General features: G+C 43.0%; 3 protein-coding genes across 5 annotated transcripts in view; 2 read left to right on the top strand and 1 right to left on the bottom strand.

Moving 5' to 3' along the window:
* The window catches only part of LOC137379539 (ras-related protein Rap-1b), a 92,127-nt gene extending 82,692 nt beyond the window's left edge, over positions 1 to 9,435 (bottom strand). Inside the window, exon 1 of the mRNA XM_068050496.1 lies at positions 9,302 to 9,435. The gene's annotated coding sequence lies outside the window, so the exon portion shown is untranslated. The remainder of the gene's footprint in view (positions 1 to 9,301) is intronic.
* Positions 9,436 to 79,069: 69,634 nt separating this feature from the next.
* On the top strand, positions 79,070 to 104,765 carry mdm1 (Mdm1 nuclear protein). Of its 3 annotated transcripts, XM_068050492.1 has the most exons (15): positions 79,070 to 79,189; positions 81,453 to 81,567; positions 82,758 to 83,149; positions 88,704 to 88,838; positions 91,747 to 91,923; positions 92,570 to 92,685; positions 92,789 to 92,870; positions 93,228 to 93,266; positions 93,577 to 93,752; positions 94,188 to 94,478; positions 95,120 to 95,283; positions 96,086 to 96,219; positions 97,463 to 97,709; positions 98,757 to 98,825; positions 102,488 to 104,765. In XM_068050492.1, exons 1-15 carry the CDS (start codon positions 79,172 to 79,174, stop codon positions 102,601 to 102,603), a joined length of 2,271 nt encoding a protein of 756 aa, XP_067906593.1. In that variant the 5' UTR covers positions 79,070 to 79,171; the 3' UTR covers positions 102,604 to 104,765. The 3 variants fall into 3 exon arrangements, with proteins under 3 accessions (XP_067906593.1, XP_067906594.1, XP_067906595.1); XM_068050493.1 differs by lacking the exon at positions 93,228 to 93,266; XM_068050494.1 differs by lacking the exon at positions 98,757 to 98,825.
* A 9,593-nt stretch (positions 104,766 to 114,358) lies between these two features.
* LOC137379343 (uncharacterized) lies at positions 114,359 to 138,298 on the top strand. The gene is made up of 8 exons (XM_068050051.1): positions 114,359 to 114,538; positions 131,224 to 131,289; positions 131,813 to 131,957; positions 133,729 to 133,760; positions 136,945 to 137,010; positions 137,124 to 137,273; positions 137,507 to 137,569; positions 138,092 to 138,298. Exons 1-8 carry the CDS (start codon positions 114,359 to 114,361, stop codon positions 138,218 to 138,220), a joined length of 831 nt encoding a protein of 276 aa, XP_067906152.1. The 3' UTR covers positions 138,221 to 138,298.
* The last annotated feature ends 5,881 nt before the right edge of the window (positions 138,299 to 144,179 follow it).

Genomic DNA, 144,179 nt, shown 5'->3' with positions numbered 1-144,179 from the left:
GGAAAGGGGTCTGATGAGGCACCACTATGCTTAATTGTGCCTTTCATATTGTCATGGAATGAGGTGATGATACTTAGTAGCTTTGGTGGACATCCGATCTTTGCTAGTAGTCTGAAGAGACTAAGTCTGCTGACTAGGTCAAAGGCTTTGGCGAGATCTATAAAGGCAACGTAGAGGGACATCTGTTGTTTGCGGCATTTCTCCTGTAGCTGGCGAAGGGAGAACAGCACGTCAATGGTGGATCTCTGCTCGAAAGCCGCACTCTCCGCCCTCCCCCGAGTCTAAATCAAGGGAAACGATCACTGACCAACGCAAGTAAACGGACCACTGGATGGAGCACTACCTACACCTGCACTCTAGGGAAAATGATATCACTGATACCGTCCTCAATGCAGCCCAGTCTCTGCCAGTCATGGATGAGCAGGACGAACAGCAAACAAAATCGGAACTCAGTTATGCCGTTGATTCTCTAGCCAGTGGAAAAACCCCTGGAAAGGACAGCATTACCCCTGAAATAATGGAGTGCAAAGCCTGCTATACTCTCAGCACTCCATGAACTGCTTTGCCTGTGCTGGGATGAGGCAGCAGTACCACAGGATATGCGCAATGTCAATATCATCACCCTCTATCAGAACAAGGGTGACTGCAGTGGCTGCAACAACTACTGTGGGATCTCCCTGCTCAACAGAGTGGGGAAAGCCTTCGCTCGAGTCGTTTTAAACAGATTCCAGAAGCTGGCTGAGCGTGTCTACCCTGAGGCACAGTGTGGCTTTTGAGCAGAGAGATCCACCATTGACATTCCCATTTATTCAACATCTATGGCCTAAATCCGCTTTCAGAAATGAACTCCCTGGACAAAGTAAAAACTAAACTTAACCAATTTCCCTGTAAGGAAGATGTACTGAGAATGTTTTAGCCCCCTGCTTTCCCCGGTAGTCACACATGGTGCATGTCTTCTGGTACCCAAATGAATATGCTTTGAAGGTGCACTTTCTGTGAAAGAAGCCTAACTAGCAGCTCCGATTGGCTCTTTGGGATGAAAGTGGTTCTGTACCTTATGCTGGATCTCGATAATGCTACAACTGCTGAAATCCTGTTGCCTGTCTTCTGGTACAGTTTGAGTAACGTGATTCGGGGGTGGGGGGGGGGGGGGGGGCGTCAAATGCAACGTACTGAGAAACAGTTCTATCATCCATGCCGACTTCTGTTAAAACCCTTCTGCTCAGGATTCCTTCAGCAAACCCCAATTAAATTCCAGTATAATCAAAACAAGACTGATTCTGTACTTTAGAGTGTAAGAAAGGTGGGCTGCACTTCCCCACTGTAGCTACTGCACCTTATAGACCACTTTGTACACAAGTGAATGTATAAAACCATGCTCAGAAAGCAACATTTTTATAAGCCAGCCTTAAAATACGAATAGACTTGAGATGCTGGTTCTCCAGGTGGCAGTCTGTGTTTTACTGTTTGAAGATATTTCTTAACCCTGGCTACACTTTTCACCAACTCCATTCATCTTTGGCCACTTGATATACAAGTGAGTCAGCTAGCAAACTTCCCAGTGGTTTGATTTGAACAGTTGTTCACAAGTCTAGGATGCCAAAGACTATTGGGCTAAGTTTCTGATTGCTTGGCATCATTGCTTAAATCTTTTGTGCACGCCCTAATGGTCATTAAGTATGACCATACATTTTCCAACTGTTTGCTCAAAGCCTTCCAGAACAAATAGATGCTGTACTGGACTAACTGCAGTATTAATCCAAATTGAGCAAATGCAACCCAATATAGATTTTAATTTGGAAAGACTCCCAGTTTCTTTTTATTGCTCACTTGCTACTATTAGGGCAGTGCACTATAGGTGTTCACTCAATCACTAATCTGCACAAAACAGGACACTTACTGAAGTAACAGAACTTCCACTTCCGAAAGATCCTCCTATTGTGTAAACAGCTCACAAATTGCAATTTATTCTTTTTTTTGCCTTCTTCCCCTCTGACTAATTTATGTATCCTCTTCGTAGGAGTACACTGATAAAAAGACCACATCATAAAAGAGCATACCAACTTTCAGAGTACAGTGAAGGTAGCCTACTTAAGAGGCTAAAGCGATCCATTTACTTTTCTGACAACAGCAGAAGATTTGCTGCAAGGGTGGCTTTAAGTTTTGAGTGATTTTATTTCCAAAGAACTTTTCATTAAGAGATTAAACCCAGGTGAACTATCATTGTCTGCTCAAAATCAGGAAATGATCAGGAAATCATGTTGCAAAGTATCGAGCACTATATACTAATTCACTGAAATTATTGTAAAATTAGTACGTATAATGTACGGGAAAGGATACAGCATAAAATTGGTGAGAGTTGAGTACCAGCACAGATGTCATTAACTTTGTGCTTCAGATACTGGGTCAGAATTTACTGTCAAAATACCAGATAACACTGTTCACGATGTGCAAATTGCACAGTAACATCAGGAGGGCATACACGGGAAAATCCGAAATGTTGCTGTCTGAGATGCGCTGCTCCGCCATTTGCTTCGGGACTACGGTAACTCGCTGTCTGACTCACCGTTCAAGTACATTGAACGACGTGTACTTGCACAGCAGATTCAAACTAAACTTGCCACAGCAAGTTAAAGTTTATCCATTTCAGTCTAATAGCATGATAAGTCTTAATTAATGACAAACTCTCTCTCTGGCACTGAAAATTAACTGCTACATGCGTGGCGTCTCATTCATTCATCTTTTAGTTGCTGGAGACTCTCCTTTTTTAAAAAAAAAAGATAAATGTACTTTATTTCTTTGCTCCCACTTTCAAATCATTCTCGCTCTCAAACCCACCTTCTGTACCTGATTGGACACGGAATTCACTTACAGTTCCTGATTCAGAATCTGCACTTTATGTTTCACAATACTCCAATCTGATTGTCTCAGGAGACAGTGTTGCTTGCCCTATTCACACAGATCTCACTTGCCATTTAGATGGTGACATGCCACTTCAATCTTCTATCTACAGCAACTTCTAGTGCAGAGACTTGTGGAAATTAAATGGGCAACAGCAAGTCAAATAAATAGATGGCACTGTCCATTTGTCATAAATTCTGGTCCATTATGTGATTTCAATTCTGCACCCAAGATGATAAAGATGCTACATAAATGCAAGGCATAAGCACGATGTCGAAAAGTTAGGGGAAAAAATCACCTGCTCTCTGCTTGAACGATTATTCTCTACTGGAACTTCCATTTTTCACCAGCAAGAACATGGCTGTCCACATCAACATCAATCACTACAACTGGAAGCTGCACTGATACAAAATGATGCTCCAACCCACAGATCACAAGTCCATAACAGGTCATACTAGATGTTAAAGTTAATATTTAATAAGAGATGGCACTCAAAATTTGACACAAGTATAGGAAACAATTCACATTACTGCAATACCTTACACATCAAGAATGTCTCAGAGCATAACACAAAAAGGTACAGTGAATAGGAGAATAAAGGCAAAAGACAACACTTGGCAGCCAAAATCAAAGTGTTTTAAGGAAGGCTTTGCAAGTAAAATAGGGAAATGGTGAGGCAGACAGATTTTGGGAAGAAGTTTGAAAAAGACAGCCACTAGCAGTAGAGCATAAGATCAAGTAATCTGATAAAAGCCAAAAGTGGACACAGACATATACAGCTGAAAGTATCTCAGAAATAGGGTGGTGCCAGACCACAGGGGGTTTTGAACACAGGAATGTGCATGCTATCAAAACATTAGGCATGGGAAGCCAGTGGAGCTTAACATGGACAGAAGAGTCATGGTGATGGGAGGACAGGATTTTTGGTGGAGCGTTCCGGATAAATGGCAGGCCTGCAAGAAGCGCTTTGGAGAAATTTAGGCTTCAAACTATGAAGTCATAAGCTGGAATCTCAATGTCTTTGGGAGAACAGTAGGGGCAGGGGCAGGCAACATTTCATAAGGTGGAAGGAAGTTTTACTCTATTTGGTCAGGTAGCAGGACAAGAGTAATGCTGACCAGAATGCCAAAGCTTTGTACTTGCAGACTATGCTTAAAGAGGCAGCCAAGAAGACCGATGGGAGTCCAGAACCAGAAGAGGATGATTTTAATTATATCAACATTTAACCCAGAAGCTATGAATCTTCCAGGTTTCAACATTACACAGGAAGCTGGATGGGGTAATACAAGCAGTGGAATGGATAGTCAGCACGAAGCTAACTCCATGCACGTGTACGGAGCCCTACATTATCAAATATATTTCTAAAGGTTTCAACAGTAGAGTGCCAATTCACCAAAGCAACGCACTACAGAAACATTCTACTGCATTTAAACACACAACATATGAATCAAAGGCAGACTGATCAAGCCAAAACTGCTTGACCTGCGCCAAGATATCAGTGTAATCTGGGTGGCATTGAATGCAATAGCTTTCACGACTACAGAATTTTAAACACTGTGCCCATAACTACTTATGACTGAGCGTTCACGATCTTTTACCCTGGTTCAAAAGTCCATTCAGCTGAAGTAGTCCCCACTCACAAAACTGGCTATGCCATCAGGTCAACATGGAGAGTTTCTGCCAATTGCACTTGTTTGAGTTGTTTGGGGGTTGGAGAAAAGAGTAGTTTGGGGAGTTCATCACATTGCACCACATTCTCAGATGCGCACACACTTGTGGTCACATGAATCCAGCTTTATCATCTGTACCCGCACTGACTGGCAGTCAATTGAAGCCTGATCCTGTTGTGTTGCTCCTGCTGCTGCAATGACTTCAAATTTTGTTTAAAATTAGTCTGAATTCAGTCAATTATAGCAGAGCAGAACACACCTGTGTGGGTTTAATTGACTGCTGGTCACAGGTCTCATGTGCCAAGAGCAGATCAAAGCAGCTGACTGACACCAATTAAAAAGCAAGACCATTAAATCAGTCAGTTGATGATGGCTCATTTATTGGTAATCCCACCTTTCTGTGATGCTTGAACATGCCCTGTCCTGTCACAAATCAATTTTATCAATTGCACTGATTCAAGGAAGATTTTATGTTCAGGCTTATGCTAATGAGTTTGCCTGGAAACTTCGCTTTCGTAGAACTGAAATATCCAGCACATTCTACCAATTGCACCCCAGTGGCAACTAGGTGCCTGTAAGTACATAACAGAGATGAAAGCTGCATTGTGCTGTTGGGGACGAGGGTGGTGTGAAGAGAAAATGGGATTTTTCATACTATATGAAAGTTATGAGTTTCACTAATTGATCCTAGCACATTTAATGTCAATATATTCTATCTAAACATGTGGTGGTTTTGAATCACATCCTTAAATGCATGCAAATTTAAAGTGAACCAGTACCATGACTATTGGGAGGATTACTGTGAACAATTCCCAGAATTCCTAAAGGCGATGGGAACAAAATGGTTGATTACAAACCTCCCATCCCACAGCGTTATTATCGCCCCTCCTTTGCCCAATCCTTCATGGCAAAAGTAGTTGAAGCCCAGTTGGCAAATAAACTGCTGAGGGTGTTGCTGCTGCAATTAAGCGAGTAGCCAAGAGATGTGCAATATTCCTGATTGTCACCTTTAATTATCACATTTGTTGAGAGAACTGCAATGTATAACCATCATTAAGGTAGATAATAAGGCCTTAATAGAGATAATGCACAATGTACAAAATGAATAAAGGATTCTAGAATTTGGGCTCAAGCAATTCATTCATATTGTATACTAGTACGCAAATGAAACAAGGTCCACCCACGCCATAAATACAGTATATATGCTGTAACCTAATTTCATGGCTAAACCACTTTGGCTCAGCTAAAAACACAATGATATTCATGCTGTATGGAAGATACTACCACTTTTGGCATTCAGTTTTATCAAAGCACTGTTGGAACAGAAGCAAGGTAAACTTCATTAATATGCCAAACAATGTGCTTTTATTGAAACTTCAAAAAGCATATCCCACTACACAAAACACATCATTTTCTACACCAGCTGTTATTTTGGTTTCTCTCGCGAGGCTGAGTTAGACCTAAATTAGAGGCAGTTGTGTGCTCGGAGTTAATGACCCTTAGGAAATGAGCTAAAAGTGTTGATCTAATTTAGTTAAGCTAGGATCCTTCAAGCCAAAATGATTTCTATCCACTATATTAATTTGAGATGTATTAAAACCAAGGACCTAGAGATGAAATGGCACTGCTGTAGCCCACTGTAACACCATGGCCGTTTATATAGTCTAAAAGTGAACGCCTTAGTATTATAAGCAATACATTTAATGAATGTTCAGTCACCTTGTATAAACAGCCAGGGAGTTTTGAACAGAACCATAATCAAAAATTAAAATTACTCATTTGAAAATAGCTTAACTCCAACCTTGAATAATAGCCTTTAACAGGTTCCAAGGATTCATTACACATTTTCAGTATGTAAGCATTGCAGACAGTTGTGCTTAACTAACGACCTGAAGGCATGCGTCATGTACTGTTTCAAGTATGTTCACAGTGCCCTATATAAAATTATATATTCTAACACACAGTGAAGGAAATCCAGTTATAGTAGAGAGCATTTACAAAGGTCCCCTAGATGTATAATTTTACACTGATGGCAGATGGCATAAACATTACTCCAACTTATACACAATCAGTATATCATACTTCCAGAAAAAGCTGGTAAGTCAACTATAGTTGTACATGTTACTATTCAATCAGAACATTAATTCACTTTAATGCAAATACACCAATGCATTTGAAAGATTCACTAAATCGGATATCTGGAAGCCTTCCAGTAGTCTTTGGAAGTCTCAACCACTTCCTTTTTTTAAAAAAAAAGAAATCTTTAAAAATGTGTTTAAGTACAACTTGCTTTTTGTTGTCCCTTTTAACTATAATCTTAAAGTTATCTTTTAGGTGTCCAGTAATTAGGAACTAACTTTTATACTGTTGCAATACTTTTTAAAGTTTTTCCAGTCAGAATTTACAACAGTCCAACCCATCATAACCCATCCCCTGGACAAATTGCCAGATTGCTAATCTGTAAAAGGTAGACAATTCATGTCATGATGAATTTAGTTCAATGCATTTCCTCCAATTAAATACTGGGACAATTGTCAACTATCTGAGGTCGAATCAGACTGTTCACAATCTTGGTGTTACATTTGACAAATGTGTTTCCAACCACATCCCCCATCACCTAAGAGGGCCGATTTCTGCCCTGTATCAGCTCATCTGCTGCTGAAATCCTCACCTTTAGACTTGACTATTCCAATGCACTCCTGGCCGACCTCCCAGGTTTTATCCTCTGTAGACTTGAGATCATCCAAACCTCTACCCTGTCCTAACTGGCATGTCCTGTTTACCCATGCACTTTTTTTTTATATAAGAGATACAGCACTGAAACAGGCCCTTCGGCCCACCGAGTCTGTACCGACCATCAACCACCCATTTATACTAATCCTTATTATATTATATTAATCCCATTTCCCTCTCATATCCCCACCTTCTCTCAATTCCTCTACCACCTACCTATACTAGGGGCAATTTATAATGGCCAATTTACCTATCAACCTGCAAGTCTTTGGCTGTGGGAGGAAACCGGAGCACCCAGCGAAAACCCACGCGGTCAGAGGGAGAACTTGCAAACTCCACACAGGCAGTACCCAGAATCGAACACAGGTCGCTGGAGCTGTGAGGCTGTGGTGCTAACCACTGCGCCACTTACTGACCTTTATTGGCTCCCAGTTAAGCAATGTCTTGATTTTTAAAATTCGCATCCTTGTTTTCAAATACCTCCACAGCTTCACCCCTCCCTTTCTCTAATTTCCAACAGCCCTACAACCCTTAAGAGATATCTGTGTTCTTTCAATTCGGGCCTCCAGAATTCCTGATTTTAATGACTCCACCACTGGTAGACATGCCTTTGGCTGCCAACTCTGGGATTCACTCCTTATACTCAGTGCCAAATTTTGTTTGATAACACTTCTGTGAAGCGTCCTGGGACGCTTTATTTGTTAAGGCGCTACATAAATACAAGTTGTTGTGCTTCAGCTGAGTTTAACCTGTCCGGAGTACATAAAAAAATGTCAGTTTTAAACTACATCAAATCTTAAAGATCCCCTCTTGCTGTTACATTTCTCACACAGGAAGTATACAACACATGTCATGCCTTCATCACTTGAGTGACATATTTCATAAACTCAGTAGATTACCGAGATCACTTTCTGCCATTTTTGACACTTAACGAAATACGCAAGTTTGGCAAGACTTGTCCACGTTCCCCAATAGGACAAAAAAAAGTCTTAATTTTGCAATACTAGATTAATTCTGACAAAACCTACGGCCAGTCTTGCACTGTGTTTCACAAGCCTATCCACAATTCCGAAACATTTGTGTAGGCGTGCGAAACGACAACCCTTTGGCAACATTAAAGCAATCAGTTCACATACAAAAACACACGCACACTTGAAAGAGGCTTTCGGTAAAGGACTTCCCTTTTTGGGATAAATGCCATATTACGAGGCCAAACGATTTGAAAGCGATAGGGGAGTTAATAGTTTAGCATCCCAACTCGGATCCGGGTGAATGTGCATTTAAACAGTGTACAGGCTGCGAAGCAGCCGCATCCGCCCTGGCTGCTGGAGCCGCCTCGGGGGATACTTTACCACTAAGGTGGGGCTCCTGCCTCACATCAACTTGTCAACGGCAAGAACATAAATTACAGCCGAATATATGAAGCATCCGAGAAAAAAAAAGCAGAAAGGAAACAGCAACCTTAATTTAGAATAAAGAGAGACCCAGTTTTTTCCGCACTCCGGAGCGGCTGAGACATCTCAATGGATAGAAAAGTACAAGTTTCCATTTCCGCTGCTGAACTTCAAACCATCCGCGGTGTTGCCGCCGGGGCTCGGCCCAGAGAGAGCCGGTCCCAGTCACCCCTCTCCATCCTCCCCCACCCCGCCCCGGGAAACAGCAGAGGGAGAGGCGGACTGTCCGGCAGTAGTTGCGCCGCGACCGGGTGGGCCGCACTCGGTGAGCTTCAACCTCCGCCGCTTCACACACACACACACATACCGTTCCGCCATCTTCCAGCCGGCAACCGCCGCTTCTTCCGCAAACCCGCTCCCGGCCCACCGCTCTGCCTTCCCCGGCTCCCCACCCTCTGCTTCCCCTTCGCCAGCGCTCCTCCCCGGGCTCCCACTCCCCACTGCTCCCTCTCCAGGCCAAGCCCGGCCCGGCCCGGCCACTTGAAACCGGGATTTCCATCGATATTTCGGCTTCCTCTGGAGTTGGCGTGCAAACAAACTCACCGGTCGGAGGTAGGCGAAGCGATCCGAGCAGAAGACTCGGTGCAATGTTTGTGCGCGGGGCGGCCGCTGGAGTCGCTCTGAAGCCGCCTCCACTCCCGCTTCCGTCAGCACCGCCGGCGGCCGCACAGCCTGGCCTGACGTCAGGCGCAAGCGCGTTACGTCCTTCCCTCCAACTCTGTCTCCACATATTCTTCCCATCTGTTTATCTCTATTCTCGATACATAAAAACACTATTATATATTTATATATAGACAGCCGAAAGGAGTATAGAAGGAGGAGGGGTGAAATCAAACGGAAAGCCAAGAGAGAGCATGAAAGAATATTGGCAAGCAAAATCAAGGTGAACCCATAGATGTTTGATCAATACATTAAGAGTAAGAGGGTAACTAAGGAAAGAGTAGGGCCCATAAAAGACCAAAAAGGTAACCTATGTGTAGGGGCGGAAGATGTTGGTATTGTTCTTAATGAATACTTTGCGTCTGTCTTCACAAAAGAGGGGGGACGATGCACATATTGTAGTTAAGGAAGAGGGGTGTGAAGTATTGGATGTGATCAACATAGGAAGAGAAGACATATTAATGGGATCAGCATCCTTGAAAGTTGATAAATCACCAGGGCTGGATAAAATGCAGCCCAAGCAAGAGAGGAAATAGCGGAAGGTACGACCATCATTTTCCAGTTCTCACTGGATATACGTGTGGTGCTGGAGGACTGGGAACATTGTACCTCTGTTTAAAAAGGGAGGGAGGGATAGACTGAATCATTACAGGCCAATCAATCTAGCCTCAGTAATGGGCAAATTATTGGAATCAATTCTAAGAGACCAGATAAGCTGTCACTTAGAAAGGCACAGGTTAATCAAGGATAGTCAGCATGGATTTGTTGAGGAAGATCTTGTCTGACCAACTTGATCAAATTTTTTGAAGAAGTAACAAGGAAGATAGATGAGGGTAGTGCAGTTGATGTGGTCTACGTGGATTTTAGCAAGGCTTTTGACAAGGTCCCACATGGCAGACTGGTTAAAAAAATAAAATCCCGTGGGTTCCAGGGAAATGCAGCAAGGTGGATACAAAATTGGCTCAGTGTCAGGAAACAAAGAGTAATTGTTGACGGGTGTTTTTGCAACTTGCGGGCTGTTTCCAATGGCGTTCCACAGGGCTCAGTACTGGGTCCCCTGCTTTCTTGTGGTATATATTAACAATTTGGATGTAAATGTAGGGGGCATGATCAAGAAGTTTGCAGATGACACAAAGATTGGCCATGTGGTTGATAGCGAGGAGGATAGCTGTAGGCTGCAGGAAGATATTGATGGTCTGGTCAGATGGGCAGAAAAGTGGCAAATGGAATTCAACCGGGAGAAGTGTGAGGTGATGCATTTGGGGAGGTAAGACAAGGCAAAGGAATACACGATTAATGGGAAAATACTGAGAAGTGTAGAGGAAGTGAGGGACCTTGGAGTGAATGTCCACAATTCCTTGAAGGTAGCAGGACAGGTCGATAAAGTGGTTAAGAAGGCATATGGAATCCTTTCCTTTATTAGCTGAGGTATAGAATACAAGAGCAGGGAAGTTCTGCTGGAACTGTATAAATCATTGGTTAGGTCACAACTTGAGTACTGTGTGCAGTTCTGGTCACCTCATTACAAAAAGGATTGCACTAGAGAGAGTACAGCGGAGATTTACGAGGATATTGCTAGGACTGGAAAAATGCAGCTTAGAGGAAAGATTGGATAGGCTGGGGTTGTTTCCCTTGGAACAGAGAAGGCTGAGGGGAGATCTGACTGAATTGTACAAATTTTGAGGGCCTGGATAGAGTGGAGGTGAAGGACCTATTTATCTTAACAGAGAGGTCAGTGACTTGGGGTCACAGATTTAAAGTGACTGGTAGAAAGATTAGAGGGGAGATGAGGAAAAGTTTTTTTGACCCAGAGGCTGGTGGGGGTCTGAAACTCACTGCCTGAAAGGGTAGTTCTGGCAGAAACCCTCAACTCATTCAAAAGAAGTCTGGAAATGCACCTCAAGTGCCTTTATCTGCAGGGCTACGGACCAAATGCTGGAAGATGGGATTAGAATAGGTGGATCGTTTTTCGGCTGGCGCAGACCAGATGGGCCAAGTGGCCTCTTTCTGTGCTGTAAACTTTCTATGATTCTGTCTTTCAAAACCATCTCTCTTTCTATCTTCATATGTTCTCTCCATCTATCTTTCTATTATACGTATTTATCATTATTTATCTCTCTGTATATCTATTTCTATTTCTCTATATCCTTCTCTATCATTCTCTATTTCACTATCTCCATATTGTCACGCTGAATGTCACGCTCACGGAGGGAACAGTGATGAAACATGAAATGAACTGGAGGAATTATGAAATAAAAGTAAACTGTTGAAGTAAACTACAAGAGAATGGACACTTTGCTACTTGGCAACGTGGAGGGAGTGGTTAGGTAATTCCCTCTTGTCCTGCCAATCAACATATTTGTCTGTTAAAAGATGTTAGAGGGCTGCTACCCAACCCAAACCTGATGGGGCCCAACGACATGTGTCAGGTTTGGGTCAGGTCGGGTTGCACTTCCAGGTCCAGCATTTGGGTTCGGGTAGGTAAGTGGCTCCAATGTTAATTTAATTTTTGGACTAGAAAGGTGGTTTTGTTACAGTTATTTTAAGCTTGTGCAGATCAGCAACAAAGTGAAAACGGAAGGTATGTTAACTGATGGTTGGGTTGGGTCGGGTGCGGATAAAAATGGAAGGACTCTGCCCGGTTCGGGCTCGGGTCGGATGTGGTTCTGTCGGGCTCGGGTCGAGTTTTTATTTTTGCAGACCCAAGCAGGCCTTTAAAAGACGTGTTAGATCTCATTAGTTGCACAAAGAGAGACGAAGTCCGACTGTAGCTTTAAAAAACATTATTGCAGTACGTAATGGTTACATCATCAGCCAAGCAAACACACAAGGTGAACAGTGAACACAACAACACCTGCGTGCGAAATTATGCCTTTCTTATAGTCCTTCATACAAATCAGTGACACCCCCTTTCTGTTCCCAATTGGTCTACAAACTTCTGCAGTTTCTTGGTGTCGGAGCCCGATTGGTGTACTGTCTTGTCAATTTGTTTCACCTTCTTACTCCAGCAGTTTCTCATCCCCCTATCTCCTTGGACTGTTAGGCTGATTGTTCTACAATAGGCTACTATTAAGCAGTCTGCAGCTGTCCCGTTAGTTTCTGCTTGCTAGTTTGTTTCTGCTGATAAGCTGTCTCTGCAGCCCTGAAGTTAGTTTGTTAGTAGTCTATAATTAATTGATTAGCTCACTTTAAATGTCCCCATTGTTCTGTCCCCACAGACGGGACCATTATTAATGTCTGGAATTTTTTTGAGGAGGCACATTGATATGTAAAACAGCCCATTCCATGCTAACGACTACTATCATCAAAAATTGGGCTAGCAAAGACCTTTGCAGACAGACTGACGCCAAGGCCAAATTAATAGGGGTGAAATAACATCTATTTATGAAAATGGACCACATTTAGACACCATTATGTAACAATGGTCCCCACATCCTGGGACATTGAATGAACATCCCAGGGGAGAGCCTCTTGAGTCACCTGACTAAAACCAAAACCTGGTAAGTTTTTCCCTTAAAAGAAATAACTACTCTGGGAAAGGGGTAAAGCCATACCAGCCAGAGAAGCTGTGGGATCGATCCAGCTAAGCAATAAGCCCTGTCAGCAGCATCTCTAATCAACAGAGACAGAGACCACAAAGGTGACCTGAAAACCTCCCATCTGAGAATTGAGCCAGGAGTTCTACCACCAACTCTGAACTGAGTTTTAACTAAAGGAGTCCGCAACGCTTCATCAGTTCTAAGACAAGGAACACCAGGCCTGCAAAACCATTATAAAATTTCCTCCTGGAAAAACTCTGAAGGTTTTAAACAACAAACTCTTTTACAGCAATTGGACTCTAATTGCATGCAACCCTCCACTCTATCTTTTCTTGTGTGTAATTTGCGTGAGTGGGTGAGGTTGCGAACATATTCAGGTATTGTTTAAATAAATAGTTATCTTTCTTTTTAAACCTAATAGAAAACCTGTTGTTTGTCTGTTTATTTGCCCCTTTAACACACAGGGACTAAAACACTATCTGCGGTCAGTTGCGAGGTGAAAAGTGAAAGCCACCCATGCCATTTCCCACTTGACCATAACAATATGTCCTCTACATCCCTCTCTATAACTGATGTATATATTTCTCACCATGTCTCTCTCTCTCTGTTATATATATATATATATATATATCTGTATTTCACTACCTCCATATCTTCTCTCCAACTATCTCTCTGTTATAGATATATACATTTCTTACTATTTATGCCTCTCTCTCTCTCTCTCTCTGTATAAAGATATAAAATCTCTTTCTCTATTTCACTACCTCCATATCTTCTTTCCATCTATCTCTCTATTATAGATATAAATGTATATTTCTCATTATTTATTTATCTATATATATCTATCTCATATCCACCTCTGTATTTCATTATCTCCACATCTTCTCTCCATCTCTCTGTTACAGATATATATTTCTCACTATTTGTCTCCATTTCTCTGTTATAGATATATATTTCTTGCTATTTGTCTCCTGATATAGCCATCTATCTCTATCTCTCTGTATCTCTCTCTCTCTCTATCTATTTCTCTCTTTATCAGTCTCTGCCAAGTGTTTTCTCCCCAATCTTACTGCTTTGTCTTGAACCCTCCAGGAATTAAAGATTAATCTCCAGGACACTACTACCAGCAACTAGGAAGGAAAATCATTGGAACTTTGTTTTTCATTTTCTTTGTGCACTTTCATTTGTTAGTTTAAAAATGGTGTAGAAAGGAAACAAGATTGTCTTATAGTCAAGTTATGCAATTGGGTAAAGAAGAATTTGCTTTTCAATTGGCGTGATAAAACTGTGTGACCAGTGGTGGGAGCGTGGATGGGGTGGTGGTTGAAGATCATGTGATGAAATCTCCAGGAATACGTCCAACCAGAATTAGTAATCCTACGGCAAACAGGTCAAGGAAGCGAGGGATGAACAAGAGGGATTGTTCTGACTGCATGCCACTCTTCCAAGGCTTTGTTCACACTTAGGTGGCCTTGGAGCTGGTTTAGGCAGTGTCACTGGTTTGTTTGAAGCTTTCATGATATATCTTTCATTGGCAAAGAAAATCAAATTATGTTTTAACTCTACATACAAACTTTTAGTTTGGATGGGCCCATTTTATTTGTGTTACTCTCCTTGAAACAAGGGTCACTTGCTGCTATTTGTTGTGGTGACACTGGGGCAGCAAGTGGGGCGGCACAGTGGCGCAGTGGTTAGCACCACAGCCTCACAGCTCCAGCGACCCGGGTTCGATTCTGGGTACTGCCTGTGCGGAGTTTGCAAGTTCTCCCTGTGACCACGTGGGTTTTCGCCGGGTGCTCCGGTTTCCTCCCACAGCCAAAGACTTGCAGGTTAATAGGTAAATTGGCCATTGTAAATTGCCCCTAGTGTAGGTAGATCGTAGGAGAATAGTGGGGATGTGGTAGGGAATATGGGATTAATGAAGGATTAGTATAAAAAATGGGTGGTTGTTGGTCGGCACAGACTCGGTGGGCCGAAGGGCCTGTTTCAGTGCTGTATCTCTAAATAAAATAAGTGCGACTCTTATCAGCCCAGACAAGAGTTCCAAGTTGCTATGCTAAATTAAATTTCACAATACTTGCAAGAGAATTTTCAAGTATACTAAACTCCAACAATCAATACCAGTGGCTAGCATCAGCTGCAAACATTCTGATCATAAATGAACAGAGTGTAAATGCAACATGTGTGAAAGTGGAGTTAATATTTTTTTAAAGGAGACTATAACCCCATGTCCCCTCCAGGAGCTTATGATCTGTGTCTGGGTTACAGTTATAATGCTTAGTTAATGCTTGCTGCTGAGCTACTCCCTGTGGGAAACCGATCTATGCTTTTCTGTCAGTGGGATGGGGATTGTGCTCAGTGGGGTTGAAGGGCCTGCAATGCCAGCTCTTAGTCTGTGGGGCGGGGGGTTGGGGGGGGTGCTGGTTGCTGGTGGTGGAGGTGAATAAGGGGGATTTCTCATTCACTAACTGCTAAGGTCTCCTGCTTTGTTTACCATGATTTGAGAAGAAGTCCAGTCATTACTGCTCAGATTTGTATGGTATCAATCCTATGTTTTCAAAGATTTGTCATTTTAATTGGTGCTTTTGGACATTGCATTTTTGTCTCGGACTGTTGAGGGAGTGGGGCTTCCAAAGTCTTTGCTCTGTGCTTGGCAGGGAGAAATTGATCCAATCTATAGCTGATTGTGGGTTGGGAGGGCGGGTTGTCTGGGATCTAACTTCTGGGTGTAGTTCCTTCTTATGTTTACTCCGTGGCTGATGCCCCTTATTGGATATTCTGTCAGTAACTATCTTGATCACATCTTGAGACTGCTGCTACCTTTTGTTTTTATTTTCAAACTTGATTGTCAGTGGCAGACAGGGGTGAGGTGTTCACAGGAACAGGAGTAGGCTATTGAACAACATTTCCCCCCCCCCCCCGCCCCTCCCCCCAACCCCACAAATGCCTGGTCTGTCATTGTATTAGATCATGGCTCATTCATACCTCAACTCCATTTCCTCACCTTTTCTCATATCCCTTGGTTACCTAACAAAATCTATCAATCACAGTTTTGAAGATTTCAATTGACCTAGTCTTTTGGGGGAGACAGTTCCAAATTTATACTACCCTTTACATGAAAAAAATGCCTCCTGACTTCAATTCTAAGTCGCCTGGTTCTAATTTTAAGATTATGCTCCCTTGTTCTCGATTTTCCCCCACCAGAGGAAATAGTTTCTCTGTGCCTACCCTTTGAATCTCTTTAGAATCTTAAACATCTTAATTAGATTGTCCCTCAACTTTCAAAACTCGAGGGACCAGAAACTCAGTTTAGGCAACTTGCCCTCATAATTTAATTCTTTAAGTCCCAGTATCATAAGCCTTCTGCTTTGCTGGGAGAGTGGGATTTGGGAATCTCTGTTTGGTGCAGGTGCTTGGTCTTTATTTCTGATGAAAAGGAGCAGCAGTAGCATTCCAATCGGTGAGATGGGGCATTTTTCTAATGCTGATCTATCAGTACTGACTTTAGGGGATGATAGACACAGAAAGGAGTGAGGAAATCCGACACAGGTCACTCAGAAGCAGAGGTTTTCGTTGTCTTTGGTAGAAGTGGTGGTCTATCTTAGTCAGGCAAAGACTTTTCTATTTTTCTTCAGAGAACTTTTACCTAGTCAGCCTAAGAGGTACTCCTACCAGGAAAATGTACCTTGAAGGACAGACTATCAAAGGCTAAAACCTATTTTGTGGCTACACTCATCTGTTACAGGCAGAGTTATGAGCGTAACTTGATTGTAAATGTTTGTGAAAGATATTGTCACTTGTGTATAAAGTGGGTTCAGTTCATTGACTCAACACTGTAAAAGCTAATGCCTGCACACTGGGAAGAAGGAAATTGACACAACGCCACCACTTGTGAGGATTAGATCATATAACACTGAATATTGTTAATCACACACGAAGACTTGAGCTATTTGATAGAAGCTATTAACTTGTCGGCTATTGAAGGAACTACTCTCCATCAGACTCCAGTCATCGCTGTAATTAATGCTCAGCATACAGTAGCACTGATTTATAGCGATCTACTGAATTGTCTGTGTTACCTTTGCAACTCAATTTGTTAAGTAACTCTGTCCATTAATTATTTGCTACTCAACTGCTAAGTAACTCAGGATACATTTATGGATGTCTATTAAGTGTTTCTATACCCAATTTTAACTTTTAAGTTGTAGTTTGTAACCAATAAGTAGTGTTTAGTGTATGACTTGTAGTCTGGCTTCTTCCTTGATGATTTGGCAAGAAAGAATTATATAATTTACTCAGCAGCTTGAGGGTAACATAATCGAGGATTAGTAATTAAATTCATTTTAATTCACACTGGGTAGTGTAAAGATGGTATGCTGTCGAGTAAATTTCATCCCTAGATGTGTGCTGTGAGGTAAAACCCCACATATGTCCTTAGTGAGGAGTTGAAGGAGGGAATGAGGATTTGTTTGGTTCCTCAGCATGTATTTAACAGGATATTGAAATGCAGCTTTCTTACAATGTACAGGATTCCACTCATTATATACATAGTCAGTTTCCATTGTAAATGTTAACATTAGAGTGTTACAGGAAGTAAGGTCTGTGGGAATGAAGGGCAAACTATCTGTAGAATCCTTAATATATAGATATTGCCAGATCACTGATGATTTTTCTCAAGGTAACTAAGATAATATGCTCTTTTATAAGGACAATAGTGTTACTATGATGTAATTTACAGTGTATTATTCTGCTGCTGTGGTGAATCTGTATCTCTTTTTAAGGCCCAAAAGTCTAATTGTGGTTAACCAAAGGCAAAGAATGTCTAGAATGTATTTGGGACAGTTTTTTGAAACAACATGCTTTAGAACTGACAAGAGAACAGGCTGTACTGGATTTGGTGATGATTAATAAACCAGAATTAGTTAAGAATCTGGCAGTAAGGAAACTTCTTGCAAATAGTGACCATAATGTGGTTTCATTTAACTTTAGGTTTAAGAGAGAGAAGGGAGGCTCACAAACCAAGGTTTTAAATTTAAGGAGGGCAAACTTTGAAGGGATGAGAAATGAATTTACCAGAGTAAACTGAACTGTAATGTTAATGGATAAACCTACAGAAAAACAGTGGGAAGTATTCCATGAAGTCTTTGGTATGATACAAAACCATTGCACATCTCTAAAAGGAAATGACTTCACTCATGTAGTTAAGCAACCATGGTAAACAATAACTAAAAGAAAAGGCTCAACACAAATGGCAGAAAAATGAAAATCCAGCAGATTGGGAAAGCTATAATGAGCAACAAAGCAATTCAAAGGAAGTAATAAAAGGTGCAAAAAGGAATATAAAAAAACTTTCAAGGTTTATTCAAGCTAACAGCAAAAGGTTTTGTAAATATATTAGGTGAAAGAGAATGGTAAAGGGGAATGTAAGCCGATTAAAGACATGCAAGCAAGACTATTGGACAATTTGGCAGACTTCTTGAATGAGTATTATAGAATCTGTTTTCACAGTGGAGGAAGGAGGAGGACAAAATTCCAGACATATAAGGGAGACTAAAATAAATCTAGGGAAAGAACTTAGTGGACTTAATATAAGTAAAGAATGGTAATGGGAAAAATAATAGGACTTGAGAAAGACAAATCTCCAGAACTTTATAGTTAAAAAGTGATTATTAAGATTATTAAAAAGGTGAGGAAACTACAGATGCAAATTGTCAGAATTTTCCAAAGTTTTCTAGATTCAGGAATAGTATCTTAGGATTGGATAATTGCAAATGACACTCCATTATTTGAGAAGGGGGTGCAGAAGGGAGAAACCAGGTAATTACAGATCTGTCAGTTTAACTTCAGTTATGGGGAAGTTACAATCTGTCATCAAAGACAGAATGGCTATGCACTTGGACAAGCATGAATTGATCAAAGAAAGTGAGCATAGGTCTGTGACTAATAGATCGTTTAATCTAGTTCAATTTTTTGAAGAGGTCACTACCATAGTGGCTATGCGAGTGTCTATGGATGTTGTATATGTAGACTTCCACAAGGCATTTGATAAGAGTCTCCGGAAGACATTATTCACAGAAATGAAAGTGCACAAAATTGGAGTTAACCTTGTGTCGTAGGCTTGTGATTGGTTCGGAGGTAAGAGATGGAGTGTGACAAGTGGTGTCCCCTAGGAATTTGTACTGGGGCCTCAGCTTTTCATTGTATGTGTTAATGACTTGGATGAAGGAATAGAGATGTAAATCCAAGTTTGCAGAAGAATCCAAATTAGGAGGCACAATTAATTGTCTAAATAGGAGGAGAGAATTATAAAGGGACAAAGACAGACTGAGTATGTGGGCAAAACTATGGCAGATGGAGTTCAATGTAGGAAAGTGTCAGTTCATGTACTGTGGATCCAAGAAATAAAAATCAGAATATGTTCTTAATGGTGAGAGACTATGAGCCAAGGAAGAACAAAAGGATTTGGGTATTCATGTGCAAAGATGACTGAAAGCTAATGCACCAATACAAAAGGTAATCAAAAAAGTTTATCTCAAGAGAGTTGGAATTCCAAAGTAAGAAAGTGATGCTTCAGTTGTACAGACCCCTGTCTATAGTACTGTGTTCTGTTCTGGACTGTTCTGTTCTGTGTTCTGAACCTCAGGAAATATACATTGGCTTTGGAGGGGACACAACACAGATTCACTAGAATGATACCAGGCCTTTGAACAGTTAAATTACAAGGACAGATTGCACAAACTTGGCTTGCAGTTCCTTGAGTTTAGAAGGTGACTCAATCAAGGTGTTCCATATGATAAAGGAATTCGAAAGGGTGGATACAGAGAAACTATTTCCTGTGGTGGGAGTTTCCAAAACAAGGAGGCATAATCTTAAAACTAGAGAGGTAGAAAGTGGTTGTAGATAGATTTGGATCTGCTTGGAGACCAGCAGATCCATATCCCACAGGAATTAGTATTAAGACCTTAGTTATTTATAATTTTTGTTAATAATCTAGATATAAGTATCGAGGGAATGATCTGCAAGATTGCAAATGATACCAAGATATGTGCAAGAGTCAGGACTGTAGATGATTGTCAACAATACAAGCAGATGTAGGTGTGCTGGTGGATTGGGTTTGTATCTGAGAAATACTAACTTAAACACAGTTGACCACACTCACCTCCTCCAACACCTCTCCACTGTCATCCAGCTGGGTGACATTGCACTCACCTGATTCCATTCTTATCTATTTAATTGTAGCCAGAGTATCACTTGCAATGGCTTCTCTTCCTGCTCCCACACCATTATCTATATGCTGCCCCCCAACATCCAAAAACACAGCATTAGTTTTCATATATACACTGAGGACACCCAGCTGTACCTCACTACCACCTCTCTCAACTCCTCCACTGTTGCGAAATATCAGACTGCTTGTCCAACATCCAGTACTGGATGAGCAGAAATTTCTTCCAATGAAATATTAGGTAGACCGAGGCCGTTGTCTTCATGGCTTGGCCATGTGAGCCGCCTGGAAGATGGCAGGATCCCCAAAGACACATTGTACAGCGAGCTCGCCACTGGTATCAGACCCATCGGCCGTCCATGTCTCCGCTTTAAAGACGTCTGCAAACGCGACATGAAATCCTGTGACATTGATCACAAGTCGTGGGAGTCAGTTGCCAGCGTTCGCCAGAGCTGGCAGACAGCCATAAAGGCGGGGCTAAAGTGTGGCAAGTCGAAAAGACTTAGCAGTTGGCAGGAAAAAAGACAGCGGCGAAAGGGAAGAGCCAACTGTGTAACAGCCCCGACAATCAAATTTTTCTGCAGCACCTGTGGAAGAGCCTGTCACTCTAGAATTGGCCTTTATAGCCACTCCAGGCGCTGCTCCACACACCACTGACCACCTCCAGGCGCTTACTCATTGTCTCTCGAGATAAGGAGGCCAAAGAAGTGTCCAACATCCAGTACTGGATGAGTAGAAATTTCTTCCAATTAAATATTAGGTAGATCGAGGCCGTTGTCTTCAGTCTGTGCTACAAACTCTATTTCCTAGCTACTTGATTCATTCCCTGTCCCTGGCAACTGTCTGAGGCTGAACCAAACCATTCACAACTTCGGTGTTACATTTGATCCTGAAGTGAGTTTCTGACCACATATCCATGCATCACTAAGATTGCCTATTTCCACCTCCGTAACATTGCCTGACTCTGCCCCCGACTCAGCTCATCTGCTGCTGAAACCCTCATCCATGCCTTTGTTACCTCTAGACTTGACTATTCCAATGCAGTCCTGGCCGTCCTCCCACATTCTACCCTCTGTAAGCTTGAGGTCATCCAAAATCTGCTGCCCTTCTCCTTACTCGCTCCATGTCCCATTTATCCATCACCCCTGTGCTCGCTGATCTACAATGTCACCCGGTCAAGCAATGCCTTTATTTTAAAATTCTCATCCTCATTTACAAATCCCTTCATGGCCTCGCCCCTCCTTATCTCTGGAATTTCCTCCAGCCCTACAACCACCTGTTTCCTCTTTTAAGATGCTCCTTAAAACCAACTCTCGGACCAATCTTTGGCCATTTGCCCTAATGCTATGTGGCTCGGTGTCAAATCTTTGCTCTATAATGCTCCTGTGAAGTGCCTTGGGATGTTTTATTATGGTAAAGGCACTATATAAATACAAGTTGTTGTTGTATAGAAAAGTGCAGTTCTGATAAGCAAAAGAGTGTGACAGGAAGAGACAGAACGTGCAAACACAATAGTGCACCAGCAAATAGGGTCAGAGTCGGGAAAATGGTGAAAAGACAAAATTAAAGGCTCTTTATTGGAATGCATACTGCATTCATAACCAGATGTATTAATTGATGGCACAAATAAAAATAAATAGGTATGATCTGATAGCCATTACAAAGATGTGGTTGCAAGCTGACTAAGGCTGGGAACTGAATATTCAGGGGTGCTTGACATTTCGGATGGATAAGCAGAAAGGAAATGGAGGTGGGGTAGCTCTGTTAATAAAGATTGAGATCAGTACAATAGTGAGAAATGATCTTGGCTCGGGAAATCAAGATGTAGAATCAATTTGGGTGGAGATAATAGTAAGGGAAATAAGTCACTGGTGGGTGTAGTTTATAAGCTCCCTAACAATAACTACACTGCTGGACAGAATATAAATCAAAAAAATAATGGGGGCTTGTAAGTAAGGTACTGCAATAATTATGGATGATTTTAATCTTCTTAAAGATTGGACAAATCAAATTGGCAAAGATGGCCTTGTGGATGAGTTCATAGAGTGTATTTGGGACAGTTTCTTAGAACAATCTGCTGTACAAGGGAACAGGCTATTTTAGATTTGGTAATGTGTAAAGAGACTGGATTTATTAATGATCTCATAGTAAAGAATCCTCAAGGGAAGAGTGATCATAACACGATAGAATTACACATTCAGTTTGAGGGTGAGAAACTTCGGTCTGAAACTGCTATCTTAAACTTAAAGGCAATTACAAAGGTACAAAGACAGAGTTGGCTAAAGTGGACTGGGGAAATAGATTAAAATGTAAGATGATAGATATGCATGTGGCAGACATTTAAGGAGATATTTCATAATTCTCAAAATATATTCCATTGAAAAAGAAAGACTCTACAAGAAGGATGAACATTTGTGGCTAACTAAGGAAGTTAAGGGTGCTACCAAATTGAAAGGAAAGGTGTACTAATCTATGAAGATTAGTGGTAGGCCAGAGATTGGGAAAATTTTAGAAACCAGCAGAGGATGACTAAAATAAAATAAAGAGGGAGAAAATCGATTAATAGCAAGAAATATAAAAATGGACAGTAAGAGCTTCTATAAGTATATCAAAAGGAAAAGAGTAGCTAAAGTAAACCTTGGTCCCTTAGAGGATGATACTGGGGAATTAATAATGGGAAACAAGAAAATGACAGAGATTTTGAACAAATACTTTGTATCTGGCTTCATGGTAGAAGACAATAAAAGCATCCCAATAATAGTAGAAAATCAGCAGACAAAAGGGAGGAGGGAAGAACTTAAAACAATTATCACTGCAGAAAAAATTCTAGGCAAACTAATGGGACTAAAGGCTGACAAGGCCTCTGGACTTGATGGCCTGCATCCTAGAGTCCTAAAAGAAGTGGCTGCAGAGATAGTGGATGCATTTGTTGTAATCTGCCAAATTCCCTAGATTCTGGAAAGATCCCATCAGATTGGAAAACTGCAGATGTAACACCCCGATTCAAAAAAGGAGGGAGACAGAAAACAAGAAGCTATAGACCAGTCAGCCTAACATCTGTCATTGGGAAAATGCTAGAATCCATTACTATGGAAGTAGTAGCAGAACATTTAGAAAATCATAATACAATCAAATAGAGTCGACATGGTTTCATGAAAGGGAAATTGTGTTTAACAAATTTATTAGAGTTCTTTGAGGATGTAACAAGGGTGGATAAAGGGGAACCAGTAGATGTAGTGTATTTATAGTTCCAAAAGGCATTTGATAAGGTGCCACATAAAAGGTTACTGCATAAGATAAGAACTCATGGTGTTAGAGGTAATATATTAGCTTGGATAGTGGATTGCCTAACTAACAGAAAACAGAGATTTGGGCTAAATTGATCATTTTCAGGTTGGCAAACTGTAACTAGTGGGGTGCCACAGGGATCAGTGCAGGGACCTCAATGATTTACAATCTATATTCATGACTTAGACGAGTGTGTTGTATCCAAATTTGCTGATGATACCAAGATAGGTGTGAAAGCAAGTTGTGAGGAGGACACAAAGGGCTGAATTTTCACCACGGAGGTGAGAAACAGGAGCTGTGTTTGTTTTTTGTTCAGAACCCCCAGATTTCCATGGGGATGAGCCAAATTGATATGAAAATATGTTTCCTGTCTACTTAGAACTAATGGGGGGGCAGGAATGGAGGTGGGTAAGATGAAGTGTGCGACTCGTTGAAACACCCCATGTCAACCATCACTGAGGCTGCTGGTTGTCCTGAGGGAGAAATCTGCTGATAGTGGCAAAGCCTTCCCAGAGGGAAGTGAGATGTCACAGGGATGCCAAAGGCCTGGCATCCGGGGCAGGGCAGGCCCTCACTTCATCGATGCTGCCCTGGATCTAATGCTGGAGGCCGTAAGGGAGAGGAGGAAGGTCCTCTTCCTGGAGGGTGGCAGGAGAAGGCCACCAAATCATGCAGCAGGGGCAACTCTTTGTTCAGTGTCATCTCCCTCCGCCTCCAGTTCCTCCTCCTTGCTTACCTCCTGCTCCTCCCACGATGAGCTGTCTCTTTCCATGGCCTCACTGTCCTCAAGGTCCGCACCTCTTTAGAGTGCCATGTTATGGAGAGTGCAGCAGGCCACCCACAATGACCAAGACCCTTGCAGAAGTATATCGGAGGGTGCTACCCAACTGGTCCAGGCACCAAAATCGCACCTTCAGAAGCCCGATGGCCTGCTCAATGGTGGTCCTAGTGAGCAGGTGCCTTTGGTTGTATGCCTCTGTGCCTTCATCTGGGGCTCCCACAGAGGGATGAGTAGCCATCTCTTCAAGGGATTTCTCTTATCCCTAGAATCCATCCACGGATGTTGGGGGTTGAAATGAAGATCTCACACAGCCTGGACTGGCGGAGGATGAAGGAGTCTTGGCAGCTTCCCGGAAGTGAGCGCACACATGGAAGAAGCACTTGTTGTGGTCACAGACCAGTTGGACATTGGGGGAGTGGAAGCCCTTCCTGTTAATGGATCTCACTGTTCAGTCATTGGATGTCTCAACAGCCACATGGGCGCAGTCGATGATACCCTGCACCTGAGAGAATCTAGTGATGGAGGCAAAACCCAATGCCCTATGTCCCTGCGAGGCTGTTTCTGTCATTGAATGAATGTGTTGTCTAGCTCTGGCTAAGAGGGCATCAGTGACCAGTGAGATGCAATGGTGCACAGTCACTTTTGAGATGCCACTAAGGTTTGCAGCTGAACCTTGGAAGGAGCCAGAAGCAAAGAGGTTCAAGGCCAAAGTGACTTTGACAGCACTGGCAGAGCATGGCAATCAACGTTGCGAGGTGCGAGGTCTTCGGTGACAAGGGCACAGATGTCTGGAGAGTCACAATTTCCTGTGGCACTGGTTCTCAGTCATCTCCAGGTAGCTCCATCTTTGGTGGTCGATTCTGTGTTAAGGGCTCGGCCTTCATTGCTTTCCTGCCCTTCTTTCCTCTCTCATGCCCTCCTGATGCCCGAGGTTCTGCCCTTCCTGCGAAGGGTGTTGTCCTTCATCACCACTGGGCCCAAAATCTGGCAGTCATGCCCCATTGTGAGCTGGAGCCTTCCTTCTGGGTAGGTGGCCTCCCAGAGGTTGCCAGCTGCTTTCAAAGCCCAGATGCTGAATTCCCACTCTCCCTGGCACCTGTGCAGCACCAAGGGCATGCCCTTACCAAATTCTCAGCCTCCGTTTGACCCGCTAACCCTCTGATGGGGCTGGGGTGATGCCCTGCGGCAGCTATGACTGACTCCCCACTGTGTACCTGCCTCCCCTCAGCTGCTCAGAAACTGACAGCTTCTGAAACCCATGCACCCCTTTGAATGTTGCATTCTCTGCCTTCAACAAGCTCTAAACAAGTTTTTTTAACAAGGTAAATTGGCCTCGTTGAGGAGGACAGCGGGATTCCTGTCCTCCCCTTCCCCACCAGCACCCCCCCCCCCCCCCACCACCCCAAGATAAAACTCACTAGGTGAGGTGAGAGTGACTGCCCTTGACAGCAAGGCAGCATTTGACCGAGTATGGCATCAAGGAGCCCTAGCAAAACTGGAGGCAATGGGAATCGGGGGAAAACTCTCCGCTGGTTGGAGTCACACCTAGCACAAAAGAAGATGACTGTGGTTGTTGAAGGTCAATCATCTCAGCTCCAAGACATCACTGCAGGAATTCCTCGGTGTAGTATCCTAGGCCCAACCATCTTCAGCTGCTTCATCAATGACCTTCTTTCAATCATGAGGTCAGAAGTGGGGATGTTCGCTGATGATTGCACAATGTTCAGCACCATTCGCGACTCCTCAGATATTGAAGCAGTCCGTGTCGAAATGCAGCAAGACCTGGACAACATCCAGGCTTGGGCTGATAAGTGGCAAGTAACATTCACTCCACACAAGTGCCAGGAAATGACAATCTCTAACAAGAGAGAATCTAATCATCTCCCCTTGACATTCAATGGCATTACCATCACTGAATCCCCCACTGTCACATTCTGGGAGTTACCATTGACCAGAAACTGAACTGGAGTAGCCATATAAATACCATGGCTACAAGAGCAGGTCAGAGACTAGGAATCCTTCGGCAAGTAACTCACCTCCTGACTCCCCAAAGCCTGTCCCTCAACTACAAGGCACAAGTCAGGAGTGTGATGGAATACTCTCCGCTTGCCTGGATGGGTGCAGCTCCAACAACACTCAAGAAGCTCGACACCATCCAGAACAAAGCAGCATGCTTGATTGGCACCCCATCCACTAACATTAACTCCCTCCACCACCGACGTAGTGGCAGCAGTGTGTACCATCTACAAGATGCACTGCAGCAATGTACCAAGGTTCCTTAGATGCACCTTCCAAACCTGCAAACTCTACCACCTAGGAGGACAAGGGCAGCAAATGCATGGGAACACCAGCACCTGCAAGTTCCCCTCCAAGCACACACCATCCTGACTTGGAACTATATCACTGTTCCTTCACTGTCACTGGGTCAAAATCCTGGAACTCCCTTCCTAATAGCACTGTGGGTGTACCGACCCCACATGTACTGCAGCGGTTCAAGAAGGCAGCTCACCACCACCTTCTCAAGGGCAATTATGGATCAGCAATAAATGCTGGCCTAGCCAGCGATGCCCACATCTCGTGAATGAATAAACCCCCACCCCACAGCCCCCCCCCCCCAGTGGTTGTTGCCGACACTGGGATCTGGGCCTTGAAATTGACATGCTGCCCGGCGTCGCTATTTTTTGGGCCTCTTCCCCACCCCTGCCTCCGTACCTGCCTTCGGAGGTCCTCGACAATTCCGCCCAGAGTCTGCAAAGGGATATAGATAGATTAAGTGAATGGGCAAAAATTTGGCAGATGGTGTATCATGTGCGACAGTGTGAGGCTGTGCACTTTGGTAGGAAGAATAGAAAAGCACAATATTATTTAAATGGTAAGAGATACAGAATGCTGAGTTACAGAGGGAGCTGGGATCTGGGCGGCACAGTGGCGCAGTGGTTAGCACCGCAGCCTCACAGCTCCAGTGACCCAGGTTCAATTCTGGGTACTGCCTGTGTGGAGTTTGCAAGTTCTCCCTGTGTCTGCGAGGGTTTCCTCCGGGTGCTCCGGTTTCCTCCCACATGCCAAAGACTTGCAGGTTGATAGGTAAATTGGCCATTATAAATTGCCCCTAGGTGGTAGGGAAATATAGGGACAGATGGGGATGTGGTAGGAATATGGAATTAGTGTAGGATTAGTATAAATGGGTGGTTGATGGTCAGCACAGACTCGGTGGGCCAAAGGGCCTGTTTCAGTGTTGTATCTCGCAACTAAACTAAACTATCCTCGTAATGAAACACAAAAAGTTACCATGCAGGTACAGCAAGTAATTAGGAAGACAAATGGAATATTGGCCTTTATCGCAAGGGCTGGAGTATAAAAGTAGGGAAGTCTTGCTACAACTGTATAGGGTGCTGGTGAGACCACACCTCGGGCTGAATTTTTAAAGCCCGGCGGTGTGCTTCAAATACGGCGCGGCGCATGTGCGAGACGTGTGCCGCTGAGCCACAATATTTAGCGCGGCGGCTCATATGCATGGAGACGTCGGGGGATGGGTGCTCCAGCCCTGGCAATGGTGTCTGGCGCTATTTTTAAAGGACTTCAGGCCCTTCAGACTCATTAAAATTTTTACAGTTGCAGAATGTTGAAAAATGAAGTTAGACATTTATTCACATTTTCAATCCCCTCTCCCACACCCCCAATGACTAATCAATTCATTAATTGCCTTCCCCCCAAAAAAAAATTTTATTCCGATCCTGACCTCGCCCCACAAACTTTATTAACTTTAACCCTCAAACCCTTCCCACCATCCCTTCCACTTGGAAGAGTTTTCCCCCTCCCCCATCCCACCCTGAAAATTTCACTCCTCCCCCCTCCCCACCACTGTTCCACATCAGATCTCTGAAGGCACGGGAGTTCCGGCAACTTGCCGGAATATTGGAGCGGGACGGCTGTCAGTATAAGGTAAGTCATTATTCATTGATTACCATTTATTTTAATATTTAAATTAAGTCTCTGTTGCCATGTGGCATTGCGGGCGAGGGGGCTGGTGCCATGAAACCTTGCCGCCACCAGTAAAATGGAACGGGACCTTCCCGGCAACGAGGCCTGTGGCCGACCTCTTCGGGAGGTATTTTCCGGGGCCCCCCACCACAATTCCCGATGTCGGGAGGCTGGTAAATTCAAGCCCCTAGAGTACTGAGTACAGTTTTGGTCTCCCTATTTAAGGAGGGCTATACTTGCATTGGAGGCAGTTCAGAGAAAGATCACTGGGTTCAGTCCTGGGATGAAAGGGTTGTGTTATGAGGAAAGGTTGAGTAGGTTGGGCCTATACTCATTGCAGTTTAGAAAATGAGAGGTGATCTTATTGAAACATGTAAGATTCTGACAGGACATGACAGGGTAAATGCTGAGAGGATGTTTCCCCTCGTGGGGGAATCTAGAACTAGGGGACATCATTTCAGACTGAGGTGTCACCCATTTAAAACAGAGATTAGGAAGAATTTCTTCTCTCAGAGGATTGTAAATCTTTGGAATTCTCTTTCCCAGAGAGCTGGGGAGGCTGAGTCATTCAGTATATTCAAGGCTGAGATATTCAGATTTTTGAACAATAGGGGAGTCGAGGGTTATGGGGATCAGGCAGGAACGTGGAGTTGAGGCCAAGTTCAGATCAGCCATAATCTTATTGAGTAGCAAAACGGGCCTGAGGGGCCGTAAGGCCTAGTCCGGCTCCTACTTCCTGTGTTCTTAGGCTAAAAGCATGTGTACTGAGGGAAAGCATGTGTACGGAGGGAATGCTGAGAATATCTACACCCTTCAGGGAAAAGTACTAAAGCCAGTGGAAAAAGAAAGAAATCAGGGCGCTCTAGTGCGTAGATCTCTAAAGGTTCATGACCAATGCTGTGAAGCAATAGCTAGAGCAAATAGGGTGTTTGGTGTATTTATAGGACAGTTCACTATCAGACAAAGTACATGGTTTTGTCCTTGTACTAGACCTAGGTTAGGCCTCAGTTGGAATACTTTGTTCAGTTTTGGTCTCCTCGCATGATGGGTTATATTGAGGTTTTGAAAAGTGTTACGTCCAGGTGAGAAAGGTGTCTAGGGGTCCCTTTTAGCCTTCACCTGGTCTTATGTAACAGGATTTATGTTTTTAAACACAGTATGTTTTGAGCTCCCCCTTGGTGAATCATTGTTCACCGTTTTTCAATTATAAGGCAAAGAAATGAGCACAAACAGGCCTTAGGTTTAAAGAAGAAAAGTGAAATTTATTTAAACTTAAACCTTAATTCAGTTAACGTTTACGGATACACGCCGCACCCCACGCTAACATGCATATGCGATACACACATGCAAATAGAGACAGAAAAGAGCAGAAGAAAAAATAAAGTAGAGAGATTTAAGGCAATATCATAAGAGTTTCTTGTTACTGTGCTTCGAGCTCACTGTAGTCCTCTTGTAGGTAGTCTTGCCTTTCGTTGGGGCCCAGTATTCTTCTTAAACCTTGTTCACTGTAGGAGACTTTTCTGTCTTGGGGTTCACGTGGCTTCAATGGGTCTCAGTTCCATGAGAAAGAGGTGGGAGCAGACAGGAGAGAGATGTTCTCAGTCCAAGAGCAAAGAGCTTTCTGAGTTCAAATTCTCCTTGGCAAGTTCAAATTCAAAAAAACTAACAGCCAGTTAGTCATATGACTAAACTGGTCTGACCCCGTCTGTTTGTGTATTCGGCCAACCTAGCAGTTAACCTGGAATGCTAGCCTCCCCATCTTCAACGTCTGGTAATCAAAAGTCCACTGTGGATTAAATTGGAGCAGGGAGTGGCCCCCTTGTCCTCTCCAAGCACCGTCTGTTACTATGCAAATGTCTTTCCAGTCAGGAGCTTGGCAACCCCTTGTAATAGGCCTTCTGTTCTTCCCAGCAACAATTTTAAAATTTAATGTCCATGTGGTGAAATATCTGTGTGCCTCATTCTTGGCAGATGAGGGCCTGCGTGACAAAAGGCTGCAAAGGAGATCCACACCATTAATTAATAATTTAAAGCATCTTAGTTACCAAGATAGGCTGAAAGAGCTGGGATTCTATACTTTAGAGAAGCATAGACTTAGGGTTTATTTGATCAAGGTTTATTAGATGATGAAGAGAATAGATTGAGTCAACAGTTTAGTTCAGTTAAACAGGTTAGGGAACACCAGGGGTCACAATCACAATTTATGTAGCACCCGAACTATGTTCAGAGGTGGTTTCTCCCCCAGACAATAGTGGACCTCTGGAACAGGCTACTGACTCATGCAGTGAAGGTTCATTCATTGAATTTCTTCAACTGAGAGCTGGATTTGTTTCAGGCTAGTGTTACAGTACCATTAGGGACCGCTAACTTTTTAAAAAAGAGGAAGTCGAATTTTCAATTATTACTGAAAGAATTACACCAAAAGATTTCACATTTTAAACAAAAACTTTACTGTACAAGAGTTAAACAAAGGCAAGCACTACTAACATAACACTACAATTTGGAAACACATATTTTAAACCTAAAATGTTAGCAGAACATGAAGACGTAAAATTCAAACTCTAAATCTCAACAGAACACTCCTATTCGACTGTTACTTCCACCCCAATAATTTTCCCTATATGTTACAGGATCTTGGCAGTTTGTTCACATCTCCTGGGACGAATCCAAAGTGTACCACAGCTCTTAGGATTCACTTCAATTTCCTTAATTCCTTAGCTATCTTCTGAGGTATTAGATCTCCCAGATCTGGACTTCCCAGCTTGAGCACAGGCCTTGTGCAAAAGAGAAACACCCCTGGTTCTCGATGGCCTATTTGCTCGAGTCCAGTTACTTTCAAAGCCAACTGTTGTCTAAAAGCCAGCTGACTGACTGTCTCAGCAAGCACCCCAAAAAAACCTAACCCCAAAAGGCAGCTCCCTAGCAACATCTATCTCCATAGCACTGTGGTATACGTGGGATGTCCCAGATAGCAATTTAAACTAATTATTTCTAACTCCAAATCTTCTCTTTGATTCCTGATATGAACATGAATAATTGATATTGCTAACAATGACAGAGCAAACTCGTCTATACTTATTGGTTCCAACTGCCCAACTAAATGAGGCCACCTGTGGTTTTATGGCTTTCATCTCTCTAACTCTGTCTCTAAGCACTCGTGGAGAGATATTTGAACTTTAAATCTTCGGTAGTCTGCAACCTTTTGAAATTCTTACAACTATACATTTAATTTCCCAAGACTAAAAGTGACCTCTAAATTATTAATGCACACCATGAACTAGGTGGTCATAACAGTAGGTACTGTATAACATTCACCAGGGCTAGTGTGGTCTTCTGGACTTTTGAGCATTGAATTAGGACTGGAAGGAATTCACAAAATCACAGAATTCTATAGCACAGAAGGAGGCCATTTGGCTCATTGTGCCTGTGCCGGCTCTTTGAAAGATCTGTCCAATTTACTCTCACTCCCCAGTCTTTTCCCCATAATCCTGCAAATTAGTTCTCTTCAACTCCATGTTCAATTGTCTTTTAAAAGTTCCTATGAAATCTGATTCCACCAGCCTTTCAGGTAGTGCATTCCAGATCTTAACCTCTGTGTGAAGAAATTTCTCCTAATTTTCCCTCTAGTTCTTCTGCCAATTATTTTAAATCTGAGTCCTCTGATTACTGACTCACTTGCCAGAGGTAATAGTTTCCCCCTACTTGTTCTATTAAAATCCCTCATGATTTTGAACACCTTTACTAAATCTCCCCTTAACCTTCTCTGCTTTAAGGAGAACAATCCCAGATTCTCCAGTCTCTCCATGAAACCAAAGTCTCTCCATGAAACCAAAGTCTTCCATCCCTGGTACCATTCTAGTAACTATCCTCCGCAACCTCTCCTGAAGTGCGGTGCCCAGAATTGAAAACAACACTCCAGCGGAAGCCGAATCAGAGATTTGTAAAGGTTTAGCATGACTTCCTTGTTTCTGTATTCAATGCCTCTGTTTACAAAGCTAAATACCCCATGTGCTTTCTTAATGACCTTATCAGCTTGCCCGGCCACCTTCAAAGAATTTTCCAGATTTAATTCCCCCTAATGGGCCTGGGTATTTATCTGATATTTCACCTCTCACAGGAGGTTATATGTCGTTTGGGGGTAGGGCAAGGCATTGCAGTTGTGTGGGATAGGCTGGATGGGCCAGTGAGTCTTTTCCAGTCTATCATTGGTTGTACATTCACAGAAATTGGTCATTTAGGAAGCACTTCAAGGAGTCAAACCACATTTGATTATTGACTTGGGAGGTAACTAAACACAATACATCTGTTTATGCATATTTGATTCCATTCAGTTCTATATTTTGCCACATTAATTAAGAAAGCTAATCAAGAATTCATATCACAGACCAACTGTAATATATTTGCAGAAGGTTGGCTTGAAGAAAGTTTGAATGTGCTGTGGGGGTTGACAATTTTTTGCACACAACATGCAGTTAAGAGAAGACCTACCATTAATCGAACCTTTTTTTAATTGTTGTTGGGATGTAAGCAGCGCTGGCAAAGCCAGCATTTATTGCCCATCCCTAATTGCGCTTGAGAAGGTGGTGATGATCTGCCTTCTTGAACTGTGCAGTGTGTGTAGTGTAGGTACACCAACAGTGCTGTGTGTGAACCTAGAAAAGAAAGAAACTGTGGGTGATGTTCTGAAAAGCAACATGCATACATTGTGGAATACTGCCTGTGGTGAGATTCTAGGAAGAGGACTTCCTTGAAGAGAATTTCATATACAATTATGTCAGGAAATCCAGTTAAAGTCACTGGACCAGACTGTAATACACATTAATTTTGAGTCAGACTTCAGAGACCAGGAAGATATTTGTGCGGATTTTGCTGTCTATGGTGAAGGTACGGCGCTTGCCATTCACTATGCTGACAGCTGCCCACAGACTTCAAGCAGGCCTTTGAGCAGCAACTTGCTGTCAATTAAGCCTCTGATTGAGCATGGTGCTCTCTAAAGGGAATCTGTGACATGTATGAGCAGGGCAAACAACAGTGTGGCTCTTCAACCAATCAGATTGCAGAATCTTCACTGAGACTGTTATAGCACAGCCATGATCATTGTTAGTCTCACCATTATTCTCAATGCAAAATCTGGGCCGTTAAGATTATCTGGAAATCTCACTATGATTCAAATTTCATAGCAAGGATTTAGGAATTATGAGAGAGTCTATAACTTTACAAAGCTGCATGAATAGTAAAATAAAAACTAGCTCTATGTAAGAAAACATACGGGCTAGATTATACTGCTTTTATGAAGCTCTTGTCTGTCCTCTAATTACTTCAGAATAGAACATGTCAAATCCATTACAAAAACATTCTTAAATTGCAGTTGCATGCATACTTATAACTACTGTTTGTGACAGGTTGATAATTATATAACAAGTTTATAATAGTCAAGTTTGCATAGTAAGTCACCTATTTTTATAATCCACATAACACTATATTGACAGCTGGTCCCATTGTGCTTGACATGTTTTATACACATTTGAGTCCACATATTATTATAGCGGTGTAATATTATAATTTGTCTAACATTGTATGAATTTACAGTCCTGATCTAATAATAAGTAATAGCAAAATACTGCAGATGCTGGAAATCTGAAATAAAACCAAAAAGTGCTCGAAATACTTAGCAGGTCTGGTAGCATCTGTGGAGAGAGAAGCAAAGTTTGCTTCTCTTTCCAAAGATGCTGCCAGACCTGCTGAGTATTTCCAGCACTTTTTGGTTTTATTTCTAATAATCTTAAAGCCGCATTTCAAACAACAGCTCATATTGTGGAGATTAGAAGTGACATGTTCTGGTCCCGTCCTGGACCATACTTTGTCAACTGAATTGGGGACACACAGGGTGGGAACACAGCAAAGTAACCAGCACGGAAAATATGGATTGCTCAGCACAGCGAGGCAAGAACTTTTACCAGCCTATATTTTAACAGTTGGACACATACATGCAAAAAACGTGAATGTGACATCATACTATTGAAGCGCATTCAGGCACCATTTATAAATAATACAATAACACTTTTCAGTTTTTTTGTGCCCACTGTCTATGGAAAATCCTTTTGAAGCTGGTTGATAAAGCAGCAATTACACTTTTTTGATAACACCTTTTTCAGTTTCTACTGAACCTCTGATCTTACGTGTGTTCTATGTCATGCGCCATCCAGCCAGCTTCGTAGGTATGGCAAGTGTACCATCTATGTTATAGCTATTAGCAATAAAAACAGTTATAGAAACATTCTGTACATTGCTGTTTAATGCATTTATTAAGACACTTAGGAGACACCTTTTATTGAAGGCAATTTACACTACATACTCTGCACTGCACCTCACATATGCATTAGATGTATTCCAACATGAGAAATTAAAAGGTAGGGTTTTTGATGAAAGGTCGTTCACCTGAAATGTTGGCTGGAAAATTTACCCCCCACGAGAGCAGACTGGAGGCATGGGGAGGCATAAAATCGAGTAGGAGGTGAGGTGTACCATTCCCGCATCCTACTCACCCCCATTGCCATTTTAAGAGCAGCGGGGGAGGTTGAAAATAGCCTGCCAACCTGCCCGCCCCAGGAAAACAGAGACGTATGATCACTAGACTAGAACTAAGGCAAACAGTTTAAGAACAAGAGGTCTCCCTTTTAAGATGGAGAGGACGAGAAGATTTTTTCTCTGAGGGTCGTTAGTCTGTGGAATTCTCTTCCCCAGAAAACAGTGGATTGGCCCGCACGTAACGTCTTCAAGATCCTTTGGGAAAAGGAGACGGTGGATCCTGTCGGATGGGTCCCGGAGCAGACTGTCAAAGTCATTGGCAGAATGCCTCATTGCCAGAACTCTCAACAAGCACCAAGACATAGATTGGCTGGTGATGAGAAGGGGCCTCCTTGTCAGATCCTCATGCACACCCGAAGTCTCAGTGCCACCGTAAGCAGCCCTCGAGGGGGCTGCGGTGAGGAAGAGACATCGCCCACTTCCTTCTGGAATGTGCCTTTGCAAAGCAGGTCTGGAAACAGATGCAGTGGTTTTTGTCCAGGTTCATCCAGAGTAGCTCTATTCTGATGAAGGGTCACTGACCTGAAACGTTAACTCTGCTTCTCTCTCCACAGATGCTGCCAGACCTGCTGAGTATTTCCAGCATTTCTTGTTTTTATTCCGTAATTCAGGTCTCTGTGCTCTTCTGGCTGTTTCCAGGGACATACACCGAGCTATACATCAGCTGCTACTGAAGGATCATCAACTTGGTGAAAGATGCACTTTGGTCTCTCTGAAAACTGTTGGTCTTCCAGTGCAAACAGCTGATCAAAACCAAGTATTGCAGACTGCCACATTCCCAGGTTCAGGACTACGTGCTGAAGGATGCATCGGAGTTTGGGGCAGCCGCTGCAAAGGCTCAATGGGGAAAGGCCACAGTCTAACGCTCTCCTGCCATAGTACACCAAAGAGCTGGAACCTGTGTAAAATTCCTTGGGCTGTATGTTTGACATGAAATGTACATTGTGCATATAACCTGTAATTGTAAGGGTAGTGAGGCACCTCAGAGTGCCCATTCTGTATTGAAAGAAACTGATCTTTATTGCAATTTATATAATGTCATATTTGAACTGTTACATGATGTACTTTTGCAAATTTTATGAATAAAGTGTATTTCTAAAAAAAAACAATAAAATGTCACAAAATAGCTCATTACCTGTCAGGCCACAGGTGCAGAACTTCACTGAATCAACAACCTCACTAAATATTAAAGCACTCCACAAAGCAAGGCCCACAAGCTCAACAGAAGCTGTGCTTTTTTTAAATGATTTTCCCTCTGCCGTTCAGTGGGCAAAGGCATTAATTCTTGGTCTGTTCCGATTCCCTGAATGTTTAAAGCTTAACTTTGATTCAGTGTACAGCTGATTGTAGCTATGGTGTGTAGCTTTATCTATGAGTGTGTAGCTCTCTTTCTTTTTGCTGTGGGGGTGTAGCTTTCTCTCTCTGTCTCCCACTCTGTTCGTATGTATCTTTTTCTCTCTCCCTTACTGTAGGGGTATGGCTTTCTCTTCTATCTCTCTCTGTCGGTGTGTAGCTTTCTCTCTTTCATTGTGTAACTTTCTCTCCTACTGTCAATGTGTTGCTTTCTCTCTCTCTGTCGGTGTTTAGCTTTCTCTCCCTCTCTCTCAGTGTGTGGTTCTCTCTTTTTCTGTCCGTCAGTTTGCAGCTCTCTCTCTCTATCTGTGGACGGGTAGCTTTCCCCCTTAGTTGGTGTGTAGCTCCCTCTCTGTTAGTGTATAACCTCCAAAGTTTTTGTTGCATGTACAAATATTATTGACCACAAATTGATGTGACCGGAGGGTGGAGCTTCCTGTGAGGGGTGGTTATTTTTGAATTGTACAGTATTTTAACACCCATAGCAGCATTTATTTTTGAGAAAATGGAAATAAATTAAACAAGAAAACACACAGATCCAAATTTGAGATAGCTGTATGAAATTATTACTGCTCTCGACAAAAGGACATAAGGGGTCATTTTAATCAAACCCACCAGTCAAGGAATGGATGGGTTCAGGTTGAAGATCCATTTTACATCCCCCTCTTTTTACATTCCAACCACTTCCACAGAGAAAAAAGTTGGATCATCTGTAAAACAAATGACTGACCCAAACCCGCCCAGCGGGTTAGCAAAGGAAATATAGTGTCGCTCAGGCGGCCATCAGAAAACTCTACAGAGATCAACATGTCTTGAAAAGGGTCAGACGCACAGCTTTCAGAAGAGAAATGAAACAGTTGCATGATTATAAACTCGATGATGTTGAAGTAGTACATCTTGAAAGCAGCATATGATAAAAATCTCTCCCAAATTTCAGAACAGACTTTATTGGAAAAAACTATAAAAAACGCAGAAGAAATAGGGTTTAGCGATCTTTCTAAAGTCAACCTCAAATGGATCAAGAAATGGAAAACTGTTCATGATTTAACTCATAAGAAAATAGCAGGAGAAGCCAGTGATGAGCCCTGGAATGACGAACAAATGGCTTTCATCAAATCTTCCTGTATTATTTCAAAAGTGCTGGCCTTGCGTTTTCAATTTCAATGTTACAGGGTTTTCTAGAAACTTCTTCTGGGGGCTCATACATTTTGTGCCAAGAAGCATAATGGTGGAAAATAGAGCAAGAATCATGTGACTTGTTCTCTAGGCATGAATAAGGACACTTCTGAGAAATTGCTTCTTCTGTTTATTGATAAAAGTCAGGAGCCAAGATGTTTCAAAAATATTTGACACTTCCCTGGAGGCATCATTTACCATTTCAAACAGCAATCTTGGATGATCTTTACAATTTTTGAGGAGTACATGTGAACTCTGGATAGAAAATTTCAAGCACTTCTTCTTTGGCCTCCTTGTCTTAAGAGACAATGGGTAAGCACCTGGAGCTGGTCAGTGGTTTGTGAAGCAACGCCTGGAGTGGCTATAAAGGCCAATTCTAGAGAGACATACTCTTCCACAGGCGCTGCAGATAAAATTGGTTGTCAGGGCTGTTACACAGTTGGCTCTCCCCTTGCGCTTCTGTCTTTTCTCCTGCCAACTGCAAAGTCTCTTCGACTCGCCACTCTTTAGCCCCGCCTTTATGGCTGTCTGCCAGCTCTGCCGATCACTGGCAACGGACTCCCAAGACTTATGGTCAATGTCACAGGACTTCATGTCATGTTTGCAGACGTCTTTGAAGCGGAGACATGGACTGATACCAGTGACGAGCTCGCTGTACAATGTGTCCTTGGGGATCCTGCCATCTTCCATGCGGCTCACATGGCCAAGCCATCTCAAGTACCGCTGGCTCAGTAAGGTGTATATGCTGGGGATGTTGGCCGCCTCGACGACTTCTGTGTTGGAGATACAGTCCTGCCACCTGATGCCAAGGATTCTCCGGAGGCAGCGAAGATGGAATGAATTGAGACGTCACTCTTGGCTGACATACGTTGTCCAGGCCTTGCTGCCATAGAGCAAGGTACTGAGGACACAGGCTTGATACACTCAAGATTTCATGTTCCGTGTCAGTGCGCCATTTTCCCACACTCACTTGGCCAGTCTGGACATAGCAGCAGACGCCTTTCCCATGCGCTTGTTGATTTCTGCATCGAGAGACAGGTTACTGGTGATAGTTGAGCCTAGGTAGGTGAACTCTTGAACAACATCCAGAGCGTGATCACTGATATTGATGGATGGAGCATTTCTGACATCCTGTTCCATGATGTTCATTTTCTTGAGGCTGATGGTTAGGCCAAATTCGTTGCAGGCAGCTGCAATCCTGTCGATGAGTCTCTGCAGACACTCTTCAGTGTGGGATATTAATGCAGCATCGTCAGCAAAGAGGAGTTCCCTGTTGAGGACCTTCCATACTTTGGTCTTCGCTCTAAGATGGGCAAGGTTGAACAACCTGCCATCTGATCTTGTGTGGAGGAAAATTCCTTCTTCTGAAGACTTGAACGATTGTGAGAGCAGCAAGAAGAAGAAGATCCCAAACAGTGTAGGTGCGAGAACACAGCCCTGTTTCACGCCACTCAGGATAGCAAAGGGGTCTGATGAGGCACCGCTATGTTGAATTGTGCCTTTCATATTGTCATGGAATGAGGTGATGATACTTAGGAGCTTTTGTGGACATCCGATCTTTGCAAGTAGTCTGAAAGGACCACGTCTGCTGGCGAGGTCAAAGGTGAGATCTATGAAAGCAAAGTAGAGGGGCATCTGTTGTTCGTGGCATTTCTCCTGTAGCTGGCGAAGGGAGAACAGCATGTCAATGGTGGATCTCTCTGCTCGAAAGCCACACTGTGCCTCAGGGTAGACATGCTCAGCCAGCTTCTGGAGTCTGTTTAAAATGACTTGAGCAAAGACTTTCCCCACTATGCTGAGCAGGGAGATTCCATAGTAGTTGTTGCAGTCACCGCGGTCACCCTTGTTCTTACAGAGGGCGATGATATTGGCTTTGCGCATGTCCTGTGGTACTGCTCCCTCATCCCAGCACAGGCAAAGCAGTTCATGGAGTGCTGAGAGTATAGCAGACTTGGCACTCTTGATTATTTCAGGGGTAATGTCGTCCTTCCAAGGGGCCTTTCCACTAGCTAGAGAATCAATGGCATCACTGAGTTCCGATTTTGTTGGCTGTTGGTCCAGCTCATCCATGACTGGCAGAGACTGGGCTGCATTGAGGGCGGGCTCAGTGACAACATTTTCCCTAGAGTACAGTTCTAGGTAGTGCTCAACCTTGCGGTCCATTTGCTTGCGTTGTTCATTGATCGTGTCCCCTGATTTAGATTTGAGGGGGGCGATATTCTTGATGGTTGGCCCAAAAGCTCTGTTAATGCCATCATACATTCCTCTGATGTTTCCGGTGTCGGAGGCCAGCTGAATACGACTGCATAGGTGTTGCCAGTAGTCATTTGCACAGCGCCTGGCTGTTCTTTGCGCAGCACTTCTGGCTACTTTAAATGCCACGGATGTTAACTCATTGGGGGCTTTCTTGTAATTCAACAGTGCAAGGTGCTTAATGGCTATGACAGGTTCCAGCTCTTCAAAGTGAGATTGAAACAAGTCTGCATTCTGCTTCACACGTTTGCCATAGGTGGTCATAGCTGAGTCATAGATGGCGTCTCTGACGTGGGCCCACTTGGTCTCTGCATCCCCTGTGGGAGTGTTTTGAAGGGCTTTTTCAAGTGAATTTAGAAACATATGTAACAGCTGTGGATAAGAAATTCTGTCAGTGTTGATGTGCGGGCGGCCCTTCTGCTTGGAATGATATAGCTTCTTTGGTTTGAGTCTAACTTTGCTGCACACCAGGGAGTGGTCAGTGTCGCAGTCCGCACTGTGGAAGCTGCATGTGATTTGGACACTGTTTATAGAGGCTTGCCTTGTGACGATGAGGTCCAGCTGATGCCAATGACGTGATCTTGGGCGCCTCCATGAAACCTGGTGCCAGGGTTTAGTATGAAAGAACGAGTTGGTGATGCAGAGGTTGTGATAAGTACACAACTCCAGTAGTCTCTGTCCATTCACATTCATCCTTCCAATGCCATAGCGCCCAAGGCAGGAGGGCCATGAGTCATGGTCGGCCCCAACCCTGGCGTTAAAATCCCCCAGCAGAAAGAAATGTTCGATATTGGGAATGCTACTAGATATTATGGAGTTCCTCGTAGAACTGCTCTTTAACTTCAGGTGGGGAGCAGAGTGTTTAGATTAGATTAGATTAGAGATACAGCACTGAAACAGGCCCTTCGGCCCACCGAGTCTGTGCCGAACATCAACCACCCATTTATACTAATCCTACACTAATCCCATATCCCTACCACATCCCCACCTGTCCCTATATTTCCCTACCACCTACCTATACTAGTGACAATTTATAATGGCCAATTTACCTATCAACCTGCAAGTCTTTTGGCTTGTGGGAGGAAACCGGAGCACCCGGAGAAAACCCACGCAGACACAGGGAGAACTTGCAAACTCCACACAGGCAGTACCCGGAATCGAACCCGGGTCGCTGGAGCTGTGAGGCTGCGGTGCTAACCACTGCGCCACTGTGCCGCCCTTTGGAGCATAGATGCTGAGTAGGTGTATTGGACCAGAGGCGGTGAGTAGTCGGATGGACAGTATGCGTTCTGAGCCATTTGAAGGTGGCTCTATCATGCTGAGCAAAGTGTTTCTGATGGCGAAGCCAACTCCATGCTGTCTTGGTTCTTCAGGATCCCTACCCTGCCAGTAGAACGTGTAGTCTTGCTCTCTTCAAGATCTGCTCACAGGGAGGCGTGTCTCCTTAGGGCGGCACAGTGGCGCAGTGGTTAGCACCGCAGCCTCACAGCTCCAGGGACCCGGGTTCGATTCTGGGTACTGCCTGTGTGGAGTTTGCAAGTTCACCCTGTGTCTGCGTGGGTTTTCTCCGGGTGCTCCGGTTTCCTCCCACAAGCCAAAAGACTTGCAGGTTGGTAGGTAAATTGGCCATTATAAATTGTCACTAGTATAGGTAGGTGGTAGGGAAATATAGGGACAGGTGGGGATGTTTGGTGGGAATATGGGATTAGTGTAGGATTAGTATAAATGGGTGGTTGATGGTCGGCACAGACTCGGTGGGCCGAAGGGCCTGTTTCAGTGCTGTATCTCTAATCTAATCTAATCTAATCTCCTGAAGTGCTGCAAAATTTCAAGCACAGGTTAAATATCGTGAATAATTGCCCTGCGCATCATGAAACTTCTAGGCTAACAAATATGGAAGTTGTCCATCTTCCACTTCTAAGCCTCAGCTGATGGATGCCGGAGATCTTCAAGGATTATGATTGGAAGTTTCTGGCTCGAACTTGTGAAGCCAAGACTGAATTCTCCATAAGAAGTAGGAGTATGAGTTGACATTACAGCTCCTCAAGCCTTCTCTTGCATTCAATAAGATCATGATTGATCATTTACTTTAACCCCCCCCCTTTTCTGCCCTATCCCCATATCCCTTGATTCCCTTAGTGCCCCAAAGTCTATCAATCTTAGTCTTGAATATATTCTATGACTGAGCATCCACAGCTTCCTGGGGTAGAGAATTCCAAGGAGTCACAACCCTTTGAGCGAAGACATTTCTCCTCATCCCAGTCCTAAATGGCTGTCCCCTTATTCTGAGACTATGACTTATCTTTCCAGACCCTGTAGCCAGAGGAAAACAGCCTCTCAGCACCTACCCTGCCAAGCTCTCTAAGAATTTTAAACATTTCAACAAGATCACCTCTCATTCTTCTAAACTCCAAAGAATATAGGCCCATTTAATTCAATCTGTTCTCATAGGACAACACTCTGACCCAGGAATCAATCTGGTGAACCTTCATTGCGCTCTCTCTAAGGCAAGTATATCCTTCCTAGGTAAGGAGACCATAACTATACACAGTACTCCTGGTGTGGTCTCACCATACCCTATGCAATTGCAGCAAGACTTCCTTACTTTTATACTCCAACCACCTTGCTGAATGCAAAGAATTTTGTTCATATAAGCATTGCCAATTGCTTTTGCCATGCAGTTATGGTTGGTAAACAAGAGGAGAACTTGGAGAAATTTGAAGAAATTGAAGTTGACTCTGAGCTGCAGTGCGTTTATGAGCGACTTCAGTAAGTAGGACTGATCCCTGATGTTCCTCAGTCTGACTGAATTGCTGTTAATGGCTCTGAGCACCTGAACATCCATTGGAGCTTTCATCCCAACCAAGCCGGAAATAATGAAATTTGTGAGGTTAAGGAGAATTTTGAAGATGACAACTTTTCTCCTGATCATCTGAACCTAGAAGCCTGTCTCAAGATGCTCTGTGATTATACACTTAAATTTGACTAGACTGGCAAAAATTCTAAGGGAAAAGAGTTCAAAATAACATCTTATTAAAAGAAACCTGATTACTGAGAATTTTTGGTAAAATGTTGGATTTTTGTATGTTTTGCTTTTCTTCATTAAATTATTAAATCTGCAAGTGTTTATAAGGAAAGGTCCCCCATTGTTATAGTATGTGTAATGTTATAATTTGTCAGGTCTGACAGAATATAACACTAGATAGACTTGACAAATTTACTTTTTAGATACTGTAAACTATATGGTACATTTGAATAATTTTATATATGCCTGGAATTAAGAATGTATGTATATTTTTACATCTTTTAACTTATTAGACCAATTGCAAAAATCAAAAAAATTTATAAGAATAACAATGTAAAAACAAAAATATAATCATGATATGTTGATTTGTGGGAAAAAAAAACATGGAAACTATAAATGCAGATACACTGTCATTATGCAAAATTAAGCAGTCAACCTGTTGAGAAAAGCTTCAGTATACTAAAAATATAAGAAAACGGCAGAACAAAAGGATAAATTCTTTTCCAGCTATTATTTCACCATATCACACACAGGTTTCAAATTAAACCTTGTATTGCCTACCGTTTAATGCTGTGTTCTCCATAGGCCAGTTCTGTTTGTAGTCACAGTGATTAATCTGATTAGAATATTAGCCTAGTTACAGCAGAATGAGGTAGCTATTAGTTTCCATGCAGAAGAAAGGATGAAAGCAACCTCATTTAAAATTCCATCACTTCGTTAAATCATGAAAACAGCACTGTTGAGATACCTTTTGAAGCACTCTTTGTATAAGGTGCATTTTCATTTTGTGCAAACCAAGCACAAATGTTGCCATTACGGAACATCGTACAGTAGCATCTGAATTATTTTAGTTTTGATATATATTTCTCTCCTTACTGAATATTTCAATGATGTTTCTTTAGTATCAATATTAAACACTGGGATATAGCGTGATGAGGCGAGGGGTGGTGGATGAGGGGGATGTTGATAGTTGAGTAATGTACAATGCATGAGAATGGCTTCCTGGAGCTTCCTTTATTGCCTTGGGGATTTGGGGAGGAATTTCACCAGCAGAGGTATGCTAAACCTACACATCATTGATTAAGCCGTAATTTGAATATTTTATCCTGTTTTGCGTACCTTGCTTTAGAAAGCATGCCTCATCCATGGAGGGCAGGCAGATAAACCTTACTAGAATGATTCCGGGGTGAAAGGATTTTGTTACGAGGAGAAGCTTGATAGAAGTGTTCAAAATTATGATAGGTTTTGAATGAGGTAAATAAGAAACAAAACATTTCTACTAATCAATTTGAGCATAAATTTCAGATCATTACTGAAAAATCTAAGGGAGAGGTTAGGAGAAATTTCTTATGCAGAGGTCTGTTAGGAGATGGAATATCCTACGGTAAACTGTATTAGAGGTCAAGTCAATATTAGTTTTTAAATGGGAAGTGGATAAATATTTGGGGAAAAAGATATGGTAGAGGGTGGGTCAGTTGAACTAACTGGAGAGCTCTTGCAGGAAGCTGACGCAGGCACAAATGGCTGTACGGTCTTCTTTAATGAAACAAAAACAATGGGCTGAATTTTCCCGGTCCCACAGAGATGGGCTTGGAGGCGGGACCAGGAGGAAAATTAGAGAATCTTGCATGGGCTGACTTCCTGGTGCAATCCGGACTCTGAGCAATCTTACCAGAGGCGGTGTCTGATTGGTACTGGTTACCCATCTGGCAGTGGCGTGTTGCTAATTATTCTCAATGAAGTGCCCACTTGGAGTGAAATTGGTGATTGTCACCAGGATCTTCCTGATGGCGAACAGGTCTTGTGCTAAGGCCGAAATCTGGTCGTTGCCTAGAGGTGGCCCCCCAGTGGCAGGCCGGGGAGGTGAGGCCAGTAAGGCCTCCTTTAAATTACACCCCCCACCATGCACCTCCCCTTGACATTAAATGGCATTACCATCTCTGAATCCCCCACTATCAACATCCTGGGGATGACCATTGACCAGAAACTTAGGTGGACCAGCTATATAAATCCTGTGATTACAAGAGCAGGTCAGAGGCTGGGAATTCTGCGGCGAATAACTCACCTCCTGTCTCCCCAAATCCTATCCACTATCTACTAGGCACAAGTCAGGAGTGTGATGGAATACTCTCCTCTTGCCTGGACGAGCGCACCTCCAATAAGACTCAAGAAGCTCGACACCATTCAGGACAAAGCAGCCCACTTGATCAGCACCCCATCCACCAGCTGAAACATTCACTCCCTCCACCATTGATGCACAGTGGCAGCAGTGTGTACCATATACAAAATGCACTGCAACAACTCACCAAGGCTCTGTCGACAGCACCTTCCAAACCCGCAATCTCTACCACCTAGAAAGACAAGGGCATCAGACACATGGGAACACCACCAAGTTCCCCTCCAAGCCACACACCATCCTGATTTGGAACTATATCGCCGTTCCTTCACTGTCGCTGGGTAAAAAACCTGGAACTCCCTTCCTAACAGCACTGTTGTGTACCTACAGTGGTTCAAGAAGGCAGCTCACCACCACCTTCTCAAAGGCAATTGGGATGGGTACCAAATGTTGGACTTGTCAGCGGTTCCCACATCCCGAGAACAAATATAAAAATAAAATTTGGGTGGTCGGAGGCAAGGTGAGCCCACATGTGTCTGACATCAGCATCATGAAGCCCAGGTGATTTAACTCTCAGGCCTCATTTGGGTGTCAGTTGCCCTTTGAAATGTGCCGAATGCACCAGCTGGTCGGTAGTTGGGAGCAGAAGTTTGAGTGGCAGAAAGCTGGCACCAAAAGCAAGGAGATATGTCATGGGGAGGTGTTTTGGGAGGAACTTGTAGGAGAGAAGGGAGTTGCCCATGTCAGGGTAGACCATAAATTTGAAGATATGTTGTTATGAGAAGATATGATGTAATGATTTGGACATATACTTGGCTTCAGCCAGGACAGTGTTGGGAGTTAAACATTCATACCTACAAATTATTTGGAAGATATAAATAAACCAAAAGAGGGAGGAGAGATTGAATTATTAACAAAGGACATCATTAGGAAAGGAAGAAAATTATCCATGGTTATGCTCAGACCAAGACCTTGAAATTCTGAGTCCTGTGATTGATCACTGGTGGACGGAGGGAGGGGGCATTCATTTTGAGGATGCATCTGCAGCAGGTAAAGCCGAACCAGCAGGCAGCGTTTAAGATATGGCTTCCACTCATAAAAAGAGAGCAGCAAACTTCTCGGGAAGCGATATGAATATTCCTCTTACTGAAATTAGGTGCAAGGGGATGATGCATTGGTTGGAATGGGTAGCAAAAGACCTGACAAGCGTTATGGCAGCCATTAATGTATATTTTATAGACATATACCGAGAGGAATTCTGTTGCAAAATGGGCAGCACAACTGGACTCATGGCCAAAGACGACCTGAGGTCTGATTGAAATTGGGCGTCGAGCCTCATTACCATTAAACAGGCATGCTGTGGATGCAAGCGGATGTCCTGATGCAGCTAATCCGTCAGGGCCTCACCAATTCCACCAGAATTTACAGGTGACTGTATGCTGAGGAGTACAAATGCAGATTTAATGAAGTTTCAGTATATGTAGTATAATGTAATGCAAACGCGACATGAAATCGTGTGACATTGATCACAAGTCGTGGGAGTCAGTTGCCAGCATTCGCCAGAGCTGGCGGGCAGCCATAAAGACAGGGCTAAATTGTGGCGAGTCGAAGAGACTTAGTAGTTGGCAGGAAAAAAGACAGAGGCGCAAGGGGAGAGCCAACTGTGCAACAGCCCCAACAAACAAATTTCTCTGCAGCACCTGTGGAAGAGCCTGTCACTCCAGAATTGGCCTTTATAGCCACTCCAGGCGCTGCTTCACAAACCACTGACCACCTCCAGGCGCGTATCCATTGTCTCTCGAGATAAGGAGGCCCAAAAGAAAAGTGTAAGTAAATTAATGTAGATACTGACAAGGTATCGCAACAATTATAATGCTTTAAGGGAATTTTCACAAGTGCTAACCACTGCAACCATAAGTGCCACAGCCGGGAGGGATACACAACTGAATTTCTCATCACTTTTCACTAGGATAAGTCAGCATTTCCTTAGCTAGTGAAAGCATCATTGACATCTTAAAAAAAAAGTGGTGTAACATTATCTGCTAACCTCAGGGTAAAAAATTCTTTGGCTGCTTATAAGACTGTTGGTTTTAGATCTTTAGCACCCGACAGACATGTATGTCTAAATGACCATCTGATGTATCTCTGTGTTCTAAGAATAATATCTTCTGTGTAAAGTATCAGGCAGCCTTTTAAACTTTTGTTGGCATTTACTGTAACATACTTACATTATGTTTTTGTTTCAAAATTGAGACTTCCCATTTTAAGAAAAGAACTGACATTCATATAGGCCACTTTACATCCTCAAGACATTCCAAAGCACTTTACAGCCAAGGAATTTTTTTTAAAGTTAGGTAGGTAATCAGTATATTTTCATTTGCCAGAGCCTTGTTTACTGCAATGAAATGCTACTAAATAGAAAAGTAGTTTGTTGTCTTCCTCCTGTGCTAATGACAGACTTGTATTGGAAGTTGAAAATTAAATGTATTTTCAAATATTATTAGTACTGATTCTTCAACTATATTTTAAATATTTCCTAAAATTCAGTACAATCACATCCCTCATTAATGCAGTGCATTTAAAAAGTAAAATTTGTCAATGTGCTTTGTAGGTGGTGATTGGATCCAAACCAAGGTAGGGAGAGAAATTAGGGAGATGGCTGAATCAGTAAGATTTATGGAGGCTTCACAGAGATGAATAATTCATTGAATGAGTATGTGTGAAAAAGGAGCCACTGGATTAAGTACCACAGGAACATACCATGAGTGGGTGTTTTTTTTCCTATTCTTTCATGGGATGTGGGCATCACTGGCAAGGCCAGCATTTATTGCCATCCTTATTGCCCTTGACAACTGAATGGCTTGCTAGGCCATTTCAGAGGACAGTTAAGAGTCAACCACATTGCTGTGAGTCTGGAGTCACATGTACACCAGCCTAGTGTTAGAACCAGGTGAGAAAGAGGTCTAGGGTTCCCTTTCAGCCTTCACCTGGTCTTACTGTAACAGGGTTTAATTTTTAAACACCCAGTGTTTTCAGCTCCCCTTGATGAATTGTTCACTGCTTTCCAATTATAAGGCAAAGAAACTAGCACAAACAGGCTTTTTTAGGTTTAAAGAAGAAAAGTTGAAATTTATTAAGCTTAAACTCTAATTCGGTTGACGCCTACGGATAGACGACGCTCCCACGCTAGCATGCATACGCGATACACACATGCAAATAGAGACAGAAAAGAAAGAAGAAGGATAAAGTGGAAAGGTTTGAGGCAATATCTGAAGAGTTTTTGTTACGGTTCTTCGAGCTTACTGTAGAGTCCTTGATTGTAGGTAGACCTTGCTTTTCGTTGGGGCCCAATATTCTTCTTAAACCTTGCTGTAGGAGACTTTTCTCTCTTGGGGTTCATGTGTCTTGAGTGGATTCAGAGTCCTGTGAGAAAAGAGATGGGAGCAGACAGGAGAGAGATCTTCTCAGTCCAGCAGCAGACAGCTTTCTTCCCAAACTGTTTGTACAAATTTAAAAAAACTCAGGTTGCCCAGCAGGTTAGTCATGTGACTAGCTGGTTTGACCATGTCTGTTTCTGTATTCGGCCATCTTAGCAGTCAACTTGGAATGCGAGCTCCCCCACCTTCAACATCTGGTGATCAAAAGTCCATTTTGGGTTGAGTGTGTCCCAGCTACCGTGTCCCCAGGGCAATAGCCTGGGCTTCTAGACTACTAGTTCAGTGACATTACCATTACATTACCACCTCCTTGGGTGGCAGGGAGCATGTGTCTCTCTCATGGAACAAAGTCCTGATACTGCATCTTCGGATTCCTACTGCAATGCACAAAAACAGTAGTGGCATTCTGAAACCCCTTGTAAATGTTGGACCCCAGAAAATAGATGTCTGAGGTCAGGGCTTCCGTGATAGCAGCGTAAATGAACATTGACATTTCGGTACATAGCAACCGATTGAGGGAAAAATGTTAAGATTTGAGCTAGATGTTTTGGTCTTTGACTATGAATGGACAGAAACAATCTAGCACATCTCTTAATTAAAAATAATTACTTTTTAACCATTATATATTTTTGTTTATTGTCGCATCTCTAGGTTTATTTTGCATTTCAAACTAACACTATTTTAACTATAAATGCTTATTACTATGCAGGATGACTTAACCTCAGTTTTTTCAGAGATAGATGTGCTGGTGAGCCTATTAAGTCAGTCATCACAAAAATGGGGTCAGGTTGCAGCTGGGCATCAGTTTGCAGCTGCAGAGTCCTCAGCAAGCCTACATTAAAGCCAACAGTCCTGGAGGAGTGCCACGTGAGTTCCTAATATTATTCATTTTTAATTGAAGCTACTTTTAAAATATATATATGCTCACGGACAGAATTGCAGTATTAACCACTGCACTGTAACTGCTAATACTAAAAATTCCACAATTAGAAACTCATGATCATTACAAACCAACTAGATTCAATGACACTGCAACAGGATGAGGTTCAGCTAAGTAAAAATGTAATTAGAGAAGTGGAGCACTATTAATATTGAGTGCCTTGTCTTTCAATCCAGCTTTTAATCATTGCTTGCCCACAGTAATTAGAATTACAAATACAGCAAATCTATTTTGGACTCCATATCTAGTGCACTTCTGGAAAAGAGGTTCACTAATATCTAGGTGTCTATGAATGTGCATTATGAGCAGCCACCTGAATAAAACATCCCATTATAATTAAAGATCTTAAAACTAGTTTTGAAGTAATTTCAATATCAGTATATTTTCAATGATTCTGGACAGTGTTCATAAAAAGCAAGAATTCTTAGGAACAGGAAAAGACCATTAGGTCAAACCACCCTATCACCTGTCTGGCAGCTTGGCCTATTAATGTTGCCATAGAAACAAAGTTAGAGTGCAGATGAGACCAGCTACTATAAATTAATCTGGATTCAATTACTATGATCCTATGAAATGACAGGGAAACATTTCAATAATAGTCAATGAGAGGTAAACTCTTCACATGGGTGTATATTTAGAGATTTGTGAATGGAATATACACTCTTTTCGTTTATGAAACATGTGAGACAATTTATGTAATCCTATTCAAAGGTAATTTCATTCTGTAATTTTTTAAAAAGTTGTAATACTCAAAACTAAATGAAAATAAAGATTATTATTGAGTAAAAAAATATACTAAACTACTAAAAGTTTAAATTGTTGTAAGTTCAAAGCAAATAAATATGTTGCTGAGTGCAAAAACTGTTATTGCTGATATCAGGATTGCCACCAGAGGCAGAAGATAATGCACTGCACAAACAGCAGTTGCATTTAGTACATGTTAGCATTTGATGTGCTTTCCTGAAAAATGTGTCAATTGAACAAATTTCTCTACAAATATCAAGAGGCTCATAATAATACAACACTGTATTGCAAATTACTGAATAACTTAGCATTTAATGGTATATAAAACTAGCATCACAAGAAAGAACAGAAAAAAACTCTTACAAAATATTTACAGTACAAAACAAGCTATTTGGCCCAAGAGATCCATGCATGTTTATGTTCCATCCAAGTCTCCTCCTATCAATATAATCCTCTATTCTTTTCTGCCTCATGTGCTTATCTAGCTTCCCCTTAATGCATCTATGCTATTCACATCAACTACTCCATGTGGTAGCAAGTTCCATATTCTAACCACTCTCTGGATAAAGAAGTGTATCCTGAATTCCCTTTTGGATTTTGGATTTATTAGTCACTACTGTTAAGACTGAGGCAGGAGTAATGCACTGGCAATTCAGTCCCACTACTCCACAGGTCAAAACATATTATTAAAGTTTTCCCACCTACTGGAAATTAGTCAAATTAAACTCTTTATTATCCGCCCCCCCAGAATAAAACAGACTAAACCAGTTATCTTTAAACAACAACAAATTAGCTATTTATTATTAAACTAAATCTTAAACACTATTGAGATAAACCTATGTCTTTGTAACTTCTTATTTATCCTAACTCTAATGCACACACACATATACATTCAAAAACCAACAGTTAACCAGTTTTAAAAATGATGTTTCTTAGGAATAAATAAGTAGCTGGGTTGCAAGTCCTGGTGATTTACATTCCCGGTTTGTGAGGTGTCCCAGAGTAGAATAATCAGATGCCACTTGAAGTTTCCAGGCGAATTCGACAAACAGTCTTTAGGATAGGCACTCACAGAACTTTCGTTGCAGCAGGCGTTAACAGTTCTTTCAACTAGGAGTATAGTAACATGTCTATTTGGATATTAAAATTGGTAGTCTTTCAGCAGAAACTTTACTATGAATTCCAAAAAACACAAACAGACAACAGAGAGTCACTTCTGAGGCAAAGACCTTTTAGAGTTTGGACGTAACAAAGGAATTTGTTACCTCCAACAATACAAAGGTTCTTTTCCCGGGGGTTTCCCTCTTTAGACAATAATACAGCCTGTAGACCTGTAGGGGAGGTGGTGGCATAGTGGTATTGTCACTGGACTAGTAACCCAGGGACCCAGGATATTGCTCTGGGGACATGGGTTCGATTCCCACCAAGCAGAAGGTGGAATTTGAATTCCAAAATTTTTTTTAAAAAAGCTAGTCTAATGATGGCCATGAAACCACTGTCGATTGTTGTAAAAACCCATCTGGTTCACTAATGTCCTTTAGGGAAGGAAATCTGCTGTCCTTACCTAGTCTGGCCTACATGTAACTCCAGACCCACAGCAATGTGGTTGACTCTTACATGCCCTCTGAAATGGCCTAGCAAGCCACTCATCTAACCGCTAAGATGTCAATAAAAAGGAATTAAACCGGACAGACCACCCAGCATTGACCTAGGCACTGGAAACGACAACAGCAAACCCAGCCCTGCCGACCCTGCAAAGTCCTCCTTACTAACATCTGGTGACTTGTGCTAAAGTTGGGAGAGCTGTCCCACAGACAAGTCAAGCAACAGCCTGACATAATCATACTCACCTGACAGACAATGTCCCAGATACTGTCATCACTATCCCTGGGTATGTCCTGTTCCACTGGCAGGACAGAGTGGTATACAGTCGGGAGGGCGTTGCCCTGGGAGTCCTCAGCATCGACTCCAGACCCCTTGAAGTCTCATGGCATCAGGTCAAACATGGGCAAGGAAGCCTCCTGCTGATTACCACCTACCGCCCTCCCTCAGCTGATGAGTCAGTACTCCTCCATGTTGAACACCACTTGGAGGAAGCACTGAGGGTGGCAAGGGCACAGGATGTACTCTGGGTGGGGACAATGTCCATCACCAAGAGTGGCTCGGTAGCACCACTGCTGGCCGACTCCCAAAGGATATAGCTGCTAGACTGGGTCTGCAGCAGGTCGTGAGGGAAAAACACGCTTGACCACGTCCTCACCAATCTGCCTTCCGCAGATGCATCTGTCCATGACGGTATTCGTAGGAGTGACCACCACACAGTCCTTGTGGAGACAAAGTCCCGCCTTCACATTGAAGATACCGTCCATCGTGTTGTGTGGCACTATCACCGTGCTAAATGGGATAGATTTCAAACAGACCTAGCAATGCAAAACTGGGCATCCATGAGGCGCTGTGGGCCATCAGCAGTAGCAGAATTGTACGCAACCACAATCTGTGACCTCGTGGCTCAGCATGTCCCCCACTCTATCATTATGATCAAGCCAGGAGACCAAAGCTGGTTCAATGAAGAGTGCAGGAGAGCATGCCAGGAGCAGCACCAGGCATACCTCAAAATGAGGTGTCAACCTGGTGAAGCTACAACAGAGGACAACTTGCGTGCCAAACTGCATAAGCAGCATGCAATTGACAGAGGTAACTGATCCCATAATCAACAGATAAGATCTAAGTCCTGCCACATCTAGCCGTGAATGGTGGTGGACAATTAAACAACTAACTGGAGGAAGTGCCTCCACAAATATCCCCATCCTCAATGATGGGGGAGCCCTGCATATCAGTGCGAAAGATAAGGCAGAAGAATTTGCAACAATCTTCAGCCAGAAGTGCTGTGTTGATGATCCATCTTGGCCTCCTCCTGAAGTCCCCAGCATTACAGATGCCAGACTTCAGCCAATTTGATTCACTCTGCATGTTATCAAGAAACGACTGAAGGCACCGGATAATGCAAAAGCTATGGGCCCTGACAATATTCCAGCAATTGTACTGAACACCTGTGCTCCAGAACTTGCCGCACCCCCAGCCAAGCTGTTCCAGTGCAGCTTCAACACTGGCATCTACCCTGCAATATGGAAAACTGCCCAGGTATGTCCTGAACACAAAAAACACGACAAGTCCAACCTGGCCAATTGACGCCCCATCAGTCTACTCTCAATCATCAGTAAAGTGATGGAAGGTGTCATCAACAGTGCCATCGAGCAGCACTTGCTTAGCAATAACCTGCTCAGTGACGCACAGTTTGGGTTCTGCCAGGCCCACTCAGCTCCTGACCTCATTACAGCCTTGGTTCAAACATGGACAAAAGAGCTGAACTCAAGAGCTTAGGTGAGAGTGACTGCCCTTGACATCAAGGCAGCATTTGATTGAGTATGGCATCAAGGAGCCCCAGCAAAATTGGAGTCAATAGGACTCTGGGGGAAAACTCTCCGCTGGTTGGAGTCATACCTAACTGAAAGTAAGATGGTTGTGGTTGTTGGAGGTCAATAATCTCAGTCCCAGGACATTATTGCAGGAATTCCTCAGGGTAGTGTCGTAGGCCCAACCATCTTCAGCTGCTTCATCAATGACCTTCCTTCAATCATAAGGTCAGAAGTGGAGATGTTCACTGATGATTGCACAATGTTCAGCACCATTTGTGACTCCTCAGATACTGAAGCAGTCCGTGTAGAAATGCAGCAAGACCTGGACAATATCCAGGCTTGGGCTGATAAGTGGCAAGCAACATTCGTGCCACACAAGTGCCAGGCAATGACCATCTCCAACAAGAGAGAATCTAACCATCTCCCCTTGACATTCAATGGCATTACCATCGCTGAATCACCCACTATCAACATCCTTAGGGGCTACCATTGGCCAGAAACTGAACTGGAGTAGCCATAGAAATACCATGGCTACAAGATCAGGTCAGAGTCTAGGAATTCTGCGGCGAGTAACTCACCTCCTGACTCCCCAAAGTCTGTCCACAAGTCAGGAGTGTGATGGAATACTCTCCACTTGCCTGGATGGGTGCAGCTCCAACAACACTCAAGAAGCTCGATACCATCCAGGACAAAGCAGCCCGATTGATTGGCACCCCATCCACAAACATTCACTCCCTCCACCACCGACGCACTGTGGCAGCAGTGTGTACCATCCACAAGATGCACTGAAGCAATGCACCAAGGCTCCTTAGACAGCACCTTCCAAACCTACGACCTCTACCACCTCGAAGGACAAGGGCAGCAAATGCATGGTAACACCACCATCTGTAAGTTTCCCTCCAAGTCATACACCATCCTGACTTGGAGCTATATCACTGTTCCTTCACTGTCGCTGGGTCAAAATCCTGAAACTCCCTTCCGAACAGCACTGTGGGTGTACCTTTTTTAAAATTCATTCATGGGATGTGGGCGTCGCTGGCCAGGCCAGCATTTATTGCCCATCCCTAATTGCCTTTGAGAAGGTGGTGGTGAGCTGCCTTCTTGAACCGCTGTAGTCCATGTGAGGTAGGTACACCCACAGTGCTGTTAGGAAGTGAGTTCCAGGATTTTGACCCAGCGACAGTGAAGGAACGGCAATGTAGTTTCATGTCAAGATGGTGTGTGACTTGCAGGGGAACTTGCAGATGGTGGTGTTCCCATGCATTTGCTGCCCTTGTCCTTCTATTTGGTAGAGGTCGCGGGTTTGGAAGGTGCTGTCTAAGGAGCCTTGGTGCATTGCTGCAGTGCATCTTGTAGATGTTACACACTGCTGCCAAAGTGCCGCTTGGTGGCACTGTTGATGACACCTTCCATCACTTTACTGATGATTGAGAGTAGGTTGATGGGGCGGTAATTGGCCGGGTTGGACTTGTCCTGCTTTTTGTGTTCAGGACATACCTGGGCAATTTTCCACATTGCAGGCTAGATGCCAGTGTTGTAGTTGTACTGGAACAGCTTGGCACCTACCTCACAAGGACTGCAGCGGTTCAAGAAGGCAGCTCACCACCACCTTCTCAAGGGCAATTAGGGATGGTCAATAAATGCTGGCCTAGCCAGTGACGCCCACATCCCATGAATGAATAAAAAAAAAGATTTTCTTCTAAGAGAGAGAGAGAGAGATCCTGAGTATTTCCAGCACTTTCTTTTTATAAATTTCAGAGAACCTTCCTTCAGTGAGCACGCATTGCTGGAATCCAGATCAGACCTGTTTTAGCCAGTCTTTTTACACAATCAAAAGTTACAATGCACCATGTGACCTCCTCTCTCTTCTGCTGTTGCCTAGGAAACAGGTGCAGCTTCTGGCACCTTGTGCCCCTTACTTTATAAACGTACACTGTTTTTAAACACAGGAGAAAAAAACAGTTCCATGACACCTCTGCCCTTGGTGAAATGAAACACCATTCTTACAATGCATTTCATTACAGTGCAAAACAGAAGCAAAAAAACAAACTCTAAACATATTTTCACATTCATGCCCCCATTCACACTGCTGACAATTAACAGAACTTTTTTTTGTACCATCGCCATTCATGTAACTTAACATGGTTAAATTCATGACAAAGCATTGGCGATAACATTGTTTTTCCCTGAAATATGTCTTATCTTCAAATTATAAGCCTATAATAATAACCTCCATCTAAATATTCTAGCATTTCAGTTTTTAAATTTTTCTACAAACATTAATGGGTTATAGTCAGTGTATATTAGTGTTTCATTATAGTCCTGGCACGCATACACTTCAAAATGTTTGAGAGCCAGCAAAAGTCCGAATGTTTCTTTTTCCACAGTGGAATACTTTTTTTGTTGGCAATTTGGTTTTCTTGAAAAGTACCCTACTGGTTTTTCTATGCCTGATTCGTCATCCTGCAATTGGACTGCGCTAACCCCCAGGTCGCGAGCATCAATTGCTATTTTGAAGGGTTTAGCAAAAGTTCGAGCAGCCAAAACTGATTCATTAATTAAGACTGCCTTTAGCTTTTCAAAAGCTGCCTGGCACTCATCTGACTATACTACTTTGGTTTTCTTCATTTGTAGCAAATCGGTTAATGGAGCAGCTACAGCACAAAAATTCTGTACAAACATCCTGCAAAAATTGCACATCCCTAAAAACCTCATTATTTCTTGTTTAGATTTCGGGATAAGGAACTCCACTAAGGCTTGTACTTTTGCCACTTTTGGCAATACTTGACCTTGCCCCACTATGTGTCTGAGGTAAGTTACTCTTGCTTTTCCAAATTCGTTTTTTGCCAGATTTACTACTAAGTCCACTGCTTGCAACTTTTTAAACAGAATTCTTAGCCGGTTTAAATGTTCCTGCCAAGTGTTACTGTATATTAGTACATCATCCAGATACATTACACAGTTGGGAATGCTAGCTACCAACTGATTTATTAATCTTTGAAAAGTGCCTGGGGCATTTTTTAGACTGATTGACATCATACGGCACTGAAAAAGACTGTCTGGTGTTATAAAAGCTGGTATCTCTTTGGCTCGAGGAGTCAAAGAAACTTGCCAGTATCCCTTTAACAATTCGATCTTAGTAAGAAACCTAGCACTGCCCACTCTGTCAATACAGTCTTCTAAATGAGGAATTGGGTAGGAATCTGCCTTATTTACTGCATTGACGTTTCTGCAGTCTATGCAAATTCGGGTTGACCCATCAGGTTTAGGCACAAAGACTATTGGTGAACTCCAGCTGCTTTGACTAGGTTTGATTAAGTTGTTTTCCAGCATGTATTGGATTTCTGCTTTTACTTGGGTCTGTTTGTCCGGACTTATGCGGTAAGGATATTGTTTTAAAGGAACAGATTCCCCTATATCCACATCATGTGTGGCTAAGGTTGTACATCCTGGCTTATCTCTACAGATTCTTTTAAATGTTGTGAAAAGTCTGGTTATGTCTTGAAGTTGTTTTGCATCTAATTTTCCTAGCCATTCTGTATTTGCTAACCAGATAGTTGGAGGTTCAATCTGAGAATTGCCTAGGTCTCCTTCTGCCTCATCCTCACTATCCTTTTCCTTCTCAACAGTCCCCATTATCTGACATAGCTGTACTGGCTTATCCTACACGCTGCGATAATATTGCTTTAACATATTGATGTGACACAACCGTTTCTTCTTCTGGCGATCAGAGGTGTCAATCAAGTAATCTACCTTAACCATTCTTTTGATCACTTTATATGGGCCACTGAACTGTGCTTTTAATGGTTCCCCCTGTAACAGTAACAACACCAATATTTCATCCCCTGCTTGAAAATTGCGGGTCTTTGCATTCTTGTCTGCCCATTTTTTTCATATTGGCTTGGGATACTTTAAGGTGCTCCTGAGCCACACCGCAAGCTTTCGTGAGCCTTTCCCGGATCACAGATACATAGTCTAGTATCGAAGAATCATTCCTTTGTTCTAAGAATTTGTCTTTGATGAGTTTTAGAGGACCTTTTACTTCATGTCCATAAACCAATTCAAAAGGTCTAAAACCTGTAGACTCATTTGGTGAATCTCTGGTGAATCTCAAAATCTCCCCTTGATATTCGATGGCATTACCATCGCTGAATCCTTCTCAGATATATGAGGGTGACAGACAAAAGGTTTTGGCTTATTCACAAGCTCGAAATCATCAGCAATTTCCACTGCTTGCCTAGCTTTCAAAACTTTCAGGTTATCTACATGAGTTCTCACTACTGAAGGAATGGAATTTTTAAACTCTTCCAAGAGAATCAATTCTCGAAGGTTCTCATATGTGGTTTCCATCTTTAATGCCCGTATCCAATGGTCAAAATTAATTCACTTCACCCTCTCAAGTTCTACATACGTCTGTCCAGCCAATCTCTGTAAGTTCCGAAACTTCTGACGGCAAGCTTCAGGGACTAACTCATATGCAGACAGGATAGCCTTTTTTGCCATCTCATAATCTGCAGAAGCCTGTTCGGGAAACATGGCATAAACTTCATGAGCTCTGCCTATCAACCTGCTTTGCATAAGCAGTGTCCAGCTTTCCTTTGGCCATTTCATTTGTTTGGCTATTTTTTCAAAAGATATGAAAAATGCCTCTATATCCCTTTCCTCAAACTTAGGAAGAGCTTTTATGAATTTAAATAGCTTTTCGCTGGGTTTGAGCTGAATTCAGATACTACCTGACCAAAATTTTCCCTGGAGTCAAGACCACCCCTTTGTCTGAGTTCCATCCCTTTTAAATTCCCTCTGTTCTCTTTCACTTTCTCTCTGATGTGCTCTCTCTTTCTCCCTTTCCTCTTTTTCTAATTCAAGTTTTCTTAATTCTTTTTCAGCCTCAAGTTTTTTCATTTCTAACTGAATCCTAGCCAATACCACTGCATCACTCTCAGACTTACTATCTTCTTGTTCCCTGTCTTCTTCTTCGTCTTCTTCTTCTTCCAATTTTAAATGTTGGACAATTACATCAAATATCTTTGCTTTTTAGCACCTGATTTCAACTCTAACCCCAATTTTGCTGCTAGATCTTTCAGTTTATTCTTAGTTAAAGTTGTCAAGTCACTGAGGGACACATTCTCCTTTCCAAGAAAAATTGTTGCAATGATGGTACAGCCTTTACCCTATTATACAAGAAACCCTGTTCTTTTTCTTTCAAATTATTACTCCCCTTATAATTCATGTAATTGGTGTAGGATTTGGATTGGCTCCCGGACAATTTGAGTACCCAATTAATAGGATTCCAGACATGACAGCAATTGATATGATCCCAGACACAAGTCCCCAGTTATCATGTTATGACCGAGGCAGAAGTAATGCACTGTCAATTCAGTCCCACTACTCCATAGGTCAGAGCATATTATTAAAGTTTTCCCACCTACCGGAAATTAGCCAAATTAAACACTTTATTACACCCCCAGAATAAAACAGACGAAACCAGGTATCTTTAAACAACAAATTAACTATTTATTAATAAACTAACTCTTAAACACTATTGAGATAAACCTATGTCGAAAAGATTTTATAACTTCTTATTTATCCTAACTCTAATGCACATACACATACATTGAAAAACCAATGGTTAACTGGTTTTAAAAATGATGTTTCTTAGGAATAAATAAGTAGCTGTGTTATAAATCCTGGTGATTTACGTTCCCGTTTGGTGAGGTATCCCAGAGTAGAATAATCAGATGCCACTCAAAGTCTCCAGGGGAATTTGACGAACAGTCTTTAGGATAGGCATTCAAAGCACCTCGGTTGCAGCAGGCATCACACAGTTCTTTCAACAAGGAGTATAGCAACAGTCTATTTGGATTTTAAAATTGGTAGTCTTTCGGTAGAAACTTTACTGCAAATTCCAGCAAACACAAACAGACAACAAAGATTCACTTCTGAGGCAAAGAACTCTGAGAGTTTGGAAGTAACAAAGGAATTTGCGACCTCCAACAATACAAATGTACTTTTCTGGGGCTTTTCCCTCTTTAGGCAATAGCACAGCCTGTAGGAGTGTAGATTTTCTTCTAAGAGCAAGAGATCCTGGGTATTTCCAGCACTTTCTTTTTTTATTTCAGAGAACCTTCCTTCAGTGAGCATGCTTCGCTGGATTCCAGATCAGATCGGTTATAGCCAGTCTTTTTACACAGTCAAAAATTACAATACACCATGTGACCTCCTCTCTCTCCTTCTCTTGCCTGGGAAACAGGTGCAGCTGCTGGCACACTGTGCCCTTAGTTTTTAAAGTCACACTGTTTTTAAACAGAGGAGAAAAAAAACAGTCTCATGACACTGCATTATATTTATGGCTCCGAATCTGGTCTCGCCCAGAAGTGGAAATACTGGGCTGAATTTTGTTACCTTGTCGGAGGTGGGTTTGGTGGCATGGTGGCGGGGGGGGGGGGGGAATCTACATGGAGCCATCCACCACGAAATCCGGTGCTGTACCGCAGTGTGTTGATTCTGTCGGAAGCAGGGAAGTACCGTGGTGGTACTGATGCCCCGACGCGACGGCATCATAATTTAAATGTTTGAAATACTGCTTTAAATAAATTTGAATTAATTCACTATGGTCCAACAAAGGTTCCTCAATCTTGTGCTTGACATGCGGCACTCACATGCCTTCAGTTTCGAGACTTTGAAAAACTGGTGCCACCAAGGCAAGAGTCCTTGGTGCCGCAAAAGGGAAGGTAACCTGACAATAGCAGCATAAGGGAAGTGGGGTTTTCAGCGGCCAATGCCGCAATGCTGAGTGTCCAAGGGGGCTTGTGTGTGAATGGGGGAAACTCTACAAGGGGCTTGTGTGTGAATGGGGGAAACTCTGCAAGGGGCTTGTGTGTGAATGGGGGAAACTCTGCAAGGGGCTTGTGTGTGAATGGGGGAATCTCTACAAGGGGTTTGTGTGTGAAAGGGTGGAACTCTGCAAGGGGCTTGTGTGTGAATGGGGGAAACTCTACAAGGGGCTTGTGTGTAAATGGGGGAAACTCTGCAAGGGGTTTGTGTGTGAAAGGGTGGAACTCTGCAAGGGGCTTGTGTGTGAAAGGGTGAAACTCTGCAAGGGGCTTGTGTGTGAATGGAGGAACTCTGCAAGGGGCTTGTATGTGAATGGGAGAACTCTGCAAGGGGCTTGTGTGTGAATGGGGGAAACTCTACAAGGGGTTTGTGTGTGAATGGGGGAAACTCTACAAGGGGGTTGTGTGTGAATGGAGGAACTCTGCAAGGGGCTTGTGTGTGAACAGGGGAACTCTGCAAGGGGCTTGTGTGTGAATGGGAGAACTCTGCAAGGGGTTTGTGTGTGAATGGAGGAACTCTGCAAGGGGCTTGTGTGTGAACAGGGGAACTCTGCAAGGGGCTTGTGTGTGAATGGAGGAACTCTGCAAGGGGCTTGTGTGTGAATGGAGGAACTCTGCAAGGGGCTTGTGTGTGAACAGGGGAAACTTTGCAAGGGACTTGTGTGTGAATGGGAGGAACTCTGCAAGGGGTTTGTGTATGAACAGGGGTTCTCTGCAAGGGGCTTGTGTGTGAATGGGGAGACCATCAAGTGACGCCGTGAACGTCGTCTCTATTGTCGCCCCAACACAAGACTGGGGGGGGGGGCGCGGAATGGCTGCCACCATTATGCAAAATGGCTGCCTGATGTGTAATTGCAGTGGCATGGCCGCTCACGTCACAAGCAGGACTGCCACCTTTTTGCGCCCCCACTGCTGGGTGTGGCAGCGTGATCATAAAATTCAGCCCATATTCTCTATGTCGACCCTATCAAAGGCCTTCATAATCTTAAAGACTTCTATCAGGTCACCCCTCAGTCATCTCCTTTCCAGAGAAAATAGCCCCATGTATTGTATATATTCCCAATGTTTAATATTCTTTTTCTTTTCTTTTGGGCCTCCTTATCTCGAGAGACAATGGATACGTGCCTGGAGGTGGTCAGTGGTTTGTGAAGCAGCGCCTGGAGTGGCTATAAAGGCCAATTCTGGAGTGACAGGCTCTTCCACAGGTGCTGCAGAGAAATTTGTTTGTCGGGGCTGTTGCACAGTTGGCTCTCCCCTTGCGCCTCTGTCTGTTTTCCTGCCAACTACTAAGTCTCTTCGACTCGCCACAATTTAGCCCTGTCTTTATGGCTGCCCGCCAGCTCTGGCGAATGCTGGCAACTGACTCCAACGACTTGTGGTCAATGTCACAGGACATCATGTCGCGTTTGCAGACGTCTTTACAGCGGAGACATGGATGGCCGGTGGGTCTGATACCAGTGACGAGCTCACTGTACAATGCGTCCTTGGGGATCCTGCCATCTTCCATGCGGCTCACATGGCCAAGCCATCTCAAGCGCATCTGACTCAGTCGTGTGTATAAGCTGGGGGTGTTGGCCGCTTCAAGGACTTCTGTGTTGGAGATATAGTCCTGCCACTTGATGCCAAGTATTCTCCGAAGGCAGCGAAGATGGAATGAATTGAGACGTCGCTCTTGGCTGGCATACGTTGTCCAGGCCTCGCTGCCGTAGAGCAAGGTACTGAGGACACAGGCCTGATACACTCGGACTTTTGTGTTCCGTGTCAGTGCGCCATTTTCCCACACTCTCTTGGCCAGTCTGGACATAGCAGTGGAAGCCTGACCCATGCGCTTGTTGATTTCTGCATCTAGAGACAGGTTACTAGTGATAGTTGAGCCTAGGTAGGTGAACTCTTGAACCACTTCCAGAGCATGGTCGCCAATATTGATGGATGGAGCATTTCTGACATCCTGCCCCATGATGTTCATTTTCTTGAGGCTGATGGTTAGGCCAAATTCATTGCAGGCAGCCGCAAACCTGTCGATGAGACTCTGCAGGCACTCTTCAGTGTGAGATGTTAAAGCAGCATCGTCAGCAAAGAGGAGTTCTCTGATGAGGACTTTCCGTACTTTGGACTTCGCTCTTAGACGGGCAAGGTTGAACAACCTGCCCCCTGATCTTGTGTGGAGGAAAATTCCTTCTTCAGAGGATTTGAACGCATGTGAAAGCAGCAGGGAGAAGAAAATCCCAAAAAGTGTGGGTGCGAGAACACAGCCCTGTTTCACACCACTCAGGATAGGAAAGGGCTCTGATGAGGAGCCACCATGTTGAATTGTGCCTTTCATATTGTCATGGAATGAGGTGATGATACTTAGTCGCTTTGGTGGACATCCGATCTTTTCTAGTAGTATGAAGAGACCACGTCTGCTGACGAGGTCAAAGGCTTTGGTGAGATCAATGAAAGCAATGTAGAGGGGCATCTGTTGTTCACGGCATTTCTCCTGTATCTGACGAAGGGAGAACAGCATGTCAATGGTCGATCTCTCTGCACGAAAGCCACACTGTGCCTCAGGGTAGACGCGCTCGGCCAGCTTCTGGAGCCTGTTCAGAGCGACTCGAGCAAAGACTTTCCCCACTATGCTGAGCAGGGAGATTCCACGGTAGTTGTTGCAGTCACCGCGGTCACCTTTGTTTTTATCGAGGGTGATGATGTTGGCATCGCGCATGTCCTGGGGCACTGCTCCCTCGTCCCAGCACAGGCATAGCAGTTCATGTAGTGCTGAGAGTATAGCAGGCTTGGCACTCTTGATTATTTCAGGGGTAATGCTGTCCTTCCCAGGGGCTTTTCCGCTGGCTAGGGAATCAATGGCATCACTGAGTTCCGATTTGGTTGGCTGTATGTCCAGCTCATCCATGACTGGTAGAGGCTGGGCTGCATTGAGGGCAGTCTCAGTGACAGCATTCTCCCTGGAGTACAGTTCTAGGTAGTGCTCAACCCAGCGGTCCATCTGTTTGCGTTGGTCAGTGATTATGTCCCCCGATTTAGATTTGAGGGGGGCGATCTTCTTGATGGTTGGCCCAAGAGCTCTCTTCATGCCATCATACATTCCTCTGATGTTTCCGGTGTCTGAGGCCAGCTGAATATGACTGCATAGGTGTTGCCAGTAGTCGTTTGCGCAACGCCTAGCTGTTCTTTGTGTAGTACTTCTGGCTGCTTTAAGTGCTGCGGATGTTAAATCGCTGGGGGCTTTCTTGTAGTTCAACAGTGCAATGCGCTTAGCGGCTATGACAGGTTCCAGCTCTTCATTATGAGATTGAAACCAGTCTGCATTTCTCTTCGCACTTTTGCCGTAGGTGGTCAAAGCTGACTCATAGATGGCGTCTCTGATGTGGGCCCACTTGGTCTCAGCATCCCCTGTGGGAGTGTTTTGAAGGGCTGTTACAAGTGAATTTAGAAATTTTTGTAACAGCTGTGGGTGAGAAATTCTGCTCGTGTTGATGCGCGGGTGGCCCTTCTGCTTGGAATGATGCAACTTCTTTGGTCTGAGTCTAACCTTGCTGCACACCAGGGAGTGGTCGGTGTCGCAGTCCGCACTGTGGAAGCTGCGTGTGATTTGAACACTGTTTAAGGCGGCTCGCCTTGTGACAATGAGGTCTAGCTGGTGCCAACGACGTGATCTTGGGTGCCTCCATGAAACCTGGTGACAGGGTTTAGTGTGAAAGAACGAGTTGGTGATGCAGAGGTTATGATAGGTACACAACTCAAGCAGTCTCTGCCCGTTCTCATTCATCCTTCCAACACCATAGCGCCCAAGGCAGGAGGGCCATGAGTCATATATATATATTTGAATACAGTCACACCCTTCATGATAGCCTAACTTTAATGCTAAATTGAGTTCAAACTTAAATATTGAATTATTCTAATAAAAACAGCTGACTTTAGACTTAGCATTTTAACCTGAGTATTAGTCTACCTCTGGTTCTATGATTGGCCAAGCAGTATCTAATCTTATAGCTGGGTTTCTAGGAATTTTTGAAGGTTATTTTGAGGAAAGGATGAAAATAGGTGCTAAATGGGTGCCCTGTTACAAAGACACATCATTTTGAAGGTCTGATTTTATTTTGAAATTTTGGTCCTAATTGTTGATTTCCATAATTTGAACTTGTCTGAATATGCTAAAACAAAGACGCCTGCTGATTTAGTACTGAAGCGTGATTAGTCGCAATTTTTCATTGAGTAGTGTATGTGAGCTCCACCCATCCACTTCCACTGAAGGTGTTCCACCAAGTTATTTTTCAGCCACAACTGGAGTCTTGAACCAAGAGGAGGAGAGCACAACCTGCAGCTGTCAAAGGTAACAGGGCCCTTAGTGTTTATGCCACAGGGTCAGTTCAGGTTACAACAGGTGAAATCAGCAACGTCTCCCAGTTTGCTGTGCAACGCTGTATCAGAGAAGTCATGGAGGACCTCTATGCCAGAAAGACAGAGTGTAGCAGGATGAGAGACTACTGGACTTCACACGCAAGCACATCACCATATGTGCATCTTTCTGAAGGAATAAAATTCCACTCCCTTAATGTCCAGCTTCTTTGCAACCACAGGCAGCATATCATATAGGTCTGTGGCTAGTGTCCTGGCAGCATCCATCTTGTTCCAGTCCTGTGTGCTAAAGGCCTGCTCAGGTCAGGGGGAAAAAACCCAACCCGAACCCAACAGAACTACATCGGACCCGAGCCCGACCCGGCCCGAGTCCCTCCATTTTTTCCCGCGCCCGACCCAACCTGAGCCCAACCCTGACCCGACCCGACCTGAACACTGGAATGTTCCCCCTGCCTACCTTGCGACTCCGAATCTGCAGGAAACTGCAGCATGATCATGATGACGTCATAGAGACGCTCACTCGCTCACTGCGCAAACTCAGAGTTTCCCGTCTCGATGTCCCAGACTCCCAGCTCAGGTAGGTTTTTTACTTTTAACACTTACCAGCAGAGCAAAATGCAATTCTTACTTTGTATGTCCGACCCGGACCTGGCCCGACCCTTACTTTGTGTGTTCTAAAGAAGGACCCGGAAGAGCATCCTGACCCGACCCGAACCCAACACGTCGTCGGGTCCCGTTGGGTTCGGGTCAGGTAGCAGGCATTTACTGTGTGTGACATTTATTCCGACCAAACGGTGAGGTCTTAGGCTAGCTCCTGGGTGATCAGGACTATCACCTTCAGACATGGCTCATAACTCCTGGCAGGAACCCTGGTACAGCCACAGAGCTGGTGTGCAATGGCAGCCATGCTACCACCAGAAACGTCATTGAGCAGACCACCTGCATGCTCAAGCATTGCTACTGCTGCCTGACAGAGCTAACTGTATTTCTAGGTTTGTGTTGTGTGCTGCATGGTACATAACTTGGCAATAATGAGGGACCAGTCCATAAACAACAGCAAGAAGTTCAGGAAGAGAGGAGGAATATCAGCAGCAGAAATAAGAGGAAGAGCTTCCAATGGAAGCTGCCATGATAGCTGCCACTGTCATGTTCATGCAGCTGACCACTTGCTTCATATTGAATAGAATGGTCTTCACCCTTTGCACATCATAGTCACATCATAATACCATCATTTGTACCATAATTTAAATGTTGTAATACTTTCTTCAAATAATGGTGGAAGGAAAATAATATATTTCTACGGTTATGAACGCTCACAACTCAATAACAAAACACTATCATTAAACAGCTTTAAACTATTTTCTGGTGCTACAAGACTCTTTCTTTCCCAACAAAGCTGTCTTGCCCTGAAAGATTGTGGGAAAAAAATTATCCTCTCAAAGTCAGTAGAATACAAAGGTCTCATTTTACATAGCCACGCTTCAAAGGCTAAAGGTGTCAGTATGGTCCTATTGAATAGTTTATATATGCAATGTTTATATCCACAGGTGAGTGTAACAAATTATTCAAACAAGTTGAAAAATTTTGCATTGCAATAGAGTTGGGGCTGAATTTAATGTGCCGTCGAAGGTGGGTATGGTGACATGGGGGGGGGGGCGGGGGCGTGGTGGTGGATGGAGAATCGAATCACAGCCATCCACCTGGAATTCTGGCATCATGACGTCGGTTCTGGATTTTGTTAGTGGCAGAAAAGCACCATGGCGGCATTTTTGCTCCAGTGCGATGGGAAGCTATTTTAAATTGCTGAAATGCTTATTTAAATGCATTTAAATGTGAATTAATTCTGGTTTAATGATTGGTCCTCCATTTTGTGAACAGCAGGCGGCACTCATGTGCCTTTGGGTTCTCAACCATTAAAACTGGGCGGCACCTGTTGTGGGACCACCTTAAGAGGCTGGAAGTGAAGGTCACCGGAGGAAGTGATGTCACATCACACATGACCAAAGAGTTGTGGATGTAGCCCGCCAGAGTGGGATGTGTGTTCATGTGGCTCCTGTAGTAGCTGTGTATATATGTCCTAGTTTAGTTATAATAAAAACCCACATATTCTTTGGATATTTCTTATAGCCCTTTGAGTCTTACAGTAGTTCACATACCAAAGGAACAAGTAATATTACATGGTGGCAACGTTTGGGATATATTTTTCTGAAGAGCACCAAATATTACATCATGGCAACATTTGATTTTTTTTCTGAAGAACACACCTAGAGTCAACAAAGAACAGCCGATTGCCTACCTGGAGTAGTCGTAGATTCAGGAGGAGAGCAGTTGACATGTGACCTCACAACAGTGCCGTGAGCTAGGACTGCAGACAGGACCCAGGAGGTGTTGAAACTCTATGAATACAGTAGGCAATTTGTCAGGAGATCAGAGTTTTCAACTAATCTGGCAGTGGGTCGAAAAATTTGAAAAGAAATAGCTGCACTATTACTTCATTAGTTTTCCCTTTTTTTGCTTCATGGGTGAGGCCTAAGCCGAAAATAGCAGGAAGAGTTCAACAGTGCCACAGGAGGTCTAGCACAAAAAGGCTGGTTGTGGTAGCTGCCAGTACTGCAAGCTGCAGATCTTTGCAAAAAACTATCAATTTAAAAAAAAACATAAATCAGCTTGTATAGGCAAAGAAACTGCCTTAAAAAATGAACAAGCTGTGTAAACAAATAAAACAGTTGTTGTCTCACTCCAAAGGGGCTGGCTTGCAAAAATCAACCTGTCTATAAAAGAAAACAGAAAGCTGTACCTGTGAGACAGAAAACCTGCAAAGCAGAGAGCATGTAAAAGACTTGTGCTTGTGAAAAAGAGAACCTGTGGGAAATGTCCTTTATTTATAAAAAAAAAAGCAGGGTCATCCAGAAAACGGCTTTCAGCTATCCAGCTATGGATTGGAAGGCAGGTAAGAACTATCCTGCTCAGTCATCATCTCCCTAGGTTTTCCACAGTAAAGTATATACTTCTTTCTAAATAAGAGAAGATAAAGACACCGTATGACAGGCAAACAGGACTAGAATTAGCTTGACTGCGAGTAGGACAGAAGGTCAGAGTCCTCAATCATGCGTCAAGGACTTGATAGCTTGCAGAGGTTGCTAGGATATACAACCAGCCCAGCTGGTGCGAGGTCCAGACACCCAATGGTGAAATTCGCCGATGGAACCGAAGTCAACTCAGACAGCTGTGCAACAACACCACATGTGACAAACCTAAGACATCACAGACACGTTCAAAGACAAATTCTGAAGATAAACGTACAGAGCCTATGAGCACAGAGGAAGAAAATGTTAACCAGAGTTCTGTGTCACCAGAATCTCAGAGGAGTCATCAAGACAAGCTCTGCGCTCAGGGAAGATGTTTACGATAACTAGATCGGGACGAATAAGCAAACATCTTCTACATTTTAGAGGTGTTAAACTTGCTTACTCATAATTAATGTTTTGTTTTAATCATGTACAGTTAGTCCGAACCACAATATTTTTGTATATTGTATATATGTTTTTAATCTTTGGAAAAAGGGGGATGTTGTGGGGCCACCTTAAGAGAGGACCACCTTAACAGGCTGTAAGTGAAGGTCACCAGAGGAAGTGATGTCACATCACACATGACCAGGGAGTTGTGAGTGTAGCTTGACAGAGTGAGACGTGTGTTGGTGTGGCTCCTGTAGTAACTGTGTATATATGTTCCAGTTAAGTTACAATAAAAACGCACATATTCTTTGTATATTACTTGTAGTCATGAGTCTTAACATAGTTCACATACCAAAGGAACAAGTAATATTACAGCACCAAGGTGAGAGGCCAAATTGCTGCGATGGGGAAGCAGTCTTGAGAATTGCTGTAGAGGGAAGTGGGGAGTTCAGAGGCCATTGTTGGACTGTGTTGCTGTGGGCTCTGCAAGTTGGTCTGGGGTATCGGGGGCTCTGCAAGGGGGTCTGGGGTCTCAACGGCTCTGCAAGGGGGTCCTGGGTCATGAGGGCTCTGCACGGGGGTCCTGGGTCAAACGGCTCGGCAAGGGGGTCCAGGGTCTCAGGGGCTCTGCAAGGGGGGTTCAGTGTGGGTTTGGTGAGTGCAGTATAGGGTTGACAAACTGCTGTGTGATGTGTTTGGTCGCTCACACTGCTGGAACAGAGCCCTGATGTCCATGCATACAGTATCAAATAAAGGCTCACCTTAATGCATGAACTCTGTTGCCTCCTTTCCATTTGTTATTCCTGTCTTGCGACCAGCTGCAATGCGTGCTAGCGCCCGTGAGAGACCATGTGCTAACGAGGGCTTTCATCACATTGGCATGTTAATAAGGGCTGTGGTCACATTGGCTTGGTAAGGAGAGTGGGGTAGGGGGAAATCAGCAGCTCACAATTAATGTATAATGGTACATGGCTTTCAGGCAATGATGGCTAATAAGTTGGAGAAAAGAATTTTTAATTAATTACGACAGAATATATTAGAAACACCTGTGAGACCCAAAGTGTGGCTAGGTGGTCTTCTTAATATGTTTGCGAGTGCTTCTACATGGTGTGATCCTCTTTCAACACTGGGGCCAGTTCCAGTGGGTGACCCCACAGTTACTGACCTCCTCTGTGATCTCCACCCAGGCTTGCTTGGTCAGGCGGGAGGACCTCTTCTTGCCATCCCTGGGGAAGAGGGCCTCCTGCCTTTCCCTTGCAGCCTGGAGGAGAATCTGCAGGGAGGCATCACTGAACTATGAGGGGCCACCCGGTGTGTCTGGCCTTGGGCATTCTTTGCTGTCCTCCTTGGTATGGGGAGGTGGTGAGGGGCTGGGGTTTCCATAAATGAGCTTAGCAATGTTTTCAGGAGTACACTGATAGCTGTCAGTGACTCTAAGGCAGGAGTGAATGCAGGGCTGGCAAGCCTTTAAATATGGCGCCAACACTGCTCCAGAGTCATCTGACGCCGTATTAACCGTGTGGTTGGGCAGGGGCATCGCCTCCAGAATGTAAAACAGTCACCAGCCATGTGATTGCGGTGGGCCGCCTATCCATGTCGCATTCAGGAACAGCACCCATTTCTGGGTGGCGATGGACTCACAAAATTCAGCCTGTGATGAGCAAACTTGCCAGGTAGCCAGTATTGAGAATTTTGATTATAGGTTTTGTTTTTGGCTATTCAGGAACTATGCATTGGATTTAGCGGAGGTGACAGGGATTCCACTTTGACACTGCGTCGGTGAGTGACAGGACCCGCGGCCGCATTTTGCCAGCAGCAGCCAATTAATTGACTGCCGCAGGGGCTGCTGTCCCCATTAAGGATGGTGGCCGGCCCAATCAGAGAGCTGGAAGCTCAGCAGCGCCACTGCTAGCAGTGGCCACTACTGGTGCTGCACCTGGTGGATGATGGCGCGTTGATGGACATGTGCTCTCAAAGTCCAGTAAGTTGGGTCTGGGGGTACCAGTCCAGTCAGGCAGGCCCTGGCGAGGGGGGGGGGGAGGATGGTAGCTGAGGACAGGTGGCATCGGACAGGTGGCATCGTTGCCACAGGGGCAGCCATTGCCATCGGTAGCCCTTCTATGGGTCAAAGGGTGCCCAAAAAGAACCCCCCCCTCCCCTCGAATGTCCACTGGGAGACCACCAGGGTTTACCTGGCAGTGCCTTCATTCAGCTGCAGACCCTTCCAGCCACGTAAAATGCCAGTGGAGGTGGCAATACGCCCTTAATTGGCCACTTAACTGCCTCAATTGGGCTCTGGGCTGGGAGGGCATCTGCCAGCTTTCCCACTGCTGGCAAAATAGCATGGTGGCAGGAAGACATTGCGCATGCCACCTAATGCCTGCTCATGCCATTTTGCTAGCCCTCCCGCCTCCCAGCCCATCCCCAGATCGCTGGTAAAATTCAATCCTGTATTTGTATGAGAATTGCCTAAGGTAGGGACACGTAGCCTTTCAGGAGTAAACCAAATTAAATTAAGAACTAGAATTAGTTTTATGGCTTGTCTTCCAAAAAAAATCGTTACCTTATTGACAATCTCAAATACTTATTACAGAAGAACCCACAACACAGCCTTCGTACCAAATGTGATCCATTTTAATTTATGGCCCTTTGCATGCCTCTTGTTTTGTGTATCAGTGTGTTATCATTCACAGCATGTCAGTATATAGGACTCTGACTGGATACATGCAAATTTTATAATTTAGCACTCCTGCTGTAGAGCTTTGTGTGATGAAAAAATGTCAAGAGATAGGTACCTATGATGAAAAGTAACTCTACTTTCATATTAAATCAATGGTTTGTAATAGAGTTGCCTTTGCTGTTTACATAAATCAAGAATATACTTTTTATGTTGTAAATAGACTTTGATCATTAATTAGGAACAAGCTCATAATCGAATTCTGGAAAAGAGCATTTAATTCAGTTAATTTGTAAGCACACAGGGCGGCACAGTGGCGCAGTGGTTAGCACCGCAGCCTCACAGCTCCAGGGACCCGGGTTCGATTCCGGGTACTGCCTGTGTGGAGTTTGCAAGTTCTCCCTGTGTCTGCGTGGGTTTTCTCTGGGTGCTCCGGTTTCCTCCCACAAGCCAAAAGACTTGCAGGTTGATAGGTAAATTGGCCATTATAAATTGTCACTCGTATAGGTCGGTGGTAGGGAAATATAGGGACAGGTGGGGATGTTTGGTAGGAATATGGGATTAGTGTAGGATTAGTATAAATGGGTGGTTGATGTTCAGCACAGACTCGGTGGGCCGAAGGGCCTGTTTCAGTGCTGTATCTCTAATCTAATCACACTGAGCAGCTTTACATTCATTTCCAAGGGTTGGCAATGGTGAACAGAAAATTTAGTTCTGCTACTGACACAGACTTATGACAGTAACCAAAGGCAACAGAAAAAGGAGATGGTCATAATATAAAACATGAATAGTTAAATTCTAATTAAAAAGATACATACATCAAATACCACCCATTAACCATCAATTTCATAACTCTATTACGTATTTAGCATGTGACATATCAACATATTGACATGTCTTACTAATTACCTGGGCTGAGGAGGTGGGACTGGAGGCAGGCGTGCTGGCAATTTTGCACTACCAGCCGGTATGTCGCCATGTTCCAGCCTCTAGCGTATTTTCATGGAGGCTGCTTTGGGTGGTGGGGGTGACGGCTATCCATCTGCCGGAGGCAGGTAGCAAATTAGGCCAATTAAAGTGCTATTGACGGCACTCTTCAGACACTGTCTGGAATTTTCCAGGCAGTAGGTGGGCCTCCTGCTGATGCTGAAGCCCGGACAATGGAAGGAGGTGGCCTCCGGGTGGCAGACCAAGGGTCCAGCGATGTCTCATTTAATTTTGCTCCCCATCACCCTGAAGACACGATTGCCAGAAGATCACAGCTGCGGTCGCAGACCATCCTGTGGAGGGGTTTCCCCTCTACAGTGACAGCCTGGCAGCTGTGGCCACTTTTTATTTTTAAACTTTTATAATTCTTCAAAGGATGCTTCCATCTAGAGACGTCCTCTTGTTCTCCTACCTTCACCGGTAGCGCCCAACTCTCCTGATGTGGCTACTGGTCGCACAGAGCCTCAAATTGCTCTCATTGGCTCTCCCGGTTGTGGAACCCGCCCACTGTTGTTACTTGGACAGGGCTCCTGGTGGTAGCTTCTTAATTGGTCACCTCCTCCAAAATCTCCTTCAGGGTCCTGCTGCTGGCATTTCTGGATTGGGACCCAGGAACAAAAATCCAGCCCATAGTGTTTACAGCTTTTAGGTTCATTGTGATCCATAACTATAAATGTTCGTGATGATTGGGTTGGAATGGGGGAATTGGATGGTGGAATGTAGGGGTCCCGATCCGGTGGGGAGGATTGGATTGTGGTCCAGGAGGCCTGGTTGAAACCTGGGCCAGCAGGCCAGTCATGTGACTAGCTCTTTTTTTAGGGACAACCTGTCCGGTGAGTTTTGTAGATTCTTTCATTCTTAATAGACTCCTCAGTAGGGGGGCTGGAATGCTGACCTTCACACCCTCAATGTTTTTTGATCAAAATCCATTTGGTTAATTGAATCAGGGAGCAGTTCCATTGACTTCTCCAGGCAACTGTCTCTTAGATTGCAGGTGCAGCCATGTTTTTAGTCCAGTAAGCATTTACAATGCATGTTCCATATGACGAAATTAATATGTCTCATTCTTGGCAGGTGTGGTTTTCCTCACATGGTGTACAGCCTCATTATAATATTTAAACGATCAACCTGCTTTGAAATGGCTTGCTCACCTGCCCTTTTTCACCCTCCACTAAAATCAGAAGTGGAGGGGTTTGAGGCATGTTCAGATCCCATTCCAGATATTTTACATTTTAACTTCTGACATCACCCCAAACATCAGCCTAATATGTGAAGGAACCAACTATGGAACAGGATTTTTTTTAGATCTAGTATTGTGCAATGAGACAGGGTTAATTAGTAATCTTATAGTAGAGAAGGGGAAGAGTGATCATATTAAGTTTAGGAGTGATGTGATTAAGGCTGAAACTGGGATCTTAGAGTTAAACAAGTCAATTACAAGGTTATGAGGGCCAAGTTGGCTGAGGCAGATTGGAAAAAGACTAAAAGATATGATGTTAGATAAGCAATGACAAACATTTAAATAAATAATTCATAATTCTCCATAAATATACATTTCCTTAGGAATAAAAACTCCATTTGAAAAGTGCTACAGCCCTTGGCTGACTAGGGAAATTAAGGATAGTATTACATTAAAAGAACTTTACCACGTTGTAAGCCTGAGGTTTGGGAGGGTTTTAAAAATTGCCAAAGGACAACCAAGAAATTGACAAGAATGGGGAAAAGGAATATTAGAGTAAACTAGCAAGAAACATACAACAGAATGTGAAAGCTTTTATAAGTATGTAAAAAGATATTATCAAAAGTAAATGTGGGTTCCTTAAAGGCACAAACAGGAGAAATTATAATGGGGAACAAGGAAATGAGAGAGACATGAAACAAATATTTTTTGTCTGTCTTCACAAAGAAATACTGAAAATTATGGGGAACCAAGTGTCGAATAAGACTGACGAACTTAAAGTAATTAATATTAGTAAAGCAAAAGTACTGTAAAATTTAATGGGATTAAAAGGTGATAAATCCCCTGGACCTGATGGGCCACGGAGCCTCGCCGCCACTGGGAAGATCGGGCTCAACACTGCTGCCATCGGGCTCCGTGGCGGGCTGCTGCCGGAACGATCTTCCGGCCCCCCCCCCACCCCCCCCCGTCACGGAGCCCGACGTCAGGAGCTCAGTAAAATCCCCGCCATTGTTATACAAATTAAGGGTGCCTGGAATTGGCGGTAATAGCATGGATTGAGGATTGGTTAATGGACAGAAAATAAAGAGTAGGATTAAATTGGTAATTTCTGGATGGCAGGGTGTAACTAGTGTCAAGGATCCATGCTTGAGTCTCAGCTATTTAAAATCTATATCATTGACTTAGATGAGGGGGCCGAGTGTAATAGATCCAAGTTTACTGATGATACATAGCTAGGTGAGCAAGTAAGCTGTGAGCAAAGAGGTTGCAAAGGGATATAGATCAGTTACATGATGGGGTAAGAAGGTGGCAGATGAAGTATAAAGTTGGGAAGTGTGAAATTATCACTTTTGTAGGAAGAGCAAGGAAATCAGGACCTCTGCTGCGCAATAACAGCCAAAAGACTCACCATCCAAACACATTGAACAGTGTGAAATTGCTGCACTTACCTCATTGATACAAATTAAACTCGCCAGAAAAAGTTAGAGTTGTCCATTCCAGCTTAATTATTCTTTCAATGGTGTTATCTTCTTCTTCTTCTTTGGCCTCCTTGTCTCGAGAGACAATGGGTAAGCGCCTAGAGGTGGTCAGTGGTTTGTGAAGCAGTGCCTGGAGTGGCTAGAAAGGCCAATTCTAGAGTGACAGACTCTTCCACAGGCGCTGCAGATAAAATTGGTTGTCGGGGCTGTTACACAGTTGGCTCTCTCCTTGCGCTTCTGTCTTTTTTCCTGCCAACTGCTAAGTCTCTTTGACTCGCCACTCTTGAGCCCCGCCTTTATGGCTGCCCGCCAGGTCTGGCTATCACTGGCAACTGACTCCCACGACTTGTGGTCAATGTCACAGGACATCATGTCGCGTTTGCAGACGTCTTTACAGCGGAGACATGGATGGCCGGTGGGTCTGATACCAGTGACGAGCTCACTGTACAATGCGTCCTTGGGGATCCTGCCAGCTTCCATGCGGCTCACATGGCCAAGCCATCTCAAGCGCCGTTGGCTCAGGAGATGCTGGGGATGTTGGCCTCCTCGAGGACTTCTGCGTTGGAGATACGGTCCTGCCACCTGATGCCAAGCATTCTCCGGAGGCAGCGAAGATGGAATGAGTTGAGATGTCGCTCTTGGCTGACATATGTTGTCCAGGCCTCGCTGCTGTAGAGCAAGGTACTGAGGACACAGCTTGATACACTCGGACTTTTGTGTTCCGTGTCAGTGCGCCATTTTCCCACACCCTCTTAGCCAGTCTGGACATAGCAGTGGACGCCTTTACCATGCGCTTGTTGATTTCTGCATCGAGAGACAGGTTACTGGTGATAGTTGAGCCTAGGTAGGTGAACTCTTGAACCACTTCTAGAGCGTGGTCGCTGATATTGATGGATGGAGCATTTCTGACGTCCTGTCCCATGATGTTCATTTTCTTGAGGCTGATGGTTAGGCCAAATTCGTTGCAGGCAGCCGCAATCCTATTGATGAGTCTCTGCAAAGACTCTTCTGTGTGGGATGTTGATGCAGCATTGTCAGCAAAGAAGAATTCTCTGATGAGGACCTTCTGTACTTTGGTCTTCGCTCTAAGACGGGCAAGGTTGAACAACCTGCCACCTGATCTTGTGTGGAGGAAAATTCCTTCTTCTGAAGACCTGAACGCATGTGAGAGCAGCAGGGAGAAGATGATCCAAACAGTGTAGGTATGAGAACACAGCCCCGTTTCACGCAACTCAGGATAGGAAAGGGGTCTGATGAGGCTCCGCTATGTTGAATTGTGCCTTTCATATTATCATGGAATGAGGTGATGATACTTAGTAGCTTTGGTGGACATCCAATCTTTGCTAGTAGTCTGAAGAGACCACGTCTGCTGACGAGGTCAAAGGCTTTGGTGAGATCAATGAAAGCAACGTAGAGGGGCATCTGTTGTTCGCGGCATTTCCCCTGTAGCTGACGAAGGGAGAACAGCATGTCAATGGTGGATCTCTCTGCTCGAAAGCCATACTGTGCCTCAGGGTATGCCTCAGGGTAGACAAGCACAGCCAGCTTCTGGAGCCTGTTTAAAACGACTCGAACAAAGCCTTTCTCCACTATGCTGAGCAGAGAGATTCCACGGTAGTTGTTGCAGTCACCACGGTTACCCTTGTTCTTATACAGGGTGATGATATTGGCATCGCGCATGTCCTGTGGTACTGCTCCGTCATCCCAGCACAGGCAAAGCAGTTCATGGAGTGCTGTGAGTATAGCAGGCTTTGCACTCTATTATTTCAGGGGTAATGCTGTCCTTTCCAAGGGTTTTTCCACTGGCTAGAGAATCAATGGCATCACTGAGTTCCGATTTTGTTGGCTGCTCATCCAGCTCATCCACGACTGGCGGAGACTGGGCTGCATTGAGGAGTGACAACATTTTCCCTGGAGTACAGTTCTCGGTAGTGCTCCACCCAGCGGTCCATTTGCCTGCGTTGGTCAGTGATCGTGTTCCCTGATTTAGACTTGAGGGGGGCGAGCTTCTTGATGGTTGGCCCAAAAGCTCTCTCAATGCCAATATACATTCCTCTGATGTTTCCGGTGTCGGAGGCCAGCTGAATATGACTGCATTGGTGTTGCCAGTAGTCATTTGCACAACGCCTGGCTGTTCTTTGTGCAGAGTTTCTGTCTACTTTAAGTGCTACAGATGTTAACTCGCTGGAGGCTTTCTTGTAGTTCAACAGTGCAGTGAGCTTAGCGGCTATGACAGGTTCCAGCTCTTCAAAGTGAGATTGAAACCAGTCTGCATTCTGCTTCTCACGTTTGCCAAAGGTGGTCATTGCTGAGTCATAGATGGCGTCTCTGATGTGGGCCCACTTGATCTCTGCATCTCCTGCATGATTGTTTTGAAGGGCTTTTTCAAGTGAATTTAGAAACTTATGTGACAGCTGTGGATAAGAAATTCTGTTAGTGTTGATGAGCAGGCAGCCCTTCTGCTTGGAGTGATGTAGCTTCTTTGGTTTGAGTCTAACCTTGCTGCACACCAGGGAGTGGTCGGTGTCGCAGTCCGCACTGTGGAAGCTACGTGTGATTTGGACACTGTTTATCGAGGCTCGCCTTGTGACGATGAGGTCCAGCTGGTGCCAACGACGTGATCTTGGGTGCCTCCATGAAACTTGGTGCCAGGGTTTAGTATGAGAGAATGAGTTGGTGATGCAGAGGTTGTGATAGGTACACAACTCCAGCAGTCTCTGTCCATTCTCATTCATCCTTCCAATGCCATAGCGCCCAAGGCAGGAGGGCCATGAGTCATGGCCGGCCCCAACCCTGGCGTTAAAGTCCCCCAGCAGGAACAAATGTTTGGTATTGGGAATGCTACAAATAATATTATGGAGTTCCTCGTAGAACTGGTCTTTAACTTCAGGTGAGGAGCAGAGTGTTGGAGCATAGATGCTGAGTAGGTGTACTGGACCAGAGGTGGTGAGCAGTCGGATGGACAGTATGCGGTCCGAGCCATTTGAAGGTGGCTCTATCATGCTGAGCAAAGAGTTTCTGATGGCGAAGCCCACTCCATGCTGTCTTGGTTCTTCAGGATCCCTACCCTGCCAGTAGAACGTGTATTTTTGTTCTCTTACAGATCTGCTCGCAGGAAGGCGTGTCTCCTGACGTGCTGCAATGTTCACATTGAGTCTACTGAGCTCGTTGTTAATGATGGCAGTCTTCCAAGAGCCGTTGATTTGTGTAAGGTCTTCCGAAAGGCCAGGACACATAGTTCTCACGTTCCAGCTTTCAAAACGAAAGGCTGGTAGCTTCTTTCCTATTTCTGACATGCTATTTGGTGTGGTGTTACAGTCCACTTGTCGGGCAATGACCCTGAGCTCCAAGCACCCATTGAAGCAGGTGGACTGTGGCGGGACAGAACCTTACTGACCGGGGGCTGCCCGGTTTGAGGTGGGCGGTGGCTGTCCAGTGAGATGCGATGGCCTCTCCCACTGACAAAGGCAACCCGTGGCGCCCAATCTCTACGCCAATTGAGCTGGTAACTGCCGCCTTCCGTGTTGTTTTGGTCGCTGTGAGGCGACTATGGAGTGACCTCTCCATAGCGCATGCCTGGGCGGATGTATGGAGGTTGTGAGTTGCCCAAGCGTCATAACCCGCTCTCGGCCTTCCTAGTGGGGTCCAAAGGAGTGCAGAGCACGACGCTTGGCACCGGTATGGCTGCAGGAACTGCCGGAAACATGCCAAAGGTGACACATGACCAACTTAGGGGTTCCGCTCCGGATTTTCTGTTTGGGTTTACTTCCTTAGCCTTGGTCTCTCCCGAGACGCCCACAAGGCAGTGAGGTTGTTACCTCCTATCCTTGAGCAGTGGCTCTAACAAGTAAACTGTATGATTTCTTGGAAGGAGAGGGAAGGCGGGAGGGGGTGCAAGGGGGAGAGGGAAGCAGGTGCAAGTGGGGAACGGGGTGCGATGGAAGCTGGAAAGGTGGGGGGGGAGGGGGTGCAGGGGGGAAAGGGGTGCGACGGGGGAAGGTGGTGCGAGGCGGGGGAGGCTTCCGGCGGGGATCGCGACCCTGGCGAGCGGGCCAGCCCACAGCCTCCTCGATGTCAGCGTCCTCCAGGCTAATGCTGCGCTCCATCCGGTTCACGGTGGAGCTTCTTTCCTGGCTCCCAGCTGTGACGGCGGAAGGGCGACCGAGGCCGGATTGAGGCCCTGAGCCTCGACGACGGTCTTAATTATTGCTAAACAACATCGCTGGCACTGAAAAATTACTTTTGCAAGTGTGAAGACTCATTGCTTTAGATTATAATTATTGTTGGAGATAAATAAGAACATGTAACTTTTATTTTGTCTCTTTCACTCAATCCAATTGTTCATTTCTTATTTATTATTCTCTCTGTACATGATTAGACATTGAATTCAAATATTCTAACTTGATACATTCTTGATACGACTCTGCCACTCATTCGTGATTCTTCAGTCGGTTTGGTTAAGGAGATACACAGTTACTTTTCAGGTCGGTGGCCTGTCAACGTTAACTCTGATTCTGTCGCCAGACCTGCCGAGAATCTCAGTTTTTCGCTCAGATTTCTAGGATCTGCAGCACTTTATGCTTGTGCACAGCTTCTTGCCCTGTATTGGATCCTGCACATTTTGGTTCTCTAATTTACAGTCAATTCCAGTGCAAACGCCCGCCCGCCAGCCAAAAAAACTTCACAAAGTTTGTGCCACTTACAATTGTAAGGTTTGCTGCTGAGAGCGAAACCCAGCCACACAGTGCCTTGTGGAGGCGGCGGTCCCTTTAAGAACGAGGAGCCGGTCGTTGATTGGTTGGAAGTCAGCCCCGCGCTCCCAGTGCGCCTGCGCGTGTCGAGGGACGCTGCATTCGCCAAGGAAACGGCGAGAGAAACAGAGGCAGAGAGTAATTCAGACAGGGCAGGATCGATCAGCGGGGAACATGCTCTTGCAGTTCAAGGTGAGATCGCTGCTCTTTGGTTTTAATAACTCGACCTGACTGATTAGTGGAGGCTGGTCCCGCGGTTGTAACGACCACCAGGCCCCGCTCTGCCTTATCTGCCCCCCTCCCCGAGTCTCCAGGCCCCGTCCTGACTGCGGCTTCCTCCCTTCCCCTCCCCTAATACCCCCCAGTTTCCCCCCCCCCCCCCCCCCTCCCTGTCTCCAGGTCCCGCTCTGCTTGCGGCTTCCCTCCCTCCCAGTAGCCCCCAGGCCCCACTCTGCCGACAGCTTCCTCCCCCCTTTCTCCAACACTTGTGCAAAAAAGCATCAAATGAGGAACGTTGCTTGGCCATTTGCATTAATACAGCAACTCCAGTAGAGGTTTGCAGCCCCAGTCTTGATTATTTAAGCAGGGGATCAAAACCTCCTGTTATTGTGGAAGGGATTAGAGACATCGGCTAATAGCCGCAAAAAAAATGAAAATCCAGTTCGAATTCGCTTTTATTTTAATGGGAGCCACTTCCTAGAATCTGGCGACAACCTGCCTCTGCAGATGAGTGTGATTATAGTTGTCCAGGATTATGTAAGAAAGTCCAGCAAGGATTCAAAGCTAAACACATTATTGCTGCAACACAATACCTATGTATACACGCACAAGCGCCATCTGGTTGTACTTGCAGTCTGATGACAGTTGTAAATTAATAGTGTGGACTTGATTTTTTAAAGGCGATTGTTAGAACAGATTACACCCGAATATTTCACCAGAAATTATAGTTTAAGTTTCTATTGCACCGTATGAAGTAGTTGAGACAGTTATACTGGACAGAATGTAAAGAAAGCATCAGATTTAAATAATATTTGTTATTGACACCTTTGAAAACAAATATCTCAATAAACGTCATGTTCCATTCCTAAACTAAGACCAGGATTATGAATGGATCAGGATATATTTGCACTACAGATTAAAATGGAAATTGTCATTTAAAAACCAAATTCGTCAGCACGATTTACAGTTTGGCTTGGTGGTAAACTAAGCACTGTAGCTGCTTGAGACAGAAGGTTGTGGGTTTAAGCCTGACTCCAGGATTTAAACAAATAATCTGATACTCCTGTGCAGTACTGAAAAATGCTGCATTGTCTGAGGTGCTCTTGTTTGCATTAGGTGTTAAGCTACGGCCCCATATGCCTACTCTGATGATTGTAAGAGATTCCCCAGCACAATTCAAAGAACAAGGGAGTTCTTCCTAGGGTTGCCAAACCTCCCGGATTATCTGGAAGTCTTCCAGAATGGAGAATTGATCTCTGCTACAAACCAGCTAGGAGAAACTAGCGAAAATAGGGTTGATGAACAGCACTAGTGCACCAGTGAGAAAAGATGGGACTTTGCCAGACAGGCGCAGTGGGCAGTCCTTGGCAGCACTGATTTTGTACACGTGTGGGCTAGTGAGCTGCAAGAATGTGGCAGTTATTAAGCAAAACTGGAATTTAACATAACCAAGCGGCCTGTCTTTCACTGCCTGGGTTCAGAAAGTGTATCTCTCGATGGTGGGGGAGACCAGAGAGCGCATCCCTAGGGGTGATGGGGAGACAGCAGAGTGTATTTCTCAGGGTATCAGAATGCACCTCTTGCAGGTGGTAGGGAACTATACATGGTGCCCTCAAAACATTTCCTGGTTTTTGCTAATCCCAATACACTCCAGCCAGTGAGTAAAAACAGTCTTCATAGGCTCACTGGGAGTAAAGGTACTCAACTACAGGGGACGCAAATTCTATAAAGGAAATGCAATAATATTTGAAAACTGTGGCAAGTGTCATGTGATCATCCCTTCAGGAATACAAACAGAGTTGGCAATCATAGTTATTCTGTGTCTGGACCAACATGTTCGTGTATATGTATGTTAATGCCACCAAAAAGAATCTAACTGATCCTTCATCTTATTGCTGTTTGTGGGACAATGTAAATTGGCTGTGACATTAGCCTTCATTACTCTTCAAAAGTCATTCTTTGGGTGTGATGTGTTTTGAGACACCCTGAGAATAAAAGGTGCTAAATTAATTCTTGCTTACATCTTTTATAAATATTGACAATCATTATTCAAGAAGACTTACCCCTTTCTAATCTGTTTTTAGATTGTAATAAGTGTTGGCCAGTTTTGGTTCTTTACATAAGCAACTTCACGTGAGAAAAAGATCTTTGTTTATCCAGTAATTGAAACTGAATTCCGACTTTAGTTGAATTTTGAAGTTTCTACTAAATTATATTTTGTCTACTTACTTCTTAGGGTTTAAGTGAATACAGACGAAATTTCAAATGGAATGACTCCAAGAGATCACGCTCTTGTAGTCCCTTTTCTAAGCAAAAAGTACCATGGGCAGGTCTGCCTTCAGAGCAGCTGGGTAAGCCTTTAATACACAAGCGATGTTTTCCAATAGCCATTTTAATCTGTAGCTGCTGCTTTTGTATTAGCAATCGAAAAAAGTTCAAAATTGTCCTTCCCAGGACATAATGTAGTAAAACAGATAATGCTGGACGTACTTAGGTCAGGCAACATCTGTGGAGAGAGAAACAGAGTTACCAGGTGGATGACCTTTCATCAGGAAGGTATAATGTAGTAATTCAGTGTAATTTCTTCTCTTTACCCATCTGTTTAAAACATTTTTATCAATAAATTTGACACTGGCATGAGAAGAATGAAATTGAAGTTTGCTAATACCAAATAAAATGGGGTATAGCAAATTGAGAGAGCGTGCAGGAGGACACAGGTTGCCAGAGTGGACAGATGCACAGCAGATGTAGATTATTGCAGAGAAATGTGAACTCATACATTTTGAGGGAAAAGAGCAGTGAAAGGAAGTATAAACTGTAAGATTCCCGCTGTATTGGAGAAATAGAGAGATCAAGGGGTGAATTGCATGATCTTTAGAGGTTGGAGTGCAGATAGAAAGGCCAAATGGGATTCCTGGTTATAGATAGGGGTGTTCAATACAACAGCAAAGAAGTGATGGTGAATTTGTAGAGTGGTTAGATAGGCCAAATTGGAATATTACATGCAATTATAGGCATCCAACTATGGGTAAAGGGTGCAGTAAAGATTCATCAGAATAAAAGGTTAGTTATGAAAAAAGGCTTGAAAAACTGTCTCCTCCCCTCAACACCCTCCAACCACACGCACACTGGAACAAGAAGGCTACGGTGGATCTAGTAGAAGTTTTAAGACATATGAAAAGTTCTGAAAAGCTAAATAATGAAACAATAAAAACTTATTTCAATCATATAGTATTTTTAATAGAGATTAATGTCCCGAGACAATTCACAGATGTGTAATCAAAAATAAATGGACACTGAACAGGGGTGAACAAAAGCTTATGAGAGATGCAGCTGGATTGGTGGAGGTGGTGGTGGGGCGGGGCGGGGAGGGGGGGTTAGGGTGGGGTTGGTAGTGTAAAGCTTTAAAAGCAATTTTTGTCACAAATGAGTTTTGGAACATGCAATGCTTTAATACTAATAGCTATTGAGGCAAAATCAGTAGCATGATTTAAATTGGTTTCTATAAGAAGGATTTTAAATATCTCTTTTTGTATTTCAGGGAATACAAGGGAACCAAATTTTATCTCAAAGAAACGTGTGCCATATTACAGACCTCAAGTTTCACAATCTTTTCACTGGGACTGGAGCAGTGATTATGCTGGCAAATCCCATGAACCAGTACCCAAAGTACGTGAACTAGTGAAATCACAGACTTCTGTTTTCAATGAAAAAGTGACAGAGAAGGCTCAAGAGACCCAGGAAGAATCTAAAACTCCGAATGCTCCTCGAAAACCTAAAGTTGCAAGATCACGGTCTGCGGACTGCCGTTTGCACTCCGTGTTAGAACCATCAGTAGCCAAAGACAAGCAATTGGCTACAGATGCTCAGAAAGAAAAGGAAGACAACACATCTTCTAGAAAAGAGGGTGTAGATAAAGCAGTTGGCAATGGCGTAAGTAGGAATGATGATTATTAAAGTGATACCACTGGATTTTGGTCCTCTTCCGTAGACTAAATTTAATAACTGCCAAAATGAAACTTTTACATTTGCAATCATATTCTGGTCCTCCTGAAAATTTCAAGAGCAATTTTCAAATATTTTGAATTAATTTTTACATTTATTTACATCAGAATTACTACTATAATACTTTGATGGAGCTTGGTTTCATTTACCAGCTTAATAAAAAGTCAAAATCTTTTAAAGCAACTGTACATCTTTGTAAAAGGTGGTTAGTCGTTGTTAATGTTATGATCCTTCCAGCAGTTAGTTGATCAGGATAGCCATTTTTCATGTAGCCAGGTTGAGCAACCTGGCTTTATGCACCTGCCCAAAGTTAACCAGACACTATTTCTCCGGCAGACACCTATTCCTGAGTTCAAACATTTGCTTGTCAAAAGGGAGGCAGGATGGCTAGATCATGCTTTAAGTTTCTAAGAAATGGACAGCTGCAGAACACTATAGTTTTTGGGATGCCTGAAGACAATGATGCAAACTGACCAACAGAAAGTTAGTCTTGCCCACAGTGGTTAGTGATTGGTTGATACCCATGAGCTGAGAATGATATTTTAAAGGTACACTGCTTCAATAAAGAATATTTGGTTAACTTTTATAACACACACAATGTGATATAAATTGTTTTGAAATGCATCATCATATCACTAGTAAACAATACAAAGCAAACGAAATGCAAACTTCTTCTCTAGCACCCACCCTCCCTCCAAAATGAATTGTTAGGGTGATGATGGGAGGGGTTTGCAAAGTATTTTTTACAGTTGCAGAGCAATGAAACTGGTTGATAAACTGCACCATATATATTTTCAAATTGACACCTTGTGTGCAGTTACGAGCACCTCATGAATGATCTTAGTCATATTAATTGTTGATAGTTATGGTTATTTTATATTTTTATTATGGGATTAATTTAATGAGTCTTTAGGAACTTCTGGACCTACTTATATACATTTCAATGTAAAAACAAAATAATATCCCTTAATTTGTTTCTGCTCTAATAACAGTCAGTGATAAATGTACTGGGGAATTAGAGAATTAGTGGCATTATCTCAGAGACAGAGATTACTCATTTTCTAGTTTTTGTCTATTTCTTTCCCATTCTTCATAACTCACCTCTTATTTTAATGAATCTTTACTGTATCATTTCCATAGCTCTAATATCCTTCCTGTAGTAGAATCCCTGTGGAAGCAGCTTCCACAGTGTGGACTGTGACACCGACCCCTCCCTGGTGTGCAGCAAGGTTAGACTCAAACCAAAGAAGCTGCATCACTACAAGCAGAAGGGCTGCCCGCACATCAACACTAGCAGAATTTCTTATCCACAGCTGTTACATAAGTTTCTAAATTCACTTGAAAAAGCCCTTCAAAACACTCCTACAGGGGATGCAGAGACCAAGTGGGCCCACGTCAGAGACGCCATCTATGACTCAGCTATGACCACCTATGGCAAACGTGTGAAGCAGAATGCAGACTTGTTTCAATCTCACTTTGAAGAGCTGGAACCTGTCATAGCCGCTAAGTGCATTGCACTGTTGAACTACAAGAAAGCCCCCAGCGAGTTAACATCCATAGCACTTCAAGCAGCCAGAAGTGCTGCACAAAGAATAGCCAGGCGCTGCGCAAATGACTACTGGCAACACCTATGCAGTCATATTCAGCTGGCCTCCGACACCGGAAACATCAAAGGAATGTATGATGGCATTACGAGAGCTTTTGGGCCAACCATCAAGAAGATCGCCCCCCTCAAATCTAAATCAGGGGACACAATCACTGACCAACGCAAGCAAATGGACCGCTGGGTGGAGCACTACCTCGAACTGTACTCCAGGGAAAATGTTGTCACTGAGACCGCCCTCAATGCAGCCCAGTCTCTGCCAGTCATGGATGAGCTGGACGCACAGCCAACAAAATCAGAACTCAGTGATGCCATTGATTCTCTAGCCAGCGGAAAAGCCCCTGGGAAGGACGGCATTACCCCTGAAATAATCAAGAGTGCCAAGCCTGCTATACTTTCAGCACTCAACGAACTGCGTTGCCTGTGCTGGGACGAGGGAGCAGTACCACAGGACATGCGCGATGCCAATATCATCACCCTCTACAAGAACAAGGGTGACCGCGGTGACTGCAGCAACTACCGTGGAATCTCCCTGCTCAGCATAATGGGGAAAATCTTCGCTCGAGTCGCTTTAAACAGGCTCCGGAAGCTGGCTGAGCGTGTCTACCCTGAGGCACAGTGTGGCTTTCGAGCAGAGAGATCCACCATTGACATGTTGTTCTCCCTTCACCAGCTACAGGAGTAATGCCACGAACAGCAGATGCCCCTCTACGTTGATTTCGTTGATCTCACCAAAGCCTTTGACCTCATCAGCAGACGTGGTCTCTTCAGACTACTAGAAAAGATCGGACGTCCACCAAAGCTACTAAGTATCATCACCTCATTGCATGACAATATGAAAGGCACAATTCAGCATAGCGGCACCTCATCAGACCCCTTTCCGATCCTGAGTGGCGTGAAACAGGGCTGTGTTCTCGCACCTACACTGTTTGGGATCTTCTTCTCCGTGCTGCTCTCACAAGTCTTCAGAAGAAGGAATTTTCCTCCACACAAGATCAGGTGGCAGGTTGTTCAACCTTGCCCGTCTAAGAGCGAAGACCAAAGTACGGAAAGTCCTCATCCGGGAGCTCCTCTTTGCTGACGATGCTGCATTAACATCGACTCATCGTCAGGATTGCGGCTGCCTGCAACGAATTTGGCCTAACCACCAGCCTCAAGAAAATGAACATCATGGGACAGGACGTCAGAAATGCTCCATCCATCAATATCGGCGACCACGCTCTGGAAGTGGTTCAAGAGTTCACCTACCTAGGCTCAACTATCACTAGTAACCTGTCTCTCGATGCAGAAATCAACAAGTGCATGGGAAAGGCGTCCACTGCTATGTCCAGACTGGCCAAGAGAGTGTGGAAAATGGCGCACTGACACGGAACACAAAAGTCCGAGTGTATCAAGCCTGTGTCCTCAGTACCTTGCTCCACGGCAGCGAGGCCTGGACAATGTATGTCAGCCAACAGCGACGTCTCAGTTCATTCCATCTTCGCAGCCTCCGGAGAATCTTGGCATCAGGTGGCAGAAGTCCTCGAGGCGGCCAACATCCCCAGCATATACACCCTACTGAGCTAGCGGCGTTTGAGATCGCTTGGCCATGTGAGCCGCATGGAAGATGGCAGGATCCCCAAGGTCACATTGTACAGCAAGCTCGTCACTGGTATCAGACCCACCGGCCGTCCATGTCTCCGCTTCAAAGACATCTGCAAACGTGACATGAAGTCCCGTGTAATTGATCACAAGTCGTGGGAGTCAGTTGCCCGTGATCGCCAGAGCTGGCGGGCAGCCATAAAGGCGGGGCTAAAGTGTGGAGAGTCGAAGAGACTTTGCAGTTGGCAGGAGAAAAGACAGAAGCGCAAGGGGAGAGCCAACTGTGTAACAGCCCCGACAACCAATTTTATCTGCAGCACCTGTGGAAGAGCCTGTCACTCCAGAATTGGCCTTTATAGCCACTCCAGGCGCTGCTTCACAAACCACTGACCACCTCCAGGTGCTTACCCATTGTCTCTTGAGACAAGGAGGCCAAAGAAGAAGAGTAGAATCCCTATAATTGCATGCAATGTTCCAATTTTGCCTAATCAATCTCTGAAAATTCACCATCACTCTTTGCTGTTTCATTGAATACCCCTTTCCATTTTCCTCTCTTTAGCATTTTGGTATTCTTTGGCTGTATTCTTTACTTTTTCTCATCTCTTTCTCTCACTACAATTTTCCACTGCCAACTAGCTCCCACAAAAGTGCACGTGATGAGCGTCCCAGTTTCATTTGGCCATCTTGGCTTCTTATCCCAATTATTGCAGAATTCCCTTAGCGTAGCTTGGGGGCGCGCAACCAGCATTGTAGCCCATGTGTTGACAACACTCATTTGCTAAATATGCTACTTTAGCTTGTCTTCTATTTAACTGAAAATCATGGATCATTCATTTCTTGGTGACTGTTGCTATCATCAGCACTGTCGTTTTTAGCTTGCTGTTAAAAGTCACCAAATGTAGGAACTCTTCAGTTGCGGTACACTGAGAACTCCCAGGTCATAGTGCTATTTTCCCCATTGGCAGCTTTTGGGTAGAGAGGCACTTTCCAATTCTAGGGAAGGGAATTCCTCACCCAGACCATACATCGGTGGCAAGCCCTCTATCTCCTGGCATAGCAGATGGGATACGAGGGTGGTGGAAGTGGAGACGATGAATGATTTCAAAAGGAATTTGGATGGGCACTTGAGGGAAATAAACTTACAGCGCTGTGGGGATAGAGCTGGGGGATGGGACAGATTGGATTGCTCTGTAGAGAGCCAGTATGAACTCGATGGGCTGGTAGCCTCCTTCTGTGCCATTAAGACTCTTTGATGAAGTTATACAGAAATATACTGAAGTAATTTAAATTTTTACATAGGAAAAAAGAGCAATGTTAATGTTTGTGATGAGAAGGACAAGAGGAAAATTTAATTCCATTATAATACAACCTGAGGAAGCAATGAGTCAGAGTTATACAGCACAGAAACAGGCCCTTTGGCCCATCGTGTCTGTGCCAGCCATCAAGCACCTAACTATTCTCATCCCATTTTCCAGCATTTGGCCCGTAGCCTTGTATACTATGGCATTTCAAGTGTGCATCTAAATACTTCTTAAATGTTGTGAGGGTTCCTGCCTCTACCACCCCTTCAGGCAGTGTGTTCCAGATTCCAACCACCCTCTGAGTGAAATTTTTTTTCCTTAAATCCCCTCTAAACCTGCTGCCCCTTACCTTAAATCTATGCCCCCTGGTAATTGACCCCTCTGCTAAGGGAAAAAGTTCCTTCCTATCTACCCAACCTATGCCCCTCATAATTTTGTATACCTCAATCAGGTCCCCCCTCAGCCTTCTCTGCTCTAAGGAAAACAACCCCAGCCTTTTCAGTCTCTCTTCATAGCTGAAATGCTCCAGCCCAGGCAACATCCTGGTGAATCTGCTCTGCACCCTCTCCAGTGCAATCCCATCCTTCCTATAGTGTGGTGCCCAGAACTGTACACAGTACTCCAGCTGTGGCCTATCTAGCGTTTTATACAACTCCATCGTAACCTCCCTGCTCATATTCTATGCCTCAGCTAATAGAGGCAAGTATTCCATATGCCTTTCTAACCACCTTATCTACCTGTGCTGCTGCCTTCAGTGATCTAAGGACAAGTACACCAAGGTCCCTCTGACCCTCTGTACTTCCTAGGGTCCTACCATCCATTGTATATTCCCTTGCCTTGTTAGTCCTCACAAAATGCATCACTAATGACTTTTAATTTACTTTCCTTGGTTCCCTGTGATTTGGTTTCCCCATTTTTATAAATTGTTTCATATGGGATGTTTTGAAAAGAGAAAAATCTCTGTTAACATTAAAGATGGTCTGCTTGTAATTGATAGGTTAGCTATGCACTTCAGAAAAAGGCAGGGCTGAAGACTGTACCACGAAAGAGTTTAGTGAGAAACTCTGAGTACCAGAGACAATTCGCTTGGAAAAGTCAGTTGGATAATTCTCCATTACTGGCTGCAGAACAGGTATTATTCATCTTGTTTTGTGTTTCATAGAGCAGTCTTGTTAGTAAATGCCAAGGTAAGATAGTAATAACAATGTATAGAAACCACCAAAAGAATAATAATATAACCTGTTCTAAGAATATCACATTCAACAATTGTACTACAAAAAGTGTATGTTTTATAATTTTTAGGTACATTAAGTTTACTTTACACTTTTTAAGAAAAAAAGAATGGAATGTCCAATTCAGCTGACCACGAAATTAGGTCAACTGAAGCACCAGCTGCAATGATGAGCTTATCTCTATAAGCGTACAAAATGCAATCTGTGAAATGGGGGCCAGTTGGAGACGTGTGCCAATGTGCTGCTTCAGTCTGACCATTCCTGTAACATACAATATATTTGTCAGATTTTTGATAGAACTGCAATATTTGTGTGAAATTAAGTTGCAATAACCACTTGCATTTATATACCACTTTTAACATAGGAGGACATCCCAAGGTGCTTCTCAGGAGTGTAATTAGATAAAAATTGACACTGAGCCAAAGAGCAAGCTTCAGGAGGGGTGAAAAATGCTTGGTCAAAGAGTTTGGTTTAAAGGAGGGGTCTAAAGTTAAAAGGCAAAAAGGCTTAGGGAGTGAATTTCAGAGCTTAATGTCTAGATGACTGAAGCTGTGACCATTAATGGTGGGGCAGAGGAACTGGAAGATGTGCAAGAGATCAGAGTTGGAAGAACAAATGGTTCTTGCAGGGCTGTAGGGCTGGAGGTTGTCACAAAGATAGGGAGGGGAGAGGCCATGGAGGGATTTGAACACAAGGATAAGAATTTTAAATTTAAGGCGTTGGTGGACTGGGAGCCAACGTAGGTCAGCGAGTACAGGGGTGATTGGTGATCAGGTCATGGTGTGGATTAGGACATGGGAGCAGAGTTTTGGATGAACTGAAATTTCTGGAGGATGTAAGATGGGAGGCTGGCCATTTGCAAATTGGAATAGTCGAATTGGGAGGTAACAAAACCATGGATGAGGGTTTCAGCAGCAGATGGGCTGAGGCAGGGTGGAGATGGGCCATTACAGAGGTGGAAGTAGGTTGTCTTTGTGGTGGAGAAGGTATGAGGTCGAAGCTCAGTTCGGGGTCACATGGGTTGCACAAGTTGTGAATAGTGTGATTCAGCCCATTCAAAATGGAATTGGTGGCGAGGATGTGGCAGGGCCTGAAGACAATGGCTTCAATATTCTCAATATTTAATTGGAGGAAATTGCGACAGTCCCACTCAGCTGAACGAGAGGGACATTGGAGGAGGATGGTGTGATGACCATGTCAAAGGCTGTAGAGGTCAAGAAGGATGAGTAGGGATAGTTTAATTACACTCACAGAGGATGTCATTTGTGACTTTGATCAATGGTATTTCAGTGCTGTGGCTGGTATGGAAACTTAATCGGAAATGTTCAAGCATGGATTTACAGGAAAGATGAGCATGGATTTGGAAGGTGCAACATCTGCAAGGATTTTGGAGAGGAAAGGAAGGTTGGAGAAGGGGTGGTAGTTTGCAAGGAGGGAGGGATTAGGGGTAGCATTTTTGAGGGGGTAAAGATGGCAGATTTGCAAATGAGGGTCTCAGTACCTCAGGAGAGGGAATCATTTACAATATTTGCTAGCATGGGGGTCAGTAAGGGAAGCTGAGTGGTCATCAATTTATTAGGAATTTGATTGAGAGAGCAGGGCAGTGGGTCATGTGGACAAGATAAGCTTGGAAAGGACATGAGAGGAGATAGAGAATCTAGAGAAAGATGCAGGTTCATTGCTAGTTTAGGGTGAAACTTTGGGGGAAATAGGTTTGGTGGACAAGGGGAAGGAAGGGATATGACAGAGGCAGCTGAATTTTAGTGATGAAGGAGCTGCGCACTTGTTGGACGTGAGGGTGGAGGATAGCAGGGGAATGTGATTAAGGAGACAGTTGGCAGTGGAGGAAAAGCCTTTGCATTTCAGGTTGCTCAAGGAGAAGTGAGCAGTTTTGACTGAGGAGAGCAGAGCCTGACAATGCTTGAGGTGATCCAGCCAGATCTTATGATGAATGGCTAAACCAGTTGCGCACCACATATATTCAACCCTGTGTCTCTTGTATTTAAGGGAGTGAAGATGGGGGCTGCTGAGAGGGATTAACTAGTGTGGGAAATAATAGGGGTTTTACTGAGGACAAGGGTGTCAAAGGTGGAGGTGAGCAAATGACTGAGCAGATCTAAAACCATAGGTATCACGGTGAACAGGAGGCCAAAGGCTATTCAGTTAAGCGGTTGAAAGTGCAGTTGTAACTGACTTGGGGGAGGGTTTCTTTCAGGGACTGATAGAGAAGAAAGTGGCATTGCAAGGAGGAAGAGGGATGGAGTGGTGAGGGATACAAGGAAGTGATCAGAGATTGTCTGAATCTCAGACTAAGCTATGCGAATAGAAAGGTAAGGCAAGATGGAAAGGTCAAGCAGCTGGCCATGAATATGGGAAGGAGAATTTAAGTAGCAGAAGTTTAGGGAGGACGGTGAAATCAGAGGAGTGGGGCAAGGTGAGTTGAGGTAGAGATTGACATCACTGAGAATGCAGAATCTTTAAAGGTGATGATGGGGGAAAGTTTAGAAAGCATCTTGGTTCAAAGTTTACAAATATTTAAATCCTAATTCAAGTAACTATTATCTGAATGAACAGCATGATGACATTGAATACACTAACTGCTCTACGTCAGCTATTCAAGTTAGGCCAAGCAAAACCAATACTTTTGATGTTTTCTGTCTCAACAATGTTTAAGCTAACTGGATCTGTGCCTTGCTCCAAAAATTTTAAACTTTAACAAGTAAGGGTTGTGGCTTGTAGTAGAAAATTTATTTGAGTGCTGTATTCTTTATTATTCATAGCATTAAGAAATATTATCCCTGTTTCCAGATTATTCACGCCAGAAATAAGGATGTTTCTCCATTTAAATTGGGTAAGGTATTCAGTGAAACAGAATATTCAAGTCAGTTTAAAGGTATGCAACCACCTAAAGGACCACGCTTCCGGAAAGACTTTGAAGGAAAAGAAGCTTTAGCATTTGATCAGGAGAACCTTGACCCGTTAAAGGTAATTGCATATTGCCTGCTCATTTTGTCTGTTTACAGTCAAGAAAAAGAAGTATTTATTTGTGAACCTGCTGAATATGTCTCTTCCTCTTTATGGTTTTGTCAACCTTCCTCAGCTGGAATGGTTGACAGGGGGATGTGTTCTCATGTCTCTGCAGTTGGCTGTTAGATGTTTAGTTTCTTGCAAATATCATTCCTTGCAGGGAAATGTTCTTTCTTGACAACATAATAGATCAAGAACTCATATTATCCCGAGGGATTGCACTCCCTGGTACAGCATGTTGTTCACCAGTGCACTGTACTGCCTAGAAAAAACATGTGTCACCAGTATGATCTAATTCTTGTGTATCTAATCTCAAAAAGACACTCAGAAATATATCAAACATAGTTGAACTCTATTTTAAATATTATTTCTTTCTACGGTTGTTCTTTACTCTTGAGCCCAAAATCCTGTTTTCAGCAGTTTCTCATTTTTGCTCAAAAATATTTTGTATGATGATGAAAAACAGTATCATAATTAAAGGAACATAACTTTTTTTTTAAAGAAGAGAAGTTGTGAAAAATCAGCAATGAATCCTTTGTTGCCTGCCTCTGGCTTTGAGTTTTCATTTATTCAGAGTAATAATCTGAATCCTGTCCATCCTAAGTCAACAGGGTCAGCATCAAAAGACCAGCGACAGGCAGAGGAACAACTGTGTCAAGACAAACAGCTTCGAAACCAACAGAATCCACAGAAACCCATTTTCTCTCGCAAAGGTCTCAGGTAAGCAACTTTACATTTAAAGGGCACAATATTACTATAAAGTATGATTTATCACATTCACATATGTATACATTTATAGTTCATATCATTGTGTCTTTTCCAGAAACATTAAGTCTGAATACAAGACCAGCTTTCGGCCTCCTGGTCAGTATGACTACAGAAGCAGAGCATGCCAACCTGAAGGGGTAGGCAAATAATGGAACATAGAAACAAGCATTGACATTAATACTAATACTAATACTAATGTGTGAAATTCATTGGAACCTTTAATAAGGTCAATTAATTTACAAATAGTCTAACCTTAGAATCGAATACCTCATTGATGAGTATTAATATAAATGAAATTATCTACTTTTGTACTGGATGTATTTTTAAAACTGGTCTTTGAAGGGCACTCTAGGTGGTGCTATTGCACTGTCGTACAATTCCTCAGTCAATGCACACTGAATTCTTGTTGCTTCACTACTTTCAATTTTGAATGTACGTTCTATTGGATTTTCAAAAGCAAACCATTTTAAAGTTATCTCTACTTTTTTTTGTAGGGTACTGAAAGTAACCTAAATTCTTATTGGTATACTGAGGTTAGTTTTTAGATTGTATTTTTAATGTGTGTTCTTGTTTTGATTGATACGTATTTAGCAAGAAAACTTTTTAAGAAAGTGGTTATAATTAGCAACTACTTTTCTATGTTAGTGTTGCACTTCAGTTTTGCCTGCATTTTCTGTGGATAGAGGGGCAGCAACTGTTTTCTGTACTTAGTGAAAACAACTTGCTTTTATGTAAGTAGATTTTAAAAGTACACCGTATTGAACATAACAGGAGCTGAACAATTTTAAAGATAGAATAAGTGATGAAAGCTACTTTAGTTTTTTTTCTGCTCTGATGTCACAGGTGAAAGAACTTAGAGAGAAAGCTGAAGCATATAAGAGGAGAGCACTGGGCACTCACTTCTCTCGGGATCACCTCATCCAAATTTTGTCTGAACAAAATAGGTTCTGGGAGATGTCCTCAACATCTGATACTGAAGAATCAGTCAGTGATAGTGTTAAAGCTCTGGACCTTGCAAGGTATAGATTAATGATGAGCAATCCTGCAATTATTAAAAGTAATATTATGTAAATGTAAACCAATAGATGAACATATTTTTCAGTTTGATTTTAATGTTTGGTGTCACGGCATAAAGTAGTCAAAACTTTTGGTCACGGTGAATTTTTTTTGCCTTCATCAAACGTGGATTAATTTTCATCCATCATTATAAGAGCCTCGCAATGCTTTTTTGTGCAACACCACAAGAGTCTGGCTGCCTAATTTTGAAAATCTTTCAAAAAAATTAATGTTAATGCTTTTGCTATAAATACATCAAGAAATTGTGAATTTGTTGAATCAAACACATGCCATGAATGACATGCAAATGTTGCTACAATAAAATGACACAAATCTTCATAATATTGCTAGCATATAGAGAATATTCCCTGGGTAGTGAAATATGCTTATATTTTTAGAGCAAGAGAAACGCAGAATATTTGCAGCACAGAGAGACAAAAGATGCAATCTGACTCTGTAGCAGAAAGTACTGCATCACCACCCAAGGCCACAGCAAAATGCAACGATACAGGAGAGAATGGTATGCCAGATGTTCCTACCCTTCCAGTCAGCAGGAAATTGGCATGGAATGATGAGGAAGAGAAGGCATGTGGAGCAGAACTACCAGAAGGGGACCAAACACAAAATTATGAAACTGAGAAGGAGGTGGAAATTGAGAGCAATGCAGAAGTGGCAACAGTTGTTGAAAGGTAGACATTGATTGATGAAAATATGTATTAGATGGGGGGAGGGGGTAGTTGGGAAAAATATTAAAATGAGGCCTAAACCTTGGAATAAATTTGGCTAAAATATCATCCTTTTATATAGTCAAACCTCAATTTGACTCCTTTCAAATGTCTTGAAAAAGGTCCTTAAACTTCCATGCTAGTGGTCTTTGTCTTTATTTCCTTATTTTAGACCTATTTATATGTATTATGGTAATTATTGAGTTGCAATTGTACTGCTAGACAAAAATGTGGAATTGTAGCTTCAGATATTTTCTGCGTGTACTTGGTTGAGGAGCTAATGCAAAGCTATCTGTGGGACTTTGACTGAAGATCTCAAAGTTAGAATGGCCCCCATTAAAGTATTTTAGCTTTACAAAAATTAAACATAGCTGGCACATGTATATGAGCAGTGTTTTTAATCAATTGTACAGTCAATATAACTTTGGCATTCTAAATGTAAAAATTAAGGGGTTTTTTTCCTCCTTGGCTGTTACTTGCTCCATTGGGGAAGCTCATGTTTGAAACTTTTTATTTTCTTCTTGTACAAGTTCCTTTTTTATCAATCATAACCAATTGTTCTAAGAACTGGATAAAGTACAATATTAACTTAATTAAATTTCTAGAGAGCCAGCCCCTGTAAGCATACAAGATGTGCCAACAGTAAGGTCAGAATCAAATGAACAATCCGAGCTTGGTTCTGATGCAGGTGGGCGACTGCCTACCCCAAAGCTGAAGACAATTGGTGGAGCCCAAAGAACTCATCATGATCTGACCACACCAGCTGTTGGTATGACCATTTCTTAATTTAGTATAAATAATATTTGTCTTGTTTATAATAACTGGAGATATTCAATTTTTGTTACACATTTATGCGTTTAGATGTGATTTCAAAAGTTGTGGAAACTTTCTATATGTAATAAAAGCTTTGGACCAATACTCTTTCTACTAAATTTAAAAGGTAATTTTGTGTGCTATTTTGGATCATCTCATTCTAAAATTTTCTCTAGCTTGTCCTACAGCTGTTATGTTTCTGTTGCCTACCCCAGCTTGTTCCTCTCCTTGCTCACTCTGGCTGCACCTTGCTCCATGTTTCAACTTCTTGCTTTCCAGGTCAGTGTTATGTTATGGGAAGTAAGCATATCCATACTGGGTTAGCATTGGCTAACCACTGCTCAGTTACATGAATAAATTTCATTTTTATTAGTGGAACTTTGAATCCCCAATCACCTAGAGAATCAGCAGAAATGAAAACAAAATGTAAGAAGTGGTCAGAATAAGCAGAAATGTGGGCAAGAACAAGAGAAGTGAAGAAAGCTTGGAGAACTTCAGAAAACAGCAAAATTGCATTGGGATTGGAAATTCTAAAGAAAGGCAAGGTCTTCTAAAAGTAAGATGGATCTTCCCTGGACTTCTGAATGGGTATAAAATGTTTTGTGTGTTGCCATTTGTGAAATTGTAAATATTGTAGTAAATGCTAAGTGGGGGATAGGGGTGGTTACATAAAGAGCCTAAAATCTCGTCTACAAGCCCCAACAGACTAAGCATCTGATAATTACTACATCTTAATTTTAATAACTTTTCTCCACCAGGGGGTGCTGTCTTAGTTTCTCCTTGTAAAGTCAGATCACCATCACCCCATCGTAGAAGGACCCAGACTCCATTGGGAAAACAATATGCGCCCTATAAATATTTATCAGAATCACCAAGCAAAATACTAACAAAGGTACAGAACTTTCCTATGAGGGATATCTTGGCTCCCATTAGATTAAGAAGGTCATCTTTAACCCACTCAGCTGGTTAAGACAGTGAAAAGCTGAATTATACAGTTCAGATGGTCTGAGGTTCAGTCCCATCTATGATCAATTCAGCTGATCACAGATAGTGTACCAGTAGAGGAGCTTGAATTGAATTCAGTGCTCCTGAATTAGGGAAGGGCAAGCTGCTCATGACTCCTGTTAGTAGTCTGCATGTGTGGACAGTGGGGAGGGCAGATTTGGCAGACTGTGATTCTTCTGTGTTCAAATAACCTGCTGAAACTCCGGGTCTAAACTCGCATATGACAAGGTATTCGAGGGCCTCTGGTGCCCCAGGAATTGTTTTTAAAAAGTAGTGCTACACACTGTGGGGAATGTCTTCCATAAAAAACCATGCTTTAAGAACTAGCTTTAGACCTGCATTTCATATTTACTGTAGTGCAAACTATTCAGCTGTGATTTTCACATGGTTATTTTAATTTTTAAACTGAACTTTTTTAAAATGTCCACTTTGATGTAATTGTGTAATTTCAAGCTTTTAATTTGAAACCTCATAAAAGAGCATGAAAGTTGGGTTAATAGTAGAATGGGTCCCTTTTTAATACTGTTTGAAATATGACAAGTATAAAATAGTTTTAATTAAAAAGTGAACAGATTCCTACCTAGAATTAAATATGGTTTAAGAAATAAACTAAAATACAAGCATCTTTGAATGCAAAGGATAGCAAATTTTAAAGCTGCTTGTTTTTTGCTGGTTAACCAAAGTAACTATTCTTCTTGCATATAAATATCACGAGTGTCTACAAGCTATTTGACTGCAGATTACACCATAACGCTCAGTTTTTTTTACACTCATGCGCTTTTCAGCAAGAATTATAGAGCCATAGAGTCAATATGGCACAGAAGGAGGCCATTTGGCCCATCAAGTCCATGCTAGCTTTCTCTAGCAAGCTTGTAACGTTATTAGATTACAATCAGAAGTCATGCCCCAACTGCTGCCCAGGCTGAAGACAAATAACTTTGCGCAGACCTGGAGTCAAACCTGGGACCTTCTGTCCTATGTGCCTCAACATAACACCATTTACCCACTAAGTCACTGAAGGAAGCTAATATATCAGATAATTCTGTAATCTTTGTTGTTACAGCAAAATCTTTATACAATATATGATTTGTATAGTACACAAAAAAAAATGGTCTTTCTGTTCGACGCAGACTGAATCCCGACGACAGTCCCCAGCAGCTGGTGTTAAGACTTGTGATCCCATTCCTTTGAGGGAAGAATACGCACCTGGAAATTTCAGTAGCCCATCTTGTGTAAAGACAGGACCATCTATTCTAGCATCAATGAAGTCTTATCCTGCTTTTGATCAGAAATCAGCTTCAGTCAATGTTTCACCATCTTGGAGCTGCCCGCATCGGATACAAGGAACCCTTAGACATCCGGAGTTCCAGCACAATGGTAACTAGTTAAACTATCACTATTCAGGAGGACGTAGACAGACTGGTGAAATGGGCAGGATGTTTCCCCTTGTGGGAGAATCTAGAACTAGGGGTCTGTTTAAAAATAAGGGGTCACCCATTTAAGACAGAGATGAGCAGACATTTTTTCTCTCAGAGGGTCCTGAGTCTTTGGAATTCTCTTCCTCAAAAGGCGGTGGAAGCAGAGTCTTTGAATATTTTAAGGCAGAGGTGGATAGATTCTTGATAAGCAAGGGGGTGAAAGGTTATCAGGGGTAGGTGGAAATGTGGAGTAATCAGTTCAGGCATGAACTTATTGAAGGGCCGAGTGGCCTACTCCTGCTCCTAATTTATATGTTCATATGCAGTCATATGGCAGATTAAATTTAACACAGAATGAAGAGAGGCAATATAAACAAAATGGTACAATTTTAAAAGATATGCAGGAACAGAGGCCTGGGAGTATATGCACAGAAGTCTTTGAAGGTGCAGGATAAGTTAATTAGACTGTTTAAAAAATCTGTGGCTTTATAAATAGAGACAGGGGTACAAATGTAAGGAAAAAGTAAATCATTGGTCTTGTCCTTCAGTCAGACTGGAATTCTCTCCAATCATTCTGACCTCTTGAATGTGAAATTGTTGATACAGTGCTTGGTTCGGAATTCTCTCCAATCATTCTGACCTCTTTAACGTGAAATTGTTGATACAGTGCTTGGTTCTTTTGTGACACAAAATTCGGTTTTTTTCTAAACTTTGGTAGTGAATGTGATCTGTTGGTTGCTCCTGCTGGGTGTGGTAATGTCCACCCTATGAACTGAGCAAAGTTTCCGTGTATGCTCTTCTGTCTGAATATAGTCATTAGGCATTGTAATGTTTCTAGCATTAAGAAAAAACTTGCAAGAAAGTGTATATTTTTCCTCCCAAAAAATCCAGTATTGCTGGAGTACTAAGAAGTTTTAACAATCTGGGCAGAACTATATTTGTTATTTTTAAACCCCGGATGTGTAATGGGAATCGATAGTAACTTATTTTTTAACTCCACTTGAAGGCAATACTGGAGGATTAAGGACCAGTCTGCTGAGGATACAGTCAACAGACCCAGCTGCTGCTGCTGATGGTATTTACATGGTTTCAACTTAAAACAAAATAAATTGCTTGCTGTAAACTAGTACCATGTCAGAACCATCTTATAGAATTTGTTAGTTATGATTTAAAAAGAACAGCTGTAAGATCACTTCAGCTATGATTCTGATAGAAGTTATGCCGTTGTCTAATAGAGCTTATAGAACTTTGCATCTTAAGTGGTATTTGTGACTATTAACCATATTCAGATAGCCTGAGGAGGAAGGGGAGGAAATGATTAATTACAGAAGTCAAGCTACAGGAAAGAGGAAACATTAAAGATGAGTTTATTTGATAAAAAGCAGATCAGAAAACATAGAATTAGAAGTTTTGGCAAAGAACAAACAAAAACTGGAATAAGCTTACATGTTGGATGATTGAGTAATGAAGCATTTTTGTTAATGTATCAAGATATTGTTTTTTCTTTCTGTTACAGTACATTAGGGGTTTTAAAAACCCCTCACAGAAAGGTGAAATTTATTTTGATTCATAACCAAGCATTATCGTCTCAGCCTGGTGTCTGAGGAGGGCCTACCCATTCAATTCAAATACAAGCAGCTTACTGGGTTAATTTGCACAATATTGATAGGCAGCTCTTTTGGTATTGAGCATAGACATATTTAAATTATTCTAACCATTTTTGATGCGTATTTCTCAGCAGGTCTTATAAAATGGAATAGTATGTCTGAAGCCATCAGTAAGGAATAGATAGGCCAGAGAGAGTGGTTACCACCACAGCCTCACAGCTCCAGCAACCCGGGTTCAGTTCTGGGTACTGCCTGTGTGGAGTTTGCAAGTTCTCCCTGTAACCACGTGAGTTTCTGCCGGGTGCTCCAGTTTCCTCCCACAGCCAAAGATTTGCAGGTTGATAGGTAAATTGGCCATTGTAAAATTGCTCCTAGTGTAGGTAGGTGGTAGGAGAATGGTGGGGATGTGGTAGGGAATATGGGATTAATGTAGGATTAGTATAAATGGGTGTTTGTTGGTCGGCACAGACTCGGTGGGCTGAAGGGCCTGTTTCAGTGCTGTATCAATAAATAAAGTAAAAAATAAATAGAGAGATTCCATGGACTGTCAGCAACAAATACCATGCAAAGAATAAAACTGAAGAAATGGTTAGTTTTAAAATTGCAGCTTAGTGTAGCCAACACAACTGTTTTGTGTCTTAAAAGGAGTGAAAGTAAAGTATTTATCAAATGTTAAACTTAGTGTGTTATTTCATTTGTTCACTTAGTCATTTATTGTTTAATAAATCTTTGTTCGGCAGTTTTTAAACCTAAGCCACAATCCAGTGAAGTGTTTATTCTACTGCCTTCCAATAATACACCAGTAAGCCAAAATACAGTGAAGAAGTTCTCTGTTTGCCATTAAGCTATCTACAGGTTATTTAGATATCAGAAAGGTAGCAGTACATTCACAGTCATAGAGAGCAAAAAGCTGTCCTATGAGTGTGATCTAGATATTTTTCTAAGCTTCAGCACCTCAGAATAAAAACCCAAAACGTCCAAGTTTGTTAATCACATTTTAGCCTCAGCTTTCTTTCACATTTTTGGTATTAGCTTTTATTCGGATTATTTTCAGTTAGTCCAGTGGAGTGGCACAGGAATAACCCAGTATCGCCAGAACAAAACCTTGATGACAAGTGCTCCCTTCATGAGGAAGGTACCACTAATGCACCACAAATATAAAAAGCTCACCCAAACTAAAGTGTACAAAGTTAAAAGTACATCTAAAACATTATCCAATTTCTTTAACTAATGTTATTTAAAGTCCTACAGTGTCCACGGGTTACAGAATGCCTCACTTAGAACCAAAAATTTCTCCCATTTCTATGTGGTAAATACAAGGCCTTGCATAACATCCTTTTCTATTGCCTTATTTCTTAAATCCAGTAAATGTGTGATGATTAATGACTTTTAAGTATTTACTGTTTCCTTGACACATTTGGCTTCCAGTCTATTGAAAGCTATAATAATATTGCAACTATCATTTTTTTCAGCAAACTACTTGTTTCATGATTATTTACTCCTTTTGTATTACATTGCTAAGGTTTTGTCCAATGAGCAGCTAAGGTGAATATTCAAGTCCACACATTTTTCCAGTCATCCTCTCAGCCATTCTGAAGTCATTAATAGTTATGGTAATACCTATGGTACTATGATGAGGAAAATATATAAGTGCAGGAGGAGTGGAAGTATCTACCATATTTTAATATACTTGTAGTAAGTTTTAAAGACATTGGATTCTTTAATGACTAATTGTTTCACAGAGGTTTCCAATGCACGGAGATGATAAACAGTAGGATGTTGGAGGCTACATAGAATACACAGCACAGAAACAGGTCATTTGGCCCAACTGGTCTACACTGGTGTTCATACTCCACATGAGCCTCTTCCCTCCCTTCTTTATCTAACTCTATCAGCCTTTCCTATTCCGATTGATTCTGTCCTGATTCTAATTCATGTTTACATAATGTAAATTAGTGTAACCTAGTAACACTGAGAAACAGCACTTTATTCATTCATGGGATGTGGGCGTCACTGGCCAGGCCAGCAATTATTGCCCATCCCTAATTGCCCTTGAGAAGGTGGTGGTGAGCTGCCTTCTTGAACCGCTGCAGTCCATGTGGGGTAGGTATACCCACAGTGCTGTTAGGAAGGGAGTTCCAGGATTTTGACCCAGCGACAGTGAAGGAACGGCGATATAGTTCCAAGTCAGGATGGTGTGTGACTTGGAGGGGAATTTGCAGGTGGTGGTGTTCCCATATATTTGCTGCCCTTTCCTTCTAGTTGGTAGAGGTCGGGAGCTTGGAAGGTGCTGTCTAAGGAGCCTTGGTGCATTGCTGCAGTGCATCTTGTAGTTGGTATACACTGCTGCCACTGTGCATCGGTGGTGGAGGGAGTGAATGTTTGTAGATGAGGTGCTGCTTTGTCCTGGATGGTGTCGAGCTTCTTGAGTGTTGTTGGAGCTGCACCCATTCAGGCAAGTGGAGAGTATTCCATCACACTCCTGACTTGTGCCTTGTAGATGGTGGACAGGCTTTGGGGAGTCAGGAGGTGAGTTACTCGCATCAGGATTCCTAGCCTCTGACCTGCTCTTGTAGCCACTGTATTTATGTGGCTACTCCAGTTCATGTTATTTGCCACTAATTAGCCCAAGCCTGGATATTGTCCAGGTCTTGCTGCATTTCTACGCGGACTGCTTCAGTATCTGAGGAGTGGCGAATGGTGCTGAACATTGTGCAATCATCAGTGAACATCCCCACTTCTGACCTTATGATTGAAGGAAGGTCATTGATGAAGCAGCTGAAGATGTTTGGGCCTAGGACACTACCCTGAGAAACTCCTGCAGTGATGTCCTGGAGCTCAGATGATTGACCTCCAACAACCACAACCATCTTCCTTTGCACTAGGTATGACTCCAGCCAGCGGAGGGTTATCCCCCTGATTCCCATTGACCTCAGTTTTGCTAGGGCTCCTTGATGCCATACTCTGTCAAATGCTGCCTTGATGTCAAGGGCAGTCACTCTCACCTCACCATTTAGAATCGGGGTTCTGCCATTTTGTCCAAAGTTATGTCCTATATGAATTTGTAATAGTAAAACTATACTAAATAGAACTAAAATGTGATTTAACTGTGTCTTTTTCTCTCTCTCAGAGGATGATCGAATGTCACAGATATCTGCACAGTCAGCAGCATCTAGCTCATTGGCATCTCAAGTTCTTGAGCGTGCTCAGAAAAGGAGAGATAATTTCTGGGGCAAGAACCCATGAACTAAACTTTCAAATAGTGTTTGTTACCTCGAAGGACATGTAGGATTTGCTAAGGATGTGACTTTTTTAAACCTGAAATATGTTTCCACTTCAACTTCAAATATGAATGTTTTGTGTGTAAGTGTTCTACTTCTCCGTTCTACTTGTTATTTAAAAATTTTGATTTATATTGACCCATGTGTGTTCTATGATCTGAGATCTATGCTTCAAGCTTTGGTTGCTAATATTTTCCTGTAAAATACATTGGTATATAGAATTTAAGCTAATTACTACTCAATGAGAAAGCATTAAGTATTACCATCTGTAAAAATTGAGTGCATGTACAGTAATTTTAATGAAGTATTTTTAAAAAACTTTTTACAATTTATTCATGGGATGTGGGTGTTGCTGGCAAGGCCAGCATTTATTGGTCATCTCTAATTGCTCTTGAGAAAATGATGGTAAGACACCTTCTTGAACTGCTGTAACCTGTGTGGTGAAGGTACCCCCACAGTGGTAAGGGTGTTCCAGGATTTTGACCCAGTGATGATGAAGGAATGATGACATATGTCCAAGTTAGGTTGGTGTGTGATTTGGAGGGGAACTTGGAGGAGGTGGTGTTCCTATGCACCTGCTGCCCTTGACCTTCTAGTTGGTAGAGGTCATCAGTTTGGGAGGAGCTGTTGAAGATGTTTCGATAAGTTGCTGCAGTGCACTTGTAGCCTGGTGCACCGGTGGTGGAATCGGTGAATGTTTAAGATGGCGGAGAATGGGATGCCAATCAAAAGGGTTGCTTATTCCTGGATGGTGTTGAACTACTTGAGTGTTGTCAGAACTGCACTCATTCAGGCAAGTTGAGAGTATTCCATCCCACTCCTGACATGTGCCTTGTAGATAGCGGAAAGGCTTTAGTTAGTCAGGAGATGAATCACTCACCACAGAATACCCAGCCTCAGACATGCTCTTGTAGCCACGGCATTGATGTGGCTGGTCCAGTTTTAGGCCAATGGTGACTTCCCAGAATGTTGATGGTTGGGCATTCGATGATGGTATTAACATTGAATGTCAAAGGGAGATGGTTACTCTCTTCTTAGAGATAGTCATTGCCTGGCACTTGCGTGGCAGAAATGTAACTTACCAATTATCATCCCAAACCAAAATGTTATCTAGGTCTTGCTGCACACGGCCAAGGATTGCTTTATTATCTGGGAAACTGCGAATGGAACTGAACACTGTGTAATCATTAGCGAAAATCCCCACTTCTGACTTTATGATGGAGGGAAGGTTATTAATGTTGTAGCTGAAGGTGGTTGGGCCTAGGACACTTCCCTGAGGGACTCCTGCAGCGATGTCCTGGGGATAAGAAAATTGGCTTCTAACAGCCATACCGTCTTCCCTTGTGCTACATATGACTCCAGCCAGTGGAATGTTTTCCCTGATACCCATTGACTTCACTTTCACTCGGGCTCCTTGATGCTACAATCTGTCAAATGCTGTCTATACGTCGAGGGCAGTCAATCTCGCGTCACCTGAAACAGCTACGAAGAGTCTAGATTTAGGTAAGTGTCATGCTGGGCCCCCACCTGCCAAGAATGAGGCACATCAACTTTGTCATGAACATGGATTTTTAAATGTTGTTGGAGCGAGGAAATGACTAGTTAAACTGATCAGCTGTGGCTGGAAAAAAAACATTTACATACTAACAGACATCAAAGGTGAGGAAGCGCATTCCAGGGCCTGTTAAGGAGGATACAATCCACAAGGGCCAGGATTGGTTAGTCCAGCTGGTCACATGTCAAAGTGGCTGTTCCAGGGTTTTCTTTTGAACTGGTCACAGAGAGTTTGAACTCAAACACTGTTTGCTCCTAGATGGAGAAGATCTCTCCTGTCTGCTCCCATCTCTTTCTCACAAGCCTCTGAATCCACTAAAGACACATGAACCCCAAGAGAGAAAAGTCTCCTACAGCAAACAAGGTTTAAGAAGAATACTGGGTCTCAAGGAAAAGCAAGATCTACCGACAATCAAGGACTCTAAAGTGAGCTTGAAGAACTGTAACAAAAACTCTTCAAATATTGCCGCAGATGTTTCCACTTTATTTTTCTTCTCTTTTCTGTCTGTATTCGCATATGTGTATCGCGTATGCATGCTAGCGTGGATGCGTCGTGTATCCATAGGTGTCAACCGAATTACAGTTTAAGTTCAATAAATTTCAACTTTTCTTTTTTAAACCTAAGAAAACCTGTTTCTGCTTGTTTCTTTGCCTTATACTTGGCAAGCAGTGAACAAGGATTCACCAAGGGGGAACTAAAAACACGGTGTGTTTAAAATTAAACCCTGTTACGGTAAGACCAGTTGAAGGCTGAAAGGGAACCCTAGACCTCCCTCATGGGGTCGTAATAAAAATTTGGGTTCTAGCATCTGAAATTAACTCACAGACAAACTAGAAATTGGAAATGGGAAGCCAAATTGTTCCCATCAGAAAACAGCAAGATTCCAATACAGGTTTTCTTGTGGGTGTGTGCTTGAATGCTAACTTGTCTGCAACTGAAGCTAGTAGCTCTCCAAGCCAATATGAAGTAACTTGGGATAAGATAAAAGCACTGTCCGTGGAGGAGGTGAGGAAAATGGCTGAGCAGTGTGGGATCAAAGTACGTGGCAAGGCTAAGAAGTTTGAACTCCTAAGGCTAGTGACCAACCATTTTTTCTCTGAATCTGAAGAAGCAGAAACAAGGTTAGAAGCAGACCCAGACAGGGTACTGCCAGCAAAAATACAATTGGAACAGAGGAAACTTGAATTAGAGGAGAGGGAGAAAGAGAGAGCCTTCCAGAAGGAACGTGAAGAAAATGAAAGGCAGGAGCAGGAGAGAGAAATAATATTCCAGAAGGAATGTGAAGAAAGAGAGCTGAATGGCTTGAGTTAACTAGGTGGCGACAGAGTAACCCCAGTGGAAGCATGGTCAATATGGGGGTGTATAATTCAGGGCTGGGTACAGAATTGTTAAAAATAGCTCAACTAATTCCAAGATTCAATGAGGCGGATGTAGAAGAATTTTTTGTGTCCTTTGAGAAACTGGAAAGGCAGCTATAATGGCCAACTGAGACCTGGCCTCTTTTACTACGAAGCAAGCTAACTGGAAAAGCCCATGAGGTTTATTCCCTGTTGCCAGATGAGAGTGTATCAAATTATGAACTGACAAAAAGTGCTATCATTGGGGCACATGAATTAGTACCTGAAGCCTATCGCCAAAAGTTTAGAACCCTCAAAAAGCAAGCTAATCAAACTTATCTGAAGTTTGAAAGAAGTAAGCAGCTGGCTTTTGACCCAGTGACCCAGAGGGCTCTTAAAGTACAGCTCAGCTATGAGAATCTCAGGGAAGTAATTCTGTTAGAGGAATTTAAAAACACTCTCCCACACTCCATAAAGACACATGTAGAGGAGCAACGGGTTCAGAGAGTCCAGCTGTTACAGCCGATGAGTTTGCTTTAATTTGTAAGTTGGTTTCCCGGGGAGAACCTTTCCTAATCGCCCCCACAAATTCGAAAAGGATGAAGGGTGGGAAGGGCATAGGAGCCCAAGCAGTCCTGGGAGAGAAGCAAAAGCAGGAGACACAGCGGGTCCTCCTCCATTCAAAAAGGAAGGTGCTATGAGCAGGAGCGAGACCTCGAGACCTGTGTGCTTCCATTGTAATAAAGCAGGGCATTTAAAAGCTGACTCCTGGAAACTAAAGGGAAAACCTATAGGGTTAATCAGGGCACACCCACTCTGTGAAGAAGGGACCCTGATGGAAAGCACAGCAGAAAAAGCTGTGGCTTTAACTGCAGTAAGAGTGAGAACCAGGAAATCTACACTGCTGCAAGTGCAGGAAAATTTAGTAGGATTCCTGAAGGTTATCGGGGTTTTGTGTTTGAAGGGAAAGCAAGCCCATTGTAATTCTCTGGGACAAAGGGACCACTAGATCCCTTTTACCGAGAAACGGCCTGACCTTTTCCCCCAGAGAGTGCACTGAACTCCAGAATGGTGGTGAATGGTATTGGAGGGCAGTGTATGCCTGTACCTGTACACCGGGTGCACCTGGTGTGCGACCTAGATTTGGGATCAGTGACCTTAGGGATTGTCCCTAGTTTGCCTGTGGACGGGGTTGACCTGCTCCTAAGTAATCTGGCAGGGGTGAAGGTGGCAGCCCCCGCAGTAGTGAAAGAAAGACAGCAGGAGGTCAGAGAGACAGGGCGGTGACAAGAGACGGACCCCCGCAGTTTTGCTGAGTGTGTGGTGGATCAGGCCATGATCAAATCAGCTCCCCCAGAGGAGACTGAATTAGCACTGCGGGCAGATGACTAGGTCTGTCTGTCTGTCTGAGACTTTCTTTGGAAAGTTACAAGACCCAGGGAATGAATTAAATGGATTTTCCCTAGCTAAGGCTTAGCGAGCCAACCCAGTATTGCGAGAGTTAGCACAAGCTGCCCAGTCTGAAAGTGAAGCAGAGGGAGTCCCTGATTGCTACTATTTAAAGAATGAGGTACGGGTGAGGAAATGGAGTTCTCTTCACAGACCTGAGAGCAAGGAGTGGACAGTAGTTCACCAGTTAGTGGTGCCACAGAGGTACCCGGAGAGAAATATTAAGGGCCCATGAGACTGCAGTGGCTGTACATACCGGTATACAAAAGACCAAGGCCTGCAAAAGACAGCAGTTTGACTGGCCAAAACTCCACAAAGATGTGGAGTTACCACATGTGCCAGGTTGAGGGGAAACCCCAACCTACAGTGACACCTACCAGTGTCAGAAGGACCCTCCAGCAGAGGGCTGGTGAACTGTGAGGGACCCCCACTGAGCACAAAAAGGGACACGCAGGCACAAGGCTGGCAAAAGGTTAGACAGGGAAGGGTAAAAGTGACCATGGTTAAAGGAAGTCTGGGAGGAATGCCGGATGAAAACCCCTACTGTCCGGTCGGCCAACTCCAAAAAATGTGAAATGTTGGACCCCACACCCTCTTACGTAAATGCAGACACTGGAAGCACCCCACCAGAGTTGCTAACAGCATTTACAGGAACCTGCAGAGACAAAGAAAGACCTCTAGAGGGCAGAGAGGGTGATGCTTCATCTAGTCAAAGTGCCACAGGGGAGTGCAGTAGAGTATGCACAAATACCTGCAGGCAGGAATGTCCTCTGAGACAAAGGGGAGATTAGCAAAGAATCCTCCCCCACAGTCAGAACCACTCATCCCCCAAAGTCAAAAGCCTTTGCATGACTCAGCAAAGCACTGAGTGAGTGTTCAGGACAGACCCGCCCACTACTGACTCCTGGAAAAAATAATTACCTCAGCAGGAACAAAGACCCTAGGCAGCCATGGAAATGGGCAAACTGAAGAAAAACTTTCTCAAAGAACCACATGTTTACTGGGATTCCTAAAAGACGGCAATTAAAGCAGCACTGACACCAAGAAAAGACTGGCTATAATTTTTACGATTTATGAATGAATGGGAATGAAAGAGAAATGCATAGTTTTATTTATGTATCTTATATTTTCTCTTGACCCTTTTAATGAAATGTGCTTTTCTAAAATCACATTTCATTTTGCTGGGTGTGGAGGTGTCATGCTAGGCCCCACCTGCCAAGAATGAGGGACATCAATTTTGTCATGAACATTGATTTTTAAATGTTGTTGGAGCGAGGGAATGACTTGTTAAACAGATCAGCCATGGCTGGAAAAAAACATTTACATACTAACAGACATCAAAGGTGAGGAAGTGCATTCCAGGGCCTGCTAAGGAGGATACAATCCACAAGGGCCAGGACTGGTCGGACAAGCTGGTCACATGATTAACTGGCTGTTCCAGGGTTTTCTTTTGAGCTGGACTGATATCTCTCTCCTGTCTGCTCCCATCTCTTTTTCACAAGCTTCTGAAACCATTGAAGACACATGAACCCCAAGAGAGAAAAGTCTCCTACAGCAAACAAGGTTTAAGAAGAATACTGGGCCACAACGAAAAGCAAGGTCTACCTTCAATCAAGGACCCTACAGTAAGCTCGAAGAACCGTAACAAAAACACTTCAGATATTGCCTCAAACTTTTCCACTTCATTTTTCTTCTCTCTTCTGTCTCTATTTGCATAGATGTATCGCGTATGCATGCTAGCGTGGGGGCGTTGTGTATCCGTAGGCATCAACCGAATTACAGTTTAAGTTTAATAAATTTCAACTTTTCTTCTTTAAACCTAAGAAAACCTGGTTGTGCTTGTTTCTTTGCCTTATAATTGGAAAGCGGTGAACAAGGATTCACCAAGGGGGAGCTAAAAACACTGTTTAAAATTAAACCCTGTTACGGTAAGACCAGTTGAAGGCTGAGAGGGACCTCTAGACCTTTTTCTCACTGGGTCGTAACATAAGGCTGACCTAAATGAGATGAGACAGAGACTGTCCAATGCAAACTGGGTAAATTTGTTAATAGGTAAAACGACAGAAGATCAGTGGGATAAAATAATAACAGAAAATGCTGGAAATATTCAGGTCTGGCAGCATTTGTGATGAGAGAAACAGGGTTAACATTTCAGGTCTGCGACCTTTCATCAGATCAGTGGGAGTTGTTCAAAGAAGAATTTAGCAAGATACTTGAATGAGTTTATTCCCCTAAAGGGCTTCTACTTGCCACAAGAGATGGCCAAGGACAACTCAAGAGGTGAGAGATAACATAAAACTAAAAGAAAAATCATACAAAAATAGTACAGCTCCTGATGAATGGGAGCGGTACAAAGAGCAGCAAAGGATGACAAAGCAGATAGAGCTACAAAAAGGGACTTTGAAAAGATACTTCCAAGGGATATCAAAATCAATACAATAAATCTTTACAGTTACAATAGGGGAAAAAAGAGGATGGTCAGAAGCAATATAGGTCCCTTGAAAACTGATAGTAGTCATGTTATTAAGGATAAGGAAATGGCAGACATGCTAAATAATTACTCCGCATCAGTATTTACAGTAGCGGAAGAGGTCAGTATGTCAGACATCCTAAGAAAACTATTATTGAATCAGACAAGGACTCAACAAAATTAACATAAGCAAGATAACAGTAATGGAGAAATTAATGGTGCAAAAAAGTGCCAAATCCCCAGGACCAGATGGTTTCCATCCCTTGTTTTTAAAAGAAGTAGGTGAAAATATTGTAGGTGCCCTAACTATAATCTTCCAAAGTTCTCTTCATTCAGAAACTGTGCCTTTAGATTGGAAAATTATATCAAAATTATTGGAGATTATAGACTAGTTAGCCTAACACCTGTTGTCGGAAAATTTATAGCTAGTCTATAATTAAGGATAGGGTGACTGAACGCCATGAAGATTTTCAGCTGATCAGAGAGAACCAGCATGGATTTGTAAAGGGTAGGTTATGCCTGATGAATCTGATTGAATTTTTTGCAGAAGTGACTAAACTGGTTGACAGGGTGATGTCTATGGATGTTATTTACATAGACCTCTAGAAAGCATTTGATGAGAGACTGTCAGCTAAAATTGAAGAGCATGAAATTGAAGGCAAATTATTGACCTGGTTAGGAAATGGCTGAGTGGAAGGAGACAGTGAGTAGGGATAATGGGCAGATACTGTAATTGGCAGGATGTGACCAATTGTGTCCTGCAAAGATCTGTGTTTGGGCCTCAACTATTCACTGTATTCATTAACGACTTAAATGATGGGATAAAAAGCCACATATCCAAATTTGCTGTGACACACAGATAGTTGGTATTGTAAGCAGTGTAGGTGACAGAATTAAATTACAAAAAGCTATTAATAGATTAAGTGAATGGGCAGAACTGTGGCAAATGGATTTCAATGTAGGCAAATGTGAGGTCATCCACTTTGAACCTGAAAAGGATAAAACAGGGTATTTTGTAAATGGCGAAAAGCTAGAAATAGTGGAGGTCCAGGTACACAGATCATTAAACAGACACAGAAAATAATCAAAAAAACAAATGGAATGCTGACCTTTAGAGAAATAAAATACAAGGGGGTAGAAGACATGCTTCAGCTATACAAAGCCCTGGTTAGACCACACCTGGAGTACTGTGAGCAGTTCTGGGAACCACACCATAGGAAAGGAGTGCAGCATACATTTACCAGAATGATATCTGGACTCCAAGAGGTGAGTCACGAGGAGAGATTAAACAAACTAGGGTTGTATTTCCTGGGATTTAGAAGGTTAAGGGGCGATCTGATCGAAGTTTTCAAGGTATTAAGGAGAACAGATAGGATAGATAGAGAAAAATTATTTCTGCTGGTTTGGGGAGTCTAGGACCGGGGCATAGTCTAAGAATTACAGCCAGACCTTTCAGGAATGAAGTTAGGAAGCTCTTCACGCAAAGGGTGGTAGAAGTTTTGAACTCTCTTCAAATGGTAATTGATACTAGGTCAAGTGAAAATTTTAAATCTCATAGATTTTTGTTAGCCAGAGGTATTAAGGGATATGGGGCAAAGGCAGTATATGGAGTTCGGTCACAGATCAGCTTTGATCTCATTGAATGGCAGAACAGCCTTGGGGCTAAAGGACCTACTCTTGTTCCTATGTACCTCTTGAATTCAACATTTTTGTCCATGTATGGACCAAGCCTGGAATGAGATCTGGAGCTGAGTGGTCCTGGTGGAACCCAAACTGAACAGGTTAATGGTGAGTAAATACCGCTTGGTAGTACTGTTGATGATCCCTTCTATCACTTTGCTGGTGATTGGGAATAGGCTGATGGAATGATAATTGGCTGGATTGGGTTTGTCCATTTTGTGGACAGGACATACCCGGGCAATTTTCACTTTGCTGGGAAGGTGCCAGTGTTGTAGCTGTATTGGAACAGCTTGGCTAGAGGCCCAGCTAGTTCTGGAATGCAACTCTTCAGTACTGCAGCCAGGATGGTGTTGAGGCCCCTAGACTTTACTGTATCCAGTGCACTCATCTATTTCTTTAACATGTGGAGTGTATTGAATTTGCTAAAGACTTGTTTCTGTGATAGTTGGGGATCTCAGGAGGAGGCTGAGATACATCATCCGTTTGGCACTTCTGGCTGAATATGGTTGCAAATGTTTCGTCATTGAGGATGGGGATGTTCATGGAGCCTGTGCCTCCTGTTAGTTATTTAATTGTTTAATCATTCATGAGGATACAAAAATTGGCCGTGTGGTTAATAATGAAGAGGATAGCTGTAGACTGCAGGAAGCTATCAATGGACAAATCAGGTGGCCAAAAAAGTGGCAATAGAGTGCAATCCGGAGAAGTGAGGTAATGCATTTGCAGAAGGCTAACCAGGTAAGGGAATATACAAATGGTAGGATATTGAGAAGTGTAGAGCAACCTTGGAGTGAATGTCCACAGATCCCTGAAGGTGGTTGGGCAGATAGTTAAGATGGTCAAGAAGGCCTTTTATTAGCCAAGGCATAGAATATAAGAGCTGGGAGGTTATGCTGGAATTGTATAAAACATTAGTTAAGCCACAGGAGTACTGCATGTAGTTCTGGTCACCGCACTATAGGAAAGATGTGATTGCACTAGAGAGGGGACAAAGGAGATTTTCAAGGATGTTGCCTGGATTGGAGAATTTTAGGAATGAGGAAAGATTGGATAGGCTAGGGTTGTTTTCTTTGGAACAGAGGAGGTTGAGGGGAGATCTAATTGAAATGTATAAAATTATGAGGGGTCTAGATAGGGTGAATAGGAAGGCCCTATTCCCTTTGGTTGAGAGGTCCATGACCAGGGGGTATTGATTGAGTGAAACAGGTAGGAGGTTTAGAGGTGATTTGAGGGGAATTTTTTTCACTGAGGATGGTGGGGATCTGGAACTCTCCCTGAAAGGTGTGGAAAGAGGCAGAAGCTCTCATCGTTTAAAATGTACTTGGATATGCACTTGAAGTGCCATAACCTTCAAGGGATTAGGCTGGATGGCCAGTTGTTGACCGACGCAGACATGTTCGGCCGAATGGCCTCCTTCGATCCTGTAAATTTCTGAGATTCTATGACTGGATGACTGAACTCTATTTGCCACATTTTCACCCACCTGCAGAGTTTTGATCCATTGTTGTGGGATTGCTTAGCTCTGGCTATAGTAAGCTTCTTCTGCTATTTAGCATGCATGTAGACTTGTAGCTTCACCAGTTTGGCATCTCATTTTCAGGTGGGCCTGGAGCTGCTCCTTGCATGTTGTTCCATGCTCTTTTTTTTTATTCATTTGTGAGATGTGGGCATCGCTGACTCGGCCAGCATTTGTTGCCCATCACTAATTGCCCTTGAACTGAGTGGCTTGCTAGGGCATTTAAGAGTCAACCACATTGCTGTGGGTCTGGAGTCACATGTAGGCCAGACCAGGTAAGGACAGCAGATTTCCTTCCCTAAAGGACATTAGTGAACCAGATAGGTTTTTACAACAATCAACAATGGTTTCATGATGATCATAGTTTTTAATTTCAGATTTATTAATTGAATTCAAATTTCACTATCTGCCCTGGTGGGATTTGAACCCATGCCCCAGAGCATTAGCCTGGGCTCTGGTTTACTAGTCCAGTGACATTACCACTACGCCACCATCTCCCCCCAGTGAACCAGGGTTGGTTCCCCTGGCTTGATGGCAATGGTAGAGTGAGGGGTATGCTGGACATGAGGTTATATATTGTGGTGGGATACAGTTCTGCTGCTTGATGGACACAGCATCTCATGCCCAGTTTTGAGCTATTAGATTCAGAACAGATTTATTTCATTTAGCACAGTAGCGCAGAACAGGATGGAGGGTGTCCTCAATGCAAAGATGAGATTTTGTCTCCACAAGGATTGTGCAGTGATCACTTCTATCAATACTGTCATGGGTAGATGCACCTGTGACAGCTAGATTGGTGAGGCCGAGATCAAGCAGGTTTTCCCCCTATTTTGATTCTCTCTCCACCTGTTGCAAGCCTAGCCTGGCAGCTGGGTCCTTCAGGGCTCAGCCAGCAGTGGTACTACTGAGCCACTGTTGGTGATGGACCTTGAAATACCTCACCCAGAGTACATTCTGTGTCCTTGCTGCTTCTTTCAAGTGGTAGTTCAACATCAAGTGAGGGAGGACAGCAGGTGGTAATCTGCAGGAGATTTCCATTCCCATGTTTGAAATAATAGGGCCAGAATCAATGTTGAGAACTCCCAGCGCCACTCCCCCTCAACTGTATACCACAGTGCCACCATCTATGGTGCGTCTGTCCTGCCAGTGATGGGGGAGTCCAGGACATTGGCTGAAAGATGTGGTTCTATGAGTATAACAATGTTAGGCTGTTGCTTGACAAGGCTGTGGGACAGCTCTCCCAATTTTGGCACAAGTTCCTAAATATTAGTGTGGGGGACCTTGTAGGATCGACTGTGTCTTTGTTGTGTCCAAATCCAATGTCTAGGTCAATTCCAGGTGGCCTCCTGGTATTAATCTTATTAAAACACAGCGGAAGCAGAGCTTTAAAAAGTGCGCCAAAAGGAACATAGTCGGAGACCAAAGAGAGAGCGAAACCACAGTGAGAGCAGAGCCGGGGGAAAATCGAAAAGTGACATCAGAGTGACTTCACAATCAACAGACCGAGCAGCGAAACAGAGCTGCTGGGCTGTGTTAGTAACTAAAGTAAAGAGAAAGGTAAGATCTACAGTTTTTTTATATAGTGAGTAGTGTTTTTTAGGGAATCAAGGTCCCTAGTGTAAATAATCTTTAATTTTTGAGTAATTTAAGGGAGTAAATTAAGGGTAAGTCATGGCAGGGCAGCTCGGCAGCGTGGAGTGCTCCTCCTGTACAATGTGGGAAGTCGGGGACACCTACAGTGTCCAGGGCGAACACGTGTGCAGGAAGTGTCTCCAGTTGGAGCTACTCGAAATCCGTGTTTTGGATCTGGAGTGGCGGCTCGAGACGCTGTGGAGCATCCGTGAGGCTGTGATCACCGTGGATAGCACATACAGGGAGGTGGTCACGCCACAGGTAAAGACTGCTGAGGCAGAAAGGGAATGGGTGACCACCAGGCAGAATAGAAGAACTAGGTAGGTAGTGCAGAAGTCCCCTGGGTCCATCTTCCTCTCTAACAGATTTTAAGCTTTGGATACTGTTGGGGGAAATAGCTTCTCAGGGGAATGCAGCAATAGCCAAGTCTGTGACACCACGGGTGGCTCAGCTGCCCAGGAGGGGAGGAAAAAGAGTGGGGGAGCTATAGTGATGGGGGATTCTACTGTAAGGGGTACAGATAGGCATTTTTGTGGCCGCAAACGTGACTCCAGGATGGTATGTTGCCTTCCTGGTGCTAGGGTCAAGGATGTCACGGAGTGGCTGCAGGACATTCTGAAGGGAAAGGGTAAATAGTCAGAGGTCGTGGTTCACATTGATACCAACGACATGGGTAGAAAGAGGGATGAGGTCCTGCAACAAGAATTTAGGGAGCTAGGTAGCAGATTATAAAGCATGACCTCAAAGGTTGTAATCTTTGGATTACTCCTGGTGCCATGTGCTCGTGAGTGTAGGAATAGGAACATTGAGCAAATGAATGCGTGGCTGAAGAGATGGTGCAGGAGGGAGGGCTTTAGTTTCCTGGATCACTGGGTCTGTTTCTGGCGAAGGTGGGACCTGTACAAGTTGGATGGGTTGCATCTGAACGGGGCCAACATCCTTGCAGGGAGGTTTGCTAGTGCTGTTGGTGGGGTGGGGGGGTGCGGTTTAAACTAAATTGGCAGGGGGATGGGATACAGAGTGGAGGTACAGTAGGGAGTGATGCACAGCCAAATATAGAAGAGAAACTAAGTCAGTCTGGAAGGCAGAGCAAATATAGATTTGTTAAGGCACAAGCGAATAATGCATCTATTTTAACACAAGGTGTCTTACAGTAAGGCAGATGAATTGAGGGTGTTGATTAACACATGGGAGTATGATATTGCAATCACAGAGAGGTTGAGGGAAGGGTTGGACCCACAGCTCAATATTCCAGGATATAGAATCTTCAGGCGTGATGGGTGTAAAAGAGGAGGTGGCATTGCACTATTGATCAAGGAATCAATTCTACAGTAAGGATGGATGATATCTTAGAAGGTTCCTCAAATGAGGCCATATGGGTAGAACTTAAAAACACGAAGGGGGCAATCACTTTGCTGGGAGTGTACTACAGGCCTCCAAACAGTCAGGGAGAGATAGAGGAGCAGATATGGAGGTAAATCTCAGAGAGGTGTAAAAATAATAAGGTAAAAGTAGTAGGGGATTTCAACTTCCCCAATATTAACTGGGATAGTCTTAGTACAAAAGACTTAAAGGGGGCGGAATTCTTAAAGTGCATCCAGGACAGCTTTTTGAGCCAGCACATAGAAAGTCCTACAAGAGAAGGGGCAGTACTGGACCTAATCTTAGGGATTGAAGCCAGACAAATGGTAGAAGTGTCAGTGAGGGAGCATTTTGGGGATAGTGATCGTAACTCAGTAAGATTTAAGGTAGTTATGGGAAAGGACAAAGATGGACCAGAAATAAAGGTGCTGAATTGGGGGAAGGCCGATTTCAATATGATAAAACAGGATCTGGCCAAAGTGGACTGGGAGCAGCTACTTGTAGGAAAGTCTACATCAGATCAGTGTCATTCAAAAAATAATGAGAGTTCAGGGCCAATATGTTTCCGTAAAGGTGAAAGGTAGGACCAACAAGTCCAGGGAACCCTGGATGTCAAGGGATATAGAGGTTTGGATAAGGAAAAAAAGGCGGCTTTTGGCAGATTCAGAGTGCTGAAAACAGCAGAGGCACTAGAGGAGTATAAAAAGTGTAGGGGGGGGGTACTTAAAGTAATGAGAGCGAAGAGGGGGCATAAAAAAACACTGGCAGGCAAGATAAAGGAAAATCCCAATATGTTTTATAAGTATATTAAGGGCTAGAGGATAACCAGGGAAAGATTAGGGACCAAAGTGGCAATCTGTGTGTGGAGACGGAGGACGTAGGTGAGGTTTTAAATGGTTAGTTTTCATCTGTGTTCACGATGGAGAAGGACGATGTAGGTGCAGAGATCAGGGAGGGGTGGTTGTGATATACTTGAACAAATTAGCATTGAAAGGGAGGAGGTATTAGCAGGCTTAAAAGTGGATAAATCCCCAGGCCCAGCTGAGATGTATCCCAGGCTGCTGTGTGAGGCAAGGGAGGTGATTGGAGGGGCTCTACACAAATTTTCAAATCCTCTCTGGTCACAGGAGAGGTGCCAGAGGACTGGAGGACATCGAATGTGGTACTATTAGTGAAGAAGGGTAGTAGGGATAAACCAGGTAATTACAGGCCCGTGAGTTTAACTTCAGTGGTAGGGAAACTATTGGAAAAAAAAAATTCTGAGGGACAGGATTAATCTTCACTTGGAAAGGCAGAGATTAATCCAGTATCCTGGCATTAATCAAGTATCAAGTCAGCATGGCATTGTTAGGTGGAGATCATGTCTATCAAATTTGATTGAATTTTTCGAGGAGGTGACTAGATGTGTAGATGAGGGTAAAGCAGTTGATGTAGTCTACGTGGACTTCAGTAAGGCTTTTGATAAGGTCCCGCATGGGAGATTGGTCAAGAAGGTAAAAGCCCATGGGATCCAGAACAATTTGACAAATTGGATCCAAAATTGGCTTAGTGGCAGTAGGCAGAGGGTGATGGTCGAGGGTTGTTTTTGCGATTGGAAGCCTGTGACCAGTGGTGTACCGCAGTGATTGGTGCTGGGACCCCTGCTGTTTGTAGTGTACATTAATGATTTAAATGTGTATATAGGAGGTATGATCAGTAAGTTCGCAGATGGCATGAAAATTGGTGGTGTTGTAAATAGTGAGGAGGAAAGCTTTAGATTACAGAATGATATAGATGGGCTGGTAAGATGGCAAATGGTGCGTCTGTCCTGCCAGTGATGGGGGAGTCCAGGACATTGGCTGAAAGATGTGGTTCCATGAGTATAACAATGTTAGGCTGTTGCTTGACAAGGCTGTGGGACAGCTCTCCCAATTTTGGCACAAGCAGTGGCAAATGGAATTTAATGCTGAGAAGTGTGAGGTGATGCATTTTGGGAGGATTAACAAGGCAAGGGAATATACAATGGATGGTAGGACCCTAGGAAGTACAGAGGGTCAGAGGGACCTTGGTGTACATGTCCAAAGATCACTGAAGGCAGCAGCACAGGTAGATAAGGTGGTTAGGAAAGCATATGGGATACTTGCCTTTATTAGCCGAGGCATAGAATATAAGAGCAGGGAGGTTATGATGGAGCTGTATAAAATGCTAGTTAGGCCACAGCTGCAGTAATGTGTACAGTTCTGGTCGCCACACGATAGGAAAGATGTGATTGCACTGGAGAGGGTGCAGAGGAGATTCACCAGGATGTTGCCTGGGCTGGAGCATTTCAGCTATGAAGAGAGACTGGATAGGCAAGGGTTGTTTTTCTGAGAGCAGAGAAGGCTGAGGGGGGACCTGATTGAGGTATAAAAAATTATGAGGGGCATAGATCGGGTAGCTAGGAAGAAAATTTTTCCCTTGGTGTCAATAACCAGGGGGCATAGATTTAAGATAAGGGGCAGGAGGTGGTTGGAATCTGAAACGCACTGGCTGAAGGGGTGGTAGAGGCAGGAACCCTCAACATTTAATAAGTATTTAAATGAGCACTTGAAGCACCCTAGCATACAAGGCTACGGGCCAAGCGCTGGAAAATGAGATGAGAATAGATAGGTGCTTGATGGCTGGTGCGGACACAATGGGCCGAAAGGCCTGTTTCTGTGCTGTATATGACTCTATGACTCTATAGCAGTAGAACTGAATTGGTTTGTAAGATGTTTCACAGGACGGTTAAGAGTTAACCACAATGCTGAGAGTCTGGAGCCACAGGCCAGATTGGGTAAGGATGGCATATTTTCTTCACTAAAGGGTATTAGTGAACCAGATAGGTTTTTCAACAATCCAGTAGTTACATGGTTATCATTACTGATACTAGCCTTTTCAGATTTATTTAGTTAAATGCATTTAAATTCTCCTGCTGCCATAGTGGGATTTGAACTCTTGTTTCCAGATCATTAATGCGGGCCTCTGGATTACGAGTCTTTTTTTTATTCGTTCATGGGATGTGGGCGTCACTGGCCAAGCCAGCATTTATTGCCCATTCCTAATTGCCCTTGAGAAGGTGGTGGTGAGCTGCCTTCTTGAACTGCTGCAGTCCATGTGAGGTAGGTACACCCACAGTGCTGTTAGGAAGGGAGTTCCAGGATTTTGACCCAGCGACAGTGAAGGAATGGCGATATATTTCCAAGTCAGGATGGTGTGTGACTTGGACGGGAACTTGCAGGTGGTGGTGTTCCCATGCAGCTGCTGCTTCGAGGTGGTAGAGGTCGCGGGTTTGGAAGGTGCTGTCTAAGGAGCGTTGCTGCAGTGCATCTTGTAGATGGTACACACTGCTGCCACTGTGCATCGGTGGTGGAGGGAGTGAATGTTTGTGGATGGTGTGCCAATCAAGCGGGCTGCTTTGTTCTGGATGGTGTCGAGCTTCTTGAGTGTTGTTGGAGCTGCACCCATCCAGGCAAGTGGAGAGTATTCCATCACACGCCTGACTTGTGCCTTGTAGATGGTGGACAGGCTTTGGGGAGTCAGGAGGTGAGTTACACGCTGCAGGATTCCTAGCCTCTGACCTGCTCTTGTAGCCACAGTATTTATATGGCTACTCCAGTTCAATTTCTGGTCAATGGTAGCCCCTAGGATGTTGATAGTGGGGGATTCAGCGATGGTAATGCCATTGAATGTCAAGGGGAGACGGTTAGATTCTCGCTTGTTGTACGTGGTCATTGCCTGGCACTTGTGTGGCGCGAATGTTACTTGCCACTTATCAGCCCAAGCCTGGATATTGTCCAGGTCTTGCTACATTTCTACACTGATTGCTTCGGTATTTGAGGAGTCGCAAATGGTGCTGAACATCATGCAATCATCAGCGATCTTCCACACTTCTGACCTTATGATTGAAGGAAGGTCATTGGTGAAGCAGCTGAAGATGGTTGGGCCTAGGACACTACCCTGAGGAACTCCTGCAGTGATGTCCTGGAGCTCAGATGATTGACCTCCAACAACCACAGCCATCTTCCTTTGTGTTAGGTATGACTCCAACCAGCAGAGGGTTTTCCCCCTGATTCCCATTAACTTCAATTTTGCTAGGGCTCCTTGATGCCATTCTCGGTCAAATGCTGCCTTGATGTCAAGGGCAGTCACTCACACCTCACCTCTTGAGTTCAGCTCTTTTGTCCATGTTTGAACCAAGGCTGTAATGGGGTCCCAATGCATTTAGAAAAATATTGCACTCAATCGGTACTCCTGCATTCCTTAATAAATCATCCTTTCCAAAGCGACAACAGCAAATGTTTGAGCCACCAGCTCTCTTCCGGACAGAAGATTACTTCCCAGTGCAGAACTCTCAGCCAAGTGAATAATGACACTGAAAGAATAGCAGCACAAAAGAGGGAATCTAATTGCCTAAACCTACCAAATGCACTAAATCAGTAATTTTCAGACGATAATGAACCTATGTTCAAACCCTCACGAAACAGGCTGACGTTCAAACCCCCATGGAACAAGTCAACACTCTTGTCTTCCTTTTGAATCTCGAAAAATTAGCAAGAAAAATTAGTCCTGGGTTGTAGCTTTACCAGGTTGACACCTCATTTTGAGGTATGCCTGGTGCTGCTCTTGGCATGCCCTCCTGCACTCTTCATTGAACCAGGGTTGGTCTCCTGGCTTGATGGTAATGGAGCTGAGTGGCCCTGGCGGAACCCAAACTGAGCGTCACTGAGCAGGTTATTGCTAAGCATGTGCCGCTTGATGGCACTGTTGATGACACCTTCCATCACTTTACTGATGATTGAGAGTAGGTTGATGGGGCGGTAATTGGCCGGGTTGAAGTTGTCCTGCTTTTTGTGTACAGGACATACCTGGGCAATCTTTCACATTGCTGGGTAGATGCCAGTGTTGTAGCTATACTCGAACAGCTTGGCTAGGGGTGCGGCACGGTCTGGAGCACAGGTCTTCAGTACTATTGCCGGAATATTGTCAGGACCCATAGCCTTTGCAGTATCTAGTGCCTTCAGTCGTTTCTTGATATCACGCGGAGTGAACCGAATTGGCTGAAGTCTGGCATCTGTAATGCTGGGGACTTCAGGAGGGGGCCGAGATGGATTATCAACTCGGCACTTTCGGCTGAAGATTGTTGCAAATTCTTCTGCCTTATCTTTCGCACTGATGTGCTGGGCTCCCCCATCATTGAGGATGGGGATATTTGTGGAGCCACCTCCTCCAGTTAGTTATTTAATTGTCCACCACCATTCACGACTGGATGTGGCAGGACTGCAGAGCTTAGATCTGATCCGTTGGTTATGGGATCGCTTCGCTCTGTCTATTGCATGCTGCTTATGCAGTTTGGCATGCAAGTAGTCCTGGGTTGTAGCTTTACCAGGTTGACACCTCATTTTGAGGTATGCCTGGTGCTGCTCCTGGCATGCCCTCCTGCACTCTTCATTGAACCAGGGTTGGTCTCCTGGCTTGATGGTAATGGTAGAGTGGGGGATATGCCGGGCCATGAGGTTGCAGATTGTGGTTGAGTATAATTCTGCTGCTGCTGATGGCCCACAGCGCCTCATGGATGCCCAGTTTTGCATTGCCAGATCTGTTTGAAATCTATCCCATTTAGCATGGTGATAGTGCCACACAGCACGATGGACGGTATCCTCAATGTGAAGGCAGGACTTCGTCTCCACAAGGACTGTGCGGTGGTCACTCCTACCAATACAGTCATGGACAGAAGCATCTGCAGCAGGCAGATTGGTGAGGACAAGGTCAAGTAGGTTTTTCCCTCGTGTTGGTTCCCTCACCACCTGCCGCAGACCCAGTCTAGCAGCTATGTCCTTTAGGACTCAGCCAGCTCGATCAGTAGTGGTGCTACCGAGCCACTCTTGGTGATGGACATTGAAGTTCCCCACCCAGAGTACATTTTGTGCCCTCGCCACCCTCAGTGCTTCCTCCAAAAGGTGTTCAACATGGAGGAGTACTGACTCATCAGCTGAGGGAGGGTGGTAGGTGGTAATCAGTAGGAGGTTACCTTGCCCATGTTTGACCTGATGCAATGAGACTTCATGGGGTCCAGCGTCGGTGTTGAGGACTCCCAGGGCAACTCCCTCCCTACTGTAGACCACTGTCCCGCCACCTCTGGTGGGTCTGTCCTGCCGGTGGGACAGGACATACCTAGGAATAGTGATTGCAGTGTCTGGGACATTGTCTGTCAGGTATGATTCCGTGAGTATGACTATGTCAGGCTGTTGCTTGACTAGTCTGTGGGACAGCTCTCCCAACTTTGGCACAAGCCCCCAGATGTTAGTAAGAAGGACTTTGCAGGGTCGACAGGGCTGGGTTTGCCATTGTCGTTTCCGGTGCCTAGGTCGATGCCGGGTGGTCCGTCCGGTTTCATTCCTTTTTATTGACTTCGTAGCGGTTAGGTACAACTGAGTGGCTTGCTAGGCCATTTCAAAGGGCATGTAAGAGTTACATGCTGTGGGTCTGGAGTCACATGTAGGCCAGACCAGGTAAGGACAGCAGATTTCCTTCCCTAAAAGACATTAGTGAACCAGATGGGTTTTTACAACAATCTACAATGGTTTCATGGCCATCATTAGACTAGATTTTAATTCCAGATTTATTAATTAAATTCAGATTGCACCTTCTGCTGTGGTGGGATTCGAACCCATGTCTCCAGATCAATACCCTGGGTCTCTGGGTTATTAGTCCAGTGATAATACTACTACGCCACCGCCTCCCCTCTGTTAACATAACCATGCTGTTCTTGTTTCCACATGATGTTCCCGTACCCAAACATGCTAACATATGAAGGGTAGTTGAAACAAAATCAGTAATCTTGTATTAATGACCATTTAATTATTATGTGGGAATTGGTCTTTACTGCAAGCTTGATGCTACTGGTTTTACAGTGCCACATAGTCTTCAACACTGATTTATTTCTAAAAATGGACCCTAAAACTGACAATTATGAATTGAAGTTGAAAGCTGCATCTGCAATGAGAAGAATGGAGGCGAGCATTTTACACCAATAACGGCATCCATCAGTTGCAGTTAAGACAGCCAGAAGTACTTTTTAAAAAAAAACTGCAACAGACTGCTGTGCTGCCATTTATACTTTGACAAGAACTAATAAAGATTTTCAATAATTAACATCTCAGGAATTGAACAGAACTCTAGGGGTGGGGTTCTGCTTTTCCTAAATTCATTGCTGTTTAGAATGGAATTGCTACTGTACTCCTTAGAGTGGTAGACAAGGTACAAAACAGCTCTAGTCCTATCAACAGTAACAAACGAAATCCGATGCAGAATTTATTTGTTATACATAGTTTATATTGTAGGACCACTTTATGAGCTGCTGCTTACTGTAGAAACTACCTGTTGAAAGTGTTGGGCAACAGTAGTCATTTCCACTTAAAATAACTATACTAGTTCAAAAAATTGCCAACAGCAAATTTATCCAGATGCAGGTACCTTTCCCAATGTTGTCATGAGAATTATTTTGTGCATTAGTACCAATGTAGTAGTGCAGCAGAAGTGACCAAGCATTTTAGTTTTGACAGACACTTGGAGCCTCAGAGGTGCCATATTTAAAATTTTAATCAGTGTTCCCATTAATTTGCTAATCGTATCAGCAATTTGCAATATCAGATCTTGGCTAAATTCTGAATCAAAACACCAACAATGGCGTCAAGAACATTAAGAGCTGCCTTTTCCATTAAACTCAAACAGAATAAACTAATAAATAACATAAGCATAAATAGAAGATAATTGCTGGGCTTTGAGGCTGCATTTTGAACTCCCTTGCACAATAGCAAAGGTGACAATTGTACCTATACACTTCAAAATTGTATGTTACACCTGTGTGATACACTTTGTAGTGCAATTATACTGTAACTACAACCCTGTTCATTTGCAGAAAACTGTACAAAAGAAACAGTATAAAATGCAACAGGTTGGGACCTGACTTTGGAAGGAAGTGGTGGAGACCTCTTTAGGAACCTCTGCTTGGGGTTCACAGCACATGGAGTATCTCCAGGTTTAACACTGCTGTGGGTCTCTTGGAGCCTAGACACTTTAAACTTGCTCAGAGCTTGCTTTAATCCAGAGAGCATGGCTGTTGTCATCTACATGCTTAAAATGTATGTAACCAGGAGTGGCACTGTGTATATGGAAATTCCAGTTGGACCCAGGCAGTATAAACATGGTTTTGGCTTGGGGGTGTGGAGGAGTGGGGGGAACCTACAATGTAGCTATTGATCTCAGACTAGTGCTATAATCATGGGGGTATAATAGCATACTTGTTATGTTACTGGACTTGTAATCTACAGAATGCAATTTTATATCCCACCATGGCAGTTTGAGAATTTGAATTCTGGAGTGGGGTGGAAAAACAGAAAGCTGGGACCAGTAAAAGGGACCACGAAGCTGATGGATTGTCACAAAAACTAGACTGGTTCACTAATGTTCTTACCTGGTCTGGCCTATAGGTCCATAGGTGACTCTAGTCTGACACTAATATACTTGACTCTTAACTGCCCTCTGAAATGGCCTTGCAAATCGCCCTTAACCTCCCCGCCACCCCCCCCCCCCCCCCCAAACCAGGTCTATCGAACCACAAGGGAAACTAAGGATGGGCAATAAATGGGCACCTTGCCCACATCCTGAAAATGAACTTAAAAACCCTCAAAATGCTCTAAGTGGACAACTCAAACTTTGGAATGCAAACTATAAGTATTTTTGTGTGTTTTTCACAGAGGTAGACAATTGAATATATTTTTAAATCATTAAACAAAGGCTCCTTTGTTATTGGTGATGTTAGGTGTAAAGGAACAATAGCAAAAATGTTTTGCTGCCTTTAAAGGGGCACTTGAGCCTCAGCAGACAAGCAGGAGATAAATATCGGCAGCAACTTGCTCTGCATTTATTCTGCTATTGAAAGCACATGGGGAAAGCACTTTTGGATGGTGCATACTGATGGCTAGCACAACTGGCACCAGTCGTCACATTACTACATGGTCTTCTCTGGAGCTACTATTGGCTGTAGTGAGAATATAAATGAGCCACAGTCTGCATGCACTGATGAAAATAACCATACTAACATAACTCTCAACAGCTATAGAAATTAGTTAGAATCATAGAAAGTTTATGGCACAGAAAGGGGCCACTTGGCCCATCGTGTCTGTGCTGGCTGAAAAACGATCCACCCATTCTAATCTCACCTTCCAGCATTTGGTCTGTAGCCCTGCAGATTAAGGCACTTGAGGTGCATATCCAGATTCCGTTAGAATGAATTGAGGGTTTCTTCCTCAACTACCTGTTCCAGACCCCCACAGCTCCCTGTGTGAAAAAAGGTTTTCCTCTTCTCCTCTTCTCTAATCCTTCTACCAATCACTTCAAATCTATGCCCCCTAGTCACTGGCCTTTCTGCTAAGGTAAATAGGCCCTTCACCTCCAGTCTATCCAGGCCCCTCAAAATGTTGTACATTTCAATCAGATCTCCCCTCAACCTTCTCTGTTCCAACGAGAACAACCCCAGCCTATCCAATCTTTCCTCATAGCTGATTTTTTCAGTCCTGGCAACATCCTCGTAAATCTCCGCTGTACCCTCTCTGGTGAAATTACATCCTTTCTGTAATGAGGTGACCAGAACTGCACACAATTAATTATACAGTTCCAGCACAACCTCCCTGCTCTTATATAAAAGCAAAATACTGCAGATGAATCTGAAATAAAAACAAGAAATGCTGGAAATGCTCAGCAGGTCTGGCAGCATCTGTGGAGAGAGAAGCAGAGTTATTGTTTCAGGGCAGTGACCTTTCATCAGAACCTACTCCCTGTTCTTATATTCTATACCTCAGCTAATATAGTTATTTTATTTTTTAAAAAACTTTGGTCAAGAAATTAAAAGTACATACCAGCATACAATGCAACATTAAAAATGGTAAACGTGAAGGAGGTTTGATCAAAAAGAGCAAAATTAATTTCTGATGACTACGGTTCTAGTCATTGAGTGATGATTACTGTAGCTACCGCATCTTTCTCTGAAGTACAACTCCAGGTTCAAGCAAAGCCAAATCTGAAAAAAAAAACTTTTAAAATGCTTATTTGTAAATTGCTGTGCATGTGCATCTTACACTGTCGAGAAGTGACGGTTATTTATACAATTTGCAAATATAAAAAAGGTGTTTTTTCAGGCATATAACCATAGAGATTTGCATACTTGAAAAGCTTTCCAGGAAGAAACTGCGACTCCCCCGATATTTTCTGTGTGATCTGCGAGCTGTGATCGAAAGTTCTGTGCATTGGTTTCGGAGAGATCCCCCTGCGGTACACGTGCAGCTCATTTGGAAGCGTTCCGCTTACAAGGAAGACTGGGGAACTCCGCTGCGGAGCTGGGTTCGAATGGCAAGCGGTTTCCTACCGGTATAGCTGGGAAGGTTTCAGAGCAGTGCCCAATAGACAATTGACATAAGCTGTCAACGCGGGGGAGGGAGGGGGTGGGGGTTCAGCACCGTACTTTCGCATGCAAACACGCACGGGGGCAGAAACAGTGCCAGACACTGAAACAGTTAATCCAACACTTCTTATACCTGCTAACCTGCAAAATCAAATTTAATGGGAAAGATTTTTTAAAAGTCTGACAGACATCGGTCTTCACTATAGAGAATACAAGTAACGTCCCAGAATTAGCTATAAACCAGGAAATGGAAGGGAGGGAGGAACTCAAGAAAATTACAATTTCTAGGGAAGTGGTACTGAACAAATTGTTGGAGCTGCGGCCCGACAAGTCCGTGGGTCCTGATGGACTTCATCCTAGGGTCTTAAAAGAAGTGGCTAGTGAGATAGTTGATGCATTAGTTTTGATTTTCCAAAATTCTCTAGATTCGGGGAAGGTTCCGCTAGACTGGAAAATAGTGAATGTAACTCCTTTATTCAAAAAGGGAGGCAGAAAGCAGGAAACGACAGGCCAGTTAGCTTAACATCTGTCGTAGGGAAAATGTTAGAAGCTATTATTAAAGACATTATAGCAGTGCACTTAGGAAAATGGACGGTAATCAGGAAGAGTCAACATGGTGGCACAGTGGCGCAGTGGTTAGCACCGCAGCCTCACAGCTCCAGGGGCCCGGGTTCGATTCCGGGTACTGCCTGTGTGGAGTTTGCAAGTTCTCCCTGTGTCTGCGTGGGTTTTCTCCGGGTGCTCTGGTTCCCTCCCACAAGCCAAAAGACTTGCAGGTTGATAGGTAAATTGGCCATTATAAATTGTCACTAGTATAGGTAGGTGGTAGGGAAATATAGGGACAGGTGGGGATGTTTGTTGGGAATATGGGATTAGTGTAGGGTTAGTATAAATGGGTGGTTGATGTTCGGCACAGACTCGGTGGGCCGAAGGGCCTGTTTCAGTGCTGTATCTCTAATCTAATCATGGTTTTGTGAAAGGGAAATACTGTTTAACCAATTTATTAGAGTTCTTTGAGGGAGTTACATGTGCTGTGGATGAAGGAAAACAGGTGGATGTATTATACTTAGATTTCCAGATGGCATTTGATAAGGTGCCGCATCAAAGGTTATTGCAAAAATTAAAAGCTCATGGTGTAGGGGGTAACATACTAGTATGGATAGAAGATTGGTTAGCTAACAGGAAACAGAGAGTAGGCATAAATGGGTCATTTTCTGGTTGGCAAGATGTAACTAGTGGTGTGCCACAGTGATTTGTGCTGGGGCCTCAACTTTTTACAATTTATATAAATGACTCAGATGAAGGGACCGAAGGTATGGTTGCTAAATTTTCTGAAGACACAATGATAGGTAGGAAAGGACATAAGCAGGCTACAAAGGGATATAGATAGGTTAAGTGAGCAAAAATCTGGCAGATGAAGTATAATGTGGGAAAATACAAAGTTGTCCACTTTGGCAGGAAGAATAAAAAAGAAGCATATTATCTAAATGGTGAGAGATTGTCTAGCTCTGAGATGCAGAGGGATCTGGGTGTCCTAGTGCATGAATCGCAAAAGGTTAGTATGCAGGTACAGCACGTAATTAGGAAAGCTAATACAATGTTGTCGTTTATCGCGAAGGGAATTGAATACAAAAGTAGGGAGGTTATGCTTCAGCTATACAGGGCATTGGTGAGACCACGCCTGGAGTACTGTGTACAGTATTGGTCTCCTTATTTAAGGAAGGATGTAAATGCGTTAGAAGCAGTTCAGAGAATGTTTACTAGACTGATACCTGGAATGGGCAGGCTATCTTATGAGGAAAGATTGGACAGGCTAGGTTTGTATCCGCTGGAATTTAGAAGAGTAAGGCAACTCGATTGAAACATAAGATCCTGAGGGGTCTTGACAGGGTGGATGTGGAAAGGATGTTTCCCCTTGTGGAAGAATCTAGAACCGGGGTCACTGTTTAAAAATAAGGGGTAACTCATTTAAGACAGAGATGAGGAGAAATTTTTTCCTTCAGAGGGTCGAGAGTCTTTGGAACTCTTTACATCAAAAGGCAGTTGAAGCGGTGTCTTTGAATATGTTTAAGGCAGAGGTAGACAGATTCTTGATAAGCAAGGGGGTGAAAGGTTATCGTGGGTAGGTGGTAATGTGGAGTAATCATTTCAGCCATGAACTTATTGAATGGAGGAGCAGGCTCGACAGGCACTGTGGCCTACTCCTGCTCCTAATTCGTATCTTCACCGTTTGCCCATGATGAAAGTGCTGGGAGTGACATCTGGGTGGAGAAATTACAAATTTGTTGGAACATAGAGTTGTTTGTATGTAGAATTGTACCTAATGTCTAACATATTGCTGAAAATTTGCATCTCACAGCTTACCCTGGTTACATTGAAAATATAAGCCACCTATCTCTGACAGCTGAAATGGAGCTATCTAGCCTAATCCAATTTTCAAGCTCTCGGTCCTGTGCCCTGTAGGTTACAGCACTTAAGGTTTTTAAATGTGATGAGAGTTTCTGCCTCTTCCACCCTTTCAGGCAGTGAGTTCCAGACTCACCACACTCTGGGTGAAAACTTCTAATTCTTTTGCCAATTACTATGCCCCACATTATTGACCCCTCTGCTAAGGGAACAGGTCCTTCCTGTCCACTTTAGGTGTCTCATAAATTTATGCACCTCAATTAAATCTCCCCTCAGTCTCTTTTTTCATCCTTCAATTTGAAGAATATTTGTGCCACAAATTGCTGGATTGCAAGCTGATAAAGGTACCATAATTTCTGTTGTTCCCTTCCTGGCCTGGAGATATTGAGTGGCATTACAGGAACATAAATTTCATAATTTAAAGGGTCCATATGTCCTTAAGTACTAGCCCTAGCTTTCTGTGGTGAGTTTTATTTGTTTCAATAACGTGAATGAAGCAATTTCTTGAAACTCTGAAGGAGATTAATGGCAAATTCCTGTTTTCATGAGTCTGATGGCAGAGACAAGCAATTCATCAAGCAACTCATGGGGCATCTCTTCCTCATCATAAACTGTTGAGTTATTTACACACTAATACCGTCGTGCACTTGAAACTTTCTGTTATTTTTCCAGCAAATTCTGGATCAATACCTGCTTTTTGAATAGGGCAAATTGCCAGTGCCCAGCTATACTGCCTTGTTTGTACTGCTCTGCAGTTAGGAAAGCCAAAGATGGAAATTGCATGTACATTGCACCTTCACAACCCCAGATTGTCACAAACTGCTTCAAAGTCAATGGAGTATATTTTGAAATGTAGTCTCCATTATAGGGAAAGATGGTGGTCATTATGTGCACAAGGTCCCACAAATAACAATAAGATAGATGACCAAATAATCTGTTTGAGTGATATTGACTGAGGGAAAAATAGTGGCCAGGAGAACTCCCCTACTCTCTTTCAAATACTTCCACGGTGTCTTATTTAAGGAGGGATATACAGGCAATGTAGTTCAGTGAGCACATGCGGTGATGGGTGAACAGCATTTGATGTAAGTTAGGACATGGGTAACAGAGTTTTGGATGACCTCAAGTTCATGGAGGGTAGAATGTGAAGATGGCCAGTAGTGCATTACAATAGTCAAGTCTGGAGGTAACAAAAGCATGGATGAGTGTTTCAGCAGCAGAAGAGCTGAGGCCGGAGCCCTGTCATGGAGTTCAAAATAGGCTGTCTTAGTGACAGTGTGGATGTGTGGTTGAAAGCTCATCTTGTGGTCAAATATGACACCGAGGTTGAAAACAGCCTGTTTCAGCCTAAACAGTTACCAGCGAGAGGGATGGAATCAATCACGAGGAAGAGGAGTTTATGGCGAGGTACGAAGACAATGGCTTCAGTTTTCCCAATATTTAATTAGAGGAAACTTCTACTCATGCAGTACTGGATGTTGGATAAGCAGTCTGACAATTTTGAGACAGTGGAGTGATTGAGAAGCTGGTGGTGAGGTACAGCTGGGTGTTGGCAACGTACATGTGGAAAACGATATTGTGTTTTCAGATGATGTTGCTGAGGGGCAGCATGCAGCTGAGAAATAGGAAGGGTCTATGGATTGATCCTTGGGGGACACCAGAGGAAACATCTACAGGAATGGGAAGAGAAGCCATTGATGGCAATTCTCTGGCTACGATTTGATAGATAAGTATGGAACCAGGCAAGTACAGTCCCACCCAGTTGGGCGATGGTGGATTCGCGTTGGAGGAGGATGGTGTGATCAACTTTGACCAAAGCTATAGATGAGTCGAGAAAGACAAGGAAGGATAGTTTACCTTTGTCACAATCACATAGGATGTCATTTGTGACTTTGGTAAGAGCTGTTTTGGTACTGTGGCAGGGTGGAATCCTGATTGGAGGGATTCAAACATAGAGTTCCAGGAAAGATAGGCACAAATTTGGGCGGCGACAACACATTCAAGGAAAGGAAGGTTGGAGATAGGGCGATAGTTTACAAGAATGGAGGGGCCAAGGGTTGGTTTCTTGAGGAGAGGGATGGTGATGGCAGATCTGTAGGAGAGAGGGACAGTTCCTGAGGAGAGAGGAACATTAACAGTGCCAGCTAACATAAAAATAGTCATAATAGCTAAAAATAGTAAAGGGTAGTTGTCAATTTATAAGAAAATGTAAATACCAGATTTGAACAAACTTAAAGGAAAACACACAGCAGTGTTTTACTCATGAGTCTCAGACAGCTGCTTAAATTTCTGATGTTATAAAAGAGTCCATTGAATACTATTTTCTAATATAACTGTAGCTTAAAGATTGTTCAGCAAATGGCTCTCTAAAACTTTATTCGTTAAAACATTGGTTTTATCTTTGTTGTAGTTACTGCATAAGACTTCATCCTCCAAATGGACTCAAATGCAATATGTATAGGCTTTATTCATTATTGGGATATGGGCACTGCTTGGAAGGCCAGCATTTATTGCCCATCCCAGTTGCCAAGAGAAGTCAGTGGGCAGCCTTCTTGAACTCTACAGTTTGTGTGGTGAAACGTTCCCACAATGCTTTCAGGTAAAGAGTTTCAGGATTTTGACCCAGCAAAATTAAGGAATGATGATATATGTTCACCAGAATGGTGTGTAACTTGGACTGCAACCTGGGCTACTGCATCTGCATCTTTTGTCCTTCTAGATGGTGGAGGTTGCAGGTTTGAAAGATGCTGCTAAGAAACCTTGGCAAATTGCTGCAGTGCATCCAGTATGTAGTACACACAGCAGCCATGTATGCTGTTTGTGGAGGGGGGGACATATAGACTAGGGGATGTGGTGCCAATCAAGCTAACTGCTTTGTCCTGGATGATGTAGGGCTTCTTGAATAATGTTGCAGCCACATCCATCCATGCAACTGGATAGTATTCCATTACACACTTGACATGTGCCTTAGAGGTGGTTAAGAAGCTTTGGAAAGTCAAGAGATGAGCCGCTTGCCCCAGAATACATAGCCTCTGACCTGCTCTAGTAGTCATGCCATTTATGTGGCTGGTCCAGTTGAATTTCTGGTCAATGGTGGCCCCAGAGCCCTGATGATGATTGTTGCCAATGGTAATACCATTCAGGGGGAGTTGGTGAGGGTCTCTCTTTTTGAAGATGGTCATTGCCTGGCACTAGTTTGGCATGAATGTTACTTGCCACTTAACAGTGCAAGCCTGGATGTGTACGAACATGGACTCCATTAATTGAGCAACTATAAATGGAGCTGAACACTTGCAATTGGCAAACAGCCTACTTTTGATGTATTGATGGAGGGAAGGTCATCAATGAAGCAGCTAAAGATCCTAGCAAACTGTCCTGAGGAACTCCTGTACCTATTTCCTGGGGCTCAGATGATTGACTTCCAACAACCACAACCATCTTCCTTTGTGCTTGGTATGAATCCAGTCACTGGAGCAATTTCCCCGATATCCATTGAACTTAGTCTTACCCAAGCTCCTTGGTGCGACACTCAGTCAAATGCTTCCTTGATGCTGAGGGAAATAATTCTCACCATAACTCTGGAATTCAGTTCTTGCGTCCATGTTTATAATTAAAGCTGTAATGAGGTCTGAGGCTGAGTGGTCCTAGTGAAACCCAAACTGAGCATCTGTCTGTACATTATTGGTAAGTAAGTGCCGCCTGATTAGACTGTAGATGATTCCTTCTATCGCTTTGCAGATGATTGGGAGTAGGCTGATTGGGCATTAATTGGGGAGAGAATATTCCTGGAAATTTTCTACAATGTTCAGCAGATGCCAGGATGTATTTGTACTGGAACAGTTTAGTTAGGGGCATGGCTACTTCTGGAGCATAGGTCTTCAGCTCTACAGCCAGGATTGTATCAGGGCATATATCCTTTGCTGTGTCCAGTGCACTCAGCCATTTTTTGATGTCATGTGGTGTGAATCAAATTGGCTGAAGACTGTCACCTGTGATGTTGGGGACTTCAGGAGGAGGTGGAGAAGGATCATCACTCAGAACTTTTGGCTGAAGATGGTTGCAAATGCTTCAGCTATGTCTTTTGCATTCACATGCTGGGCTCCACCATCTTTGAGATTGGGGATGCTCATGAAGCCTCCTCCTCTCGTTAGTTGCTTAATTGTCCCATTACCATTTATGACTGGATAGGGAAAGGACCAGGTAGTTTAGACATGATCTGATGGCTGTGGGTTGTTGTGCTCTGTCTAAAGCTTGCTGCTTTTGCTGTTTAACACGCATGTAGCTCTGTGTTATAGCTTCAGCAGGTTGGAGAGGGAGCCTTTGACTTTGTAATAGCATTCCTGCCTTTGCGTCAAAAGATGCAATGTCCCAACCTGCTCCAGATAGGCCCACTTCTGAATTCTTTGTTGACATCCAGCAAGATACTTAGGTATGTTGAATTTGGGTGCCCCTCCCTCCACCCTTATCATATGGGCTGTGGGAGTCCATAAAATCCTTCGCCACATAGGACTAATTATTCTATTTTCTCATGTAAAGACAGTCACATGCCTGAGTTGCTCACCTGGCTCCATGGTAATGAAGGATTGATGGGCATGCTGGGCCATGAGGTTACAGATTGTAGTGGTATACAGGTATGTTCTGATGATGGCCCACAGCATCCAATGGATGTCCAGATTTGAGCTACTAAATCTGTTCTTAATCTATCCTACTTAGCATAGTGGAAGTGGCACATAGTATGAGGTGGATGTCCTTAGTGTGAAGATGAGACTTGGTCTGCACAAGGACAGTCTGGTTTCACTATCATGGACAACAACATCTGTAATGATGGATTAGAGAGGATAAGGTTAAATAGGTTATTCTCAGGTGTTGGTTCTGTCCAGCCTGTTTTCTAATTGGGCTGCAGTTATACTTGATAACATGTCACTCTAACATGGAAACTTTTTTGCAGTACTACAGGATGTGCACTAAAAAGTCCCATAATAATGACTGATTGTTACTCATAGTGCATAATACTATGTAGGTCCATAATAAATGTAGAAAATGCTGTAAATATATAACAAATTTGTCTGCATCTGTAAAGAGAAAAGACAAGTTATGACATTTTGGTTGTATGCCCATCATCGGAACTATAGAAAGGAACGCACCCAAAACATCATAACCTGTTGTTTCTCTTTACAAGTGTTGACTGACTCATGAATTTCCAATATTTTCTGTTTTATTTCAGATTTCCAACATTTGCAGCTTTTATTTTACCGGGTAGGTCTATATTAATTCTCTGCTACAATTTCTAACAAATCAGGATTATCATTCTAAAATGAAGGAGTTATATACTTGATTTGATTCTTTTTGAAACAGAATGCCGCAATCCTGTAAGAAAACTACTTAATTGTACTGCCTGTGTGGAGTTTGCAAGTTCTCCCTGTGTCTGCGTGGGTTTTCTCCGGGTGCTCCGGTTTCCTCCCACAAGCCAAAAGACTTGCAGGTTGATAGGTAAATTGGCCATTATAAATTGTCACTAGTGTAGGTAGGTGGTAGGGAAATATAGGGACAGGTGGGGATGTTTGGTAGGAATATGGGATTAGTGTAGGATTAGTATAAATGGGTGGTTGATGTTCGGCACAGACTCGGTGGGCCGAAGGGCCTGTTTCAGTGCTGTATCTCTAATCTAATCTAAAATCTAATCTAATAGCAACTTGCAATTATATACCATCTTTGTTGTAGGTAAATAGTGAGAAAAAGGCACCCCGCTGAGAGGTGATGGTATGCTTGTGAACTTTACAGATGTAAGGGAGGGGTGAGATGGGGCAGTAAGTGGAGAGGATGGATGGTTCAAGTGTGTTTTTGTATGAGAGAGACGATGACAGTGACCTTAAAGGAAAAAAGTACAGTGGCTGTAAAAAGGAGGCTTTAACGATGTTGGCAAGCACAGATGCCAGAAGGGGTAACTGAGTAGTTAGGAGTTCAATATGGAGAAATTGAGAGAGCAGGATCTGGGTATCATGGAAGAGTTTGAGGAGGGTGGGGGAAAGAGAAACTGCAGAATGATGGAGGATTGGATGGATGATAGGTAAGGGAAGGAGGAGCAGTCAGAAAAGGGAGAGGTTGATGGTGTCAGAGGCAGGCTGCATAGATGGTCTCAATTTTAGATATGAAGCAATCCATGAAATCTTAACATTTGATATAGGAGGTGAGAGTGGAAGGGGCACAGGAAACAAGACGCTTTGTTGGCCCTTAACTAAGCCAGATAATGTTACAGTATATGTCTATATATCTCCAATTGACTCTGCTGTGACTGTTGCACCACTTAATCCCATGATAGACCTTCGAATGCAAAATGTGTTGGCTTTATAACTGTTTTGTGATTAAATATATTGTCAGACAACCCCCCCCCCACCCACCTGCCAAGAATGAGGAAATGAATTTCGCCACATGAACATTGATTTTGGACTGGTGTTGGTGAAGAAAGAACTTGCTTTAAAAAAACAATTGGAGACTTTGGCTGGAGAGACACATTAGCATATCAACAGACAGTACTTCAAAGGACAAAGGAGCTATTCCCTGCTCCAATTAAATCCACAATGGACTTTTGATTATAGACGTTGAAGGTGAAAAGGCTAGTATTCCAGGTTAACTGCTAAGATGGCCGAATACACAAATAGATGTGGTCGGAATAGTTTGGTCACATGACTGGCTGACTGTTGGAGGGTTTTGAATTTGAACTTCCAACAGGGATTTTGAACTCAGAAAGCTGTTTTCTCCTGGACTGAGAACTCTTCTCTCTGGTCTGCTCTCATCAGCTTTGGAAACCATTGAAGACACATGAACCCCAAGAGAAAAATAGTCTCCTACAGTAAACAAGGTTTAGGAAAAATACTGGGCTCCAACAAAAAGCAAGATTACTTACAGAAGGACTACAGTGAGCTCAAAGCACAGTAAACAAGAAACTCTTCTAATTTGCCTCAAACCTCTCTATATTTTTCTTCACTTTTCTGTCCCTATTTGCATATGTGTATTGCATGTGCCTACTAACGTGGGGGTGTCATATATCCATAGGCATTAACCATATTAGAGTATATGTTTAAGGTTTAATAAATTTCACTTTTCTTCTTTAAACCTAAGAAAGCCTATTTATGCTAATTTCTTTGTCTTATAATTGGAAAGTGCTGAACAAGGATTCACCAAGGGGGAGCTCAAAGCACAGTGTGTTTAAAATTAAACCTTGTTACAATAAGACCAGGTGAAGCCAGTAAAAGACCCCTAGACACCTTTCTCACCTGGTCGTAACAGTATAGTAAAAAAAAATTTATTTTTTGTTGAGAGAACGCAGCTAATACGAGAACTTTCATGGTCTTCTGCCTTTATAAACCAAAACGCAACAGTGGGATTTAACATTGGTCACAATTAACATTTAGGATGGCGACACCTTTTGAAAATGTATCATGTGTATAACTATCACATTTAGCCCTCCATTTCAATCTTTGCCATGAAGACAAACAGGCCCTCTTGGAAGAAAACGATGTTAATATCTGGAAACCCTTTGATGCTTTGGTGAAGATCCCAGTGAGCAATATCGAATGTGGCAGAATTCAGAGCCTGTTACCAAGGGAAACATTAGATGGATGAAGTTAAATGGCAGAGGATAAAGGACAATTTGTTTTCGTAAATCCGCCTGGGGGCTCTCTAGACTTACTGCAATCGGTAGGTCGCACCATATAAATATTCGTGCTTTTGGTAAAGGCAAATCAGGGAGTGATATATGTTTTGTAAAAAAACTAGTCAGCAAACCTACTATTACAAGACAATATTTCCATATAATTAAATGCAATATCTGAATATTTTTTTCAATTTTAAAAAGCTGACGGAACGATCTTACTAGAACGCTATGAATTTGCACAATCAGCAAAAAAAATCCGGCATATTACCTGTAAGAAAGCGGAAACTTGCTGAGTAAATGATCGACGTCATTAGGTCATTCAGGGAAATTTTCGTACTACCTATGAAAGATATATAAACAATGCAAGTCGGTGATAGATTCAGAAAAGTAAGCGGCGAGGATAACAGTAGCTTCACGATATTTCTTCACTTTCGTTGTCAGCCTTATCTTAATCTTCATCAACGTGCAGAAGAGCAAAACTGTTTTGATTTGCAAGTGGGCCAGATCTGTCTGTTAAGATTGCTTTCACAATGTATTCCTTTCAGAGTATAGCAGTATTGGTACTTGGCTATTTTACAATCATGGCCAATTGTGCCCCCTGGTTGAAAGCAAAGCGATCTAACAGGGTTTGCCATGTGCAAGAACAATTGTTGCGGCATATGAGACACAAAGTCCATGCCCTGTCTAAAGAGGTAAGGCAAGATTCCTGTCTTTCAATATACATGTTGCAAATCGTTGTTGTATGGCGTTTTGAATGACATTATTTCAAATGAATCATTTTCACAGGCTGAAAAGTTCGACCAAGATACTGACACGAGACTGATAGGAAAGGATTTATTTCAAGGACTCGAGGTATAATTTGCATTGGTGTCATGTTCTTTAAGCTGATTGAATGCAAGTTAGTAATTGGTAGCATCTAATTGTTTATTGGAGAGTAAACGAAAGATTCGTGGTTTATTTTGCAGGGATCTGGTGGGTGCTACGTACTCAAAGAGGTGATTGACTTCTACCTTGGAAACGTTCTAGCATCCGAGGAGTTGCATAACAAATATTCACATCTAAAGGAGGTCAAGGAGTTTCTGACCATTCTGATGAAGCGCCACATGTTTGATTGCGTAAGTGTTTCCTGTTCTGATTGAACTAATTTTGTAGAACATGTACTGTCAACTTCTTCAAAATACGTAGCGTTATGACTACATTTGGAGGAGGTCAAGTTCAGATCGAGATACTATGGTAAAAGTTCAGAGGAAAAGATTAGCAGTAAGAAAACTATATTATAAGTTGCGCTGTCTGCAATAAGCAATGTGCTGAGTGCTTGTAAGTGAATTGATTGTGTCCTCCTTTCCAGGATGCAGAAGATAAAAAGCAAGCAAACGAGAACATCAAACTACTGAAGGAGAAACTGAACCAGGTAAAGTTTGAAGCAATTTATGCACATTTTGCAGGTTTAGATTATTGTCATAATGTAACAATGTCGATACTTTTAATACTCCTCTCTTATCACAGTAACCATTTCTATATATCTGAATATCACAGTAACCATTTCTATATATCTGAATATCACAGTAACCATTTCTATATATCTGATTATTTTTGCCTTTTACATCCATTACTCTTAAAGTCAAATAAAAACAAACTGCTGAAAATACTGAGGAGGCCAGGCAGCATCTTTGGAGAGGAAAACAAAGTTAACATTAACTTTGATTCGCTTTCCACAGATGCTGCCTGACCCGCTCAGTATTTTCAACATTTTCTGTTTCAGATTTCCAGCATCCCACAGTATTTTATTCTTAAAGTTATCATTGGTGTAAGACCAAGCGTCAAAACAGAATTGATCTCACCAGAGTTAAGCTGTATGACATTCAGTTACCTCTGTTCTTCATTTTCACCAGTGAATTGCACTGATTGACTTATTTTTTCTAATTTATTTCAGGTCAGTGAGACAAGGGAGGCCAAGGTGATCGGAGAGTTATTCATGCTGCTTCAGGAGATAGGAACCCATTGTTCGGCACCAATCATGACAAAACGTGGCCATCAGAAAAAACCAGGAGCTGATGAATGATGGAAATAACACAAGAAGTTCTGAAAACGCAATCAAATATCAGTAAAAGTTTTTGAAGAACACGTCTTCTTAACTTAATGAAGAATATTTATTTCTGATATATTTATTGTGTATAATTTTATACACATTATTGTATTTACTTACAGTAAGTTATGTGTAGCAATTAGCATTGCTAATGGACACTTGTTATATAACATTGTTATACATGATTGGCAAACATTTAAGATTGTGACTTTAAAATTTTAAATAAATATTTTTAATAAAACAGGCTACATAATATGAGTTAATTTCTTGTAAATTATGAAGTGGAACTGTCTGCTGCACTAAATGTTCTGTATGTGACAGAGCATGGCCTATGAAGCATTATGGTTTTTGTTGCAAGCTCAAAACACATTTTTTTTGTACAATTTACAAATATAAATAAATTATCAGTGCAAAAGATAAACTAGAATACAATTTTCTTTCTTAAAATTGGAAACCACTATGATACTGAAATTCAGTTGAATTTAGAAAAGGTTCCATTTTATATATTTGGTGAGTTTAATGGCAAATAATCTGAATGTCATCATATCTGATAAAACATCGAGGTTGTGTCAAACATAGGCTAACAATTTGAGAAAAAGGCTCATATCTTCTCCATGAAACCTAGCTGAAGAAGACAGGTATAAAACAAATCATTAAAACTGTTTTGAACTGACCCTTCAAAGAACAGTACAGCACAGGAACAGGCCATTCAGCCCTCCAAGCCTGCGCCGATCTTGATGCCTGCCTAAACTAACACCTTCTGCACTTCCGGGGCCCATATCCCTCTATTCCCTTCCTATTCATGTATTTGTCAAGATGTCTCTTAAATGTCGCTATCGTATCTACTTCCACCACCTCCCCTGGCAGCAAGTTCCAGGCACTCACCACCCTCTGTGTAAAAAACTTGCCTCGCACATCCCCTCTAAACTTTGCCCCTCACACCTTAAACCTATGTCCCCTAGTAACTGACTCTTCCACTCTGGGAAAAAGCTTCTGACTATCCACTCTGTCCATGCCGCTCATAACTTTGTAAACCTCTATCGTGTCGCCCCTCCACCTCCGTCGTTCCAGTGAAAACAATCCGAGTTTATCCAACCTCTCCTCATAGCTAATGCCCTCCAGACCAGGCAACATCCTGGTAAACCTCTTCTGTACCCTCTCCAAAGCCTCCACGTCCTTCTGGTAGTGTGGCGACCAGAATTGCACGCAATATTCTATGTGTGGCCTAACTAAGGTTCTGTACAGCTGCAACATGACTTGCCAATTTTTATACTCTATGCCCCGACCGATGAAGGCAAGCATGCCATATGCCTTCTTGACTACCTTATCCACCTGCGTTGCCACTTTCAGTGACCTGTTGACCTGTACGCCCAGATCTCTCTGCCTGTCAATACTCCTAAGGGTTCTGCCATTTACTGTATACCTCCCACCTGCATTAGACCTTCCAAAATGCATTACCTCACATTTGTCCGGATTAAACTCGAACTGCCATTTCTCCGCCCAAGTCTCCAACCGATCTATATCCTGCTGTATCCTCTGACAATCCTCATCATTATCCCCAACCCCACCAACCTTTGTGTCGTCCGCAAACTTACTAATCAGACCAGCTACATTTTCCTCCAAATCATTTATATATACTACAAACAGCAAAGGTCTCACACTGATCCCCGCGGAACACCACTAGTCACATCCCTCCATTCAGAAAAACACCCATCCACTGGTACCCTCTGTCTTCTGTGACTGAGCCAGTTCAGTATCCATTTGCCAGCTCACCTCTGATCCCGTGTGACTTCACCTTTTGTACCGGTCTGCCATGCGGGACCTTGTCAAAGGCTTTACTGAAGTCCATATCGATAACATCCACTGCCCTTCCTTCATCAATCATCTTCGTCACTTCCTCAAAAAACTCAATCAAATTAGTAAGACACGACCTCCCCTTCACAAAACCATGCTGTCTCTCACTAATAAGTTTGTTTGTTTCCAAATGGGAGTAAATCCTGTCCTGAATAATCCTCTCTAATAATTTCCCTACCACTGACGTAACGCTCACCAGCCTATAATTTCCTTGATTATCCTTGCCACCCTTCTTAAACAAAGGAACAACATTGGCTATTCTCCAGTCCTCTGGGACCTCACCTGTAGCCAATGAGGATGCAAAGATTTCTGTCAAGGCCCCAGCAATTTCTTCCCTTGCCTCCCTCAGTATTCACTTTCTTTAATTATTTCCTTTTATTCAATTTAAATGCAATCAGTATGTTAGAAGTCTTTAGAGCATGATTCCTTCCTGAATACATCTTTTGTAATTGTTTAAAAAAAACAAAAGAACCAGTTAATCAGAATCTGTAAAAAGTACCTGACATTTGTTTTGTTGTAGTTTGGTTTTTTAAAAACATTCTTTTGCCATCCACAACACAAATAATCATAGTGGGATTCCACAGGGTTCTGTTGTGGGACTGCTTCTGTTCACTGTGTACGTCAATGATTTGCATAAGGGGATAGAGGGAGTGGTGTCCAATTTGACAGACAATGCTGAAATAAGCATAATAAATAATTCAAAGTAAGCTGCAAGGGGATAAGCAGAACAGGCCGCCGTTTAATATTTAACTTAAAAGACAGGAGCTCTGGCAATGTGGTACTCCTTCAGCACTGTACTAAAGTGTCAACCTAGATTACATGCACAAGTGCTGGAGGAGGGCTTGTACCTCTGGCTTTCTAATTCAGATGTTAGAGTGCTACTGCCACGCTAAACATACTTCTGATATAAATTGTGTGTTGGCAAGTGAGGGAGTGTATACAATGTTCTATAATATTTTCTAACATAGATTTCTATCTTTGTGTTAATTGTCCTAATTCCTAAGTCCTCCTCACTCTCTCATTATATATATGTATAGATTTTATATTTACGATAGCTTTCTAACTGAGCTTTGATTTAACTCCTTGGTATTTTCTCTAGTTCTTCAATTTTCTGTGGAGTCTTAAGGAAATAAAATGACCAATCTCTTATTTATGGATTAAACTATTGGTTATGATATAACACAACAAAACTGTACACCATGTGAACTAATAACTAACACAGTTTTAAACGATTTATGTAAAACTACTTTTTATCTAAAATTCAGTAAAAAGATTCCATCAAAGTGCATAGGAAGGACAGAAAGGTTTGGGGAACTTGAGTCCGAATTCAAATTAGCATCCAGCAACTGTGTCACTTCATTGTTCATGCTGTTGCACCAGTTATTAATTGAACAAACCATGGATTAAACCACTTACTGTGCATAAACTTCTTATGCACCCACTTATGAATAAGACAGCTCATAAGACAACTTGCTTAGTAATATCTGAAGTAATGGGGGAACAGAGCATGTCCATCTTAAAATCATTTTGTAAAAATTAGAGTGTTCAGGATACTGTTTCTTATAAAACTAATGGACTCAATAGCTGTTCTCTCCTGTTGCAATATGTTTATTAATCAGGCTGCTCTATTAACAATCAGGATTCTATCAGGTTATTCTTAATAGCTTAGGGGCAACACAGCAAGCAGTAAGCCTTCACCATATAAAGTAGATGTCTACTACTTTTAGGTAAGTTGAAACATTCACTTTGAAATTAATTTACTGTGCGTCAGTATAATGATCAGAATGAATTAGTGTTAGATGATGAGGGGTTGCTCTTTGCATTAAAGAAATTAAATACAAGATTTTTGGAGGTTGAGTTTTTCTATGTATGATCAAATACTAATGCTCTTGAATGTATTGAACAACAGCATGCTTTGCAGAGGCTGAATGCTTTTTTGTGGAATTTCAGAAAAGTTATATGGAAAAGAATGAGAAGAACCTTGTATGTCATTGGCCCACGGATTTTAGTGGCCTACAGAAACAATTATGCCATTTAATTTAATATATGGATTCAATTTCCACAGCCAATGTGTTTTTTCGTGAATGGAAATAATATACCTATATTATCAATAACACTCCAATATTTAAAAAGGCATAAACCAGAAAACTACAGACCTGTCAGTTTTAAATCATTTTGGGGAAGTTTTTGGAATCTATTATCAGAGACTGAGCATTTGGAAAAGAATGAGCTGATCAAAATGAGTTAACGTGGATTTGTGAAAGATAAGTCATATCTGACTAATCTAGTTGAACTTTTTGAGGAGGTCACTAACATAGTGTATGGGGAGTGTCTATGGATGTTGTCTATATGAACTTCCACACAAGGTTCCACACAAAAGATTATTAGCAAAAAGTGTGCAGAATTGTAGGTAACCTTTCAATATGGGTTGGTAATTGGTTGGAAGGTAGGAGACAAAGAATAGGGAACATTCTTTGATTGGCAGGATGTGACAAGTAATGTTCCCAAGGATTTATACTGAGGTCTCAGTTTGTCACCATACATAAAAATCACTTGGATGAATGAATAGAGCGTTTTATATCCAAATTTGGAGGTTACACTAAGAAGTCACAGTGAGTTGTGCAGATGGGAACAGGAAGTTACAAAAGGACATAGACAAACTGAGAGTGGGGAAAACTCTGGCAGATGGAGTTCAATGTTGGGAATTGTAAGATAATCCACTTTGGATCCAGGAAAGATGAATCAAAATATTTTCTTAATGGTGAGCGATTAGGAACAGTGGAGGAGCAAATTGATTTCACTAGATAAAAAGAAACTGTCCTCTTTGTGGAGAATCCAGAACAAGGACTCACAATCTTAAAAGTAGGGATGGGGCATTAAAAAAAATGGAGTGAAGTCAGGGCAATGGAAATCTAAAGCCCTCTCCCCAAAAGACTGTGGTTGCTGAGACAACTGAAATTTTCAAAGCTGAGATTGATACATTTTTGTTGGATAATGATATCAAGAGATATGGAGCAAAGACAAGTAAGTAGAGTTGTGGTACAGATAGTCCATGGTCTAAAGTGAATGATGAAACAAGCTTGAATGGCTGAATGGCTTACTCCTATTCCTACTTCATAGGTTTCCTAAAAAACACTGAACAGTAATTATTCCCTAGTTCCCATATAAACACTTCATGAACAATCAAATATCCATGAACTTTATGTTCAGTCCACTTGTTCGATATTAGATACTGTTTCTTATTTGCAGCTCAAAAGTTTGGCATTGTGTCTTTGTCAATTTTCTTCACATAGGCATAGACTGAGGCACAGAGAGAAAGCACTTGTGTGCAAAGGGGATGAGAGAGAAAGTGAATCAACCCCATCGGTCTTCATGGAATCCCAAATATCTGGCTCAAGGGTAGCATCATCAGTAGAGGCCAGGGAGCACATTATTTGAGCCCCACCTTGGTGAAGATTGGTGTGTGGTGAAGCCAAGGGGGATATAATAAGAGGATGGGCTATGTATGATTTCAACATTCAAACCTATCAATTATTAATAAAGTTCACCATTTATTGCACAAATACTTATTCAATGATTTTCAGTTGTAGTATTTGTCTTTCATAACTTGTTCTTTTTGAATAACTGGATGCACTTAGCTATTTTGCAGTTTTAAATGTGGCGCACTAGATTATCAAATGCACCTCACACTGCTACTGCACGCATTAACTTGTCTATTTCAAAAGTAGAATCAATACCACAAATCTTTTTTTTCCAGAAATGCTAGATTTCACAGATGTGCAGCAAAGCTTGACTGTTAAATTAGTATCTGAGGAACTAATACAGTTCTGGATTTATGATATGTTGGGCAGTTGCAAGAGGGTAAATAATAACACTAAGAATCTGTACAGGCTAAATGCAGATTGGGTGGCTCCAGGGCGCAGCAACTGTCTACTGAGGACAACGGCTTAATTAGTCATTTATTTAAATGCATTAAAAGGAATAGGAGTAAAAAAAATTCTCTCCCAAATTATTTACTCCACAATAGTTTAGTTGGCAAAAGAAAATGAATGGGTGGTAATTTGATCAAAAATTGAATCCC

This window comes from Heterodontus francisci, chromosome 18 (genome assembly GCF_036365525.1).
Source record: "Heterodontus francisci isolate sHetFra1 chromosome 18, sHetFra1.hap1, whole genome shotgun sequence".
In the NCBI taxonomy this organism is placed as follows: domain Eukaryota; kingdom Metazoa; phylum Chordata; class Chondrichthyes; order Heterodontiformes; family Heterodontidae; genus Heterodontus; species Heterodontus francisci.
This window is presented reverse-complemented; position numbering and strand designations above follow the sequence as displayed.

Bases quoted from the DNA above. Each gene is read 5' to 3' on its own strand.
- mdm1 (XM_068050492.1), top strand. The intron at 92,686-92,788 runs GTAAGCAACTTT...TGTCTTTTCCAG, and splicing joins TTCTCTCGCAAAGGTCTCAG to AAACATTAAGTCTGAATACA. The intron at 94,479-95,119 runs GTAGACATTGAT...TTAAATTTCTAG, and splicing joins GTGGCAACAGTTGTTGAAAG to AGAGCCAGCCCCTGTAAGCA.
- LOC137379343 (XM_068050051.1), top strand. From the start codon at position 114,359: ATGTGGGAAGTCGGGGACACCTACAGTGTCCAGGGCGAACACGTGTGC. The intron at 114,539-131,223 runs GTAAAGACTGCT...TTGTCCTTCTAG, and splicing joins GGGAGGTGGTCACGCCACAG to ATGGTGGAGGTTGCAGGTTT. The intron at 137,274-137,506 runs GTAAGTGTTTCC...CCTCCTTTCCAG, and splicing joins AGCGCCACATGTTTGATTGC to GATGCAGAAGATAAAAAGCA.